Source organism: Cynocephalus volans, chromosome 12, assembly GCF_027409185.1.
Source record: "Cynocephalus volans isolate mCynVol1 chromosome 12, mCynVol1.pri, whole genome shotgun sequence".
Taxonomy (NCBI): domain Eukaryota; kingdom Metazoa; phylum Chordata; class Mammalia; order Dermoptera; family Cynocephalidae; genus Cynocephalus; species Cynocephalus volans.
The window spans coordinates 105,576,168-105,720,346 of record NC_084471.1 but is presented as its reverse complement, the minus strand read 5'-3'; the positions used below and the strand labels follow the sequence as shown (position 1 = coordinate 105,720,346).

Here is a 144,179-nt window from a genome sequence, read left to right as displayed (position 1 = left end):
CGCAGTGGATATGAGTCAAAGTGCCATATAGGTCATGGATCTCTGAAGCAGAAAAAAAAAGCTTTTCGGAGTTTGGCTCACAGGTGGGATGATAAGAGAAAACCCTAGAAATGACATACATTAAGTAGTTAGTGATAATTCTGCTCTGGTTGGGGTCCTTGGACAGATATTTTATAACCATGATAATTATTTTAAATGACATAATTAAGGTTTACATGGGGAGACACTAAGGAGTAGAGATAAGGGTTAAAGTCAAGGATACCTGGATTTCTGAATCGGGGGAAAAGGAATAAGGAAGACCTAAAAGTTTTAAATTTGCTTTGGCTTATGGAATGTTTAAATGTTATTTAAAAGTAATTTAATCTTTCTCAGTACCCATGTTCCTGAGAAGATATACAATAAAACACTTAATGGCCAAACAAAAACAATCAGAGTTTCCATTCAATGTTGCCATGTCAGCAAGACCATGTAAAGGTGTCTACTTACCATGTGTGCAAATAAAGGAGCCCTGTGTTATCTCCTTTTCAATACCTTCAGGCTAATTGTTGGAAGAAGAAAGGAAGGGAATCATGATCAATTTCACATATAAAGTAAATTCAGAATATTCAAAAATTAATGCTAATTTTTAAATAGAATAAATTATCTTTAAACATTATCTCAAATAATGAATATATGAATTCTTAAGCCCAAGATAATGCAGAAGTGAATCATGTGATTTTGCATGCTATAGAAAAAGCTGAGTGTTGCTAAAATTCAAGGCAAGGATTTTTTTAAAAAAACCTTCAAGCTTCAAAATTCTGTCACTATAAGAATATTACAAATGTGACTTTAAATGTCCCCTGCATAGAGTGGACTAAATTCCTCTCCCTGATCTTCTTTCTCAAATATTTGATTGAAATATCCTGCTATATCTTTGGATAAGTGGCTCTCCCTTATTTCTGTGAGCTTTGAAAGCAGGACCTTACACTTCTAACTGAAGATAAGTGTTTTGAAATACAGAGATTATTTTCTAAAGGCCCGTAAGTTTCACTCTGAGGCTGTACCTCTATCAGCAATGGTTTGATTAGTGTATCCCTCCAGCCAATGTCCAGAGCCATGGACGACCCATTCGCACAGCCACTATTCTGCACAGTTTCAGCAGTGACAGTGATGTTGACTGTACCTAATGTGGCAGGAAATGTAAATGTCAGTTATCTGGATGGAGATTCAAGGAGGCAAAGGTTATATTGGACTCTAAATTGAGGTAAACTGTAAAAATACTGAAGTTTTGCAGAACAGAGAATCAAATATAACATAAAAAATATAAACTCTTAAAGTCGGAACTTCATTCCAACTGCCCTGCCCAATCTCTGGGTATATTGGTCTTGGGTTGCAAAAGAGAAGTGCTGTAATAGGAGCGGGAGAACACATAGGTGGTGGAACTAAGCGATGGGTAAACTGGTTAGAGAAATAGTCTAACAGTCTAATAGTTAGAAACAGTCTAACAAAAGCTCTTTGGAGGATTCACAAAGGAACGTGAAAACATATAACTGCAAATCTTACCCAGTGTTTGGGGGGTAACCAGCCAAGCAAAAGATTTTTTCTCATTGCTACAAATACAAACATTTTTATCTTCAGTTGAGAGAAGTCTGGCTTGGTAAACTCTAGATGCTTTCAGTACAGTATTAATCTGTGAAGGCCAGATAACAAATGAGAGACAAAGAGGATTTAATCCTTTCCATACATAAACATAATACAGGCACGCATGTCTGAGAAGTTAGAAAGAAAATTCCCCACCTTTCATATTTCCTCCTGTAGAAAGAATGGTTTTCACACCATGGGGAAACCTTCAAAGTCTTGCTGCATAATCATTATAATCTGACCTTTGGCATTTATTGACTATTTTGAAAAAGCCATACTCACATCTTATGTGATGATGCATTACTTTAGAGAACTACAGCAAAACAAGCAGGTGTTTTGACCTGTCTGGGTTGGTCAACATCATAAGCTCTTGGGAGCTACAGCTTCCTTTTCCTTATCTGTAAATTGAGGCCATTGTCATCTACAGCTCACAATTGTTGTGTATGCTATCGCAAATGACATGTATAGAATATCTAGAATGAGGCATCCCAACTCAGGCTCACACAGAAAAACTTCACCGACAAGTAAGTAAACGCCAACTTTCTTGAGTGTGAAGAAGGCTTTTCTTTTCTTTCTTCCTAAAAAGTAGCTATTACTGAATCCTCATAAACAGAATAGGTTTGCACGCTTGATTTTTTTCAGTAAACAGTATCACTTAGGGTAAGAATATATTGACCAGGTAGGTTACTTGGCATTTTGGATGTGTCATCTGTAGCTGCTGTTTTTTGATGTTGACCAAATGATTGGATGTCAATAAAGGGTTGGATCTGGGGATCATGCCATATTGAAAATTATATTAAAAGAGATGAGCTAATGCAACATATTGAAAGCCATGTTATGATTACATATTATTATAGATGTTGTTGAAAATTGTAATTGAGGATAAGTTAAAGAGAAGGAAAACAATTCCAAATGCCTATGATTTGCAGTATGTTGTATAAGGCTCATTGTTAACGTTATTTTAGTCAGTTCTCATAAGAACCCAGCCTAGTATGTGCTACTGACACCATTTTACACACCGACAAACTGAGGCTTAGAAAGTGTAGTACTTTGTTCAAAGTAACAGAACTAGACACTGCAAAAAACCACGATGTGAACCCAGATTTAAATGTCTGTGCTTTTTGTGCTATAAGCTTGCTGGGATTTTTCCCATGGCTATTGCCCAGCTGTCAAGAGCCCGTGAAATCACTAAGATGTCATATATTCTGCATATCCTCAGGGTAAAAGGTAAACAGATTTAAATTTTAATTTAATAGCATTCAGCTTAATTATTCAGAAGGGTCTTGTACATAAAATTCTTGGATATGTGGACGATTGAAGGTGCCAGATGTCTCTTGGTCCAATCATTTCCGCCATCATCCTCTTGTGCACACTGATAAAAGATAACTTACACCTTCAAGCTTGTCTGAAGTTCTTTTATGTTCAGCCAGCCACCCAGATATACTAATTTTCATGAGTATTTCTAAATCCCACACTGAATGGTTAGTAAAGCTGTTAATGTCTTGAAAAAACTTAGAAAAGACAGGTTCTTACAAAGTCCTTCTCATCGTACAACTGAAATTTGAAGGTAATTTACACAGGAAGGAATTTGCTATTGACTAAAAAGACTTGAGCTGGTACCTGCATACATCTGTTGAGATAGTTGAAGACATCGGCCTTCAGAGTGAATGTTTCTCCTCGAACCACTGAATAGGGGAGGGTGAGGTCCACAAAGAAGGGCTGAAAAGCCTTCAGAGAGATGGTTGGGGAGATGCCAAATCCCGCTCTGTCATTCATGCAGAATCCACTGGCTTTCCACTGTGTAATGGTATCGGGAACAGTAAGACTAAGGTTGGCTACTCCTGTGGAGCTGAAAGAGGAGATTCAGATAACACTGAAGAAAGGGATTGTTACCATATAATGTATAATTTGATCATTTCACTTACTGAAAGCTTTATATCCCTTCTTTTGACTGTTCAGCACTCTGCTATGCTATGCAAATTCTTTTTTACCCCATTTTCCCATTTAGCTCCATGTTATACGTTATCTACAAAGAAGTTCAAAATCAACTTTTTGTGTTCAGTGCATTAGCTTCCCTTATCTTAGAGTAACCCTTGATTCTATTCCATTTCTTAATTTTCAGATGCCGTCTTTTTACTCTACTTTCAATTTCATTTATGCTCTATTTTTTCCTATAATCCCTACCAAATTATAAACTGTTGAAATACTTGACGTAGACATTAATCTCTCACTTCCTTATAAAATGCTTGGAAAGACACTTTTATCTGTGTGTTTTTCTATCTTTTGTTATTGGTAGGCACTGTGAGTGTCTTTAACACCAAAGTATTTAGAAGTGCTGGAATAAACAAGATACCTGTATTAATGATTCATTTAATTTACTCAAGATACACAAATTAGTGATTAATTTAACTTACTTATAAGCTATTCTTACCCACCTTTATCCAACTTTACTGATAAAAACCTGAGCCTTATAATGTAGTTTTCCAGTTTAAAATGTGCACATTAGCCTAACACTTAAATTTTTTATGGCATCTACTTAGAAACTTATTTTTCCCAATCTCACTTCCTCACTTTTTTTCTTTTTCATTTTTTGTCTTCCTTTTTTCTTGCTTCCTCCGCATTTTGTTTTCTCTTATTTCTCCTTTCTCTATTATATTTATATATATTTGTTAAGTATTATGTTCGTCATGTCATACAACGAAAAATAAAATCTCAGTCTGTTTTCCAACAAAATCAAGTTCTTATAAAAATAAATGATAAAAAAAAAAACAGTGAGAAAAAGAAATAAGGTAAAAAAATGAAAGAAAGGAGAAAGTAAAGGAAGAAAAGGACGAACTTAATAGAAACCTATCAGACACTGCAGAATGTTTTGCACACTCAGTTTTTAGTCTTTTGGACACATTTATTTTAATATGGCTGAAAAATATTGTAAATATTGTCTCTCACTTCAAGTTAAATCATTAAATCTCACTTAAAATTAAATGGAAAAAAAAAAAAAAAACCTCACTCAGTTGTGATAAGATTCCAAATCCAAGTTTCAGGAAATGTTTTCCTCAGAGTTTCACTGTAAAATCCACCAAAATCGTAATCGACACCTGAAGTCAAAATTATCTCTGAAAAACCAGATAGAAGAATGTTATCACCACAAAGAAATGATCAATATTTGAGGTGGAGAAAATGCTAATTAGCTTGATTTGATTATTCCACAGTGCATACATGTATTGAAACATCACATTTTACCCCATAAATATATAGACTTATTATTTGCCAATTAAAGATAAAATAAAACTTAAAAACATAGAAATATATCTGGAGGAAGGAAAAACAAAGTATCAGAAAGTATTTAACTATTTTATATCTAAAAAGTCAAATCTAACTTTTTAGCCATCATATGTTGAATTAATGCTATGTCTCAGTCACTACTGAAAATGCTTTTTACATATAATTTATTCAATCCTCACAATAATCTTTGACAAAGCTTGAAGATACCACTTCTAGATATGTCTTATGTTTTGTGAATAATCTGTGAATATTTTATGAATGTTTATCAAAAAGTTAAGAAAATATTAATTATTCATCTCTTTAATCATCTATGATTGATATTTTGTCACATTGTATTTAAAAATACATTATACAAGTAGTAGGAAAATACAGTAACCTAAAAAATAATTAAAAGATTAAAAAATAAAATCAAAGTTTTCTTTGATCTCTACCACTAATTCCCACTTTGTATCTTTGAATATTTTAATAATATAACACTCATTTTAGTATCTTTTTTTATTACTCATTTTTCTATTGTGCCTTCGATGTAACTTCCTTGGGTCACTGTTTTATTGTTCATCTTTCATATATTTTAAAATATAAATATTGCTTAGGGGTTTATAACTCTTGATTGTGAGAACACATTTAATGGGAGATTTTGTGGGTACATTTTAAATTGCAACAGCATTTCAGTTGGACAGTTTTAAGATTTTTTATTCCAAGATTTGGTTGTGCACCTGCTGCCACATCCAGGCTGATTCCACAGTTCCAGCCCCATTCATGAGTAGATGGTATATTTCTGGTCTCAGTCACAACTGGGTTGTGCAGTTTCAGCTCTTAAGTGTCGGCCCTTTGGATTAAGTCAGGCTCCTATTCAGGGCTACAATAAATCAGCATTAGCTTGAGCTATTAGTCATTTGCTTGTTTTAGGAATAACCCTGTACATAGATTATGATCTGTGCTGATTTCTCTTTCCAAATTTTAGCCCATCTTTATATTTACCAATAAACAAACATAAAATGATATGCATTAATAATCTATATAATGTATAAATATTTAAATACTATCTTTCACCTTCTTCCTGAAGCACTCCTTCCTTTCATGTTCTAGCACTCTAATGATTTTTGTGTGTATCTTGGATATGTATATTTACCTCACAGATGTATAATTTTGTTTCATGTGTTTATCTATTTTAAATTTATGTAATAAAAAAATAAATAAATAAACTTATGCAATGGTAGTACAATTTGGATATTACTATGTTTCTTATTTTTTCCACTTAAAACTTTGTTTTAAAATTCACCCATGTTGCATCTTAGTGCCGCACAATATTCTATAGTGTGTATTCACCACATATTATTTAATCCATCCTTTCAGTAATGGTCACCTAGGCTGTGTCCATTCCACACCCGTGCAAGCAACGAGGTGTTAGACATCCCATAACCTGCATGTCCTTTTATGGACTTGAGTCAAAATCCCTTGGTGTTTATGCCAGAAGTTTAATTGCTGTGTTGGAAGGCATATGCATATTAATTTAAGTATTCTCAGACCCCACACAATGGCTGTACACTTTATAGATCCACTAACAGTGCACGGAGTGCTCCTATTTACTTCATTTGAATAATTATTTGGTTTTTCTTTCTTTCCTTTTTGCCATGGGCATATGTGTTAATTGGTTTCTTGATGTTCTTTTAATTTTTCTCTGGTTCCTGGTGAAGTTAAATATCTCTTTATATATTTCTTACATATTTGATTCCCTTCTTTGTATCATGTTTTCATACTTTTTGCCTATTTTAAAAATTTTCCAAACTTTTTTTAATGATCTAAATGATAGGATGACAGTCCGTGACATTATTCAGGTTTCTGATCTAAGTTCACCTCGTCATAGAGGTTTCCTCTGACCACCCTATTTAAAAATAGCATTTTCATGTTTGGATCATTTCCCTTACCTTGTTTTATTTTCTTTACAGTAGTTTTTCAAGAGATAGTACAATCTAATGATAAAGAAACATGGACTTTGGGACCAGAGTGCTTGGATTATAACCCCATCTCTGTCATTTATTGTCCTTGCATTGGGCAAATTACTTCATCTCCTTAAGCTTCAATTTCCTCATTGGAAAATTGGAGATAATAGTTTCTAATCTATAGGCTGTGATGAATAAAAGGGTTGATATATGTAAAGCACTTAGAACATTGCTTGACACATAGCAACCACATAGCAAATATTAACTATCAGAGCACTTACAACCATCTGAAATTATATCACTTATATATTATCTGCATCCAAAATTCAATATAATTTCCATGAGTATAAAGATTTGCCTGCCTTTTTCTCACTGTATTTCTAACATTTCATATAACATTTTAAGTGAATTTTAAAAACAAAGCAAAACAGAACAACAGCTCCTCTCTTTCCCCAGACGAGTTGTAAGCGTAAAGAGAGTATGAGCTGTTGTCATCCACCCTTCGTGTTATACCACGACTCACTTGAGTAGTTGGTGTCTTCATCACTGTCAGGATGTGCGGAATCCTTGCACAGTTCTGGTTTCCGAAGATGAGAGTTGGTAAAGACCTTTAATCCCATTGCCTTTCAAGATAAAGTCAGTTTTAGATCACACAGCAGTATAGACTAGCAGTTTAGATCAGTTTTTTGTTCTCTCTATATTTTTAATTTCTTTTTCTTCATTTCTCCATCTCTAGTTGTCACATATTTAGACATACTTCACTGCCATTTTCTAATTTCCATATTTTTGATTTCCCTAGTTTCTCTGATTCTGATGACTTTTGTTCTCTTTTCTTAATTAATAGCTGCTGATGAAAATCTTTAAATAAGAGAGGGGAAAAAAATCAACTCATATCATATCCCACTATACATTTAGTACTTTGAATTTGTCATTCTTGTTCAACTAGGGATAATATCTCACTTGTAAACACTTTAAACATCTATATACTTTAATGTAGCAGAACTTAAATTTGGAGGAAATTGCAGGAGCAAAGTGTTTGGGGGTTTATATTAAATACTTAGCATATAATGCATACAACACAGAGTCAAGAAAACTGATAATCTTCTCAGATATTTGTTCTTTTGCTGATATTGTAATATTAGTTTTTATAATATTATAATTTTATAATATTATTTTATTATTAAATTTATACTATATTATAAATGTATAATAATATTAGTTCTTTGAGATATTAGTTCTCAGATATTAGCACTAATTATAAATTAGTAGTACTCTGAGAATTCTTAGATTAAAAACTCACACAATGAATATTTGTTATTTTTCTTTCAAGTTATTTATATATTGTTACACATATTCACCATTTTAAGACACAATTGTCTTACCTTCACAAGGTCATAGGCATCTTTTCCAAAGTCAGCCCATACAGGTGTGTAATAAATTCCATTGTAAAGGATTTGTTCATTTTTGAGACATGGCATTTTAGGGCCATCTTCTAAGTTAAGTCTTTCGAAATGATAGCCATGTAACTCCCTGTAATATAGCTGATTATATACCTAAATGGTAGAAGAGAATAAACCATATGTTTTATTACTAAAAAAAACCCCTCATTCTTTCTTTTCCCAGGCAGCATATAAATAACCTATATAACCCTCTGGAAATCCTAGATAAAATTGTCATGACATCTATACCAGATAAACAGTTACTTGGAAGGTGTAGGATCCCAGAGCTGTGAAGACCTTGAAATATTACTTAATGAGTTTAAGTGCGGATTTCATCACATTACAAACAACAAAAATAGATGAGACTCCTCTGGATTTTACTAACTTCCAGATAGAGAACTTCTCCATATTCTTTGATGACCCATTTGAGGGCATTGTCAGACAAAGCCTTTGGTTAATTCACTGAATCTCCCTGAGCCTAAGATTATTCATTAGTCAAAATGAGGGTATCATATTAATTCTACAGGGTTAATATGAGAATGAAATTAAATAATGTATCTCAGAATACTCAGTAGAGAGCATGTCAAATAGAAGACATTCAGTAAGTGTTACGTATTTTTTAAAGTGTTGCTCACTCTTATAATTAAAGAATTAGCATAATTCGAGTAAATAGATTCCAATTTACATGATTTCTAAGCTAAAATATTTTTTGTTTCTGGAACTCTGGTCAATTTCTTTATTCCCTAATTTAAGGTTTCCCATTTTTTGTCTAAAGGTAAAGAGATAAAACTATGCAGTTGGTGGTGAATAAAGGTGGTCTGTATTACTCACACTTTGTGCTGATAGCTGATTGTCATTCCTTAGTAGCAATATGCTTTGATCTACAGCCCAAAGAGCACAAAAAGAGTTTGAAGCGGCTGAAACTTGAAGACTGATATTGGATCCTGGCAAACTTTTGTCTTTAGAAAAATTTAAGTTGACCTGAAAATGAAAATAAACAAAAGGGCAAAGGGATGGCAAGCCATATGAGAAGAATCACCTTTGAGACTATTCTTAACTTTTTCAACCCACACAAATTAGAAGGGTTTTCTGTGATTTACGCTCCTAACGACACCCCTAACTTAGAACAACATCCAACGTGAATGCTATGGCACCAGTATTTTAAAGTCATCCAGCATATTAACTTTACCATGCTAGCTTTCTTTCGTTTTCAATTTCACAATTGTTAGAAAAATCAGGAGTACTAAACACACCACACTTCTAAAGTTTCCTTAGTTTTCCAATAAGTTGAACAAATCTGAAAGCGAATAGTGCTTTTCCCCTCACCTCATTTTGGAAGCACTTCTCAATTTGGAATCGGGAGCTATCAGTGACCATTTCTCCTCCAGGATGCAAGCTGTAGACAAGCACAACCGCAGAGGGCGCTAACTCAGGGCTAACCTCTATAGGGATGGAAAACATGCCCTTCATAGCTGTGAAAAGAAAAGATGAAACTGAAAAAGTGCCTTGTAGCTGACTTTCGTCTTGCAGAAATGTACTGGATTTCCAGCCATCTCACTGACTGCCTATGAATAAGTCTGCCCCAACCCAACAAATTTAATTTATAAAGCATTTCTTTATAATTTCTTTATAAAGTTATGATTTGTAAAGCATTTCTTTATAACTTCTTTATAATTTCTTTATAGAGTTATGAGAGCTCATAACTTACTCTGTAAATTATAAAAGGAATAGATATCTCTTCATACCCCAAATTTCAAAATCTTATTTTATTTTTAAACTTCTTTTTGTTTGAATGTAAAAATACTTAACTGTCTTTCTTCAAAGAGGGAAAGAAGGACCAGTGACTTTCTCTCTGATAGTAGTGCTTTGAATATAATTAAAACTATAAATATTTATTCACTGATCAATATCTGTTTGTTTGTTCGGCATTATGCCTACTCATATGTCTTTGCATACTTTCCAAGGGTGATTTGGGGGCATTATGCCTATTCATATGTCAATCAACAGTCCTAAAATGGGAGGGCTGTGACTTTTAAAGGGAAAAGTAAAGTATGCCCCAATTAAAACATTCTATTTAACTTTAAATTCTATGCTAAAATTAGAGGCCTCACCATCATTATTGACCTTGATTTTCTCTTGTCCATGAAGAACGATTATGCCTTTTGCAATCACCTAGGAGAATGAAAATATTATGATAAAGTTTAGAGAATAGAAACAAAATTTCATTTCATTATAAACTTATGTAATTGAAGTCTTTTCATAGTCTGAACTGTACAATTGAATATGCTTACCGGTGAGCTCAGGATACCAGTATACCAGCACATAGCTCTAATAACTATATTCAAGAAAATTTAGGAGTCATGGATAAATTTGCTGGGAAGCAATGCATTGTTCCACATTCCAAAATAGTTCCCTGTGACAGGATGAAAAACTTTTTACTCATATTAGTAAAGGCTCTCTGAAAGATGTGTTTGATATGTAAGGTATAAGCAATGCCTGCTTATTCATCTCCACCCAAAATTTAAAAAAAAAAAAATTAAGTGGGGTGGGAGTTCCAGAAAAATGCTTCTCTCCCTTCAGTTTTATCAGCAACCATGTGCAAATTCACATCTGCAGACTTGAATTATGATCTCTAAGGAGACTTGAAATCTGATAAGGGAATTACTGTGTTTTTAAATTAAAATTTTTGAATTCTATTTAAGAAGATGCTGAGAAGGCTGGCCAGTTAGGTTAGTTGGTTAGAGCATGGTGCTGATAACACCAAGGTCCAGGGTATGATCCCTGTAGCAGCCAGCTGCCAAAAAAAAAAAAAAAAAAAAAAAAGAAAGAGAGAAAGAAAGAAAGATGCTGACACTTGTAGAAAATTTAAAACGTTCATACTATCATGCAGCCTGAAATTGCTGGAGCTCGTAATCCTACTTTGGCTAGTATTTTATCGAACTGTAAAATTGCTTTAACTCTATGAAGTACCAAGTTTAGATAATTAATTCATTGAAAATAACTGAGCATCTACTAGTTGCAAGATATTGTATTTGGAACTAAAACGTTTGTGAAGAAGTTTAAAGCTCAGTATTTAACGGGCCTTTCAGTCACTATTCTGAGTCCTGTTAGACTTATTAACTCACTGACTTCTCAAAAAGAAAGAAAGAAAGCTCTTATAACAGATGAGTCAACCAAGGAGGCACACAGAGGTATTGATATTTGCTCAAGATCACACAGTTATGCTGCCTCTTAAAAGTCTAACAATCCAATCTATTGAGCCTCCATTCATTCATTCTAAAATATTGTATTGCAGGTCTCCTATGTGATGTGCATTGTGCTAGGGAAATGTATACAATAACAGACAAACCAAACATAGTCTTTGATATCTTGGAGGTTACAGAACAGTGGGGCAGACAGGCAAATTTCAAGCAACCATGTAAATAAAGGGAGAGGTTGGTTAACGATATAAAATTACAGCTAGAGAGGAAAAATAAGTTCTAGTGATCTACAGTGGTGCTAGGCATCTGCAATTAACAATAATTTAGTATATTTTCTTTTTTTTTAAAAGATGACCGGTAAGGGGATCTTAAGCCTTGACTTGGTGTTGTCAGCACCACACTCTCCCAAGGGAGCCACGGGCCGGCTCATTATTGTACATTTTCAAATGGCTGGAAGAGAAGAGCTCGAATGCTCTCCTCACAAAAAAATGATTAATTTTTGTGATGATGAATATATCAATTACTCCGTTTTGATCATCACACATTGCTTACATGTACTGAAATATAACTCTGTATCTCATAAATTTGTACAACCAAAGTGTATCAATTAAAAAACAGGAATAGATATAGGAAGCATGGACTTTGATAAGTGTCATGAAGAGAAACAAGCCTATTAAGCCCATTAAGTCCATTAAGCCCATTGTGAAAGGACGTGTAGGAGGACCTGAATTGTCTGGGAGGTGAGAAAGTTTTATTTAAGCTAAGAGATGAACAGTGAGGAGGAATCAACTAGGAAAAGAGGGTGCAGGTGGTTGGGGGAGCCATGGCAGCAAACGGGAAAGATCATTACAGGCAGAAGGAAAGACATGCGGGAAGCTCCCGAGGTGGAGAAGAGCCTGGTTGGTCCTAGAAAATGAAAGTCCTCCGTGGCCACAGTGAAGAAGGCTGCAGTGTAGAACGGTTCAAAGTGAGGCTAAGGGTTGTGGTGGCATGGTCTGCCTTGTTGCTCTTTTTCTTTTTAGAAAAAGTTATAGAAACTTCAGTTTCTGTAAGTTTTATCTTTCCTATTTACCTTAACTTTCTCATGGTATATGTGTAAAAGGATTTACATTAGGTTCAAAGAAGTTCAAAAGTCAAGAAACAATTTTGGTTGTGGAAGAATACTTTCAGTTCATACCAAATAATTGAAGTCTGCTGTGTAGGTTTTGTCTTCGAAGTCTTCCATATTGAGAAGGTAGTGCACCATTACCCACTTCTGCTGGTTGCATCTCAGTTCTTCCATCTCTGGGACAATCTTCAGGAAGCTCTTAGTCTTGGAGTAAAATCGGCGCACAAAGTATTCTGGCTGAGAGTATTGAGGCAACACCCAGCCACGAGCTTTGCAATTTTCATTGGCTTTGTAGGTTGCCTAGATAAAGGATCAAATTTACAAATATTTGAGGATATAGAGAAAGCATAAGTGAAAGAATGCTTGATAAGATGGTTTATCATTTTTCACTCTGTCTCTACCGGAAAATTTCAGGCCCTTCTCCTTTTAGTCTAACCCAATTCATCATACTCACCGTCCAGTTACATTCTAGAGTGACCACTATAGTGTTCTTGCATTTTATTGTCTATTCAAGTCCTAGTTTAACAATTTTACATTCAACGTTTTACTATGTTCTGTACTACAATTATATTTTTAGTAGTGTGTGTATTGGTGTATCTCTTATACTATAATATGAAGAACTTGTGAATGCAGAAGTTGGACTTTGAGACTAATAACTTAATATGGAATTTTGCCAAAAGACAGATTAGCTTTTTTTATGAAATAGAGCAAGGAGGTTACTCTAATCACAATCATTTACCATTATCAACACAAAATTCTGAGGGGGTCCTTTAAACTATCTGGTAAGGATTGATACGTAATTATTATGGTAGCAAGTTATTCCTTTTGTGAGTGTATCCAGAGAAATTCTTCTTATTACCCCATGGTATTAGATTACAGGGTTTTCCACATATTTCCTTCTATGGAAATGCAATTGTCCTTCTATTTCCACAATGAAAGTAAATTGCTGCTTATTTTCAGTTAATTCTCCTCTATGCACTTATATATGTATGCTATCTTTCTGTCTTTTCCTGGGATTCCTAAGATGATTCTTTTATCTATTTCTCAGAGTCTATTTCCTTAATACTTAACCATTTTGCAACACTCCAGATTCACACCAAGATGTATATGTTCATTTCTGTTATGTCAATATAACTTAGCATAGATTTAAACTTTAGCTAGCCAATGCAGCGCTTTTTCCTCTATTTGCCTTTAGCTAACTTACTTTCAAAGTGATATTTGGGTACGTAATCTTAGATGTGTCCAAGGAAAACTGAGCAGTGCCATTGACATCTGTGCTGTAGTTGCCCACGAGTTTGTCCTGCAGGTACAACTGGATAACTTCATCTGGGATGGGAGAGTCATCTGGATGAAGTAATTTGATCTGTACAAAAGGAAGAAATGAATTTCTGAAGTATAGTGTGAATTTGGAATGCATTTTGGTGGCACTTGCCAAGGCTCTACTTGTTGTACATGCACATCCCGGGTAGTTTCATCTGCCCCTGTGAGTGCATGATATATACCATCAACATATTAATGACCCTAAATTCTATTTATCCTACTCATAAAGATCTCTGGAAACTGAGGTCCAGATATATTTAACTATATCTTGAATATTTTTATAATAAAAATACAACAGAAACTTTCAAAATGGAATGATTTATTATTGTGCCCAATCTTCTTTCTCTTATTTATCTCAGTGACATTTTTTTTAAATCTCAGTGAAACCATTTATTTAGTTATTGAAGTCAAATAGCTAGGGACATCCTAGGCTTTTTCTTTTCCTTCATGGACAATTTTCAATTGTTAATAAAATATTTTCTATTTTATCTTTTTAGCATTTTCTGTTTCTAATAATCATTCTTTTTCTTCTTTTACTTTTCTTTGGGCCACTGGCCAGTACAGGGATTGAACCGTGGACCTTAGTGTTATCAGCACCACGCTCTAACCAACTGAGCTAACCGGCCAGCCTTCCGATTATATTCATCCTTATTACTATTGCCTTATGTCACTTTCTCAGCATTTTTTTCCTCATACATGTTGTATTCTCTTACCCAACCTCTCTCTACCATGCTCCTGTATTGTTTCTGTCTGTTGTTTCTCTATACTGGCATCAAACCAAATTTTCTAAAATGCAAAACTTATTTTCCTCCCTAAAACTTTAGTGACTGCTTTAGAAAGCCATGATTATTTACTAAAAATCTTGTTCTTATTGTCTTACTAGTACAGGCCATGCTAGCTTTAAAACGTCCTTTCTGAAACTCTCATACAATGCCTGCATCAGTAGCCAGTAGCGATGCAGGTTTGCAACCTTTAAGAGCACTCTTCTTAACATCTAAGGCCACAGCAACCAGGAAAAACTTCCAGACACCCTTTTCTCAGCTCCGTTTCTGCAAAACTCCTTCTGCTTCAAGACTTTCATCTTATTTCTGGCGCCTATTATTTACCTATTGGTTCAAGCAAACCCTGATTCTTTTGCTTATTTGGCCTTTGCAGACAGATACCTCATTTGCACCATCTACGTGGTTTTTAAATTCAGTTTCATCTCAAGGCCTGATCTTGTAAAATATTCAACTTGTCTCAGCAATCCATGGGCCATGGACACACGACACCCAACCTTCGTAATCCACACATAAGTCTGTTCTAATTTTAGTACACCTAGACCAGAATGATCCTTTGAGCCTTTCTAGTCACCAAAGAAGGAACAGGCCACATGATTCCTGGGGATTTTCCTATCTATCTTTGTCCCCACACTCAAATAGTACTCAAATAGTGGTACCAAGCACATTACAAACTTTAGGGGCCAGGCATGCAACACCCCATTAGCAGATGTTTCTTGTGACAGATGTCTTTGCCATGTGTCTTACACATTCGAGCACTATCATTTCAGCCATCCACTGATGCTGCTACTGTTACCTATAGAGAAATTCTCCTGTTAGCTCACAGCCTTGTGCTGCTTTCATGTTCAGATATAGCTACTTCCTGAGTCATTACCTCCGAAGCCTTAAAATTTGTAGGGGAAGAAGCAGATGGTACTTCTCTTCTGGCAATAGTTTCTCCTTCAAATGACCTCCTAGCAATACTGAGCCATGTGTTTGATGACCTTATTACACAATGCCTGGCCAGATATACCATTTCCAGTATGCAGGAAAGCAGCTACTACAGTGACCCAGTACATCACAGAGCAACCAGATTCTTTTCCAAAAATACAAAAGGAATGACTGGTTACTACTAGCATGTCTCCAGGGAGTGATCATAGCATCTGTCACTATGAAATGGCCAAAAATCCAGAAAAGATCACTCTATACAAACATATTTTTGAACTGAAACATTTTATGATTTGAGATTCATTCACATCTGCCTACAGTTGCCATTGGTGTCCCTAAAATGATCAAGGAGATCAGAGCTCTTACATTAGTTTCCATGAACTCTCTCTCTCAAATGTTAATAAAAAAGATATATCAAGGTCAGATATGCACATCTGTTTTATGATAGACAGACGATTTTGTCCAAGGATGCCCGATTCATGTAAGTACCATCTTAGTTGGCTTTCCTGGCTCTTCTCCATAGGAAGAGATGTCCTGGAGTTCCTGATCATAGAGTAAAATAATACTACACCTTGATGTGTTAAGAAGAAAGGAAATGGGAAGGAGCTAGGCTTTGTTGCTAAGTTAGGGCTTAATTCACATAACAGCACCCAGAAGCCCTAGGCCTCTATTTCTTTCCATAGTTCAGGATGCTGTATAAGCTTTACCTAGCTGACCTTTTCTAAAGTCTCATATTTTGTGGGACTCCCATGCATATGCACGTAATTAAAATGGATATTGTCTTGTCAATTTGCCTACTGTCAATTTATTTCTTAGACTCAGTTACTGAACATTTGGAGGGTAGAAAAAAAGTTTTCCCTCCCCTTCAAGAAGTTAGAAAGGTATAAATTAGAAAACGCAGAAGTTTTAACATAAGAATTCATAGCAAGAAGCTAGAAAAAAACCCAAAGAAGGTAGAAGAAAGGGCATAATAAAAATAAATGTCATTTAAAAAAATCATATCATGAAATAAGAATTATTTGAAATAACAAAATCAAAAACTAACGGAGAAAAAAATCAAAACAAACAAACAAACAAAAAAGTCACAACCTAAACTAGGAATAACAAAGGGGAAATAAATTATGATAGTTTATTATTTCAAATCATAAGTGAACCCAACAAATATTTTATTCCAGCTATTTTCAAAGTTAATTTTAATGGGAAAATATCTAGATGTATAAACTAGCACATTTACTTAAGAAGTAGAATATCTGAGGACAAAAACCATTAGAGAAAACTCTCAGTAAACTAGAAAAGGGAAATTCTTTAACTTGATAAAGTGTATCTTACAAAATTCTATAATTAGGCTTATGGATTAAATTGTAAAAGGTATTCCCCAAAAATGTACAAAATATGATCAGGAAGTCTGCTATTATCACTTATATATAATTTGGAGATTTTAGCCAATTGAATAAAACAAACAAACTAATAAACAAAAATCCAAGAAGCTTAATGCAGAAAGAAAGCTAAAAATATGTCATTTTCACACAAAATGCTCTTTTACACAGAATACACTTTTAAATGGCACAGAAAAGATACAAAAGACAAATAGGAACTCAAGAACTTATTATCTGGGGTAGCAACCATGTCAGAGGGGGAGAATGCAGAATTCACAAGTCTAGAGAAAATGATTTTATATTAAGAAAAAAGAATTACATATCTAGAAGTTATAATATTCCTAAGCTTTATTAAATAACAAACATGGAAACATATAAAGCAAAAATGTACAAAGCAAAGTGATAGATTAGAAAAAATTGTTAGCACATAGTCCATGACTACTTAGTAATTGACATTATCACATATCAATTTGCCAAAGCTGTACTTGAATCTAAATTTATTCATAAAATTGCCTTTACCAAAATTTTTTTCAACAAATCCTCTGGGTGATCCTGATGCAGGATCAAGTTGGAGAACCACTGCTCTGGAGGATCAAGTCCAGGCTACTCACTTTTGTAATTCTTTTTTAGTGTTCTTGTGTCAACCTAAACATTACTTCCTCATGGAGGCTCTCCATGACCATTTAGTCCAGAGTTTAGCACACTTTTTCTGTAAATGGCAGATAGTAAACACTGTAGGCTTCGTGGGGCCACATATATAATCTTTGCCTCATATTCTTCTCTGATTTATTTATGATCTTTTAAAATATTAAAACTACTCCTGGCTCACTGGCTGTACAAAGTCAGGCCTCTGCTGGATTTTGCCTGCGGGCTATAGTCTGTCTATTCTTTCTGATACAGAATAGTGCAAGAATGTTGGTCAGAACGCACTACAACCTTGTGGCCTTTGGGGCTCTGGCTTTAATAGTTACAATTTTTCCCCTGCACAAGTCACTTAAGAACTGAAGGAGGTACAAGAACGAAAAGCGGTGCTTGATATAAGGGGAGTGACACTGGGGAGTGACACTGGCAACCCCAAAGATAAGCAACAGGAGGCTGCAGAGTGCCTGGGAACCTGGCATAGTTCCACTTTTGTCTCTAAGCCACTTATAAGCCTCAACTCTCCCACCCCTCTACCCCCAACTCCTGGAGTGTGGAGAAAGCAGCTGCACAGCACTAGGAAGGGTCGATACTCTGCCCGATCCCTGTAAGTAACAAGCCATCAATAATAACAATAACAATAAAAATAAAAATAAACACGTAAACCATATGGGGTTGCCTCCTTGTTCTCTGGTTTCAGGGTACCTTACCAGTTTGGTGGGCATTATACTGTTAGCTCACACTTGGACAAGTAATTATTATTATTATTATATATTTTTTATTGATTATGAATATTCATGGGTACAAAGGTGATTGTCACCACTCATGCCCAAGATGTGATGGCCAGATCCATACTGGCAGCATGCCCATTACCACAAATTGTGATTATACCCCATGTCCCCCACCCAATTATCCCCAACCTCCCTCCCCATCCCCCTTTCCCCCACTCCACTTTGTATCCCAAGGTTTGTTCTCTCCCTCTGCAAGTCCAACGCACCACTGTGGTCTTTCTTTCCTTCCTTCTTTCTCTCTTAGCTCCCACTTATGAGTGAGCACATGTGGTATTTATCCCTCTGTGCTTTGCTTATTTCACTCAACATAAGTTTCTCCAAGCTCATCCATGTTGTTGTGAATGGGAGAATTTCATTCTTTTTTTATGGCAGAGTAGTATTCCATGGTGTGTGTGTGTATGTGTGTGTTTATACACATCACAATTTCCTTATCCAATTGTCCATCGATGGACATTTATGTTGGCACATCTTGACTATTGTGAACAGAGCTGCGGTGAACAAGGTATCCCTTTCACATAATGATTTCCATTCCTTCGGGCATATATCCGGAAGTGGGATTGCTGGATCATATGCAAGATCTATCTGTAGCTGTCTGAGAAACTTCCATACTGTTTTCTATAGTGGTGGAACTAATTTACAGTCGCACTGATAGTGTAGGAGTGTTCCCTTCTTGGACAAGTAATTAAACGGTCAGTATTTCACTGACATAGCATCTATCATGATGATAATTAAAAAATTATTTGCAAAATTATTTGTTTGGTGTCTATTTTCTCTGTTAAGCTCTATATAAACTTGATATTTCTCTATATAAACTCCATGAGGGCAGCAGTGGAGGTGCCTGTCTACTTCACCGTTTTATTCCTAATACTGACACAAACTAAATAATTTATTGTCCAAACTTGGACATTTTGACAGTGAAATGGCTATAACCACTACTAATGTTATAACTTGACAAAAGGCATAAACCAGGATAGACCTGTGAAAACCAACAGTAGGTCACCCTACAATACTTCTTACATAGTAATTTCTCAGGAAATAGCTGTTGAATGGATGAATAAATAAATGAATGAGCAAATAAATAACAAATGAATGAATGAATGAATAAGTATGTAAAGAAATGAACACTTCTCTTACCTGGCCAAAATAAGGGAGTCCCTGTTTGTAGACTGTATCCATATTCTCAAATCTAATCTTCACCATCGATGAGTCTATATATATCTTCTGGGAGTCTGTAAGCTGAACACCTGCAGTCAATTAGGTATTATTAGGAAAATGTCACCAAAAAAATAGCTAAACAGACCTACAGAAACACAGACACACACACACAGAGACACACAGACACACACACAGAGACACACACACAGAGACACACACACACACACACCCCTCACCATTCTTTCCAATAATTCCACTTTCCTAAGCAGTTTTAATACATAGGTATTTTGTTAGATGTCTTTTATAAAGAAAGTTAATGAAGATGAAAAAAATCCAAAAAGCTTGTCATTCTCAGCTGGTGTTCCTGCTCTTCATAGATTATCCAATTCACCTATCATTCCTTTATGATGGATTAGTGACCTTGCTGATTTCTCAATATTCATAAGTAATTGTTTAATGACATTTCTTTTACTCCTTGCCTTCTTAAAACATACACTTTAATCTATTCATACTATGAATGGTAATATATGTATATTATTAGAAACTACAGATATCCCAAAGGTAACAAAAATCAACATTTTAGGTTATTTCCTACAAATTTTTACCTTTATATCTGTCATTTATATTATTATAGTTGGGATTATGTGTATGTATGCACATAACTTATTTATATCTGTAAATGTATGTGTGGTTTTATGTTGTCTTTTTTTAACAATATAAGGTTTTGAAATCTTTCTAAAAACTTAGATTTTTAATGGCTGCATCATTTCCTTATATAAACATACATATTATTATTTAGTAAACTACTCTTTAATCATTTATTTATATCAATGTGATGAATATATTTAAAAATAAATTAAATGTTTATTTAATATTTGAATTTCCTCTGGATGGGACAGATTCCTCTAAAATTTTGAATATTAATATAATTACATTAATATTTACTATCTCATGAAGAGAAATTTTACCAAAATATCAGTTATATATGCATAAGTTAAGAAAGACTATTTTGGGCTGGCTGGTTAGCTCAACTGGTTATAGTGTGGTGCTAACACCAAGATCCAGAGTTCAATCCCTGTGTTGGCCAGATTCTAAAAAATAAAATAAAGTAAAATAAAATTTAAAAAATGCTGTATTAACACAAAGGAAGTGATCAGCACAGAAAAACTTTTCAAGGAATAAAATTTATCACTCTGAACTTAAGGGAGAGAGAGGGACACTAGGTCAGGAACACACAAGAAATTAGTCATTAGATATTTTCTTGGTTGTGAAATAAAGATATTTAATTGGATTTCTTTTCGGGAGGTTGGTAAAATATTCTTCCAAAACAATACTATTCCTTTATTCTAATTGTATGCTCACCAAAAAAAATTATAATCAACAACTACATTTATTAATTGTATTTATACATGGAATGATTCAAAAAAGAGGAAATGCTCTCTAAAAACAGATTTTCCCATTATAAATTAATAAATTGGCATTCTGACTTCTAGTTTAGTCTCATTTGAATTTAATATCTGACTATCCATTAATAGGTGTCTAATAAATAAATTTTGGTTAAAATAAGAAATATTCAGAGTTTGGATATGAGAAACAGATGGCAAGCCCTCACAAAAAATGACTATTTTAAGATTGTGTAGTTGACTGCTTAGAGAGCATTACCTGTTCCATGTTCTGTGACAAGAGCATGCACTTCAAGGTAACTCCAGTATCCTTCTCGATTTAACTCAAAAGCATCGGTGCTGATAAACTGGGAGACACATCCATCTTTCCCTAACTGCGAAGTTAATAAACATAACAATAGAAGGAAAGTTGAATTTTAAAAAGACTATAAGATATGACAATGTTAGGGAAAATGTAACCTCTGGGAAGCAACTTTAAGAGTACTGTTTTACCCAAATTCTAATTATGTAGAACAAGCCATTGTGTTTTTATAATTTAAATGTTCAGTGTATGTATTTCCCCTTGACTCCATTTGAATTTTTAACAAATATTAACTCTTAAAATACTGAATTAAAAAAAAAATCTTCATGGTGCCAGTTTTGTTAATCCACAACATAATAAACACATCTATCCCTAGTCACTCTTTTTCACACATGATATTTTCAATTCTGTTCATTTGAATCAATCTTCTTTTTCAGTTTTGAAACTGAATTTTATATTTTGTAGTTACCATGCCTTGGATATTTATGGAACTAGAATTTACATGGCATTTAAGGACACCGGCTTTAGAGTCAAACACCAGGATTTGAATCTTGGCTTTGCCACTTATTACTTTGTACAAAATACAATGCTAGTTAAAGTTCATAGCATTGTGAGTACAGTCATCCCTCGGTATCTTCAGGACATTGGTCCCAGGACACCCCCTTCCCATGGATATCAAAATCCATGGATGCTCAAGTCTCTTATGTAAAATGTTGTTTATAACCTTGCAAATCTTCTGGTATACTTTAAATTATCTCTCTATTATTTATAATACCGAATACAATGTAAATGCTTTGTAAATAGTTGTTACACTGAATTGGTTTTAAGCTTGTACTATGTTTATGGTTGCATTGTTATTTTACATTAATTTATTTATTTTCAAATATGTTTGATCTGGTGGTTGGTTAATTTTGCAGATGGAACTCATGGATATGGAGGGCTGACTGTACTACATAAGATATTGACTAGAAAGTGTTTAGATAAGTGTTTGGTATTTAGTAAACATTCAGTAAATAGTAGATATTATTATTATTTGATTATTTTAAATTTCTTTCAATGTCTATTTGGTTAAGTTAGAATGCCTCACTAAGTGAATTTTTTGAAATGTCAGAATTAGTAAACAAAATTAAACAGAAGAAATTGGCAAATATTTCCAAAGTATCTAGTATGGCGATGAAATGTGTTCATAGATTCGTATTGGGGAAAAATTGAGTTATTGTTCGCCTCCTTCATCTTGTAATGATATCAGGAAACTGACACCTTGAGATGTCAGGTGGCATATCATAACCATATGCCACTTCAGAGGGTCCTTGAAACTATACAGAGGTCTAGCACCATTACTACAAGCTTAAAAGTCCAGAAAATGTTTAACCAGACTTAAAGATGATTAATGAGATAAATCACTTAGTCTATGCTTCTGCTTTACATATGTAAATGTGTATTTTAATTTTGCAGATCTCCTAAATATCCTGAAGGGCATCTATTTAATATAACCTTCTTTGATAATGCATTCTGGGATCTACCTACCCTGTGTACTTGGCTAATAGTGGCTCATTCTTCTAGGGTGTGCATCTTTTTTTTTCTTAAACTTAAAAAAAAAATGGTTGTGAATACTCATGAGACACAAAGCTGATTGTCACCCCTAGTGCCCATGCTGTGGGGGCCAGATTCATACTGGCTGTATACCCATTACCACAGATTGCAATTTGTACCCCGTGTCCCCCACCCAATTATCCCCAACCTCCCTCTCCCTCCCCCTTTCCCCCCCACTCCACATTGTAGCCCAAGGAATGTTTTCTCCCTCTGCAAGACCAATGCACTACTGTGGTCTTTCTTTCCTGCCTTCTTTCTCTCTTAGCTCCCACACATGAGTGAGGACATGTGGTATTTATCCCTCTGTGCTTTGCTTGCTTCACTCAACATAAGTTTCTCCAGGCTCATCCATGTTGTTGCAACCGGGAGTATGTCATTCTTTTTTATGGCAGAGTAGTATTCCATGGTGTATATATACCACAGTTGCCTCAGAGTGTGCATCTTTTAAAGGTAATGACTGCTTCATAAAATGTAACTCCCATGAGGATGGGGACCAGATCTGTCTTGATCAACACTACAGCTCCTAAACATAATAATGTTTGCATATTAAAGGACTTCAATATTTATTTGTTGAATGAATCAATGGAGAAAATTTAGTATTCCTTGAAATGCCTGAAGATACAGACCAACTAGTTATTTAAATATATGATCTTGAACAATGTACTTAACGTCTCCCTGCTTAATTCCAGCCATACATAAAGGGGTGATAATACGGGTGCCTACTTCCAGAGTTGTTTGGGGAACTAAATGCACATAAACTAATTAGCCCAGTGCTTGATGCATAGTAAGCATCCATTCAATGTTAGCTGTTATTATAATTATTATTACTGGTATTGTTTATTGCCCAAATAAAACTCTTAAATTCAAGAACCAAAAGGTTTGTAAAGATTTCTAATCAAAAGTCTTCTCTAGGGAGAACAGAAATATATGACTTTATATGGCGGTATCACCTTGCTTGTAACGCAGGAATGGCAGCTGTATAATAGCCAGTCAGACTCTGGCACGATTGTAGCTGAAGTCCTTGCTACATCCTAGACCAGCCCTTCTGTGTCAATTATCTGATGCTGTTCCAAGGGAGTCCTTTCAGGAAATTTCTCCCACTGTAAGTTTGGATTTCCCTTATTAGTAGTTAGGAACTCTGACTGAAACCTGTCCCTTCTGGAACTCCTATACACACTTATTTCCAATGAGAACAGATTGAGAGAAAAGTAATCACTCATTTAATAGTCTTGAATATGCATGATCATCTGCACCTGTCTCTGACTAAATTCACAAAGTATGAAGTGGAGAACATATCACCTTTCCAGTATATTGGTAGAGTGTAGGTTTGGATATAGAACCAAATCCATTTTTAAATAAGAATCAAATTTACTACTAAACTTTCCAATACTATAATTTGCTTTTATCAGTCAATAGGAAGTGAGAAATTAGCAAAGCCAAAGAAGAATAGGACATTTACAAGTGGGAATAGGAATATAAAATAAAAGCATTTTTAATTGTAAGGAGAGAAACAAGAAGAAAGAAAGGTAAACAGAAGGTGAGGATTAAAGGTTAATGCAAACTTATTTACGATTTTGCAGATATATCTCTTACCTGAGTGGTAAAATTTTTACACAGTGAATAGGGAAGATGTCCACAAGCACCATAAGCAGTAGAATCCCTGCACACGCTAAGTTGAACCTTTCCTTCCACAGGTTCGCCATAGGTATATCTAATAGAAAAATACAGCAACGATAGAATTACAGAAGTCAGTGTCATTATTAATCTCTATAGCTATTTTGAAACCTTTTTTAGAGGCTGAAACCACCACTGCAACTACATTTAAAAAGCTGATTATCTTGAACTTTTATTTTTTGGAGGAAATCTAAAACAATGGTACTGTGTAAAATTGAGTTGAATTCTTTATGCAAAGATAGATTTTAATTAAAAAGGTTGAAATAGATGACATGTAGAAGTCATATAGCTAAGTCACTAAGACACAAAGGGAAGTGTTAGTAATAAACAAAAGAAATACATCAGCCATTGACTTTCAATTCTTAGGATAATATTTTGTTTCTCTTAGGTTTTCTGTGTTTTCAAAATATCCTATAATGAGTATATATTAATTTTTGAATGGTTTTTACTTTTCAAATGTAAATCATATTTATTTTTAATTACATAGATATACATAAATATATTTTCATTGTTAAAAATTGAAACAATAGGTAAAAAGGGCAAAGACAAATTGTTTGCGTGGACTAACAGTAGATTCCTCTGGGCTACATTTTATGACAATTCCGCAATTTTATCTTCCAAATCATCAATTCTCTCTTCAGCATCATCCATTCTTCTAGTCAGCCCTTCTATATGTTTTTATTTTAGTAGTCAATATGCTGAATTCCAAGATCTTTGATCTTTTTAAAGATTCATTATTTATTTATGCCTGAGTCTATACATTTTATTATTTCTAAATTTTTGTTCTGGTTCATCTTCAACTGTTTTCTCAGGTATACATTTTTTTTTTTTTTTTAGCTTAATACCTTGGGTTTAAATTGTTGGAGTCTTCAACCATTTAGTGATTCATGTATATATTTCGGGAATCCCAGCTGGCTTGTCCCAGAGTGCCTGATCTCACTTACTGCAATACTTCTCCAGCAGCAATGACACAGGAACCAACGCACAGCTAAGAGTGGCAGGGTGGTACGAGACATCTGGGCTTTGGTGGTTTTCATTCCTCAGGGGTGTTTCCAACTGTGCTGTCAATTCCCTGTCTCTACAACCCAATTACAATGAGACGTTCCTGTTCCTTGCCTTTCTGGTCTCCTCCCACTCCAACCCTGAAGGTGAAGCCCAAGACAGGGACATCAAAAGGGTAGGCATGTCTCTATGCCATTACAGACTTCCAGCCCAGAGCAGACACAAGCTCGAGCACAGGCAAAGCTTTAACCTCGACGTCCAGCATGGAATTTTAGATTCCTGTAATGAAACTCTCCTTATCACTAGACATGATCAGAGCACTTCTTATTTTCAATAATCCAAAATGAAACAGAAAAGTAAAGCAATGTACATGAGATTTATCTGTAGTCAGGGAAAGAATTAGTCCTCACGTAGGTCTGAGGAGACAAAGCTTTACGTTTGCACTGTAACTGTCACTGCTAGTTACACAAGCTCCACTAATGCTGCTTGACTCAGTGACAAGCGGCAGGGAAAACAGCTGGAACAACAGGCTGCTACTCCTGCCATACACCAGTGGAGCCCCTCATTGTTTGCCCAAAGTCCCTGTTTGCCCTTAGTATCCTCCACACAGTGCTCCAGAGTTGCCTGGAGCCACTTGCAACTCTTACTGCAGTACTTTTCTCTATGATATATTTTGAACTATGGTTTTCTTCTATAATCGTACAATATACAAATATTGAATCAGGAAGTCAGAGCAAGCACATGACACCATCCGACAGAGCCTTCTGGGATGATGGAAATGTTCTGTTCTAGGTCTGTGCCCTCCAACTCTGTAGCCATTAGTCACATGTGGCTAGTGAGCCCTTGAAATGTTGCTAGCACAGCTGACTGAATTTTTATTTTTTTAAAAAATTTTAATTAATTGAAATTTAAATAGCCACATGTGGCCAGTAACTACTGTATTGGATGATGCAAAACAATGAGTTACCTTACAATGTAAATACGACAGTAGTCAATCATCTTAAACTGTTACCTAAAACCATGCGTCATAACACACATTCAAATAATTACAGAGGTATGGCAAGAATTCATAAAATCAGCAATATAATTTCACACTTTCTTTTCCCCTTGCCCTCTGCACATTTCTATTTTACTTCTTTTAGCTAGCTTCATCCCGTTCTAATATCTTTCCATGAATACATCATTTTATTGTGTACTATTTGAACTTACGAGGCACAGACATTAACTTTGAATTCAGAGTCCACAACTAAGATATTTTCTGGTGCATCCACAATCATTTGAAATTTGGGTAACACTGTCAGTAAAAAAAAAAAACAAAGGTTATAAAAGATGTTTATATAAAAATATCAATATATTTATATAAAGCAATTGTTTTCTCCTTTACAAACCATGGACCTTGCTTGTCTTTGCTGTTAATAAACAGTGTTAGGTGAACACTGAAATATGTAAGAGCTAGATTTTGGAATTAAATAAAAAAAATGCAAATTTGGATTCCAAATACATAACTTCTCAGGTATTGAGCTTGGGAAAGTGTGTCTCCATATCTTCATTTGTAAAATGGAAATACTGGCACCACAATAGAACTTCATATTATGAGACAATATAAAGGAAGTACCTCCTTATATAACTAATGTTAATTCCATTCCTTTTATAAGTAGTGCTTTGAAGCATAAATGTGGTGTAAAAAGAGTTAACATCCCAGAAACCATCATGTAAACTGAATTCCAGATACCACAAAACAAAGATAGAATAGATACCTAGGTCAACAGAATCGCATAATGATTATGGGGCGAACTAGGGGATTAAAATCACAGGAGATGGAAGATCCTGAAATAGTGACAGAGGATAAGGAAAAAGGCAAGGAAGAGATACACACTTAACAATATATGATTTAATAATCATGCTTTTGCAAAACTTGACAGATTTTGTGATTTTTCTTATTAATAGGTAATAACTTTGTAGCTATTATTTACCATATTCTTCCACAGAGAATAAGTGATATGTTTTCTTCTCAGAGAGACTCTCCACAGTGATTTCATACCATCCAAGGATGGGCTCCAAGATTAACTGGAAGGAGAGTTGTACGATACCGCTCACAGACTCCTCATTCAGCCACTGTTGTATTCGGTTATGTCGTGGATCCTGAAAATGAAGAAAGTGTATTTTGTTGCATGCTGGGTTTTTTCATTCATCATAAAATTTCAGCAAGGAGCTTCCCAGTTGATAGGATTCTAATCTACTGATTCAAAATGTGTGTGTGTGTGTGTGTGTGTGTGTGCGTGCGCGTGTGCGTGTGCGTGTGTGTGTGTTTGTGTGTGTGTGTGCGTGTGTGTGTGCATGCGCGCACATATGCATGTATGTGTGTGTGTGTGTGTGTGTGTGTGTGTGTGTGTGTCCTCTGATTCCCTAGGGAATATTATTCTCCCATCTGGGTTTGCATCACTACATATTGTAGCACTCAGTATATTTTAGAGCTGGCCATTATTTTGTACATCAATTTTTAGTGTCAATCTCTGATTTCTTACGGTTGAGCTATATTTTAGCCCCCATGCTTAAAGTAGTAAGTGAAAATTTACACACTTTCAATAAATAAGCATTAAAGTAAAGGAAATCCTACCTGTTTCTTGTCACTATTAATGGGTGGATGTCAATATTAATTACTTTTGGGGGAACTCTTTCTATACTTTTGAGGATGGCTACATGAAATAAATAATTCTGTGACTATTTAAACAATTTTCCTCTGTAAACTGCTGTGGGGATAATTTAGTCAGGCCCCCTGGACTCAGGTCTGGTTGGGGATGGTGCAGCACATTTCTTGTAAACAAGTTGTGTGTGGGTGGGGTTAGTGCGCATGTGCACCCATGTATCTTTTTAGTTTGTTGCTATTGTGTGCTCTGCAGTTTGTGAAGCAAAGCTGGCTGGCAGAGCTCATGCCTAAAAATAGAGCATGTTTACTGTGCTGGAAGCTGATCAGTTTTCCTTTGGACTTTGCTGGTAGCAGTTAAGTTTTGGAGTTTCTCTTTGGACTGCTTAGCTCTTAGACGTGTGTGTGCTGAGTAAAGACTACTCTTTCTTCAACCAAGGCTCCAAGGATCTTTTTGCTTGTTACCTAGCTCATAGACCTGCATGTGAAGGGTTTGTGAATGGGCTTGAGGGGTCTGTGAGCTCCAGACCCAGCCCTAGCTCTACAACTGCCTTCTGATTTTGAGGCCAGTGGAGATATTCAACAAATGAGAAAAGAATTCTTCAATTAGCAGTTATCCTACCTTAATGGTGATCACTGGGTACTGAAAAAAAAAAGCAAAAATAATGTCAATATGGAAACTCAAGCTTTTTTTCTTCTCAATGAGTGAAGAGGTTAATTATAAATCTATTATTGAGCAAAGAAACATAAGCAGATAATTTAGGACAACTCAAACATTGATTTCTGACTGAAAGTCTGAATACTTATTGCTTATATTGAAACTCTTCTGCCTAGTTTTCAAGAATTTTCATTTACCTGTAGTCTCAGGAAGCAACCCTGCCCTCCAGTCTCTCCAACATAATAAAACATAGTAAAAATACTCTCTAACATTACTAATAACATTTCTTTATGGACAAATTCCATGGTCCATCTTTAACCTGACAGCTACAATGTTTTACACTGCTGATTTCACCTCTGAAATACCTCACTATTTTGATTTCTGTATTCACCACTAATCCATCTGTCTTAGATTTTTGACCACTCCTTGTACCCCATTTCCGTATCAGACAAATAATAAGCCTCGGCCTTTGCCCAAGCTTCTCTGGCCCTGAGTCTTCTCTCCTCGTCTCTCCACCTCTTTTTGTGCACCCTCTCACTCCCCTCTAGTGTTCCCTCAGAGAACACTGTGCATTTTCTCAGTCCTACCTCTAGACTTACAGAGCTTTTCATCTCTTAGTACATTCTCTCTGGACCCTAAAATCAACATGCCTGGGATTAAAGAATCCCAGGCCAGAAGCCTCATCTGAACAGGCTGATGAGAATTTTAAAAACAGCTATTTAGGGTCCTTTGCCCACTCCCCAACCTGCTAAGTGCTCCTTCCCACCACGTTCATTTAGTCACTGACAAAGCACACATGTGTACAGTTAGGAACAGGATTCATAGCCCTTGTCCAGAATTCTTGGAAATGAAAAATATAGCAGCTAAATTGGGGGTCCTATTTGTTATTCTAGATTAATGAAAAGGTATTTTCTGGATAAAATATTGAAATGGTGTTGAAGAAAGCTACGACTGTATTATTAATTCAAGCATTAAGGGAGGTAGAGCTTCACTAGATTCCCTCATAGGAGGCAAAGAAAGAAAGAATTACTCAAAGGTTCTGTGGGAAGAGGTTGATCATTTGGATAAAATTCTAATAATGACAACCAAAGTTAGACTATAGTCCCTTTTTGTTGTCTATTGAGATACTTTCAATGCAGGTGGTTTCCATTGTGTTCAACAAATTGAGTTTTTATTACTTAATTTGTCTAGTTTTTACTAAGCTTTGGATACTTCAAAAAACCAGTATCTAAGAACCTAGTAAAATTAAGTTATTGTTTTAAGCTGCTTGATTTTCTCCAAAAGCAGGAGTCAAAATGTTGCTAATGATGCCTAATTGTATTAAATGTCCATTGATGGATGATTGGACAAGGAAATTGGGTATAGATACACCATGGACGACTACTCTGCCATAAAAAAGAATGAAATTCTCCCATTTGCAAAAACATGGATGAGTCTGGCGAAACTTGTGTTCAGTAAAATAAGCAAAGCACAGAGGGATAAATACCACATGTACTCACTCATAAGTGGGAGCTAAGACAGAAAGAAGGAAGGAAAGAAAGACCACAGGGGTGGATTGGACTTGCGGAGGGAGAGAACATATCTGGGGATACAAAGTGGAGCTGGGAGAAGGGGAGGAAGGAGGTCGGAGATGATTGGGGGGGACATGGGGTACAAATACAATGCGTGGTGATGGGCATGCTGCCACTTCTTGGGCAGGAGGGGTGACAATCAGCTCTGTATCTCATGAATATTCATAGCCAATAAAAAAATAATAATGACTCTGTGCCAAATCTCATATAACCAGCCAAGAACCAATAAACATCACCCTTCCTGTCTCCTTCTGTAGTTTGGTTCATACTATTTTTCACTGATCATATCTAGAGCTTTTGAAAGGAAAGGTAGTTCCATATGTTAAGTTAAAGGAAAGATCTGAAACATCCTGATAGAAATGAAACTGTCTGGAAAAAGACAATGTCCAAATATGCTATGAAACACTGACTTAAGGGAAAATAAAGACAGGATAAGTAAAGAAATTATAGGAAAAGAAAGAAAAGAAAGGTGTGAGATTTGGGCAGAATATATGCCCTGTGTGTTGGTCCATTTGATAAAGAAGAGTTGCTTCATCACTATGTTTTGATCATGCCGTCGAATTTACTATAAATTCACAGATATCACAGAAGGCCAACCATATAATAAATCATTTATTGAAATGGAATAAATAATAAAGGAGATGTATTCTTAGAAATAAGAGCAGGCTTTACCTTGAACCGAGGAGAACCAGAAGCACATGTTGTTGTATAGAAGTGATTTAAGATTTGGATTCATAAAAGGAACTTTTGGGTACTAAAATTAGATTCCTGCTCTGGAAATTAAAATTAAGCAAAAAGTTAAATGTAGAGTGGCTATAGAAGATGGGGAAAGGAAGTGAATTAGAAGCAAAATGATTCATTGAATACGTAAGGATGAGGAATAATTTGGAGGGAGGAAAAAGTAGTAGCATAGAAAAACCATCTGCATAGCTTCTAGAAGCTTAACAAGCTTCGATGTAACTGTGCTCACTTAGCAGATTGACACGGAAACCACAATAGAATGCTCCGTTCTAACACGTTTGCTGCTAAAATAGACGAGCTAAAATACGTCAGGTATCCTACCGTAGAGGCGTCAGTCTCTCCCCAGGCACCATTCACTGTCTTTTGACCATCCTCGATCTTGGATTGTCTCTAGCTGGATTGCACTGTCCTCTTGAAACACTGCCAGTCAGCCTGAAGACTTTGCCCCAAACCAACTGCACCCAAGCTTGGCTCACTCTACCTTGTCCTGCTTCTCCCCACTCACATACTGATTTCTCTTGGCTGCATTTTTTTTTTTTTTATAATTCACTTGTTCATTTTCCCTGTCTTAAGATCTTATACCAGGGAAGCTGACCTAGGATAATACCTCTCCTCGAAACTCCAAATATAAAGCAGCCACAATGCTTTCGTTCACTCATTATATAATTCATCATTCAGTCATTATAAAATGTTATTCACTCTACATAATACTTATCAATCATTATATGATATTAAGACCCTACTATCTGTCATGTCCTGTTCTTCCAGATGTCAAGGATACAGTGATGTATTTTGCTTATACTTTTTTAATGTCATTTTTATGATGGTCATTTGTGTTCTTCCCAACCCACCTCTGTCCTAACATAATCCTTCTGGGGACAGTAAAAGTATCTTCCTCATCTTTGGATCTCATCTTACTTATCTAGCACAGTGCGTTGTAAGTGGTAAGGGTTCAGTAAATTCCAAGCTTTTATTTGTAGTTGGAAAATATATTTAATTCTAATGACCAAAGAGAAACAGAAAGAGGAAGAAGAAAGAAAAGACTTTGATTTCAAATGAGGAACACAATAGTCATGGGCTGATGGGCCCACAGAGCCAATAACTCGGACCTGCCTGCCTTAGTTTCATGCATTAATTTTAAGACACGAGAAGAAAGACTGTGCATAAGTATCTACATCTTTCCAACTATAACTTACCGTTTCCTCAACGGGTTTCAAATTCTCATCCAGAGACACAACTCGAAACATCACTGAAGAAGAAAAGGAAGATAATGCAAAGTAAATATCTTATGTGTCATAACAGCCTTTCTACTAATTTGATTAACTTAAATGAATCAGAAAGCATTACATTACTGCAGTCTGTGACGAGCAGTTCCATACCTATCTGATGTGATACGTGTCAGACGCTAGGGTTACCATGTGGAACTTGTTAAGCTAAACTGCCAAGAAAGAGTTCAGTAAAGGAAATTCCTGTCTTTTTTTTTTTTGCTTCTGTCTCCATTTCCCCTTTTCCTACTTTGCTACATCATAAAATGGTTCCAGCTGCCTAATTACTTCATGAAAGAAACAAAAGAAAGAGGAGGCAGGTTAGATAATGGAACTCAGTACAATTCCTCACAGAAATCGTGTGCATATTAATTCAGTGTCCACCTCTCCTGTCTGCTCCTCATCGACCAATCCCTATTCCCTTGGTCCCCAGTGGGAGCGTCTGCAGTCATCTTTCTCACACTCTCACACTCCTGTCCAGCCAGGTCCTATCCCTGATTCGGTTCTCAGCCTGATGGCTTTGTCAAACCCATGTTGTTGTACTATGAGGAAAATTTATTCTTTTGAAGATGTGTCCCTATGCCCCTATTTATCTCACAGAGCACTGTCTCCACCTCTTTTCTGCTCTGAGGTTATTGCTTTCCCTCTAGGTCTCTACAGTGGAGACATCTCGTCTTCCACATGGCCCAAAAAGAGGAATTAATAAACAACTTCCTAACTTCCCAACTCCAACAACATATTTTTCCTTGAACTTTTATGCAAAAGAGAGAAATTATTTCGGATGCCATTAGTTTCAGAACACCTCTTTTTACTCTCGTTAATGACATGTAATGACTTTCTGATTGCTCTCCTGTTTAGATTACGTGTAGAATTTCACCCGGCTAAGGGTCTTCCTTTCCACCAGTTAAGATGTCATGGGCAATTCTATCATGCTCCATAGAGAGCGCTTTAGTTTTCCTTCAGAGGAAAATGAAGATTTGTGTCAAAATTGGTGTTGGTTATACACCAGAACTACTACACTTTGGAAAAAAAGCCAATCTCTGATGAGAAGACCCTTTCTGGTCGTCTCTCTCTCTATATATACTTACAAGCCCTATAAGTGTGTTTTTCAGACACATTTAGATTTCAGCTTTGTTAAATCTCATTCTTCCAGACTATTGACCCTCTCCTCAATTAATTTATTCACACATTTATGTTAAAAATTTTTACTGATAACTTATTGTATCATTCTACTCATATGTGTGTGCATGTGTGGGTGTCAAATGCTGAAAATCGAAGACTGACGTGCTATTGACTATTACTCAGCTGTCATAGGACTAGTTGAGAAATGCTGATCGCATCAAATCTATTGGTTTTAAATGTTATCTCTGTGTTGACGGCTCCTTATCATGTCTCCAGCCCTTTATTCTTACCTAAAGATTTATAAATCCTGCTTCCTACTTGACATGTCTGTCTGCATGTTTAAAAGACAGCTCGTACTTAGCATGTCTCAAAGCGAGCTCTTGACTTCCTCCCTCCAACCTGTTCTCACCCTACTCTTCCCCATTTTAGTAAATGACGATTCTGTCATTGAAGGTGTTCAGGCCAGAAACCTTGAACTATTCCTTATCTTTTCTCTTTATATTACACTCTGCATCAAACCATACCTTCACAATATCACTTGCTATTTCTCTTGCCCAGAATGATTTTCCCCACCTATGGTACAAACCCTCACAGCATCTGGGTCTCTGCTTCATTATCTTCAAACTGTTTTTTTCTCTAATCTTTCCACCTACTTTGTCAGTTCTGTCATTTAAACATGAATTTCTCCTTTACTCCCACACTGCCACTCTCTGCTCAAGATATCATCATCTTTTGCTTGGATCTGTGCAACAGTCACTAACTGGATCTCTGCCATTGATGTGGCTCTCACTTCACTGATCTTTCTATGTTATAAGAGCTACCTTCTGAAAACCAATTCTGATCTTGCACCTTCTCTGATGAAAGCCCCCGACTGCACAAAAGCCAGCATGTCAATAACTTCATGGTAGCAGGCCATATTTGCTTTTTGTCAAAGTTCTGGCCTGCCTTCCACTGCAGCCTCCTATCCAGGCGTTCCCCACCTTGCTACTTCACCTGAAGCCATGTGGCATGTCTATCATGAGCATTACCTTTTCTTCTTTCATTGTTATTTCTGTGATAAGTTCAGCTCTTTCTTCCCACACAGAGGGGCTGCTTTTTCCTCTACCTTGCCACTGGAAGCTTGGGACAGCCCCTACTTTAATTCTTCCAAACACAACTGGAATCCATGTTGTGGAAGACTGAGTCTTAGTCAATTATCTTGGCCCTTTTTATTCCAAATGCATTCCTCTATATCCCCATCAACCTACTTCTTTTTTAATACCTGAAGTATTAGTCTTTTTCTTTTCTATCTTTCTACCATGTGATTCCACTCTATGTTGTCCACATACTATACAGCAGTTAACACACTGAGTTATAAATATGTTTATGTCAATCTTCCTGTTTAGGAATCTTGTATTGCTATTCACCTTTGTATTGCTATAGCATATCTGATTATCCAGCACATAGCAAGTGTTTAATAATTTGTTGATTGACTGAATTTTTAAATCATATTAAAATATGAAGATTATAGCAGGTATTTTACTACTGTATCATTCCCTACTGATTTGAAGAACAGACTTCATAGACTTAAGAAAAAATGTTTCTTATAAGGTCGAATAGTTTATTTGATTTTTTAATGGTATTGTAAATAGTTTAATGTAAAATAACATATGCTCATTCAAGAAAATTAAGAAAAATCTTTTCAGATAGAAACAAGTTGAACTATAAAACAATTACAGAAACAATATCCAAAAATAGTCTGTTCATGGCTTATGTGTTTGCATGTGTGTTTTGTTTTACATGTTGAGTCTCTTTAATGATACTGTATTTTCTCTGTTTTCAAAAATTAACACAGGCTACGAAAGGTGTTTTAGAACTATGTCAATCCCTAGTAAATATTTGCGATAGCTGCTCAATATTAGATCACAGACATATAACTTTTATTACTAACTATTACTTTTATAGGGAGGGTATTCTTATTGTGAGAGATATGTTCTTAACAATCTCAATTTAAAACTCATTTATTCAGGAATTATCTTGTTAAAAGATGACATGTTTTTCTGTGTACTGTCTATACTATAACCCCTGTGTAGCCATAGCATAAATAGTTGATAGCGCAATCAGCTTGCCAGTTTTCAAATTGTGAACTCTGTAAAATTTTTGTTAGTTTGAAAGTTTGGGGGGATGTTTTCATCAACTAAAATAATGCACGTACAGTGAGATTATACAAACATATGCACATCATACTCTTTCAAAGTCATATAATTTAAATTCATGGAATCCACAGATATTTCTAGTGAACTGGTTACCAAAATAGCATGAAATTGTCAAGACAGAACAAACGTTTTTCTTCATAGAATGACTGGTTGTCAACATAAACACTATATACTACGTTCTTTCCTAAGCAGTGGGATTGCTATTGTTTTGTCTGGATTGCTGGGGAAATTAAAATAACCTCCCCTTCCTGATGCTATGAAGTTTAAGAGTTTCGTTTAGGAGTTTAAAACATTTTTCAGATTTTTGGTGAACTTTTTTCTCTTTCTTCCAGTGCCTGGTGTCCTTATAAATTTACCTGTGAGTGTGTATTTTTAAGAGGGAGACTAAAAATTTATTGAGGTTAGTGTTTAAACAAAGAAAATATCTCAGCTGTCCTAAATCTGGTGTGCTAGCAGGGATAAATGCTTTAAATAAATGCAATGAAACTCTCACTACAAAATTTCAGAAACAAGTTGGTGATTAGTTTTGGGGAGGGACTTCTTGCGACCTGAAGTTATGCCAGGTAAAACATATTCCCAGTTTCTTAAGGGCCACCCTGTGGTCATTGCCTGTAAGGTAGCAGACAAATAGATTCGCTACGCTGTCTTTTGTTTTGATCCCTGAGTTAAATTTTACTATTCGCTTTTTCTTTGATCTTGGGCAAGTTTGGGCAGAGGTAATGATGACACTCAGGAAGAGCCAGTTCAAACAAGTATCCAGTTTTTAGCCAGGCAGATAATTCCGGTCAAACCAGGACCTCAAAGAATTCATTAATTGCAAATGTGGGATGCTTCTCTGTGTGATAAATGACAAATATGAAGCTGGAAAACAAAAACTTTTTAAAAAGTACCTAGACCAATTTGTGGGTCCTCTCTTAAGAGTTTTAAATGGCTAAATTAACAACCACTTAGCCATCAATAGCTTCCTGTAAAATTTTTAGCCTGCATTGATGTTATGTGTCCTGTAATTTCTCAGAGAGAAGAGGAGAGATGAATGTACGGGCATCAAAATGCAGATAGAGGTCTGCTATGCAGCTACAAGAAACTAAACGTGCATTGAGGCTTTAGCACAACATCATCGTTCATATAACAATATACTTTTTATAAAAAGCGAAGCTCGATGCTGGGTAAACTATGAGTATGTGCAAATGATCAGTATTTTGAATACTGAATACCCCTCCATTGTGTAAGACTCGTCATTCAATTTCTGTGCTATCCTATGACCTTTTTTCTGTACATTAGGCCCTTTACCAGAAAGTGGATGGGATAAGAAAAAGAAAGAGGATCTCATTTTAATTCAGTTTTTATGTTTCTGTACTGTTTGAAGTAGTAGCGTCTTTAGCCAACCCCTGCCTTCTCCAGCTCTTCTTAGCAAGAATCCTAGAAACCTTCCTCGGACATTCTCTTGTGTCAGCTACATATAAGCCTCCTCTTCCTGAGCAACTCCCACCCCAGCACATGTAAATTCGTAATGCAGGTCCAGCAATTGTTGGTGCTGGCCCAGACTTTAGAACTGAGCCGTGCCTCGGCTTTCTCGTCTAGTCCTTCAGTTCCTCAGGACTGACCTGAGCGCCCACTTCTGTGACTGCCCTGAAGTGAGGGAGTGGACGGGAGGGGACAGCGTGTACATACGCTTTGGTTTCTCCAGCTCCAGCACATATCTGTCACCTGCCTCTGTTTTTCTGAGGTCACAAGCATCTCTGATTATAATAATCTCCAACGCCCCACACCTGCCTCACTCGTCGAGCACTAATCAAGTCAGTAGGCAAAAACATAATTTTTTTCCCTCTTTATATGAGAGCTTCTCAAAGTGTCTCTGATGAACATCAGAATCAGAACCACCCATGAAAATTATTTTTAAAGTAGAAATTTTTGGCAACTACTGTCAGAGTAATCTGACTTTTAACAAGCTTCTTAAGTAATTATTTTTACTCACTCGAGTTTGAGAACCACTGTTTGTAGCTTCTCAAATCCTTGTGATATTAGATAAAAACAGTTGGGCAAAAATAATTATAAAAATAATACATGTTTGTTTTTGAAGCTATTCCATCATTTAAAAAAATATGTTCTCATTCATTCTTCATAATTATAGCTAATAGTCGTGGAAAAGTATTTGGGGAATAACTAGTTTGTCCCAGCAAACAATAATGGATATTCTGCTACTTAATCTTTTAAAGACAGCAAGAATGCTTTGAAGAAGATATAATATAAAAATTAAAAATGCTTTCAGCTTACATAAAGAAATATATTTGCAAACTGACACATGAGAATAGTTTAATAGCATGTTTTATTAAACATTAAATGTATGAATGTATGGGATTTTTTCAAGATGTATCTTAAAAGTAAAATATGTCACCATATGTTATTTTTCACATAAGCAAATATTTAAATCTGAGTTTATTGGCCAGTGGCCGTTCTTTTTTTTTTCTTTTTCTTTTATTGATTATACATATCTGTGGGGTACACCAACACTCATGTGCAATATGTGATGCTGACATCAGAATAATTATTATGTTCAATAATATACACTGTCATTGCTATTGGTGGCCCTTTACCCCTTCCTCCCTCCTCCTTCCCTTCCCACTTCTAGTAACCTCAATTGTCCTTTTGAAAGTTCAATGTATTATTGTGAATGTTGTATCCTTCTATCTCTGTTTTATTTGTATGTTTATTATTTTAGCTCCCACTTATGAGAACATACACTATTTCACTTTCTGTCTCTGGCTTATTTCACTCAATATGATTTTCTCTAAGTTCATCCATGTTGCTGCAAATGGCAATATTTCGTTCTTTTTTATAGCCAAGTAATATTCCACTGTGTATATATACCCCAGTAGCCATTCTCATATTGCATGTTTTGTTAGAAATCTGTGAATATAATTGAAAGTTGAATGAACAATCAAAAGAAGTAATGCTTTCTGTTTTACTCATTTTTTCATCACCAAAAGAGGCCTATTTGAATAGCAGGCGTATAGAAATACACTCAATTAGATTTTTTCCCCCACTGATTTTTTTCCACTCTGTTTTCATGCCCGCCCTCCCTGTCCAAGCACATTGTGCTGCTCATCGTGAGTATCGCAAAGTACTGCTCACGGGCTCAGAAAGTCCCTTCGTGTGTCAACAATATGTGCAGACTGCTCAGAATCACCTCCTCACACCGTTTTCATCACGGCATGACCCGCAATCTTCAGTGAAGCCTCATGGACATGACTTAACTGCATGAAAATGCCTTTTTAGCCCCATTTTCAGGGCTTTTCTTTAACTCTTCTGCTCACTTCAACTTGTTTTCCCTCCTTCCCTTTATTTTCTTCACTCCAAACAAGTCTGTCTTCTCATTTTAAGGCATGGTTTGCCTATTAGTTCCACCTCTGTGCTTTCTCACATGCCATTCATCTATCCCATCAGAAATCTTTCTTTTGATTGATGTAATCTGTATTCATGAACTCCTTCTCTTCCCAGGAGGTGAGAGGAGGCTTTTCAGCTTAATTCAATGTCATGCTGATCATTCTATCACTGGGCAATCCTCTAGTCACTAGGGGTATCTCTTCCCATGGTCTTGACACATTTCATCACTATTTTATTTCTAATTAATTGTGAACTCATAAATTTGCAAAAACTAAAATTTCATGACATCTAAACATGTATGTTGTTAGAATATTATTAGAATAATAATAACATGAATATTGTTAAAATATTAGAATAAGGAGCTCTTTAAAAATAAAGTGTCTGAGGCTCTCTACCCCAGACTTACTGAATTTAAATCTCTAGCCTTTAGAAAAAATTTTCATTTTGTATTTTTAATCAAGCTTTTCATGGACTTCAATCAATAAATTTTGAGCTTGTATTGTGTACCATCAATTTAAATATTCTATAAATGACAATAGCTAAGAGTTGGAACCAACCTAAATGTCCATCAACAAATGACTGGATAAGGAAAAAGTGGTATATCTCTACACAATGGAATACTACTCTGCAATAAGAAAGAATGAAATTCTGCCATTCACAGCAACATGGATAAACTTAGAGAAAATTATATTGAGTGAAATAAGCCAGGCACAGAAAGAGAAATACCACATGTCCTCACTCATAAGTGGAAGCTAAAAAAAGAGGAAGGAAGGAAGGAAGGAAGGAAGGAAAATACAACAAGTACAATAATTCATTGAACTTTCAAAAGGAGAGAACAGAACTGAGGCCACAGAGGTGGGAAAGGGGGTGGGGGGGGAGGAGGTAGTGAGAAACTGGTAAAGGGCCATACAAAGAGATTACATTGTATAATGCTGAATATGCTAATTATCCGGATTAAGGCATCACACATTGCACACAGGTACTAATATTCAATGCTGTACCCCACAGATACGTGCAATCAATTATATTTCAATAAATAAAAATAATTCTATAAATGATCTTAGTTGAGGTTAGCATAATTTATTTACACTCACCTTTCTGTCCAGGCTTGTACACGGGTTTATCTGTCTGCACAAGCACCACATTTTCCCTGTGACTGATTGCCACAGACCTTCTCTCTTCCAGGTTCAGAGTGGCTCCTTTAGCAGAGAACGTAATGAAAGCCAGTGGGTCAGATCTGGATTGAGGAACCTAGAGACCATGAAAATACTTTATGAGACTGGTGTTTTGCCAAGAAATTTATGTCACTATGTATCAGTACCACTAAAAGTTTTAATTCCTAACTCGTCATATCTGTTTCTTGAATAACCACCCTTGTTTATTTCTATTGCCTTGTTTTTTTCTAATCTTATCTTACCATTTAAATTAATTCTCCTTCACTGTTCTTAAAACTTTCCTTCTCTGCACAGGAGTTACTCTTTTTATGTATCTTATTCCCTTCAACAAATTTCTGCCATAAAATCAAATGGTTTGACTCATCCCCTTGTCACCATTTATGACTGTCCTTACATCATCTCAAACTGAGGACTTTATTTTACTCTTTAAAAAAAATTTTACTCTTTAAAAAATTGAAATAACTGTACACACACAGTCAAATAATCTCATTTCTTTCCTTCGGAAGTAAGTTATGTAGGCGGCTTTCACGCACCTATAGTATTCATTGTTATATTAAGCAGAAAAGAAGTATTTACCTCAAAGCTGACACATTTGAAAAAATTTTCTTCTGTAACATTCTCTTCAAATATTTTGGTCTGGACCTCACCATAGTTGAGAGAGACAGTCAGAACAACAGATTCAGTAAGATTAAAAAGCTGGGCACACGCTTTATCCAAAGAGCCTTCTTGTAGAACAGAAGGGACCAGCAGGACGTACTGCCTACAAAAGGTAAGCAAGAGTGTTAAAACTGAAAGTGTCAAAGCAATGATTAACTCCTTAGCAATTATTCTGTGGAATGAAACATTTTGGGGTTTAAGAAAAATGTTTTTGTTTGTTTGTTTGTTTTTACCAGGAAATGATAGCATAGTAAGATACACTAGCATAGTAAGTGTTTAAAAAACATCAAAAGGCTAAATCTGAGGACTTGAAATGTATGGAATGGAAAGATGCTGGCTTATGAATTGAATTTCATAGACTCAACCAAGAAAATTCTAGTGACAAAACAGCAAGTAAGTCATTAGTTCTATAAGCTTAACAATATCAGTCTCCTCGTGCATTGTTTTTTCCCCCAAACCGATACTGCCCATTCCATTTCATATCTGCCTCCTGATTGTCCAGCTTCTTTCTCCAGCAGCTGCCTGGTCCTCAGCACAGTTAAAACTCAATCAGCATTCTGGGTATCTACTAAACAGAGATGGTGGTGCCACTCAAGTTTGGAATTTACTGTGCAAATTAACATACTTTGGATTATATTGTGAAATGACAATTTTATTTAAAAGCAATTATTGCAATTAAAAATGTAATAAGTTAAACTTTTTAATGGCAAGCTCTATTTGGCTTCCACATATAAATAAAACCCTATGCAATCACTTACACTTTTGGTGACTGAGAAAGAGACAGATGAAAGAGAAAAACACCCAGAAGTATTCTCATCCACATCGTGATCCAAATAGATGAAGTAACAGGCTGTGTTCACTAGGCCCACATAGAGGTCAGTGTGCTGGGAGCTCCGTCATTCTCACTGGCCAGGAAAGCCAACTGTGGAACTATATATCCATGCGGGAGCTTTTGCTACTATTTCCTGAATCATTCTTAAAGTGTAACATATGTAACTTAATTGGATATGTTCTTTGAATATTAGTCAACTCTCAGTAGTCATGTCTTTTACATGTCATTAGGTGTGTCATTGGAACATCACCATCTCCTTTACGGAAAATCTTGCATCAGCACTTCCTAGACTTACTATACAATGCTTGTGAATGAAGCTTTCAAGCACTAATTAGACCTCATTTCAATAAATTCAGTGACTGCAAATGAATCTGTTATCTCACTACACTTTTCCTGGCTGAGAGCTAACTCTGTGTTGAAAACTCAGCATCAGTTTCTAGTTGGAAATAATTCCATATAGTTATTATAACAGAAGCAATTTGAAAATAAAAGAAAATGGCCTAAGGAAGCTCAGACTGAATAAAAAAGATTCAGATAGTATTATGTATTTTTTCATTACAAATTGTTAATGTGTTTCCATACAAAATATTTTTGCATGCCAAATATATACTTAAAATTCTAAATCAAGAGAAAATAACCCCAGGTCTCAAATTTTTAATATAATAAGAAAAATAAAGATAATAACTAACAAAATTTATTATTGTAAGAATTAACTTTTATTGCTCCAAATGGTCCACAAATGTAGCAAAGTAATAATAAAGTCGCACTTATTTATTAATTTATTTAGCACCAGGAGTTGCCAAATGAAAGCTATACTTAAATTATTAGGTTGAAATAGAGATAAAGCCATCAATGTAAACAGAAGACAAGCTAGCATCCACTGCTTCCTGGAAAGAATGCAAAAAAATGTTCTTTAGTCATTTTCTGTTACCACCCCCTACCCCATTACTTTGCAAAGGTTACATCCCTTTTTATTCCCTATAAACAGAGCCCAAGAAGGTAGTGGAACAATTTGCCTTAGATGCGTAAGGGGACTTCTGGGAGGTAAAGAGATCACCTTCCCATCTACGGTCAGGGAAACTTGTTGAGCTGAATCTGAGTTAGGTAAGCCTTATCAAGGCCTAGGTGTCTGTGACATGCAGGTCTCCTGGCAGGAAGGTTTATTGAAGTCCCACTTTTACTTTTCATTTTATTTTCTTCTTTCCCTTTCCAAAATTATTGCAAAATATTTTGTGTTTATCTCTAGAATTTTGACTAAATTAAAAGTTCTTGGAAGACAACCTAATGATGGCTGAGATTTCATCATGTATCACAAAGTGGTCTCTTACCACTTTGGTCTCTGCCCTTTTACTGAAAACAGTAATTTCTTTTTCGCTGCCAATAGACCAACTCTTTTTTCTTGACATGCAAATTTATTATATCATGTCTTATTTAAAAACTCTTTGTGGTCAAATCTTGCCTATAGGATAAATCCCAAACCCTTCAGCAAGTTTCTTCTTAAGAAGTTTCTCATCTACCTTCAGCACCCACCACTTCCCTCCAGACACTCTGCTTTCTTCCATGAAAATACTAGCAATTTCTTACACATGCCACACTCTTTCATTTCTCCATGTGTATTTATGTGTTAAATCCTCTGCCTAGAGTGTCTTCTTCTATGACTTCCTTTCTACCAGGTATATATCTCCTCCTCATTCTTCATGATTAAGTTCAAACTTTCATGACTCCCAAGATGAATTAGTTGTTGCTGTTTTAAGTTCTCATAACTCAGATACATGTCTCTATTACAGGAGGTCATGCTACATTATAAATGTTTGTTTTCATGTAATGTCTACCACTTGGCTTAAGAATCACAAAGGCACAGCCTGTTTTCTTTTATTCATTGATGACTTGCCAATGGCTGGAATATCACAGGCCCTTACTGAATGCTATTACTATTCCAAATATTTAATAAATGCAAGCACCTCTTGAATCACTCACAGCTTTTAGTCAGTCTTAGATTTTCCATAGAATCTTGCCTCTGTGGGCAACAAAATAGGAGCAAAATAGCTCTAAGGGAGCAACGTAAGAGAGTTTAACTCTCCCAGGAAGAGAGAGGGCTTCTACCGCTTCTCTGAACCTACACTATGATGTGTTTGAAGTAAGACTCTTGACTCTCAGACTTTTAAAGGAAATCCATTTATTAGATTCTATCTTTTTGACTAATAATGTCTTCTGCTGGGTTCTTGCTGTTGTACATTCCAGAGAATTAAAAAGGGTTAAAGCCAATCCATCATTTGGTATGTAGGGTATGGTCAACTTAATGAATCATTTCTTTGTATTTTCTTCTTACTGTATTTCCACCTAGCCCTTTCAAAAAAGACAACCTGGTATGAACTTCTTTATCTGTAAGGTTTCGGCCACATCCCCCCCAAAATTATCCTTACTCACTTAATTAAGACTATGAACTTTATACTCTTAATCTACTGCTCCTTTACATCCAGATGATAAACAGTTTCAGATTGGTGGCTATTTGTATTATTCTTTATGAAGAACAACGCCAGAATCTGCCTCTCTTTATGTTTGTCCATTACTGCTTCCTTGGAGTTTCTTTGCAGCTTGCCATAATTCTGTCTTCAAAATGTGAATCTAAAATGGTCATTTAGTATTTGAAGAGCACAGTCAGGCATGTGCTTGCATAAAGAATATCTTTATTAATTAAAATGCAGAATATAAATCATACCAGTACATCTGGAGCTCAAATGCTTTCTATGACTTTATTAACCCATTATAATTTGGAAGTCCAAATCTAATATTAATAGCCAAAATATTAATATAAGAAATTAAAAAACACTAATTAATTAATACAAATGTTTAAACTTGTTGAGTAGGAGGGGAATTTTGCAGAACACTTCTTTTACAAGGTGAATTAAATTTACATTTATACACACACATATATGATCTGGTCTATCTGATTTGGTGAAGGAAATCATAATTATTATATATTTGAATAACATCTCTCTGGTAAATAAATACATGTCACTTTTGATCTCACTAAGTTGACTTACCCATAGGAGAATTCTCGAGATTCCCTATTAACACCCAGAATTTGGAGTACCTGGCCTTGTAATAGTCTATCTGGGGCTCATGTTTACAATTATGGTTTATTTTCTCTTTCTAAGGAATTATAATACTGAGTACTATTTATACTAGCTTCTGATCGTAACTAAGTTGCATTTGACTGCAAGTGTGATGGTTTATTTTTTGAGATTCTCCCACAGATCTCCAGAGTGAATTTTGCACATTAGACAATATCCAGATTAAGAGTTAGATCGATATAGAGATAGATTTCCCTAATATACCCTCTCAATTTCATAAAAGTCATGTAAGTGTCTAAATGTGAAATGGTAAGAAAGACAGAAAGATGTACGTATACACAGACACAGACATACACAAGATTTTTAGGACAAACCCAATGAAAAGGACCATTATTTGCATAGAGGTTGCAAAGCAGTTGCTTCTGATTCTCAGTGCCTTGCATGGGGAATCTTCTACTGTGGGAAAGGATTTCACTATCTACTACAAGGAAGGATATCGTTAATAAAGTTATGGGTGTGTAGAAAGTGGAGAGAATGACAGTGTGGGTTGTCTGCCGGGGAAACTGGGTGTACCATTTTCAGCATATGGGAAATCCACCGCCTTCTAGCCATGTACATACCAATGTTCATTTCTTCATCCTGTAAAGCAGAGATTTACTTTATCCAAACCATCACAGTGCAATTTTGGTATGAGACCTCCTTACAATCAGTACAAAAAAGAGTTCCAAACAAAATCTAAATCAATGTTCCTAATTTTAAAATCGTTGCTCTAGTCAAGGGTGTATTTGGAGAGCCTTTTACTGAAATTTTTTTTAATAAAACTTATTTCATGAAATGAAAAAAAAGTTTAGTAATTGTCAAAATAAAATATAAATAAGACATAAGTCCAAGTCTGAGTATTTTGTGAATACATTGCAATAATGTTACTAATAAATACTATGTGCTTTTATTTCCAGTGAATAATTATATACTTAATGTAAGAAAACACTTTATATCCAGATATCTTTGTCCATATTACAAAATGATTATAGAGTATATATGTAATGTATATATTTTTAAAAGTAAATAAGTAGTATCTACTCATGAAAAATGTAAAGAAGAAAAAGAATAAATGATGCTATTTTAGTGAAAATATATTGTCTATTCCAGAGTCAATTTCAGAATACAACTTCTCTTCTGTCCTATATTCTTCCCACCTTTCCTGCTTCACTATCTGTAAAGCATGGTTCCTTAGGTAGTATTCATAATTTTGAACCCAAAGAAAATACTAAACTTCTGGAAAGAATCCAAACCATTTTGCAATCTTTGACTGTCACCACTTTGCATAACATTCAGTGTTTCTTCTTAGGCAGAAGCTAGAGAGTTTAAGGGATGTTGCCAGGAAACTCCCATGAGTCATGTAACAAATGGCAACTTGTCCTTCCATTTCAGAACCTGTTCTTGACAAGAGCTCTACCCAGAACCTCGGCAGGCAGACACTTCATGCAGCCAATAGTAAGCAATGCGCATCTGTCCCTTAAGGACCCTCTCTTTGTACTGCGGTGGGGCTGTGCCAGGGTAGCAAGCTCACCGTGCTCTCTTCTGAATTACCTTTACACAATAAGGGGTCTGTAACTTGTTTGATTTGGCATTAAAGTTGTCATGAGTTATAAACATTTCCTGAACATTTTTGCCAGTGAAGGCAGATGTAGCCTTTCAGGTGGACTGTGGTTGGGAGTGAATGCACTGTGCCAGGAAAGGTTTGCAGTAAATGCAACGTCTTTGCATAAAATAGGTTATACTTGTGCTGTAGTTATCAGGAAACTACAATTGCTCACCCCAACTTTTATTTTTATTTATTTATTTATTTTTTATTTTACTTTATTTTATTCATGCTGTAATTGTTAATTTTGTTTGTTTGTTTGTTTTTTCTTTAAATTTTTATTTTGTCCATATACAATGTGGTTGATTATTGTGGCCCATTACCAAAACCTCCCTCCCTCTCCCCTCTCCTCCCTCCCACCCAACAATCTCCTTTCTGTTTGCTTGTCGTATCAACTTCAAGGAATTGTAGTTGTTATGTCTTCTCCCCACCCCCGGTTTTTGTGTGTGTGTGTGTGTGTGTGTGTGAATTTATTTCTTTATTTTTAGCTCCCACAAATAAGTGAGAACATGTGGTATTTCTCTTTCTGTGCCTGACTCGTTTCACTTAATACAATTCTCTCAAGGTCCATCCATGTTGTTGCAAATGGCAGTATTTCATTCGTTTTTATAGCTGAGTAGTATTCCATTGTGTAGATGTACCACATTTTCCGTATCCACTCATCCAGTGATGGACATTAGGGCTGGTTCCAGCTCTTGGCTATTGTAAAGAGTGCTGCAATGAGCATTGGGGAACACGTATCCCTTCGACTTGATTATTTCCATTCCTCTGGGTATATTCCCAACAGTGGGATAGCTGGGTCATATGGTAGATCTATCTGCAATTGTTTGAGGAACCTCCATACCATTTTCCATAGAGGCTGCACCATTTTGCAGTCCCACCAACAATGTATGAGAGTTCCTTTTTCTCCGCAACCTCGCCAGCATTTATCATTCAGAGTCTTTCGGATTTTAGCCATCATAACTGGGGTTATATGGTATCTCAGTGTAGTTTTGATTTGCATTTCCCGGATGCTGAGTGATGTTGAGCATTTTTTCATATGTCTGTTGACCATTTGTATATCTTCCTTAGAGAAATGCCTACTTAGCTCTTTTGCCCATTTTTTAATTGGGTTGCTTGTATTTTCTTGTAAGGTTGTTTGAGTTCCTTGTATATTCTGGATATTAATACAAGAAGATGGAAAGATATCCCATGCTCTTGGATTGGAAAAATCAACATAGTGAAAATGTCCATACTACCCAAAGTGATATACAAATTCAATGCAATCCCCATCAAAATTCCAATGACATTTTTCTCAGAAATGAAAAGAACTATCCAGACATTTATATGGAATAATAAAAGACCACACATAGCCAAAGCAATGCTGAGCAAAAAAAATAAAGCTGGAGGCATAACACTACCTGACTTTAAGCTATACGACAAAGCTATAATAACCAAAACAGTATGGTACTGGCATATAAACAGACACACTGACCAATGGAATAGAATAGAGAATCCAGAAATCAACCCACACACTTACTGCCAACTGATCTTTGACAAAGGCACCAAGCCTATTCACTGGGGTAGGGACTGCCTCTTCAGCAAGTGGTGCTGGGAAAACTGGATATCCATATGCAGGATAATGAAACTAGACCCATACCTCTCACCATATACTAAAATCAACTCAAAATGGATTAAGGATTTAAATATACATCCTGAAACAATAAAACTTCTTAAAGAAAACATAGGAGAAACACTTCAGGAAATAGGACTGGACACAGACTTCATGAATACGACCCCAAAAGCATGGGCAACCAAAGGAAAAATAAACAGATGGGATTATATCAAACTAAAAAGCTTCTGCACAGCAAAAGAAACAATTAACAGAGTTAAAAGACAACCAACAGAGTGGGAGAAAATATTTGCAAAATATACATCCGACAAAGAATTAATATCCAGAATATACAAGGAACTCACCCAACTTTTAAACATTAGTATTTTAAGATTTGCTTTAAGTGTAAAACTTCACTTCCTTTTCCTGCATGGCAGTTACAGAGAAGGGCAAAGATCCTGAAGCTTCACAGCCAGGGTTTCGACCCTGTTCCTACCACTTCTACCAGATGAGAAGTGGTAGAAAGTAACCTTGGATGAAATTCCCTGTACTTCTCTTTGTCTCTCTATAAATGGAAATAATAACAATATCCTAAAAGCTTGTTTTGGGGATTAAACAAAGTAATATATCGAAAGTGATTAGCACAGTAACTGACACATATTAAACATTGGATAAGTCCCTACAGAAACTAAATATTACATAGGTACATGTGTGTGCACACACGCACACACAGACACACAAAAGTTCTACTCATAAAGAACATTACTGTGAACAATGGATGATTTATGTCAGTCAGGCCCTTGTATTGGCCCCTCTCCAAAGTGATTTCCCTTGGATTAGTACTGCAGAAAGAAGCAGAAAAATGAGATATTACATGTTGTGCATGATGATGACATAGGAAAAAGAGAGAAAAGGAATTTTTAAAAAAATGAGTAAGAACATCTTTATCAGCTGCAAGTAACAGAATACCTAACTGAGACTTTAAAAAATTAAGCATTTATTACCTCATTTGGCACAAATTCTGATAACAGTAATATTTGCCGTATTGCCCACAGTTTGGCTCCTGAAATACCAAAGATTATTCCTTCCCAACACTATCTCACCAGGAGGAAATGAGTCAGCAGAAAAAGAATTTTCTTCTCCGGCATCTCTCTTTCCTGTCCTCTCTGCACCTCTTCCCACCCCCTCTCTTTTAACAAAGGAGCAAAATCACTGAAGATGCTATTGATATTGGAGGACAGGGTCTGCGAAGATCAGGTAACTGGCCTCAACCCAACCCATTCTCCAGCATGTTCTTGACTGCGCCACATGAAAGAATTCAAGGACAGAATCACAGTACAAGGTGAGAATAGGTTTCATGTAATGCTTAAGAAGTGTAGGCTTCACAGAGAAAGTGCGGCCCAGCTCCAGAGACTGAGCGGGGTCTGCACCAAGTTTCATACAAAAGTAAGAAATGCACCCTTAATGTTTATACAAAGTGTAGGCTGGCTCAAGAGAGTGAGCCACAGCCCCTTAGAAATAAGCTGAATGCAAAAGTGACATTCACACACCTCTTCTGGAGTGGTGCGGGTGGTCTCCAAGAAAGCCAGCCACCAACTGCGGTAAGTTTAATACAAAAGTAAGAAATACACTTTTTCAGACAAAGAGCAGGCTCACCCCAGAGTGAACAGCAGCCTGCTAAAGGCAAGTCTGATACAGAAAGAAAGAAATACACACCCCAGGGGAAGTGTGGGCTGACTGTTGAGAGTGAGCAGCTGACCCGACTTCTACTGTTACTCAGCTCTTATAGTTTTGGTATCTGATACATGTATCATATACATACTCATCACTAAGGGGGTGGTTCTCAGTTATGTGACATAGGCTTGCACATGCTCAGTTGGTCTCTTTTTAGAGCCCACTCATTGGTCAAATTCCAACATACCTGCTGGAAAACTCCTAGACTATTCAGTGCTCTCCAGGACCTCTAGTGAAAAGTTATGCAAAGGATAAAGTCCCCTCTACCGAGTATGCTCAGTCGTTGGGGTTATATAACTTCTTTTTGCTGAACACGCCCAGCTGTTGGAGTGATAAAATCTGCTTCTTGGGGTTTCAATTTATTGGTGTTGGGGCCGAAAATGGGTGCAATTAGCAACAGTAACACTCCTCCAGGGGAGTGCCCATAGGAGGGGCTTGAGACCTTGGGGAGTGGCTTGAAACTCAGAGCAGTGTCCTGAAGCTCAGACCCATGGAAACTGAGCACCTTCTCTCTTACTATACCAGGAAGCACTCCTGCAGAGCTCCTTAGCCAGACCTGGTTTACATCTGTCCTTGCTAGACCAAAGTGGAGGATTTTGCAGTGTGCCCTCTAGGTGCCCTTCTTCATGGCAGAGAGGTACTCATAGCCCTAGTTGCTGGGAATGTTGGTGGCTGTTGGCTTGCAGATGGATTTCCCTCAGCATCAGAGAGACATTTCACCCAAGGTCCCCCCTTCACCCTAGAAGCAGCTCAGTGTTCAAAAATGTGTGCTGTGTTGGTAGAAAGGCCTGGCTCCCTTGCCTTGAACTAGGACAACTCTGAAAGGCCATCTCAGCACCACAGCTCCCCAAGGGGTATACTGAGGCCTTCGTTGGGACTGCACTGCATCACACCTCCTCTCTCTGTGCATCCTGCTTCCTTCACTCCCTGCATGTGCTGATCATTAGAGTTGTCTCCAGTAAACCCCCTGCACACAAATCTCCACATCAGAGTCTGCATTCTATGGAACGTGACCTGTGTGTACCAATCACTGCCAGAGGGGACTGGGTTAATGTGACTGGCTTAAGATAATCACGATTCATCTAAGAGCACCTGAGGCCTGAGCAAAACACATGTTCTCTAAATTTAAAAAAGAGGGAGAAAATCTCTTGGATGAGCAACCACAAACAGAGGTGCATTTTTAAATATTGTTTTTATTCTGACTATTGCATTGTATTAGAGGATGGGAACAAGAGAACAGAAAGCTGTGAGCAAGATAAATATGCCGAAATGTTACTCAAATGTTTTCAGTTGTTGTCCTGGGCCCAGCACTACCGGTATTACATCAGAACCTGTTAGAAATACAAATTCTTATGCTCCACCCAGATCTATTGAGTCAGAATCCTGGGAGTGAGCCTCACCAATTTCCTCATCTGGGTGATTCTGATGCACACACTAAAGTTTGAGAAACACTGCCTCAGAGGTTATGATTAAATTGGTCCAGGTGAGATACCCACACTCACTTTTAAAACAAAACAAAACAAAACAAAACAAAAAATCTGCCCAGGCTTCTGGAAAGGTCAAGGAAACTTCACCCAAGAAAAATGTGACTCTTCTAGTACACTCAGGCATAAAGGTCCAAGAAGAATGGATGCAATTTACTTTGGTATATGATGTTGTAGAGGATTCTTAAAGCAAATGTACTTCACAGAGCCTGGTTTTCCAAAGCATTGCAGTTTCAAATGTTGACCTTGCGGAGGACTGGAAATTTTCCTCAGACTATAAAGTCTCCGGTGTAAGATAGAGATTTGTGGAACAGCAAGGTTGCTGGCTCAAGGACAGACTAGTTACTGATTGTTATGTAAAGATACTGAGAAATTGCTGTAAGATCACTTAATTGTCTACTGGAATGTCATCTGGCTTGTTCCACCGAAAGTTACCAGCCTATATTGTTAAACTATAACCCCACCTATGTCTCTTCCTGTAACTTCCTGGTCTGGAAAATAAATGCAGAAAGAGAACCCCAATTTGGGGTTAATTTCCTGAGGAAGGGATGCCTCTCACTTGAGGGTTCCAGTGGGAGATTAACCACTTTGGGGTCTCTCACTGCTCAGAAGAGATGGGCTTTGAGTAATCCTTTGCATCTACGTCACCCAGGGGAAGTGGGGTGACAAATCCATAGAGGGCAAAGCAACATGATGTTCCTTATGGGACAAATAAAATGGGGAACATTTCTTTCTTCCTAAGTTAGTAAATGGTCAATTTGCAGTCATCGTTTTACTTAATTAATCAGCAGTGCCTGATGCTGGTGATCACTCCTTTTTCCTTGCTATGGTTTTTCACTTGGCTTCCAGGAGACCACACTGTTTTGGTTTTCATCTTATTTCACTGGTTTCTCCTTCATAGTCCCTTAGCTGATTCCTTCTCCACCTTCCCTCCCCAACCCCTTAATGTTACAGAGTCTCAGAGTGAAGTCCTCATTTCTCTTCTTTATCCAGACTCATTGCCTGAATGATTCTTCCCATCTAATGGTCTATGTGCTAACAACTTCCAAATTTATATTTTTAGCTTAGAGCTCTCTCTCAAACTCCCATATTGATTGTTCAACTTCTAATTTACAATTGCTACTTGAGTGTATAAAATCAAAAGCTCAAAGATGAATTCCTAATCTTCTACCCCAAACCTACTGCAACTATGGCTAGCTCAGGCGATGGCAATTCTATCTTTCCCATAGCTTGGGCCAAAAGGATGGAAATAATCTCTGGTCAATCTTTTCTTCGTTCCTTGCATCCAATCTATCAGGAAATCTTATTGGTTTTATCTTCAACAAACACACAGAATCTGATCTCTTCTTATCTTCTCCCCCGCTGCATCCCAAGTCACCATCACCTTTTGCCTGGATTACTGTGACAGCCTCTGCAGGTCTCCTCACATCTGCTCTTGCTCCCCTACAATCTATTCTCAACACAGCAAACAGGCGATCATTTCAAAACATAAACAGATCACATCAGTCCTTTATCTAAAACCCTGCAGTAGGTCCCAGATTTGCTCCGAGTGAAAGCTAAAGTCCTAACAATGATCCTCAGTCTCGTGCCTGATCTGGCTCCCCCTTAAGAATTCCTGTCTCTGTACCTTCTACTGTATGCTCCTCTTTGCTCTCTCTGCTCTAGCCATGTCAATTTAGTTGCTGTTCCTTGAACACACAAGACACGCTTCCACCTTAGGGGCTTTTTTTTTCTTTTTTCTTAGCTGATCCCACTTCTAGAAATAGTCTTCCCTGAGATATCTATGTGTCTAACTATCTCACCTCCTTCAAGCCTTTGCTCACTTGTCACTGCCTCAATGAGATTGACCCCAAACCTCATGTTTAGCATTTCAGCTTTCCCCCTCTTCCCATCTCCCAGGGCGTTCTAGATCCTCTTACCCTTCTCTATATTAATATTTTTCATAGCACTTATCACTTTCTAATTTCCAGCACTTTGCTTATCTATTATGTTGATTATGTCTGCATATATTGTCTGATTGTATTATAAGTATAATTTGTCTCCCCCATTAGAATGTAAGCACCACAAGGCAGCTGTGTCTTTTTATTTTTATTCATTGAAATATCATAAACACCTAAAGGCATGTTTAGCAGCTATAGGCACTCAAGACTGGTGGTCTGAACTAAAACTGCATGGCAGTGGTGGATAAAAGCCAGTGGATTCATGAGTCATTCAGGAGGTGGATCGACAATTGTCAATTATCAACAGTATTTGACAGAATGTGAGAGAGGAGAGAGGAAAGGAGTTAAGGCTGCTACTAAGGTGATTGGTGATGATATTATTATACACTTAGGTAGTAACTCAGTTGGAGAAACTGGGCTGGGGCAGACTCCATGGAGGTGCCTGTGGGACATTCAATTAAAGACCTACAGTAGGTAATGTGATATATGGGGCTCAAATGTAGATATAGAGGCATATATCTGAGAATCTTAAACTACAGATGACAATTTAAATGACAATTTTTAGTGTGTATAGTGAGAAAAGGGCTTGCAATAGAATCATGAAAAAATCATTTAATGTTCAGAAAAAGAAAGTAGAGTCAAAAAGATCATTAAATATTATTAAATATCCAGAAAGTAGAAGAATGGGCATATTATGGAAAAAAATTCAAATCATTATGTGGTATTGGAAGAAAAAAAAAATAATGGGAAGAGACTGAGGCTAAAGAAAAGAGAAAGAAGACAAAATTGATGGGATGAGAAGGAGGCCAAAGGAGATGAGATTTCTAGAAGATAGTAAAGGAAATGTAAGTGTTGAGTGTTTCAGCTGCTTGTTAAATGTATGTATAATTTATTTCAAAATGCAAAAAAATCTGTGTGGTTGCTATATAAGGACATGATAGAGGGAGTGAATTATTCCCATTATCCAAAGTACTTTCTTATGGAGGGGGAAGTGCAGAGACCAAAGTGCCATGCAGTGCTTGTTAACACAAGCCTCACTCACACCAGAGCTGTGCATCATCCAGGAGATATTCCATGGTGGTCTTGTTTGTCCCGCGCTACCGTCTCGCCAGCAAGAACGACGCGGCACACACAGGATCCTTCTGCAGTAAAGCTTTAATGCGTCTTGAGAGGCAGAGCACAAGCTTATCGGGGCGGAGACTAGAGGTGGGGAAATTCCCAGCACATGCGCTCTAGACTTGTTTTTGCCGATTGTCAGTGTCGGCCGGCGCCATCTTGTAATGGCGATTACGGTGTGACGTGGGCAGCTCCCCACATCTCCCCCTTTCTTATTACATTAAGAGGCTGGAGCAAGCTCATTGGCCACAACATGTCTAGCCAGTAGTCCTGTCTTAGGTCGACCCACCTCAGGCCGTGACCTTACCCGTCAAAGGTTAACCCTATCGCCACCAGGCACCATGTCTTAGGTCGGCACACGTCTGGGGGGAAGTTGCCCTTCTCTGGATCTACTGGAGCGGACTCTGAATTGTGAATTGTGGGCCAGCACGAGCCAGGGCGAACCCCACTGATCAGTTTTCAGGGAGGCCAGCCGAAAAGGGGGGGGGGAACTAGTCTTTGAGCATAGATAGCCAAATATCGGGATTGGCTCCTTGCTCCAGAGCCACAAGTGCTTGGGCAATGACCACCTTGTCTTTTTGTGTTTGGGCTTTCAGCCTACAGACCAGCCAAAGAAGGAACACTAGTCCACAGCAGAGGGCCGCTCCAAACAACCCCACCCCCACCCATTCCTTGAAATGTGCCATGGCAGTTGTGATCCAGGAGGACAGTCCAGCTGAAAAGGAGGCATCCACTCTTGTTGAATTCACAGACACGATGGCATAGCGCAGTTCTTGCATCAGGTCGTCAAAGTTCCCTGTCCAGTTTCCTAAAAGATACTTAGACAATTGATGAGACAAATTTGCCGCCCTGGTAAAATTTTCATATTGGATGCTGGTTACACATAATCCTGAATATTTCCACTGACACCCCAACTGTGCTACTTGCCACAAAACATCTACTTGTTCCTGTACTAGATCTACCCGCTGGTTAACCACCATTAATCCTCCCTTTAACTGAGCATTTATCGCAGCTTGTGTGTTCAGGGCCTGAGCAACAGAAGAGGACAAATTATTTAATGTGGAGGCAGTCTGAACCGTGGTACCCAAAGACACAGCCGCAGCTGTAGCTGCAGCTGCCGCCAAGGAGACAGCGGTAACAATTGCTGCGGTGAAACCAAAATCCCTCTTTTGCCTGAATAAGGACATAGCATTAGGGGCCTCCACAGGAACGGGAACCCACCTAGGCATTCGCGCAATCACAGCCAATTTAAACCCAGTAGCATTCCAACACTGTGCATAAAAGCAGGATTCATTGGTGCAAGTAATCTGATTTTCCTGTACTGCATCCTGAACTAAAATAAACACGAAAGGGGGGAAAAGGCAGACTGGTGTCGATGGTACAGACGTATTTTGTCCGTACCTTTGGACAGAAACAGAAGACTCAAAAGTCTCGGACGTATTCCACTCAAAGGTGGCATGCCCCCAGCTTCCTCCTTTAAATCGGACTCCTCGCTAGGGCTGAGGGAGTCAGAGTCGGGTTCATGTAGATTTAAGTCCTCCAACCCTTGGTCTATGGCCCTCAGCTCTCCTACAGGGTAAAGCTCTCTTTTGTTTTTTCTCTTTTGGCGGGGGTTTAAAACCCCTTCCTCCCCGGCAGATTTTCCGGGAACATCACTTTGATGGTTTAGAATCTCTCCCTCGTCCGTAGACTTACCGGGAGGGCACTTTTTTCTACAGGAGACGTCTCTCCTCTTGCGGGTACCCATCCTCTCACTCCGTTCAGTTTCTGACATGCTGTCTTGGACTTCCTCTAATATATTTTGTCCTTCTGTCACTACCGGTTTACAGCCTTCATCCTCCAAACAATTCTTAATGAACTTCCAAATGGTCTTGGTGCCCTGACGTAGGTCTCCCTCTGCGTACTTGTGGTCAAGGTCTTTGCCCAATTTGTTCCAAGAGCTCAAGGTTAGGGAGCCGGAACAGGCATACCATGGCGCCACACGATCTACCTCTTTCACAAAATTTCTGAGTACACGGCCCCCTACTTTGATCTCACGTTGTCTCAGCACAGCCTCTAACGCGGTAACCACAGACTGCGTAGAACCCATAACGCGCCCTGCTTTAGGAGGCGCTGTGAGACACACCGCTCCCTTATGTACGAGAGGCTCACACGGGTCTCAGGTGCAGCTGCGTATCTACGTCAGTCTGACCACACCAAGGGATGAGTCTAAAACCTTGTAATCTAACCGAATTCACCCCAGACCAAGAACAGACACACCTCTCTGAACTTACCCTCCTGCAGTTCTGAATCCTCCCTGTCACCAGGGGGTCTCCGAAGGTGCTGACGATGTCACAAGTTTCCCGGGTTTCGGCACCAGATGTCCCGCGCTACCGTCTCGCCAGCAAGAACGACGCGGCACACAGAGGATCCTTCTGCAGATAAGCTTTAATGCCTCTTGAGAGGAAGAGCATAAGCTTGCCAAGGAATGGAGACCCCGAGCGAGGGGAGCCGCGCCCCTTATATAGAGACAGTCCCTCGCCTAGGACGTGTTCCCATCTGATTGGTGGCTGCCCAATCGGCCCAGCTGACGCCACAGGTGGGGCGGAGACTAGAGGTGGGGAAATTCCCAGCACATGCGCTCTAGACTTGTTTTTGCCGATTGTCAGTGTCGGCCGGCGCCATCTTGTAATGGCGATTATGGTGTGACGTGGGCAGCTCCCCACACTTGTTTACTAGAGAGCTCTTCTAAAACACACACACACACTCACACTCACACACATACACACACACACACACACACACATACACACACACACTCACGCACACACTCACACACACATACACTCACACACATACACACACACACTCACGCACACACACACACTCACACACACACACTCACACATACTCACACACACATACTCACACACACACACTCACACACACATACACACACACACACACACATACTCACACACACACACACTCACACACACACATACTCACACACACACACTCACACATACACACACACACTCTCACACACACACACACACACACACACTCACACTCACACTCACATCAGAGCTTGGCATTTCCAATTCAGACCTCCTACACTAGATTGTCTGTTATGTATCATTTTCTATTAAAATTTGGACACGGGAAATGCCTTTGGTACTCTGTTCTAAAAGAAACTGGGGGAATATTTTAATTAAAAGTAACAGAGCTGTGTTGTTCCTCTACACCCTCTGTTCTTAATGTGGTATTTTGATCTCAGTTTCCTGTTACCTCTTGTGATTATTGTGACACAGAGAAATTTTGCAAATGTAAACATTAAATCCTAGATTCTCTCACTGTGCCCTCCTTGCTTGCTTATAATTAGAGGAATAATTTTATTATGTGATCAGGCTGACTGTTGAATACATCAGCAAAATGAGGACTGAGAGTTGATTATTTACTTAGGCAAAAAATTAAAATAGAAAGGTTTCCCACAAAGAGATGTCATATACCACAAAGCACACTCCCTTTATTTTCCTTGAACTTTTATCACAAAAGTATACTAGAAAAGTCACATTTCCCTTGCATGGAATTCTTAAATATCCATAAGGCCTGGGATGTTTTTAAAAATAATTAAGGCTGGTGTCTTACCTAAGTGACATGCTTTGGTGCAATAGGAGAACTGAAAAGGTATAAAGGAATTTTTGACACAGTGAAGTAAACTTATGTAGCACATAACATAGATATACACTTGCTGTTCATTTATGACAAATCAGTTGATAAACATATTTATTAAAGACCCAGTTGTAATTTAGGCACTATAAGCAGCACACACTGGGCAGGGAGACTACAAGTATAAATAAACCTTACCATCTCCTATTAAAATACCTTATATTTTTAATTTATTGAATACAAATAGAGTCTAGGGGGCCCTGTTTCCAACTTCTTTAATTCCAGAACTGGAGAACTTATCTAGAGCTTACTTTTGTCTGCAGCAGTAACTCAGCAAAGTCAGAAGCCTGAATTCAAGTTAATAGGGTAATTGTTTTCATTTCCTTCCCCATTTCTCCAGTTTCTTCCTGCTCCTCTCTCTATTAATTCATTGCCATAATAGTAGTGTCAAATTAGGCAAAGGATAGATGTTGAGTATTACTTTTCAGTAATAAGTGATAAGCTCAGAAAAACAGAGTAATTTTTAGAAAGATAAAATGTTCTTGGATTACCCTCTTGATCTTGAATATAAACTCAATAAATCCGTCTCTTAACTTGTAACTCTTTTCTACTTTTTTTCTCTATTCTTTGATGATCTTTCATTGACAAGTGTCTGTGTGTCTTTTTGTGTTTATTTTTGCTTCCTTGAGCTCACGTAGGGTCCTTTTCAACTTTCACTTAGCCTCTTTCTCTCCCTTCCTCCACCTCCTTCTTTCTTTCTCTTTCTTTGGATGTTGGAGAATTCTAATTCTGTATGCCATGATGTCTAAAAACTTGAATTCAGAGTTGACAACAATAGAGTAAAATTTTCAACTTGCTGTCAAACAAAGCCCTGATTTTTTCAAATAAAAACTGTAAATGGAGTAGTGGAAGAAAAGAAAATCATTGACTCACATGTGAAGTGACAACATTTAATAGGACAATAAAGAAATACAATCTGACAAGAAATCATTGCAGATCGAAGATTGTTGAGGATGTGATATGTGAAGTGGTCATGGTTTTTTCCAAGGTTTGATACAATATAATGAGTTTGTTCGAAGAAATAGTTTTCCACCTGGAACTTAAAACATAATTTAAATAATAAATAAATGTGTGTATGTATATATAGACAGATAGATATGAAAACATGAATATATACACCTAAACAAATATACTCATATACACATATAACGTATATGTGCATGTGTACAAATATGTGTGCATATATATTTAATGACCTGTCACCTTATAAAACAAAAATGAGAGATTTACAAAAGGTACGTATATACCTGTGAATTATTTAAAACTATTTTTAACAATAAATAAAATCTTGATAACTATTAAAATACTCCTCTAGTACACAGAGCTACACAGCATTGTGTGTAGAATATGCTTTGCTTCATCTGTTATTCTACATTCTTTGGGTTTTCATTTTCTAACCAGATGTGCTTTGAATGGTCTACAATGTGCATAATTTCCTTACCTTTTCCCGTGCTTTGCTTTGTCTCACTGGGAAACTGAAGTGCTGTTGATGTTGTAAAAAACAAGGGCATATTCATCTGGAATATAAAGGGGCATGCATCATTTTTAAATCTCCAACTGTCTATAACAAGACATGTCAGAATATATAAACACATTAGATCTAATATTTTCAATGACTTTGCAAGAGAGGCAATCATTCTCCCATTTTATAAATCCAGGAATATCCTATTGAAGCTCAAGCACTTGATGAAATACTTTCAACTAGTAAATGGCAGAGACAGAATTCAAATACTCCTTAACAAACTTCATTTGATATTCAGCAAGAAACTAATAGCACTGACCTGCCAGGAAAAAGTTGTGTGCTCTCTACAACATCTTAGCAATTGTTTTGGAACTTAATCTATCAAAATTTTCCTATAGCATTTCAGAATATTTCCCACTCCCCTTCTTAAGTCAAAGTCCATAGAAGTAGCATGCACTGGTAAGTATTGGCATTAACAACAATGACAATAACAAAAAAACCTGGAAGCTTAGCATGATTCATATTTCATGTTAAGGGGAGTTAAAGGGGAGCCCTTTCTTATATTTAAAGGATTCTGAGTGTTAAAAAAAACTCTGGTAATTGGAAAACAACCCAGTCAAATGATACATCATAAAAAAGTGAAGAAGAAAATTAGTACACACAGTAAAATAAACTATTGTTTAGTCTTTGAAAATGAAGGATGATTTTGGAAAATTTAGTAGCTCAAAAAATGAGAGATATAGATGTCATGTTCAATAGTCTTAGGGCATTGTTGTTGATTGCCTACCTTTTTCATAATAATCGTAGACCATGACCGGGGCTGGCTGAATGTTGGACACAAAGTTTCTTTGCTCAATAGAAAAAGTAAAACTCTTTGCTGTACCAGAAACCTATAAAGACACCAATCATAGATATATCACAGCACATCTGAAAATAGAAAATCACTGAGCAAATTATCTCCAGAAGTTCATGATCTACCCAACAGAGCATCATTATTTTACATAGTGGCAAAATAATGAGTTAGTTAATATTATGTCATATAAAATTTTAAGTTCCATTGCTTATATTGAGGAGCAAGGAATTTAGTTTTAAGCATTAGAGGAATATAGGTACTTATGTGAATTGTAACGATGTATACACAGAAGAGATGGCTTTAAAACTCCTGCCACAGTTTGGAGTTTCAAAAATTAAAAGTAGAGCTATCATATGATCCAGCAATCCCACTTCTGGGTATGCATCCAAAGAAAATGAGATTAGTATTTTTAAGATTTCTGCACTCCCATGTTCATTGCAGCATTATTCTCAATAGCCAAGACATGGAAACAATGCAAGTGTACATTGATACACAAATGGATAAAATAATTATGGTATATATCGTGGAAAATTATTCACTCTCTAAAAAGAAAAAAATCCTGCCATTTCTGACAACATTGATGAACTTGAAGGACATTATGCTAAGTGAAATAAATCAAACACAAACACAAAATACTGCATGATCTCAGTTATCAGTGGAATCTATAGAAGTCTAATTCATAGATGCAGGAAGTCGAATGATAGTTACCAGGGTTAAGGAAATGAGGTGATGTTGGTCAAAGCATACAAAATTTCAGCTATGTAGATTGAATAAATTCCAGAGATCTAATGTACAGGATGAGCTTTATTGTTTATAATATTGAACGGTATATTTGAAATTTGCTAAGAGAGTAGATCATAAGTGTTTTCACAACCAAAAAGAAAAGGGAGCTGCTGATTAGCTCATTTGGTTAGAGTGTGGTGCTAACACCAAAGTCAAAGGTTCAGATCCCTTTACAGGTAGTTGCCAAAAAAAAAAAAAAAAAGAAAGAAAGAAAGAAAGAAAACAAAAAAGAAAAAGCAACTATGTGGAAGAGATGGATATGTTAATTAGCTTGGTTGTAATAATCAGTTCACTGTTTATATGTATATGAAAACATCATGCTATACACCTTAAATATATACAACTGCAATTAAAAATAATTTTTAAAATCATGCCAGTTTTTGTTGGCATTTAAGTCAAACTTTAAAGTTATACTATATAACTATTGTTATACTTTAGAATTATACATCTACCCTGTGATCACAGTATATTAGATGCTGTGAGGAATGTAAAACGGGGAGATGATATTTCTAAACTTGGGAACTACATAGTCAGGTAACCACAGCATATATGAAATAACTTCAGAGTAAACAGGGAGAAGATGACCAGAGAAACAGAACAGTGATCATCTTCAATGCCCCGTATTTTTTTTAAAGAAATTCTATCACGTATATGAGAAATAGAAACACCCAATTACCTTCCTAATAAAAAAGAGAGCCATGAAAGAAAAAGAATTATTGCTGAACTTACATTTCCCAAGTAGAAAAGAACATGGTCATTCTTGACTTCAGTCTTCATCACCCAGCCATTGTTTTCGAGCTTTGAAGAATTGGCAGGGAAGGATGGGGGACAGACATGAGAACAAATGAGAGTGTCATTCCAAAACGGAATGCTCATGCTTTTTATTTTGTGAGGTTCTGTTCTATGGAGTGTTCCTTTGTGCCATAGTGTTTTCATAAGTACGAGTAGGAACTAAATAAACACTATTATGAACCATGGTGAATACTGACTGCTAATTGCTACAGATTTAGAACCCTATCCCTCCAGTGTTAGAGCAAAAATAAATGTGAGCTGGGAAGAAGTTTGTTTTAAAAATTTCATGATTTTTGTTTTGCTAAACAATTATTTATTTCATCTCTATGTCGCTTTCTCTGTGCTGATAGATCGGTGTTCTATTATTTACCTCCTCAATGGATGACATGACTGGAGTAAATCCTGATAACATTTTTACATCAACAAGGACCATGTTGGAATTATTGCGAATTCCGGTATATCTGAAATTTAAAAACAAAAAATAGCAAACAATCCCCCCCCCCCAAATTTAGAGATCATTTTAGAAAAGTGACTTATCTCATGGTGAGGGTGGCAGATAGATACTAATTGTTTAGAAGTCTGGAGGACAGATAAAAATTGAAGAGGAGATACCTGAAGAAAGTAATTCTCAATTATCTGAGAAAAGGCCCAACCAGAGTGATAATGGATGAGATGACACAAAGCAAAATGAGTTGAAGCAAGTAATAAATTATCTGGACCTAAAATCTCCCCTGACTCTGTTCTTAGGCTTACCTGAGGTCTCCAAGTTAGAACTTATAAACAATGCTCATAAATTTATATTACACTTACTTATGTTAGCCTAAGATTTGCATAACACTTAGAGGAATTCTCTGTTTAAAAGGCAGTATGTTGGCAAAATTATAGAGCAGACATGTCCCCAAGAGATCATCTAGATCGTGTTTCTGCCTCTGGATAGCATTGCTGGGGCATGAAGTTAAGTCCCACAATGTATTTAGTTTTTAGCTCTGGTGTTCGAAAGATTTTCACTTAGAAATCCTAAGAAAAATCTCCCAAACTACTTTTACTCAGTGTTTCTCTACATATCAACTGAGGCTAAAACCCTTTGGTATCTATAAACGATATTTAAATTTAAGATTATTATTTTGTTTTCCTATTCTGAAAAGTAAAAATATAAAATTTTGCTTTAACAGTAATAAAATAAACATTTGTGGGCTTTCTACTAAAGGGCCACCTGTGCTTGTCCTGAAGAGGAAATGTAGTATCACCATTACCCAAAACTGACAGCACTTCCATATCACAAAACAAAAGCATTTCTGGAACATCGATGTGGCAAAAGCTTTCAAATTATACTTGCCTAGAGTGCAAATTATGATATTTTCCTAATTCCAGCTCTGAGTAAGCTAAAGATGCACTAAACTGTAGTGTCTGTACAGAGAGCTACACAGTGACTATGCTGTAGAAATGCCACCATAAGCATGCGAACTCACTGTAGTACCACCATTCATATTTTATTATCTCACTACTGTTTAAAATAATTCTTTTTTGAGTTCTGGTCAAGATTGTGGAGTAGTCGGTTCCTGGTGTCCCTCGCTCCCACAGAGTGACCAGTTTCTAACTGTTAAAGAGCAATGACAGAAGGCCCAACAACTGCACCAGAATAGGCAAGAACCGGGTGCCATAGTTCCCCAATCCAGGTTGCTCCCCACTGCTTAGAGAGACTTTAGAGTTTCTAGGCCCCCGGTGCCCCAAGCCAGCTTTGCTGGAAGAAGGCAGGCAGGGCGGGACCTCCAGTCTGTGCCGTCCCCACCACTGGGAGATACTTAAGAACCTTGGGGCCCCTACACCCCGAGCCGGCCATGCCAGCAGAAGGCAGGTGGGGCGGGATCGCCAGCACAGGCAGGTCCCCACTGCTGGGAGAGACATAAAAGCCTCTGGGCCCCTGCGCGCTAAGTCAGCTGTCCCAGAACAAGCAGGCACCATGGGATCCCATCCCAGGCTAGTTCCTGCTGCCCAGAATTGTCAGTCCCTTCAGGATAGAAGCCAGACATCAGGGTGAAACGAATGGACTGTGATACCCCCTGCCACAATGAAAAAACACCAAAGGAAAGATACCAGAAATATGAAAAATCAAGAAAGTACATCACCACCAAAGGAAAATAATAACTCTCAAGCACTAGATCCTATAGAACAGGAAGTCTTTGAAATGACAAAGGAATTTAGAGTAACAATTCTAAGGAAACTAAATGAGATACAAGAAAACTTAGACAACACAATGAAATGAGAAAAAAATATACGGAATCTGAAAGAAGAAATGTACACAGAAATCATTGCCTTGAAAAAGAGTGTAGCTGAGCTTGTAGAGCTGAAGGATTCACTCAAAGAAATAAAAAACACAACAGGGAGTTTAACCAGCAGACTAGAACAAGCAGAAGAGAGAATGTCTGACCTTGAAAACAGGCTGTTTGAATTATCACAGGCAGACCAGAAAAAAGTAAAAAGAATTTAAAATATTGAAGAAAATCTAAGAGAGACAACAGACAACCTCAAGTGCTCAAATATCCAAATCATGGATATTCCAGAAGGGGAGGAAATAGGAAACAGCACTGAAAACATATTCAATGTAATAATAGCAGAAAACTTCCCAGGTATAGGGAAAGTCACAGATCTTCAGATTCAGGAAGCCAAAAGATTCCCAAATACATTCAACCCAAAAAGGTCCTCTCCAAGACATGTGATAATCAAACTGATTATCAAAACTCAAAGACAAAGAGAGAATCTTAAAAGCTACAAGAGAGAAGTGTCAAGTCACCTATAAGGGAGCCCCAATCAGAATAACATCAGACTTTTCATCACAAACCCTAAAAGCCAGAAAAGAATGGGATGAAATATTAAAAACACTAAAGGACAAAAATTGCCAGCCAAGAATACTCAGCAAGGCTATCCTTCCAAAATGAAGGACAAATAGTATATTTCTCAGACAAACAAAAACTGCAGGCGTTCACTACCACACGACCAGCCCTACAAGAAATTCTCAAGGAAGTACTGCGTTTGACACCACAGAAACAACCATCACTGCCATGAATTTTCAAGAAAGAACAATACTTACCAGCAAAACAAAATGCTAACAAAAGAGGGAAAAAAAAATAGTTTATCACTCCAAGGAACCAACAAATACAGAAGACAAACAGATAATTAGAAAGAAAGGAACAAAATGTACTTAAGACATCTAATCAAAAATCAATAAAATGCTAAGAGTAAATCAACACCTTTCAATAATAACTATAAATGTAAAGGGATTGAATTCCCCACTCAGAAGACAGACTGACTGATTGGATTAAAAAGATGGACCCAACAATATGCTGCCTTCAAGAGACTCACCTGACTTGTAAAGACACACATAGACTAAGAGTGAAAGGGTGGAAAAAGATTTACCATGCAAATAGAAATGAAAAACGAGCTGGAATAGCTATTCTTATATCAGATAAAATAGACTTTAAAGCAAAAATCATAAAAGGAGACAAAGAAGGCCACTATATAATGATAAAAGGATCTATCCACCAAGGAGACATAACCATCATAAATACATACACATCCAATGTTGGAACAGCCAGATTTATAAAGCAAACACTATTAGATCTAAAGAATGAGATAGACACTAATACCATAATAGCGGGGGACCTGAACACCCAACTCTCAACATTGGACAGATCATCTAGGCAAAAAATCAATAGAGAAACACAAGATCTAAACAACACTTTAGACCAGCTCAACTTGGCAGATATCTACAGAATATTCCATCCAACAACCTCAGAATATTCATTCTTCTCATCAGCACATGGAACATTCTCCAGGATAGATCACATATTAGGTCACAAATCAAGTCTCAACAAATTCAAAAAGTTGGAATTATTCCATTTATTTTTTTCAGATCAAAATGGATTAAAATTAGAAATCAATGATAAACAAAACTCTGGAAACTATACAAACACATGGAAATTAAACAACATTCTACTTAAAGCCATGTGGTTCCAAGAAGAAATTAAACAAGAAATCAAAAAATTTCTTGAAACTAATGAAAATAATGACATATCATACCAAAACCTATGGGATACTGCAAAAGCAGTTTTAAGGGGGAAATTTATCGCAGTAAATGCTTACTTCAGAAGAATGGAAAGATGACAAATAAATAACGTAACACTTCATCTTAAGGATCCAGAAAAACAAGAACAATCCAAGCCCAAAGTTACTAGACAGAAAGAAATAATTAAGATCAGAGCAGGACTAAATGAAATAGAAACTCAAAAAACAATACAAAAGATCAATGAAACAAAAAGTTGGTCTTTTGAAAAAATAAATAAAATCAACAAGCCTTTAGCAAGGCTAACTAAGAAAAGAAGAGAGAAGACCCAAATAACAAAAATTAGAAATGAAAAAGGTGATATTACAACTGACACCTCAGAAATACAAGGAATCATTAGAGACTACTATAAACAATGATATGCCAACAAATTTGAAAATCTGGAGGAAACTGATAAATTTCTGGACACATACAGACTACCAAACTGAGGTGAGAAGATATAGAAAACCTGAATAGACCAATAACAATAAAAGAGATTGAAGCTGTTATCAGAAGGCTCCCAACAAAGAAAAGCTCAGGACCAGATGGGTTCACTGCAGAGTTCTACCAAACCTTCAAAGAGGTATTGATACCAATTCTCTACAAACTGTTCCAAAAGATTGAAACAGAGTCCATTCTCCCAAACTCATTCTATGAGGCAGACATCACCTTGATACCAAAACCAGACAAAGATGCATCAAAAATAGAAAACTACAGGCCAATATCCTTGATGAATATAAACACAAAAATCCTCAATAAAATACTAGCTAACAGAATACAGCAACACATACACAAAATTATACATGATCAAGTGGGATTCATCCCAGAGAGGCAAGGTTGGTTCAACATACGCAAATCAATAAATGTCATACACCATGTCAATAAAAGCAAAGAAAAAGACCATATGATCAACTCTGTAGCTGCTGAAAAAGTATTTGACAAAATTCAACATTCTTTCATGATAAAGACTCTCTATGATTTAGGCATAGACAGAAAATATCTCAACATAATTAAAGCCATATATAATAAGCCCACTGCCAATATCATCCTGAACGGAACAGGAACTAGACAAGGATACCCACTCTCACCACTCCTATTCAACATAGTGTTGGAAGTACTAGCCAGAGCAATCAGAGAAGAGAAGGAAATAAAGGGCTTCCAGATTGGAAAGGATGAAATCAAACTGTCCCTGTTTGTGGATGATATAATCCTATATACTGAACAGCCTAAAGCCTCTACTAAAAAAAAAAAAAAAAAAAAAAAAAAAAAACAACTCCTAGAGTTGATAAATGATTTCAGCAAAGTTGCAGAATACAAAATCAACACAAAAAAACAGTAGCATTTCTATACTCCAACTGTGAACATGCAGAAAAGAAATCAAGAAAGCCTGCCCATTAACAATAGTCACCAAAAAAATAAAATACTTAGGAATAAAGCTAACAAGGATGTGAAAAATCTCTCTGAAGAGAACTACAAACCACTGTTGAGAGAAATTAAAGAGGACACAAGAAGAAGCAGAGATATCCCATGCTCTTGGATTGGAAGAATTAACATTGTGAAAATGTCCGTACTACCCAAACTGATCTACAGATTCATTGCAATCCCCATCAAAATTCCAATGACATTTTTCTCTGAGATGGAAAAAGCTATCCAGACATTTATGTGGAATAACAAAAGACCACACACAGCTAAAGCAATCCTGAGCAAAATAAATAAATGAATAAATAAAGCTGGAGGCATAACACTACCTGGCTTTAAACTAGATTACAAAGATATAATAACCAAAACAGCATGGTACTGGCATAAAAACAGACACATGGATCAATGGAATAGAATAGAGAACTCAGAAATTAACCCATATGCCTACAGCCATCTGATCTTTGACAAAGGCAGCAAGTCTACATACTGGGGAAGAGACTGCCTTTTCACCAAATGGTGCTGGGAAACTGGATATTCATGTGTCCATAGAGAATTAAACTAGACCTGTACCTCTCATCATATACTGAAATCAAGTCAAAATGGATTAAAGAATTAAATATACATCTTGAAACAATAAACTCCTTAAAGGAAACATAGAGGAAACACTCTAAGATGTAGGCATGGGTACAGACTTTATGAACAGGACCCAAAAAGCACAGGCAACTAAAGGAAAAATAAACAAATAGGATTATGTCAAACTAAAAAGCTTCTGCACAGCAAAAGAAACAATCAACAGAGTAAAAAGACAACCAGCAGAGTGTATATTGCAAAATATATATCTGACAAAGGACTAATATCCAGAATATACAAGGAACTCAAGCAACTGTACAGCAAAAAACCAAATAACCCAATTAAAAAATGGGCAAGGGAGCTGAATAGGCATTTCTCAAAGTAAGATATATGAATGGCCAACAGACACATGTGAAAATGCTCAACTTCACTCAGCATCCAAGAAATGCAAATGAAGATGACTTTGAGATACCATCTCACTCCAGTTAGGATGGTTAATATCCAAAAGACTGTGAATGATAAGTGCTGGAGAGGTTGTGGAGAAAAAGGAACTCTCACTCACTGTTGGTGGGGCTACAAAATTGTGCAGCCTTTATGGAAAATGGTATGGAGTTTCCTCAAACAATTGCAGGTAGATCTACCATGTGACCCAGCTATTCCACTGCTGGGAATATACACAGAAGAATGGAAATCAACACGCTGAAGGGATATCTGTACTCCCAAGTTTATTGCAGCTCTATTTACAATAGCCAAGAGTTGAACCAGCCCAAATGTCCATCATCAGATGAGTGGATATGGAAAATGTGGTACATCTACACAATGGAATACTACTCAGCTATAAAAAAGAATGAAATACCACCATTTGCAACAACATGGATGGACTTCGAGAAAATTATATTAAGTGAAACAAGTCAGGCACAGAAAGAGAAATACCACATGTTCTCACTTATTTGTGGGAGCTAAAAACAAACAAACAAACAAACAAACAAACTCACAAACAAATAAAGGCGGGGAGAAGACACACAATCACAAAAATTCCTTAAGCTTTTTAAGTCAAGTGAACAGATATGATGTTGCTGGCAGAGGTGTGGGGGTGGTTGGGAATGGGTAAAGGGGCATGAAAATCAACTGCAATGTATATTGAGAAGTAAAATAAAATTTTTTAAAAATGCTTTAAAAAAAAGTTAACAATTATATCTGTTCTTGGTGGGGGGAAGAGGAATGGGTAAAGGAAAATGAAAATCAAGTACATTGTATATTGAGAAGTTAAAATAAAAAATTATAACTGTTCTTTAAAAAAAAAAGAAAGAAAAAGAAAATTCTTTTTTGATATATTAGCATATCTCTATCTTAGGAGCTGATATCAAAATGTGACACTTACTTGAGGGTCACTGTAAGACCAAAATTAGTCTGGAATGTATCTGAAGAGTTATTCTTTATTGTTTCCAAGTGAAGGGAAAATCCAGATGCCTTTTTAGGTAGTAGCACATTATACCTAAGGGTGGCCTAGAAAGGATAGCAAATCATGAGAAAACCCATCCTGTAGTAAGAATTCAAGGACTTGTTATTTCTTTATTTCCACTCTTAACATACTTTACATCTTTACCATTAGGCTAATTTAAATTATTTGGTTTTCAAAAGACACAGAATCTTTAACAACATAATTTAATAAAGATAAAATACTTTCTATCAGTACTATTACTCAAGAAATTTCTGTTAGCCAGTTATACTTAAGAGTGGTGCCTCTTCATAAAATGTCTTTCATTTTCTGCTATTGATTAGAAAACATAAGTGAGAGAGAGTAGAGGTAATCATGGAAATATGTGAAATGGCAAATTAACACGTCATATATAACTGAACAGATAGTCTGGCACTTCCTTCTTGGGTAGATTTCTATTACCTGGATGAATGTACAACCTTGTCCTTCCACATCTACTGTGTATTGTCCTTGGGCTTTTGTTAATTCTGAGCGTTGGACCAGTAAACGGTTACCACTGTTAACCTGGAAAATCTCATTGGACTCTTCACTGCTGAAGGTGACAGTGTTTTGACCACTTGAGAAGGTTAACTTCATGTAGCGGGTTATGGCAAGAAGACAGACTGCAGTGTCCTGTATGGAACGGTACAAACAATGACCCAAGCTCTGTTAGTCATCACCCAACTGTGAACTTTAAATCCATCTATAGAAATATTCCTAAAACACATCAACAGAACATCAGAAAGCAGTATCTTGAACAAGGAAAATATATTTGCTTGTGCATACTGTTGTCATTTAAATTAATTTTCATCAACAAATCTTAGATTTTAGTTTTCTAAAGGATTTTATAAAACATAATCTTGCTGTTGAAAATAGCGTCAAATCTTTTCTAAAGTTAAGGTGTCAAAAAATTGGTGACCTCACAGCTGCCTTTGATAATTCTTAAGTCCACTCATCTTCAAAAATCTTTGGATTTTCACTGGTGTATGGTTTTACTCAGAAACGAAGACTAAACGAGAGAAATAAAGATTTTCCTTGTGGAAATAAAACTGCATTTCTTTGCATTTTCACATTTTTTCCAATAAGGAAAGATACACATCATTGTTTTTTGTAGCCATTTCTCCTGCTGTTTATTCCTTTAATTTGCTTTTTCCAATGTGTAGACCACAGAACTTAGAAATCTTTCTTCTTGGTCAATGTGTAGTTGGTCATAGTATCTTTAGATATCTAACATATCACCAAGACTGATGCTTTTGACCAAAATCTCTTCTATACTTATACACTCTATTTTTACTGTGTAAATGGAGATATAAATTGGGGATAAATTCCTTGAAAAGGTGACCTCATTTTATTCGTTTGTATATAGAGACTTCGCGGTAGAGTGCCTGATACACAAAAATTTCCCCATAAATAATTGTCGACTCAATAAATAAGGATTTATAATATCAAATATTCGTCATCTCAGAACGTATTTTTCTTTGCTATCTAGCTTATTATAGAGCAGCATCTTCTGTGTTAAATAGATTGTCATTAACATCACCTGGGTGGAAGAGAAGCCTCCGTGGGGATTCATCTGTTGGGCAAGCCACTGCACAATCTTACTAGCATAGGTAAGGTCCGGAAGCTTCCGGGAAGTGACAGCCAGCAGCACATAGCAAGTCTTTTCAGTCTCAGCAGAAGATGCCCGAGAAATAAAGGGTGGGAATTCTTCCACCTTGGGTTTCTTTTCTCTTTCCCAATATACCATATTATCTGAGAAAAAAAGAAGGACGTTCACATAGTCTCTATAAAAAGCACTGGTTACATGTGAGAAGAATGCAGATTCCATTCTTGGCCTCTGTTGTGGGCTGAATTGCATCCAACTAAAATTCATGTATTGGACGGTTGCAAAAAAAATTAAAAATTCATATACTGAAGCCCTAACAGTACCTCAGAATGTGACTATATTTAAAGATAGGGCTGTTAAAGATGTGATTAATTTAAAATGAGGCTATTAGGGTGAGTCATAATCCAATCTGACTCTGTCCTTCTAAAATGAGGAAACTTCGACACACAAAGGGACACCAGGGATGCATGCACACAGAAGAAAGGCCATGTGAAGACAGAGGGAGCAGACGGCCATCAACAAGCAAAGAAACCACACTTGCCGACACCTGGATTTTCAATTTCTAGCCTCTAGAGCCGTGAGAAAATAAGTTTTTGTTGTTTAAATCATCCAGTCAGTGGTATATTGTTATGACAGTCTGAGAAAACTAATACAGCCTCAAATAGAAACTTGCGGAGGTCAAAAGTCGCATGTAATGCGGTTTCACAAGTAGTTATTTCGGTCTGTGTCACAGTCACTGTGCTTGATTTCCTCTATCTCACTCATTTGAGAAGAAACTAGCATAAAAGAGAAAGAGGGATATTTAATATATATAATGTTGTTTAAAGATAAAGGGCTACTAAAAAAATACTCAGCATCAATAATCATCAGGGAAATGCAAACTAAAACCACACTGAGACATCATCTCACCTCAGTTAGATCAGCTGTAATGGAAAAGATGGAGAATAGCAAATGCTGGCAAGGATGTGGAGAGAAGGGAACCCTCCTGCACTGTTGGTGGGACTGTAAATTAATACAGCCACTATGGAAAACAGTGTGGAGTTTTCTTGGACAACTATAGATAGATCTACCATACAATCCAGCAATCCCACTTCTAGGTATGTACCTAAAGGAATGGAAATCATCATGTTGAAGGGACACCTGCACTCCCATGTTCACTGCAGCTCCATTTATGATAGCCAAGATATGGAACCAACCTAAATGTCCATCAACGGACGACTGGATAAGGAAAATGTGGTGTATGTATACACCATGGACTACTACCCATTCATAAAAAAGAATTTCATTCTCCCATTCACAGCAACATGGATGAGTTTCGAGAAAATTATGTTGAGTGACATAAGCCAGGCACAGAAAGATAAATACCACGTGTGCTCACTCATAAGTGGGAGCTAAGAGGGAAAGAAGGAAGGAAAGAAAGACCACAGTGGTAAGGTGGACTTGCAGAGGGAGAGAGCAGACCTAGGGTTATGTGGGGTGGGATGGGGGACAGCGGGAGAGGGAGGTCAGGGATTAATGGGTGGTGGACAGAGGGAATAATCGCAGTTTGTAGTAATGGGCATGCTGATAGTATTGATCTGGCCATCACATGTTGGACACAAACGGTGACGGTCAGCTTCGTACCCCATGAATATAAATAATCAATTTGTTTAAAAAGCCAAAAAAAGATAAAGGGCCATTGATAAATTCCATAAGAGAAAGAGAAATGTGCTGATAAAGAAGGATTCCTATGTGATTCCTTAGTAAGTTTCATCACTTTGTTTTCAAGATCATCTCCATTAGCAAACATGAGTAAGACTTACTTATTTTTGTAGCAGATTGATCCAGGGTCTGGAGCAAGGATTCCACTTGCTCCTCCTTTTCAGCTAATGCAAAAACGTAAGCTAGAATTGCATGAGTGTAGCCATTAGTGAGACCACTTTTCAAGGCCTCCTCAAGGCAAAAAAGCCCATTTCGCAGAGCAGGAAACTAGTCAAAAAAAAAAATATATATATATATATCAAAATGATTCTGGAACATTTTATAAATTTGCTAGATGTTTAAATTAATCATCATTTATAATGTACATATCCTTGAAGTATATTTTACATATGAACCTATTCACATATACACATATGTATTATACTTCAAAAATATCATTAAAATAAATTTATAATGTCATTATTAGTACATGAGAAATAAAATTTAAGTAGTAAGAAACTGGCAGTTTTATATCTGATTAGTATTTTTTTTTTTTATGTGGCAAAGCATACGAATTTATTTTTGGAACAAAGGTAATTTATTCTAACACCTAAAATAAAGGCTTACATTTCTGGAGATAATTTTCAAAATATATGCTAATGACCCTGAAAATGCCTAGCATCTTATTTTAGGAATAGATTTTGGAATCAGATAATCTGCCCTACAGATTAGAACGTAGCTAGGATGAACCACACTTAAGTTCAAAATGTTTACTGACTGATTGTTTAGAGAGAAACAGAATACTAGACTATGGGTTTACTTAGAGCAGGGGCTCTTAATCTGAAATTTATGGGTGGACTTCAGAAGATAACTGAAATTGCATAAAATACTTGTGTATGTGTGCATAAGTGTATTTTCCCCAAGGAAAAATCCAGTAGTGCTCATCAAAGGTATCTATGAATCAAAAAACTTTGAATAGCATCAATTTAAAGGGCAGTAATTAGTTAAATGTTCTCTTGATGTTTCATCCAGTCTAAGAATTTCAAATCATCCTGAATCTATAGTCTATATAATGTGCATTCAGCTGACAAAGCAGAAGATAATGGAATACATACAGTGAAATTGAGCCCAGCCTCAAGGAACGCTCCAACAATGTATGCAGTGAGTAAAACATCTTCATCTCCGCCCTAAAAACAACAAAATAAGGAGTCATATGGGATAGCAGAGGACAAAAGAACAGCTCCTCTTCTGAAGTATAACTGGGTATGAAAAAATGCTGGAACAAATACTATTACTAATAAAAGCACCTGAACATGTGTAATTTTTAAATTAGGTGATTAATAGCCACGCTATCTGAACAAGAATCCATCAAGATCCAATGTAATAATTACATAAAACATGACACAATTAATTTCAAGTATACGTAATGACATATATAATCATATTTATGTGGCCTGGTGTTAAGCATGTATCTAAGCAATTCGGTATGTCTCTCAGGCTTAATTTGGTATTAATTTGAAAAGGCAAACAAACATTATCTGATGAAGTGGAACAGAAAGTTGCTGTGAAGTTTTCTGAAAATCCCTGGAAAAGTACTCTCAGACGTTATAATAGATTTTTACAGGGTAAAATTAGAAAAACATTTACAAATCACGTGGTTTGAAAACTGTGAATAAAAATTCCCTGGATAACTTAAACATTAACTAAACCAGCATTCACACATGAGATTCTGATCCAAAAACTCAGGAAAAAGATGGGGAAACGACGTGTGCTCCAGTGATGTAAATAGCATTCACACTGGCATTTGGGATCCACTGATGTAGTATAAACCTCTTGTTTTATTAATTTAAGCAAAAGACAACTTCTCTCTTCTTCGGAAAAAGAATATTTCTGATGTGCTAGTTTACAAGGTGCAAATAAGTGTACATGGTGACACTAAAAGAAGATATGAGGACTTGTAGCACATGTAAATTACACCATTCCTCCACAGTTCACGTTTTTATTTTTCTCTTGCCTCTTTCTTCCTCCCAACTCAAAACACACGCACACATGTAACTATAGAGAAGTATTGGGTAAGATCGGACAGACCTGAGGTAGCGATCACTGAGGAATTTAGTAAGAAAGATGTGGAGCAGATGTTTTAAAAGAGAATATAAGAAAGTCTTTGATTTTCTACATAGGAACAGGAGCTCTTTTCCATCAGGATCTGCCTGTTGAGGAACAGGTTTGGAATGATTTGAAGACATCCCCCCACACACCTACATAAAAGAGTAAAGCAATTTGAAAACAATTTGCATTAAAAATAAATACCATAGGGAGTTGCCATTCATCCATATCTTGAAGTGGATTACATTTACATTCTACAATCCAAGAACAGGAATGGTGATTATAAAGAAGAATGCAGAAGAAAAGTCAGGGGCTATCAGGGCATGTTAAGCTATGGCAGGGGATTTTGAGCATCCAGAGGGAAACACAAAGGTTAGCAGAAGAAAGGAGACAGAGGACGGGGTGGAGGTGGGCAGCTATCTGAGAAGAAAGGAAATCAGAGAGTAGGGACAATGCCTAATGGTTTACCTAAATATGGGCAGGAAAAGGAAAGGGACTTCACCTCATTTGTATTTTGGCCTACAACAAGCTTAGCCTTTATGCTTTTCCTTGAAAGAGTATTGGAAGAGCTTGTTTCATGGAAACACTGTAAATTAGTAGATGTTTTCCCCCAATTTTTCTTGCTATCTATGAATAGGAATAGGAATGGTTCCAAATGTATAGATGTTTCCTCTGTAGGCTCCCTTTCTCTCCCTTCTGTCTATCCCCAGTTTATTTCCTGCAGAGGACTGACACTCTGGAAGGACTAAAGACTGAGTAAGGCAAATGAAAGATTCAGGAGGAGCTATGGTTGAACACGCATGCCACAGGAGTGATGCTCTTGACCTGCCGGCCTAGGACTGCAGCTGACTTGGGAGGTGTAGTCGTCATGAGAAAGATATCTGCCTTCCAGATCGGGGAGGCCATGCGAAGGAGCAAGGAAAGCCTATTCTGTTTGTCTCTCACCTCCCAGGCATTGTTGAAAAGCTTGCCATCGCTTTCAAAGCAGCCATTTCCGTTCTGTTTGCTTGAAAGCCAGATTAAGGTCTGTTTTTGAATGTTTTCATCAATGAACACATACTTTTTCATTGTCTCCAATGTCTTAAAAGTAAGAGCACTGAGCCTGTAATGCAAATCACCAGAACAAAATTAGGTAAAGAGAGATGCTGATGTCAACTCTTCCACAGGCTCACCACCAGGGTTCCCGCTGGGTCACGGTTACATTTGATTGGTCTAACGTTGGCTGCAACCGGTCTTTATTGACAGTGGCTCTTTCCTTTGGCTTAGTAAAATATTATGTGTAGCAATACATGAGAATTAGAGTAGGTAATTTACAGCATGCTTACATGCAAAGTCTCTATATAGTCCTTTAGACTGAACATACATGAAGACAGAACTGGTGTAATCAAATGCTTTGGGGCCTTTGAGTTTCACTTTCCTGAATCTGTATTGGACTCTGAGCAGTGCAGAGTAGGATATACCATTTTCCATGGAGTTAACCAGCTGTGCAAGTATAAGGGGCCATCCTTAGATGGTCAGATTGCTAAGCAGACTGCCATGAGACTGGTACATTGTTGCACTGGAAGTAGAATAAACAAATCTTTTAGTTTATCTGATTCTCTTCTGTAAGTTCACTTGGAAACCCACTTTGTTTGCAGTTCTTTACTGAACTCAATCCCCGGCATCTCCTTGCAAATCTTCCTCAGATAATTCCTATATTATTTAAAAGAAAAGTTTTCTCTCACCATATGCTTCCTTCCTCATTCTTCTGCCAAAACACACTAAATGAACCATCAAAGTTTTTGAAGGACAGCTGCTTTTGATAACCTAAAATACAACATTGTAGGAAATTATTTTTTAACCTAAAAAGAAAAAATATGGTATAGTGCAAGCCCTGGGTTTTGGTGTTAGATAAAAACTACTAAGATAATCACTTCAACTTTTATTTCTGAAACTCAGAAAAGGGAGAAAAATAACTCCTACCTTAAAAGGTTTTGATGACAAATAAAGTAATACATAATTTAAAAATACGTGGCTCAATAACTGGCTCATCATTGGTACTTAGTAATTGTTTAATATCTAAAGTTATTTTACTTTGATGTTACCTTTATGAAAAGAAAACCTGAAGATACTATACCCCTGGAATTTTCCTTAATACCACATTTTACAAGGTTTATATGCCCTCTTTCTGCATAGAAATCCAAAGACTTCATGCAATGGAGCAAATACAGGAGTTGATAAATGAACCTTTACAGCTATTAACGACATCAACAAACAAACAAGGCAGCTTGGCAAAATATTAGACATTAAATAAATAACTGAGTTCATAAACTGAAACTTCTCAGTTCTGACTTATGAATCTAAATGACCACACAGATTTTGAAATCAAAAAGAAAACATAGCTAGGAACCAGAGTGCCCCAGTTCAGGTCTACTCCCCGCCCCTCAGACTGCCTCATAATAACAGCTTTATGACGCGCTGGTATTAGTAACAATTTCTGTCACCTATTATGGGCAGAAATTACTTAAATCTTCTCACCATTAGATAAGAAAAAGAAAGCCTTAGATTTAACTTCCTCTGTCAATTGTTGGGTAGATTTCAGATAGTCAAGGACATAGATATCAGACGCTAGTAGGGCAATATTCTGCTCTCCACATCCATAGGGCATTTGAAGAAGATTCTCCAGATTCTGCATTGCAAGTCCTAGAATGTCTCCTAAAAACAAGAAAAGCAGAAAAGTCATGCTGCTTATAGCTGCTACAGCTGCTATCTCAGCATTGATAACTAGAGGAAAAAAGAGTCTAAAAGGTGGAAACAGAAAGTTTCATGAAGTAGTTCTAAAGAGGAGATAACCATGAAGGGTGAAGTTAAAGGGGTTTCTGGGATAAAAAAATATTTCTGAAAATCTCATTACTATAGAGAGGGGAAAGTTAGAAAAATGTGTTTGCTTGTTTGCTTTTTGAGAAACTGGCCCTTTGAATTATAAACTGTAATCCATTGCTCCCCGAAAGGTGTTCATATTAGTGATAGAAAAAGATGCTTGTCTTTTGTAAAACAGATTGCTCCTTTTACTGAGGAAATTCCCAGTACTTTTAACAGGCAAAGTTTATTCTGACTCCCTAAGAGGCAAATTTAATATTTCAGGTTAATGGGCTATAATAGAACCTTTTGTTTTCTGGCCAGTTATCATCTACCAGAACTAGTATCTCCTAGAGATGTAAATTTGGAAACAGCACTATAATCCCTTCAGGTCCCATATGGAAATAAGTATAGAGGATCAACTGAATAATAATTCCCTCCTTTGACAGTTTAAGAAAATATCTCAATCCTGATATGGTAAGGATGTTTTTGAAACCATCTCAACAGAGATTTTCAAATCATTGTGAAACTCAAAATCTAATCAACTTACCCACAACAGTGAAAAAGGCTCTGGCAGACCCTTCTACTACATTGTCTGGCAAGTCCAAAACTATCTGCTTCGAGGCTTTGGCACCTGGAAAGAAAATATTGATTAAAAAAGAAAATAATGTGATGACTTCCTTTTATACACAGTAGCAGCAGATTTTGAGGACAAACATATTAAGGAACAGGTTTCATTATTTTTATTTTACAAGCCTCTTGTTAGACAAGATGAAATTGAGGATTTGATCTAGTTTAGAATAACAATACATTGAAATGTAAGAAAATGGTATACAAATCCGTGTGTTACATGGTAGTCCCCATTCTACACTAGTTTAGTGACTAAATTATTTATGTATGAAAAAATGTAGAAACTACTGATTATGACACATAAAATGGCACACACAAAAGGTAAAGCCTGAAGACTGATGAGGCATTAAGATCAGATCACCATCAGTGAGGTAAAGTAATACTTGCAATGGCCACAAGGCAAGTGATTGAGGGACGGTGATGTATCTATGGGTTATTTCATTCTAGAGCACAAAAGCAAAGATTACATTATGTGCTATTTGGGCATAATCCTGATTTCCCATTGGCCAACACTGTGTGACAATCAGATGTTGAGGAGCCAAGAATGAAGACGATGGGATAAATAAGTGGAGGCAGACCAACATCACAGACGAGCTAAAAACAATATCTGATAAAAATACTTTTCGTTTGCTAAAATTTTACAGTGAAGATAAGGCATGAAATAAAGTAATTCTTCCATGAGATATTTAAAATGAAATCACATGACAAGTGGAATAACGTGGAAAAAGAGGAAATAAACTGACCACGTTGATTAATTTGCTTTAGGACTAATGTAACTACCTAAAAGATCCTCTTACCTTTTGCACAGATAAGGAAACTCTGGGTCATTTCTTTTTCAATACCTTCAGGCTGTCAAAGAGCAAACAAAGACAAGCACAAAATAGTGAGTCTGGGTCATCTTTTTCATGAAGAAAAAGTAATCAAGCATCAGCTCACATAGGCATGACTGGTACATGTTTGTCCCTAAGAGAAGATTCATTCATTGTCCTCTTCTGTTTATATCTGGAGGTCACTGCACATCACCAACACCCACTTTAAGCTCTGTGTTCTGGCAGGTTGAACGGGGATAACCTCAATGTTATTGTGGAACACTCTCAACTCCTCGGATCCTGTCTGGCATCCCCAGCAGACAAATTAATGTTTGGTAGAGTAGGGCCATGCCAAGAGGCAAGGCAAGAACGTGCCTCTGAGAGATGTTGATTCTTACTGAGGATGCTGAGAACTGCACAGGACTGTAGGGCACATCGATTTTTATCTTGGATTTGAGAATCAGTTAGAAAAGAGAGGAAAGAGGAGAAGGTATACAGGAAGCATCATGAGTGAAGAGCAGACAAAAAAGTCATCAAGCCTGTTTAAAGTGTTAATTAAGTTTTACTATCCTCTGGGAGGTATTAATTAAAGAAAGGATGCAGGTTATGCTGTTTTAATTCATTTAAAATGATACGTTTCGTGTCAAAAGTAATTGTGGTAAGTTAAGTCTCTTCCAAGATAGTGTCTTTTAATATTCTTCCTCTCAGTTGCTGTCTTTGTCTTGTAAGAAAGAGCGTGATAGGTTTGCATGTCCGTACCTCCACCAACAAGCTTTTGACCACAGTGTCTTTCCAGTTTACACTTTGCTGTTCGGTTGCTTTGATTGGGCAAGCACTACTTCTTTTGGACTCAGCAACTATAGTGATATTCACCTTACCTAGAAAACATTCCAAAATATGAGTTAAATTGGCCCCTTTCTGTAATGGGAAATGATTAGAGTCTGTGAGTCATATATTGAAGTGGATGAACCAAATTCTATGATCATATAAAATGCTTAGACCAAAATAACTTGGCTCTTTTCCTGCATGGAGATAATGTGGTGTGTTCTGTTTCACCTGTTTCAAGATTCCTTGTATTAAATAAGTGACTCATTTACTTAATTAGAACTCAAGAAATTTTAGGAAAACAATATTCTACAAAGCCATCTGAGCCAATTTCTTGATATCGATTACTTATAAAGGTTACATATGACAATATAGGCACATAACATCAGACAACTAGGGCTCCTAATTTTTCTCAAGATCAAGTAAACAAAAATAGTAAAGTATGATCTAGTGGAAAGGGCACGGAATTGAAATCAAGTGCTCGCAAGAATCATTGTTTTTAACTGACTGTGATATCATGTTATGTAATTAAAACTCATCTCCAATGTTCTTGTTTGTAAAAATTAGAAGATTGAAGAAAATAATCCTTTAGGTTTAATATTAACTATGTGCCAATATAGCAATATACATAACTGATATACTGTTCTTTTTTATTATTTGGGGGGTATGTTTTGTTTAATTTGTTTCTTTTTTTTGGAAAATTGTTGATACTTCGCTCTCAGAACTGTGTCCTCCAGTTAATGTCATAAACCATACAAGTTTGTGCAGTATTCTATCTCAATTTCCAGGACAAAGGTTTGAAAACCCTAGGTATTAGAAAAATTAAGAAACTTAAAATAAAATAGGAAGAATAATCTGAGGCAGACCAACATCCCAAGGGAACTAAAATGATCTCAAAGATATACTCTTTGCTGCTCAAATAATACAATGAATATGGGACATGAAATAAAGGAAATTTTAACGACACGATGTTTTAAATGACATAATATTTCATGTATATCTAGCATTTCTTACTTACTAGATTTTTAAATTTTTTCTTTCCCTTATATTTTCAACAAGATACTAACAAATTTATTTTTCTATATTTCAGATAACATATGCACTGAGACAATATTCTCAGTATTTGATACGCATTCAAGCGTTTGGTGCTTTTCATGTCCCATGATACATTCAGTAAATTTACAAATCCTAGCAATTCCCATACTTGATCATTGTGATTAAGGAGCAATTTTTGTAGAAGTGGCTAGGGTTCACAATGACAGGTGAAGAATTGTCAGCACTCATGAAAATATGGACTTCATTTGTGATATGATGTATGGACTTGATAGGTCATGCAAATTAGCATTCATATTGTATTTTAATAAGATGATGCTTTTATACAAATAAATGGTTTTGCTCTTCACAACGTGAGCAACCAGAAATTAAATTATAAAAGCAGAATTTTTAATGGAGTAAAAAGAAAAAAAGAGAATTAAAAATGTGAAGGAGAAAATTATATTTGCATGAAAAAATTAAGGAAAGTAAACAGAGACAATATAAATGGGCTGGTTTTTCCTGAGATCGGCGTAGACATAGAACTGCTTACCCAGTTTCTTAGGTATAACAGTCCAGACATACGTTTTCTTCTCTCCAGCTTGGATAATCTCACTGCCATTGTTTTTCAGGGTGTTGATATTGGCTTCATAATCCTGAGATGCCTCCAATTGAACAGAAATCTTAAAAAAAAATAAATCATGGCAACAAGGGCAGCACTTTAAATACCTTGCTGTTGCTATTCCACCTCTCCTAGTGAGAAAATTCTGTAGTATCTATTTTGTTTTAAGTTAGGAAAATTAAAAGATACCAAATAACTCCTCTTACAGGAAGATAAATAAGGGAGAACACATTATTATGAAATGTCATTCTCAAAGCAATATTTAAATCATATCTGTGAATTAAAGCAATTGTTTTTGTTTGAGAAATATGGAAACAAGTCTTAGCCCTTTACGGTGCCGTTTCATATTTGAGAATAAAGAGAATATGGCAATATTCAAGGAAAATATTAAGGAATCTCTTGGATTTGTTGGATTGTTGTCTCCAGATCGAAGGGCACACCTTACCTCTACACACGTAGTCAGGTAGCTGAAGGCACTGACAATCAAATCAGATTGTTCATTTCGAACAACTGAGTAGGGTAAGGCAGTTTCAACGAAGAAGGGCTGGGAGACTTCCAGAGAGACTGTTGATGAAATTCCAAATCCAGCATCACCTTCCACACAGAAGACATTGGCCTCCCACTGGGTTATAGTATCAGGGACGAGGAACGAACGATTTGCTGAACCCGAGGAACTACAAGGAGAAGTTATTAGCAAAACACATTCTTTGTTTAAACCAAAAACCTAAATTTAGGCCAAGGCAAGCAAAAAAAAAAAAAAAAAAAAAAAAAAATAGTATTAACTAAAGGTTAAAAATGAGTTATAGTGTTTGGACAGAACATTAGGGAAAAATCTTGAGTTGTATTTCTATAAAATTTAAACTTAGAAAGGTTACATTTCTTTAGGCACCACATTATTATTATTATTATTTTTTAAGTTGACACAGTTTAGAGCTATCCAATTTACAGAAGAGAAACACTTGGTGAAGGAAAAACAATGCCAGAGAAAAAATAAAATCAAATGGGATCAGCACATACAAATGGATGATACTACATATTTTTCAAATATGGTATTATTTTATATACCCAGGAATAAAAGTTAGGAAATAAAAAGAAAATACAAATACAGACACATCAGAGAGAAAACTGCTAAAAACTCACTCGACACTGACGAGGTCCCAAATCCATGTCTCAGGAAAGTTTGTTCTTACTGTTTCTATTACAGCCTGTTCTACATAGTTAACATTCTTCTCTATGGCCATTCCAGCTAAAAGAACAGAGAAATGCTTCATTTAGAGAGCATAGAATTACTCATACGTGTTTCAGCGATATGTGCCTTTAAGTCAGGTTTTTAACTACCCATGACTTAGCATGAAGTAATATAGGGACTTGCTCCTGGGGATCACTGCCAGTAAATGCAAATCTCAACCTAAATATCAGCATTTTGATACTCAAATATCTCCCATTATTAAACGCAACAACAAACAACAAATAGCCTACGCTGTTCCTCTACAGACAAATTTAAAGAAAGTAATGTCTATTCCTTGAATTAAATTTCTCATCTGACGTTCTGGTGCCTGCCAATTCTACAAGCAAGCATTGCTTTTGCTAAAGTTTCTAATGATGTTAACATTGCTAATTCTCAAGAACAGTTTCTTTTACTTGCTTGGCCTCTAGGCTGCGTTTGACACTCTTAATCAATGTGCAGTTTTCAAAATCATCACTATTGCTAACTTACATAATACCACACACTTCTCGTTTTTGTCTCATCTCTTTTGCCACTCTAAAGTCTGCTGTGTAAACTCTTTGTCCTTGACTTGTTCCTGAGACCTGTTTTATGTCCTCTTCTTCTTACGATGCAGTCTCCCCATTGATATCCTCACACATGGCCTCAATTTCAACACTTATGCTGATGTCTCCTCCATCTCTGTCTTCTACCTGGATCTGTCTTCTAAGACCCAGACTTGTAGAAACAATATCCTTGTGTACATGTCTTGTGCAGGCTTTACAGGCATTTTGAATGTAACTGTCCCAAAAGTAAACTCATTATACCCTCTCCCACTTCTCTCCCATATTTCCCATCTCCATGAAAGGTACCCAAATCCACCCACTTACCAAAGTCAGAACTGAAGATGTGTTTTTGACCCCTCTCTATCCTTCATTTCCCATAACTCACAACCTACAAATGTTGTTTATTATAACTTGAGGCACCCACACCTTGGCCATGACTTCAAGCGCTGGCCCACACCCACCCCAAGCCCTGGACAAGGCACACATACCAACTGAGCAGGAGCCATGGTAGCCCACTGCTTACTCAATTGCACTGATACAGGAAGAGTCACCAGCAGAACCTACAAATAGAGGAGGAAGTCTTTCCTCTCATAGCCCATTCCAGAGTAATAGAAGAAACAAGTGTCCTACCAGAAGATCAAACATCAATGAAAAAAATACCAGAACTACAAATAAACAGGAAGATATGACACCACCAAAGGAATATGGTAATTCTCAAGTACCAGACCCCATAGAGCAGGAAACCCTTGAGATGACTGAAAAAGAATTCAGAGCACTGAACTTAAGAAAACTCAGAGATAAGAGAAGAATCAGAGAACACAATGAAACATGAAAAAATATCCATGATAAGAAGGAAGAAATTTACAAAGATATTAATACCTTTAAAAAAAGTAGCAGCACTCCTAGAACTGAAAGATTCACTCAGTGAAATAAAAAACAGACCAGAAAGGTTGAGCAGAAGGCTAGAGCAAGCAGAAGAAAAAATTTCAGACCTCAAAGATGGTCTTTTGGAAATAACCCAAGCAGACAAGAAAAAAAGGAAAAAAGAATTTAAAAAAAGAAGAAAATCTAAGAGAGCTAGCAGACAACCTCAAGTGCACAAGTATCTGAATCATGGGTATTCCAGAGAGGAGGGGAAAGAAAAAGGCATTGAAAACCTATTCAAGGAAATAATAACAAAGAAATTCCTGGGTATAGGGAGAGATGCAGACTTTCAGATCCAAGAAGCCAAAGATCCCCAAACAGATGCAATCCAAAAAGATCCTCTCCATAACACATTGTAGTAAAACTGGCAAACCTCAAAGACAAAGAGAGAATTCTAAAAGCTGCAAGAGAAAAGCATGAAGTCACCTATAAGGGAGCCACCATCAGACTAACAGCAGACTTCTCAAATGAAACCTAACAAACCAGAAAAAAATGGGATGATATATTCAAAATACTAAAAGATAAAGATTGCCAGCCAAGAATCCTATACCCAGCAAGATTATCCTTCAGAAATGAGGGAGAAATAGTGTATTTTGCAGACAAATAAAAATTATGGGAGTTTACTACTACATGATCAGCCACTCAAGAAATACTCAAGGAGTCCTGCTTTTGGAGTCTGAAAAATGATAATCACTATCATGGATTTACAAGAAAGAGCAAAACCCACAGTTAAAACCAAAATGCAAATGAGAAAGAGAAAGAAGATAAATCATGTCACCTGAAAAATCCAACTAACATTGAAGATGAAAAATAGAAGGGGAAGAAAGGGACAAATAATATTTAAAACACCTAAATGAAAAGCAATATAATATCAGGAGTAGGGCAATACCTTTCAATAACAACCATAGATGCAAATGGATTAAATTCCCCATTCAAAAGCCACAGACTGACTGACTGGATTAAAAACTAGACCCAACTACATACTGTCTTCAAAAGACCCACCTCACCTATAAGGATACACACAGACTAAAAATGAAGGGATGGAAATAATATACCATGCAAATGGAAACCAAAAACAAGCAGGAGTATCTATTCTAATATTGGATAAAATAGACTTCAAACCAAAAACCATAGAAGGATCCAAAGAAGGCCATTACATAATGATAAATGGATCTATCCAGTTAGAAGACATAACAATCGTAACTATGTATGCACCCAAAACTGGAGCACCCAGATATGTAAAGCAAATACTCTGAGACCTAAAAAAAAGAGACAGACCCTCCTACAATAATAGTGGGTGACATGCACCACTGTCTCAGAATTGGACAGATGCACCAGGCAACAAATCAACAACAAAAAAATACACAACTTAAACTACACCTTAGACCAACTGAACCTGGCAGACATCTTCAGAATATTTCACCCAACAACTACAGAATACACATTCTTGTCATCAGCACATGGAACATTCTCCAGGATAGACCACATGTTGGGTCACAAATCAAGTCTCAGCAAATTTAAAAAAAAAAACTGTAATCATTCCAAGTATCTTTTCAGGCCACAATGTATTAAAACTGGAAATCAAGAAGAAGCAAAATTCTGGAAACTATACAAGTGCATGGAAACTAAAAAACAGGCTCCTGAATGACCTATGGCTCCAAGATGAAATTAAACAGGAAATCAAAAAATTTCTTTAAACTAATGAAAATAAAGATACGTTATACCCAAACCTATGGGATACTGCAAAAGCAGTACTAAGAGGGAAGTTTATTGCAATAAACACTTACATCAAAAGAATGGAAAGATTTCAAATAAATGACCTAACATTATGCCTCAAGGAACTAGAAAAACAACAACATTCCAATCTCAAAATTAGTAGATGGAAAGAAATAATCAAGATTGGGGCAGAACTAAATGAAACAGAAACCCCCAAAACAATAGAAAAGATCAATGAAACAAAAAGTTGTTTTTTTTGAGAAGATAAATAAAATAGACTAACCATTAGTCAGGCTAACAAAAAAAGGAAGAGAGAAGACTCAAATAACAAAAATCAAAAATGAAAAGGTAGACATTACAACTGACACTACAGAAATATGAAGAATGATAAGAGATTATTATAAACAACTACACACCAATAAACATGAAAACCCGGAGAAAATGGATAAATTTCTGAACACACACAAACTTCCAAGATTGAACCAAGAAAAAATAGAAAACCTGAACAGACCAATAATGAGCAGAGATTGAAGCAGTAATAAGCAATCTTCCAACAAAGAAAAGCCCCAGGACTGGATGGCTTTACAGCTGAATTTTATCAAACCTTTAAAGAGGAACTAACACCACTTCTCTTGAAACTATTCCAAAAAATTGAAAAAGAAGCCATTCCTTCAAACTCATTCTATGAGGCCAGCATTACCCTGATACCAAAAAAAAAAAAAAAAACCAGATAAAAATACAACAAAAAAAGAAAATTGCAGGCCAATATCACTGATGAACATAGATGCAAAAATCTTCAACAAAATATTAGCAATCAGAATACATCAAAACATCAAAAAATTATACACCATGATCAAGAGGGATTCATCCCAGGGATGCAAGGATGATTTAACATATGCAAGTCAATTAATTGATACACCACATCAACAAAATCAAGGACAAAAATCATATGATTATCTTAACTGATGCAGGAAGAGCATTTGACAAAATTCAACATCCATTCATGACAAAGACTCTCAGCAAATTAGGTATATAAGGAAATTATCTCAACACAATAAAAGCCATTTACGACAGGCCAATTGCCAATATCCTCCTAAATGGAGAAAAGTTGAAAGCTTTTCCCTTAAGAACAGGAACAAGACAAGGATACCCACTCTCACCACTTCTATTTAACATAGTATTGGAAGTTCTAGTCAGAGCAATCAGGCAAGAGAAAGAAATGAAAGGTGTCCAAATTGGAGAGGATGAAGTCAAACTCTCCCAAGTTTGCACATGACATGATCTTATATACAGAAAAACTTATGGTCTCTACTAAGAAACCCTTAGAGCAACTCAACAATTTCAGTAATGTTGCATGATACAAAATTCACACCCCCAAATCAGTAGCATCTTTATATTCCAGTAACAAACTAGCAAAAAAAGAAAGCAAGAAAGCAAGCCCATTTATAATAGTTGCTGAAAAAATAAAATATCTTGGAATCAATTTAACCAAGTAGGCAAAAGATCTGTTACAATGAGAACTGCAAAGCACTTCTGAAGGAAACTAAAGAAGACATAAAAAGATGGAAAAAAATACCATGCTCTTGGATAGGAAGAATTATGAAGATGTGTATTCTACCCAAAGCAATCTATAGTCAATGCAATCCCCATCAAAATACCAATGTCATTTTTCATGGAAACAGAAAAAGCAATCTTAACATTCATACGGAACTACAAAAGACCTCAAATAGCCAAAGCAATCCTGAGCAAAAAATATAAATAAATAGAGCCAGAGGCATAACCCTACCTGACCTCAAATTATATCACAAAGCTATTGTAACCCAAACAGCATTGTACTGGCATAAAAACAGACAATAGGATCAATGGTACAGAATAGAAAACCTGGGAGTCAACCCACATACTTATAGCCAACTGATCTTTGACAAACGCAAAAAGAACATGCATTGGGGAAAAGACTGCCTCTTCAGTAAATGGTGCTGGGGAAACTGGACTTCTATATGCAGAAGAACGAAACTGAACTTGTACCTCTCACCATATACCAAAGTCAACTCAAAATGGATTAAAGACTTAAATATAAGACTTGAATCCATAAAATTGCTAAAGGAAAACAGGGAAAACACGCCAGGAATTAGGACTGGGAAAAGACTATGAATAAGACCCCAAAAGCACAAGCAGCAAAAGAAAAAATAAAGAAATGGACTATATCAAATTAAAAAGCTTCTGCACAGCAAAACAAACAATCAAAACAAGCAAAAGAACAGAAAGACAACCTACAGAATGGTAGAAAATATTTGCAAACTGTACATATGACAAAGGATTAATATCCAGAACATATAAAGAATTCAGACAACTATACAGTAAAAAACCAAATAATCCAGTTCAAAAATGGGCAAACATGATGAATAGACATTTTTCAAAGGAAGACATACAAATGGCCAACAGGTACATGAAAAAACGCTCAACATCACTGGTCATCAGAGAAATGCAAATCAAAACCACACTGAGATATCATCTCCCCCCAGTTAGACTGGCCAGTGTTAAAAAGACCAAGAAAAACAAATGCTGGTGAGAATGCAGGCAAAGGGGAACTCTTCTACACCATTGGTGGGACTGTAAATTAGCACAGCCATTATGGAAAACAGTATGTAGGTTCCTCAAACAACTACGGACAGAGCTACAATATGATCCAGCAATCCCACTACTGGGAATATATCCAAAGGAATAGAAATCATGTCAAAGGTATACCTGTACTCCCATGTTCACCACAGCTCTGTCTACAATAGCCAAAATATGGAACCAATCTAAGTGTCCATCTGTGAATGACTGGATAAGGAAAATATGGTATATCTACACAATGGAATACTACTCAGCCATAAAAAAGAATGAAATTCTCCCATTTGCAGCAACATGGATAAGTCTGGAGAAAATTATGTAAAGTGAAATAAGCCAGACGAGGAAGAGATATACTGCATGTTCTCTCTCACAACTTTGCTAAGAAGGAGGGAAGGAAGTAAGGAGGGAGGGAGGGAAGGAGGGAAGGAAGTAAGGAGGGAGGGAGGGAGGGAGGGAGGGAGGGAGGGAGGAAGGAAGGAAGGAAGGAAGGAAGGACCAAAACAATGCATTGAACTTTCAGAAGGGGAAAACAAACTTAAGGATACTAGAGATGTGGGGAGGCAGGGTGAGGGTTTGAGGAGGGATAGGTTGGGGAAATGGTATAAAGAAGAAAACATGATTGTAATAAAGAATATAGTTATAATAAGTAGTAATAAAATTTTTTTTTAAAAAAACCTTGAAAACAGCTTCCACTGACTTTTTATGGTAGTTCAAGCCACTGCTGTCTCTCATCTGAATTACTAACATTTTCAACATTTCATAAGTTTTAAACAGCCCAAATCCCAAACCGTTTTTTCACAGAGCAGCCAGGGATATCTTTTTAATACATATATTAGATTGTCTATTTAAAGACTGTCAATAGTATCAGATTGCACTAAAATGAATTCTAAACTCTTCAAATGTTCTACAAGGTCTTCATGGTCTTTCTGTCTATCCTTCTTGCTTTAGCTGTCTTACCAGGTGTACATAATAGGTCTTTGAGACATTTAGTTCTCTTCTCTTTGGTTCTGTTATAATAATCTTGTTTCATTTTGCTTCCCTGACCAAATTTCTGTATTGCAAATCTGCCTACTTACGATAAAGACTATGGCCCAGTTTTGTGTTTATAGTCCTCCCAGCAGGAAATCCACTGGTATTTGAACACATTTCTCTGATTCCAGCTGTCTGGCTACCTGAGCATCAATATACCTTCTGTTTTGGACTCTGTGTATTAAGGTTTGTATAAAAGAAAGGTATAAGGGCCCCATAAGGACACCTTACTCTCCTGTATCATACTCATTTACAGTAACTGTCCTCCCACATCACTAAACATTGACTGTTCCTATATACTTCTGATATTGTATTCTACCAGGAAAAAGAAAACAAAACTTCCTCTCATATCTGAAGTTAATTCTTCCTTATAGCCAAAAACATTTTCACACTGTCTTATTGTGGTTTGTTCATTGCAAGGTCTAATTACTGCCAAAAACATGCTGTAATTGACATACAACATCCTAATTTTGTATAGTGTCATCCCAAATACATGCAATTCCATGAATCATTTTGCCATCCCCCCCGACACAAAATTCTAGATTACCCACCTGCAATTCCAGATGGGGCACTATGCATCAGCGAATATCTTTCTGGTTTTAGATATAATGGCCTCGGCAACGGCAGCCTTGTCTCCTCTGAACATACTTCTGGTTTCCGATAATAGAGGTTGGTAAAGACTTTCAGACCCATATCCTTCAAAGAAACAAACAGCAAATAAAGTTGTGCTTTTCTTTCATGCAAGAACTAAAAGAGGCCTATTACTTACATTGTAGTGATAAACGGATCATAAATATCTATATTTTCTGTGCTAGCAAGGGTCTGGGACCTAAGAAGGCAAGTCACTTCTTTTTAACTTATGGAAAAATCCCTTATTTAGAGGAAAAGTAATATCATTATGATTTATCTAGCAATTACTATGTGCTAGCATTTTTAAAAGTATTTTATATCATTTTACATTTAATTCTAAGGGAAAAATAGTAATGAAATCAGCACTATCATTACTTTAATGTCAAACGCACACACATACACTCTCATATACAATGCATCCTGTGAATTAAAGATCTGGGACGTGAACTAAAGTCTGTCTGATTCAATGCCGCTTTTCTTATATACCTGTGGCTAATTACAAAGATCTTTTCATGGAAGCCTCAGCGTATCTAATTGATGGCCCAGGTACATATGAGGCCCAGACTATATTTTAGCCTCTTGATGTGGCCCTTTCTTCATAAGATTTATTACAATAAATTGGAGACTGTCTCCTTACTTCTAATATGAGGTTTTATAATTTCAGCCACATTATCTTCCACGGAAAGGAGAAAAACAACAAAAATGTCTCCTTTTTATAAGACAATTTCTGTTTACTCGATTAGCAGATTACAGATACCAATCTCAGAGTGTAGGAAGAAAACTACACAATTTATAAAGCATAGATGCGCATTATGAATACTAAAATTAAAATTGAGGTAAAACACTTTACGAAATCTTTAGTGATCTTACCCTGACAATGTCGTAGGTGTCTCCATCCCTATAGTTGCTTACGGGTTTATAATACAAGCCATCGTAAAACATATCCCTCTGGGGAATGCAAGGGTCTTCCTTGCCATCATCAAGGTTGAGACCACGGTAGAAATAACCATATAGTTCTCTATTTGGAAGCAGGTCATACACCTGTGAGAAAAAGCACAGGGTTCCCAGTGATTTTAAGTATTTCCTTTACAATCATAAAATTGGCAAACTTTGCACCACAATCATTTATTCTTATTCTTCTATTTAAGCACATGGCCATGGTGTTTTATCCAACATTTTTTGAGTAAACTCATCTTTTCAAAAACCAATTTCGTTTAGGCAGTCAATGTCACGTTCACAATAATTCTCGGCTTTGGCGTGGGGCACTGATAGTATGTTCCAGATAATATGAACAATAATATAAACATATAGTATGAATTGGAATGCACTCATTTATGTAGCATCACTTGATTTATACTGTTAAGATGGCCACTGATAATAAACAGGACATCCTCTTTTGGCTCTGATGTACCATTGTGAGACCCCTGAAAATGCCTTGGGAATTTTTTCTGTTTGAGTTCGCATGATGGATTTTCCTTGAGGCATTTTTCCTAAGATCTTCCTACCTCTAGCTGTAGAAAGGATGAGCAGAAGCTATTTACTCTGGATCCGTAAAACTCTTAGAAAAGAATGTATTTATACACACTCCTCGTTTATAGATAAATGTGTCCTCTATTTTTGACACTTCTCCAGATTCTGAAATTGGAAGCTTCTCAGCTCCCTCTAACAGGGAACTTAAATACATTTTTTTTTTTTGCATTGGGACAAATATACATTTTATATTATGATTTATGTTATTACATAGTAAGTTATAAATGAATTTTACAACTTCATATTTAAAAGTAGACTTACTGTAGAGTGTTGAAAGCAGAATACAAAACTATTTTCAGTGAGATCTCAAGTTTGTAAAATATATATGCCTTCAGAAAAGAGATTTTAAAAATGACAACATAAATGTAAAGATATCTAAATGTTAAAATTATGAGTAATTTTAGAGATTTTCCTCTTTCTGCCATTGTGTATTTTGCACATTTTCTATAATATATGGGTATAATTTTAATAAACAAAAAATTAAATTATTGAACTAGATTTAAATATGATCATAAATTTCAATATTTATTTATATGTATGTTAAAAATAGAAAGAAAATATTCAACAATTTTTTAACTAAAATAATTTTGATGCGAACTTCTGTAATTCCTGATCTGCAAATGTTTAAGAAAAATATAGGGTCTATTAATAGATAACTTTAGACTGTATCCAAGCATATCCTCTAACACAGAGATTTCTTTTAACCCTAGGCTTTGATATCTATTATTACACCTAGTATTTTTTAAATAATCATGTTGTTGTGTAATTCTTAACATGTTAGAATTCTGTATTGTTATGAGCACTGGGTCAGCCAGGAAAAATAAAGTTTATACGAATGAACAAAAGAAGAACATATTTGATGTTTTCACCATGTTCCATCTCAAATAAAAACATCATCTGAATGATAAGACCTGTAGGAGTCCAAATAAAAATGAGGAAAATGAGGAAATCAGAGAGCTTACACTGTTAGCTGACAGCTGTTGCTCCGGTTTCAGTAGAAGGACACTTTTATCCACAGCTCGGAGGGCACAGACTGAGTCAGGGGCTGCTTGAAGACAAAGACTAGCATTGGAGCCAGGTAGCCCTCGCTCCTTTGAGAACTTAATGCTAACCTGAAGTACAGAAAGAAAAAGAATGGGAATAGAGATCATTTTATATGAGGATAATTTGAATAAATTCAATCTTTTCCAAATAAATCCTTACAGATTTCTGCACCTATATTTGTCCTGCCCACCCTCACCCTCAACTCTCCTTGCAGGGACATCTCCTTTACCATCCTCCTGTCATCTCAGTTTTAGCACAGCTGCCAAAGATTGTTCATTCTATTTGGTGATTCTCTGATCCCCTCTAACTTAATTATGCCAATATTTATTTTGAGATTACCATGCAATGGTTATAGTTCTCAGATGAGAAGAAGACAACAGGGGCAAGCTGCTCACCTCTCTCACTCTGGACAGGCCAGAAATAGAAGAAACATTACCTTGTTCTTAAAGCACTTGTCAACCTGGAATCTGACACTGTCAGCCACAATTTCCCCACTGGGGTGAACAGTGTAGACAAACATGACAGCCACAGGAGCCAGGTCAGCACTGATGTTGATAGGGAAAGAGAAGTTTCCACTCCAGGCTGTGTAAATAGGAGATGTCACCAACAGGTACAATACAAACAAGCGTTTCCTGCATCATTGGGTAGGCTTAGGTGAAAGACAAAGGCTTATGCATAGAAAGAGTAAATTGGGCTGTGTTTTAAAGGCAAATTAATTAAATAACAGAAACTACATATATAAATAAAGAAGGCTGCATAGTTTAGGTAATAACAACTGGGGTTTTGGACATCAGTTTTCTGTAATGTACTTGATGACCTGGCAATAATAGAAACAGGTCAAAATCTTCACCAGAATATTTAGTAACTCACCGTTGGCCATGCTGACTAACCATTGCCCTCTATCCACAAATTGAACTGCATACTCTTCCTAACTTCTTAATTCCATCACTATAATATTTACTTAAAAAGAAAAAAAAAGGTAGAGTACATATTTAAAAATGAATGTATTATATACACCTTTGTTTCTGATTTCCTTTTGTCCACTGAGGAAGATGGTTCCTTTTACCATCATCTGTGCAGAACAAAGAAAACACAATATGTAATATATTATCTAATATCATATCACAGTATCATTTTGTCATTAAATAAATTATCTAATGATGATTCTGCTCCATAACGTAAAGTAGCTTCCACAAACAAAAATTCAAAGTAGACTTTGTACAAGTTGGAAAAGATCAGAGGCCGTGACTACACTTGGCTGAGGGCTGGTTACGTACCAGAATCTGTGAACAACGTGCATTGCACTGTGCTAGGTGGTGCCTAAAGCTCTGAAACTGGCCAGCGTGTGTGGCTTCGAATATGCCTTCAACTACTCAGTAACCCTGTGACTTAAGACAAGTTGATTCATCTTTTTGCCTCTGTTCCATTATCTGTAAAAATGGGATCTCCATAAGGCCAATTAAATGAGTTACACTTACAAAGCCCTTATGAACAGTGCCCGACACATACTATGTACCCTAGGTGGTGTGTCTTATTATTTCCAATTACAACATGCAGCTGAGGACGCCAAGTCTTAGGGAGTTTAAACAATCTGTCCAAGATCGGCTATCTTGCATGATAAACACCAGGAGGTGGGGCGTTCAAGTAGGAACGTCTTAATTTGCAAGTCTGTTTCTTTTCTCTCTTCAATATTCCTCAAAGGGACAAAATGGACAGAACCAAAAGGGCTGATTCCTTTTACTGCTTATCAAAATGAGCCTTCCACCTTATTTTCTGATATCTGCCTAGTATTTTACTATCCCAAAAGGTCATAAATACTTGATATGAGTTACAATTGAATGCTTAAAAAAGCAGACTCTGAATAACAGTTTTCAATCTCAGGAAAACTTCAATGGCCTTAGATCATTTTATATGTTTGCTTGTTTATTTTGTTGTTTGTTTGTTTAATGGATCCAATGTATTCACCAACAAAGTGAGAAGGTTGAGTTCACTGAGATTACCATGGCATGTCTGATGTACACTTTCTAAACTGTGTTGTGCTAAGCAGACACACAATTAGTATTCCAAGAATCCACTAACTCGAGACTTACCAAATAGAAGAAGTTTACATTTGAGTCGTCCTTATATGCTTTACTGTTTAGGGAGTAATGCACGGTAACAATCTTCTGTTGATTGCACCTAAGCTGCTTTGGTTCAGGAACAATTTTCAAGAAGCTGTTGGTTCGGGAGTAAAAGCGTGAGACTGAGAAATGAGCGTCCGTATACTCAGGGGTGAACCAGCTGGGAAGATAGCAGCTCTCAGGTCGAATGTATGTGGCCTGATATGATAAAAGTAAGCGAGGGATCTTAGAGCTATGAAGACCTCCAAAGATGGTAGTTAGTACAGAACAGAAGGCTTTTTATCTCTTCAAAGCAGGGAAGAATCTTAGCTTGTGGCTGATATTTCAGCACTTAAGGTATTGGAAATGAAATAATAATAGCACTCTCCTCTGTTTGTATACAAAAATGACTATAATTATATGAATATTTCATCAGAACGACAGTGAACTGTTATTTTTTTACTTTCTAATTCAAGTCAGAGAATTGGATTTAAGCTCGTATCTTTCAGCTACATTTGAACACTGATAAATTACTTAACTGCAAAATTCTGTTAAAGCAGCAGAAAAAAGAGAAACCACAGCATCTTTTCTATCTACGCATGAAATGATCTGAGGAAAAAAAGCCAGATCATCTTCAGGAACTACTAGTTTCTCAATGGAAAATACTGGTTGTTAGATAATTTATAAAAATTGTAATAGACTATTAGTTTCTCATCCTCTTGAATAAGTATTCTCATATATGACTTAAAGACCAAGCAAATCATATAAAATGTGCTAAATTTTAAAACGTCATTAAAATATATTCTCAATACAAGTTATCTTTTAAGAGATTCCTAATGTTCAAAATTCCTAACATTCAAATCCTCTGTGGGATATCTAATGACATATCTGCTCTCTGACGTCTTACTTTCAGGTTGAACTCCGCATCGAATATGTCTGAAGTGTCGATGGAAAACTGAGCTTCGCCATTCTCATCTGTAGTGTAATTTCCTATAAAATTGTCATTGAGCTCCAGCTGCAGCACCTTGCTCACCATAGGTACATCATTGGGACCAGAAAATTTAAGCTGTACAAAAAAAGTATTAATATTCTTAAATTACAAAATTTTCACATTTTTAGAGAGAAAGAATTTTCTGTTCATAAATGTGATCACTTGTAATTTTCTTAAATTCCAATAGACAGAAAGATGCTCTATTAAATATATATATATATATCAAATATGTAAAGAGCTATAATTGTATCTATTGCTTTCTTTCAGCCTAGGACTTTTTCTGGTATATCAGACATAACAATGCTAAAGACTGTACTATGAAAGTAGGAAAAAGTGTCCAGAATTTTTCAAAGGGCAATCTGTGATCTAAAAACATGAAATGGGAAAAGGTACTTTTTTAGTCAAACCTACAGTTCCAAAATAAGAAATCCCTCTTTTATAGAAAGGGTCCATGTTCTCAAAGTTCACATTCCCAAGCAGTTGAGTGATAGAACTAGAGGTTGTTTCACTGATCTGCACACCTGTAAGAAATGATGAAACACAAGTGTCAGGGAAGATTGAGTCATTTGATCAAAAATTTCAAAAGAACAAACAGCTTAGGGTGCACATGAGAACTTTCTATACACAGAAGTATATTCTTGTTCTAAATTGAAAGAGAGGTGAGGATGCTTTGAAGTATGTTCCAGAACACTCTACATCTATCTGGTTATAGTATACTTCAGGCTGAATAATAAAATTAATATGAAAATACTTGAATTAGAAGTAGGAGAAAAATGTCCTAACTTTCTTCCCCCTACTCATCTATTCGGTTCTGTCTTGTGACTCTCTTTTTCGTGAAGAATGTTATTGACATCTCAAATATGAAGCTTTTACTTTCTAAAATCTTTCTTGAGCTGGCAAGATAATTATGTATTTAGACTTTTACCAGATTCGAAACACATCTAATAGGAAGTAGATAAGCAGAATCAAAAATGTCCAGCTAAATTACTATTAACAATATAAATGTGACAAATGTGATAGCTATCTAGGCTATAGGCCACATAGTCTTTGTCACAACTACTCAACTTTGTTATTGTAGCACTTAAGCAAGGTAAACAAATGAATGTGATTGTGCTCCAATAAAACTTCATTTTATAGACAAGGATCTGGATTTGACCCTCTGGATGTAGATCATGAGCTCTTGTATTAAATCAGAGATTAAACTCTGGCAAGTGCTTATCAACTGCTTCACACAAAGCTAAAAATAAATAGCTAATTTTCTCACTTATTAGCTCTATTACTTCAAAGGGAAACTTCTCTGATGCAGGCACAGAAGCAAATATAATTATGTATTATTTGCATAAAATTTTTATTATAAATATTATTAAGGATAAAAAAAAACAACCCTCAAGTTGACCTATGGGCAAACGTACTACATTTTACTACCCTGAATAATAATTGATTTGTATTCTGTGTATGTTGTGAACTCAATATGCTTCTTCCCAGTAAGTTGCCATAAATCCTCATGTTGTCTACAAAATACAATCATTACCTGTCCCAAATTCTGTAACAATTACAGTGATATCAAATGTCATGAAAAGTCCAGAACGGTAAAGTTGGAAGACTTTTGTATTTACAATTTGAGAAACACATCCACTTTTCAACTGCAAAATAAAGAGAAGTTACAATGAAAAAGTTAGGAATCCAAGAGACTTTTAAAAAGTCTGGAGTTTTAGCAAAGATCTGTAATCTCTCTTCTGTCCCCTTCCCCCACCATGGCTCTACCGCATAAACTTGTTGAAATGACCAAAGAATTAAAGGATGAAGAGGAGGAGGGGAAATTTATATCAGCATTTCAAGCAAGGTGAGGAAGTAATCTCTATTTTACAGTTTTCAAGGAAATTCTCCTGCAAACGAGGTAGATAAGAAAAAAATTAGGGATTATAATGGAGTTGAATGAAATTGGAAGAGTAAGAAATTAAAATCATCTTGAAAGGCATCAAGAGCAGATGGGACAGAAGCACTTTTCAATTGTGTAACACTAAAACAAACACTTTTCAAAATAACTTGTTCATTTAAAATAAAGAAAAATCTTTAGATAACTTTTCATCAGCAATATCAATAAATAGAGAAATATAGATTACTTATATTTTATAATAAAAAATTTATTAATTCCAAATTTAAAATGTTAGAAGGATTACTTCAATTCATTTGATTCTCAAAACTATCATATAAGCTGGGCACTGTTATTATATCTGTTATATGGTGAATAAACCAAAGCACAGGTAGGTTATATAATCTGCCCAAGGCATTCTGGTTTCAGAGTATGTGATCTTCTAAACTATCAATTATTACATCAACAACAGCAAAAAAAAAAAAAAAATTTTTTTAAAAAGGCAATTTTACTTCATCTAATTATAATACAGTCAAATTAAAATGAAACAATAAAATGTGACCAAAAGAACCTTAATTACTTTGAAATTAAGACAAAAACATTTTTCAGTAATTGTTGAATCAAAGAGAAAATCTAAGGTAAATCAATGAGAACATAGAGATTAGGGTAAAGGAAAAAATGTTTTGCATCAAACTCTATAATGTTAAGCTGCGGTTAAAGGAAAATGTAAAACATTAGAGATGTTTATTACTAAAAAAAGCAGCTAATATATTAAGAAACAAAAAAATTAAGAAAAACTAGGAAAGGAATTAATAAGATGAAAGCTAAAATAAATTATATAGAAACACAAAAATAATATAAGAAGGAAAATAATAAAAATAAGAACCAATAAAATAGATGAATCTTTTATAAGCATGATTTAGAATAATGGAGAGCAAAATTGTACAAGCTAGGTGCTGATACAACTCAATATCAACATGGAAGAAAACAAAATTTCCTTATTTTAGAACATAATAAAAAATTAATTTTATGTCCATTAGACAAATTTAAACAACCTTAAAGCATACTTAGCTACATGCACAATACAGGGGCAAGTGAGACTTTCTAAGGCTGAAAACTCATAAATGTTAGAAATCTTGGTATGTCAAAATACCATAATTGAAGTCAATGATTTGACTTTTTTTAATAACAGACTTCAGAAAAAATTTGCTTAGAGAATGGATGGTAATTTTTGTGATAAAAGAAGGTTTCAATTTCACAAGAACAAAAAAAAAACAGAGGTAAGAGTTCTCAAAATTACAAATCCAAATTAATAACAAAAACATAAAAAAATGTTCAAACTAACCAATAATCAGGTAATGCAAGTTAAAACAAAAATAAATTTTTATCTATTAAAGTGATAAAAGTCTTAAATATATTTCTGGAATTTGGGGAATACAGTATTTTCATATACTGCTCAGAGTAATTTGAATGCTTAAAAATGTTTTAGACAGCACCATGCTAATAATTCTTGAAATCATCTATTTTTCTATCTGTTTATCTATATCTCTTTTGACTCAGAAGCCTACTCCAAAAAATCTATTTCAAAAAAAAAAAAACCTCTCATATATAGTTATATCAAATTTTTTATTGCTGTATTTTTCACAAAGGAAAAAAAAATTAGTTGATGAATACCTATCACTGGGTAAAAGGATTGATTCATTGCATTATAACCACATAATTGAATAATATGTTGCTGAAGTGAGAGAATTCCACTCAATGTCTCTTAGCCCACATTTCAAATATAAGGATCGGTTTCTGACTGTCTTTGTCAATTATTGATATTTACCTAGAGGATGTTCACCAAATTTGGTGAGTAACTTCAGGACAATCAGATTTAAAAGTTAAATCATGTCTCAAGGAGATGGGCAGAATTCTTCACTTAAGGTTAAGATGCTGCAAATACAAGAAGCAAATGGTGGCTTCAAATATGAACTGCAAATCTAAAGTAATAAGAGTAGATGCTCTGAATTGCAGATGTTTGCAAAAATAAGCTGTACTCGTAAGGACATTCTAGGTTGCATGGTGAGTAATATCACAGATTCATTTATTTAAAGGAGCATTAATGATTCTCCAAAGAAAGATCAGGGAGGCCACCTAGACAGTATATAAAACAAGGAAGCCAATAAGCTCTTTCAAACTCTAGAAATCTTGTGAATCTATAGGTGGATGACGATTTACATGGCCTAGAGGATGAGAGACTTTTGTTAAACACTGCATTTTCTCATTACTCTTCAACTTATTTAGCTGCAACCTCCATTATACTCAAAATGAAAATAGTGTGGAGTCCCTTTTACAAATGGAATCAAAGAAAGAATAATAATGAAAAATGAATGAGAACTGTTTTTTGAATAAAGATCATGGTCTGTACCTGTGCAATAAAATGCTCACATATTTCATCGTTGTTTCTCTCACAATTGCTAGAAGAAAAAAATTCTCTGCACACCTGGATTTGGGCTTTCCCTTGCACCGGTTGGCCATAGGTGTACCTATTGGGAGAATGTGTACTTATGATTACAGAAGAACTATAACATAGCAATATTTTATGGTCTTCCTCGGTAATTAGGTGTGAAATCTCTCAACTATTAGTACCCCAGTCTAACCAAATTAGACATCCTCACCAATTGGGGGTGTCTACCCTGCAGAATTTAAGTTAAATTGGGCATTTGTTCTGTTAGCAGGATTTGGCCGCTTTTTAAAAAATCAAACCCAAGGTAATGTAGAATTTATAATAATCTAAAATCTCAGTGAATAAAATTTAATGATTACATTGAGTTTCTAAAACTGTATTTTAATCATATAGAAATATAAAAATTGGTTGCAACACTTTCTTTCCTTAGCAGAAAATATTTATGTATGTAAATAAAACTCGAATGATTCAGGGACTTGAAGTTTTTCCAGATCAATATTTTAAACAATTCTCATTTTACCACTCAATAAATATAGAGGTTATGGGAATTGACATAAAATGGTTATGCTTTGACCAAAAGTATAATGCCTTAAGGGATGGGGTTGAATAAGTAAGTAATTTGTTTTTTCCTAAAATATAAAACACTATAACACAAGTTTTTTCAAAGCTTCAATCAAAGGCAAATCCAGTTGATTTAAGTTTTTTTTGTTACTTGAGGATTATTTCCACTTAGATTTAGAAAAACATACAACAAATGTAAAACTAGTACATTGTAAAACTGAATACCATTAAATTTACAGATTACAATTTTTTCTTATTGTTGGAGACCAATATATATCAAATGTTTACATATATTATCTCATTTATTTTTCCCAATGACCCTCATTGTAAAATGAGATCGAGTAACTCACTTCACATTGTAATTGATGGAACTAAAATTCAAACTCAGATCTACTTTACTCCACAGTCTATGCTCTTTCCAAACTACTAATCTGTTTCTCTATTTAAAAATTCATTAAAAATTTATATTATTCAAAATTCTTAACATTTGCATGTTCCTATTTGTGGGGTACAGTACGTTGTTTTAATGCATGCATATACTGCATAATGGTTCACTTAGGGTAGATAGCATAGTCCATCCATTAGTCCACAAATTTTCCTCCTCCCCTCCCCAATTACATGTAAAATAGAGACCAAAGATCATGCCGCAAATGTTTTCCTGAACATTTCTTATTATTCCTTCTTACTGTCTTTAATTTACAAAATAAAACTCTTATAGTATTATCTACAGATTAAGACATGCCTGTGAAACATGCAGCTTAAATCTTCATACAGGATATAATAAACATTTGTGATTTGAAAAGCTCTTGCTGGATGCTTAATGCAGTTTATTAAAATCTCTGCTTATAGGTAAATTTTCTTCCATCTTAAAAGTCTAATTTATCTCTGACATTATTTGCTAAAATAGTCTTATTTGCTGTTGTTTTCTACAACTGTTCCAAGCTACGTCTTAGGGGATACTAATAAAACATGCACAGACACAGTATTATTCAACTTGAGGCAGGCAACTCATCCATTGGAGTTAACTTCTAGACATACTGATTTCATTTACCCTGTTCTCATATCCTGCACAGAGATTAACTTTTTAGCAAGCATTAATTAACTCCTGTCTCACTGGATGGCCATGTAACAGGATATTATTATTGCTGCCACCGACTTACTACTTAATGCCACATCTACCTAGAATATAATTTTAAAGAAGTTTCAAGAAGTCAGAAAAATGGATAATATATAACCTGACATAATGTTAATGAACAACCAATTCCATGTTAGCATTTGGTTTAGCAAGTCTTTTTTAAAGGTCATACTTGAGAAACATTTTGGCTCTCCTGACTTTTGTGTTGCCCTTTTTTAGCCTACCATTGGGTAGATAAATAAATTAGAGATGTTAATGCCAGTGAAAGTTCTGGCTTCATGTAGGGTTTTTCTAGTGAAGCCAGTTTAGATTTCTGGATTTCCTCAAGCTTGTATCGAATATCCCATCATTTTTAACATAGATAATCTACAATCTCCCGTATATAACATATATTAAATTCTGGCCCACATTCAACTATTCTTCCTTGAAACTCAGAAAAAAATTTATTATCATTTTCCTAGAACCCAAAGAAGATTTTAAATACTACCAAAAAGAAAAAAAAGGTTTCTAAGATTTTTGGGGAAATCTTCAAGACCTACCTCATATGATTATTAGCCCTTTCTACAACATATCTTTAATATACTGCTGAAAATATTCAAAGGCAAGTAATATTTATGTCATCAATTAAATAAAAGGTGTTTAACAAATAGAGCAAATATTAATATTTTTAACTATTTATGTAAAGTATAACAGAATTATTGATTAAGAGAGTAGTTCTGAAGCCAAACAGCCCAGCTCAAAATACTACTTGTGTCACCAAAAGTTCCACTAATGCTAATAAGTTATTTCAATTTTCTGTGCCTTTTTATCCTTCTTTATAAAATAGAAGATGATAATAGTTCTTATCTCATAATATTGTGGTGAGGATATAACATATTTAGTGCTTAACACAGTAAGTGGCACTCAATAATTATTAGGTTATTATTATTATTATTATTAGAAATTTGAGAAAAGGCATCACACTAAAAAAGTCTAAAAAGCATTAGAAATAATTTCCTAAAAGAAAATAAAAAATTTCTCAAATCAAATAGGAGTGTTTTTGACATTAGGAAGATTCTAACTAATTTAAATTAAATTGATAAGATGCCTTATTTCCACAATGGTATTTTTTTTCAATAGCTTATTTTCTTTTTTTAGTGGAAATATTTAATGATGGTGAAGATTCAATGAGGCATGGACTTTTGTCTTAACTGCTGGAATCTCACATTGGCACAATGTATTTAGTGAGCAATACAGCAATCTAAAGACAAAGAATGTTACATATTTTGTCTTGGTAATTCCACTTCTGGAAATCTTTCTTAAGTAAACAATTTGCAATCCAAAAACTACTTATTATACAGTTAAACACAAAGACATAAACTCCAAAATTATTAATTACTAATAATTGGAATAAAACGGAACAGCCTACATGTTTTATAATAAAAGAATAGTTAAGTAAATTTATTTTTGCCACATAAATATATGTTCATGCAGCAACAAATTGCAATTCATGAAAAAAATTGGCATAATGTAGAGACATGTTTTCTTAATTATGGTGTATAGAAAAGTATGATTGGAGTCATAAAAAATATTCATAAATGACTGGAAGAAAGTAAATCACAATGTCAATGGCAGTTGGTAGAGTTAATTATAGGTAATTTCTTATGTGTTTGTTTTTATTTTTCAAATATTCTACAATGAGAATTTATTACTTCTCTAATATAATTTTAATGTAAACATATAAATAATTAAAGTTGCATGGTTGACCTAAGTTTTAATTCTCTCTGACCTTTTAGTTTATCTGTGGGGGAAAATCTCCTGAATAAATACTTACTTAGCACATGCATCCACTTGGAATTCGTCATCTGAAATAGTTACTGTTCGTGGTGCACTGACCTTAACTTCAAACTTGGGCAACACTTGAAACAAAGAGAAATATGCTTCAGCTCTCACAGTCACTGGTGAGCAAAATTCATTACAATCACGTAGTTAACTCTGCTTCCATGCACAGTGCTTTCCTATCTATGCATCTGTACACACCATGTTTCAAGTGCCCCAAATTCCATGAGGCATCAGTCTACCACAGTAAGTGATGATGTCTCATTAGGGATTAATTCTTCCCCTTCCTTTTCTCTTCCCTATCCTCAGAACATCATTTGTTTTTTCCTTTTGTAATCTCTCAGATCTTCCCTAGAAAATTGTCTGGATTCTAGAAAATGGAACATTTCCTAGGGAAAAAAGGCAGGCATCAGAATGAGGTTAGGGGCAAGGAGAGAAGAGGAAGAAGGGATTGATGATAAAGCAGAAAAGCCAAGAAAGGAAGATGGCAAAAAAGCAAATCAATCTTCACCCACTTTCACCTAAGTCTAACATGAAGGTAGTTCTGTTCAGTTCTTTAAACTCCTTGCATAGGACAACCAGAAATAGCATTTGGTTACCATATTTATTAACAGTAAACTGGTGTATCAGTGTCTTTTCTGATTTTCTTTTCACAATAATCAAGTAATCTCCAAACATTGGTTCTGAAATCAGTCGAAATGAGAGTTGGGTAATATTTCCAAAAGAAGTCACATTTTGCCACTGAAAAATCCTATTGTTTTGAGGATCCTAAAAGTAATGAAGAAATAAAGATAATCAGAGGTTTTACGAGAGTATTATCTTTTCCTTCTTTATTTCGAGTACTTTCCATAGTTACTGGAAGTAAAGTGCTATCATTTTCTTCAACTAATTATCTCAAACTGTAAAAACAACATAACTTCCTTAATATATTCAAATTCAGTCTTAAAGTATATCTCTCTTAAACCCAAAAAGGATAAGAAAAAATAATTTGTAACTCTTTTGATTTTGATCTTTCTGAACCAGAGTTACATAGTTAAAGAATTAAAAACTCAGTGTGCTTGCTCTAGAGCAGTGCTCTCCAAGGTAGAGTGGACCCACACCAGCAGGTGCACAGGAGATCCTTATGCCAACAAATACTTAAAAAAATTGCCACTGGTTTTCCCTTGATCTGTATCTAAGCTGGTCATGAATGCTCAACTGCATGCAAGAGCTGCTAGATGGAAGTTCTAGGATAAGAAAGGGTTGATAATGCTACCCTTTCTCTTTTATTTGCTTTCAGCATATTGCAGCTTCCATGAGACTGGTTCAGTAAATTTAGTGATAACATCCAGCTGTGATTAAAGAAATCCTGATTTTAAAAAATCTCTAGAAAGCAACGAAAACATTATTCACTACACACTTGATGGTTTTTTTTTTTTTTTTGCTTTACTCTACTATAAAGTCTAGAAAGCTAAATTAATTTCCCAGATTTCCTTTCAGTTAGGATTATCCATGTGACCAAGTGCTGGCCAATTAAATGTAAGTGGAAGTCACTGGGTAGAAATTCTTTCTAGAAAAGGGGTTCTGGTCAAGATGGCGGAATAGATGGTCCGCAGCGTCACTCTCTCCCACAAATCAACCAATTTACAACTATAAAAATGTAACATCAGCCAAGCTGGGGCCGCTAGAGCTCAGGGGAAGAGGAGGAGAGACCTATGGAGTTCACGAAGGCTGGAGAAACTACGATGAGAGAACGAAAAAACTGCTCTGAGCATTTCTGGCCGCGGCTGCTTTAAGGCTGGAGCTGCTGAGCGCATGGAGCAGGAGCTGGCAGAAGCCACAGCTGTGTCCTTCAGAGGGAGTTACTTGGAGGCAGCAGGGGAGAAGAGAGCCTTGGTGGCCCCCAGGACAGCAAGACCACTAATAGGGTTCCTGTGGACCCAAGCAGGAGCAAGGAGCCAGAACAGCTGAAAAAGGGAACCACTCAGAGGCTGGTGACTCATTGCAAGGGACAGCACCAGGCTGGTCCCAGGGGAAGTGTTTGGAGCATGGGCAGTGGGTGAGATGGGAACACCAGGAGAACACTGGGACACAGCAAGGACAGACAACCTGCCCCCCAATCAGCACAGGACCACTCAGAGGAGACTGGTCAGGAATACAGAATTGCATGGGGTGCAGTTTGATGAAAAACTCAGTCCCAGATTAGAGATTCTACAGAACACAGATCCACAAGTACCTATAAGATCAACCATTAAACCCTGAGCTGCACAAAAAGCCTTCCCTAGGGAAACAGCAGCAAAGCAGCAATTTAAACAACCACACACTCAAGTACTGGTTCCCACAGGAAGTTCCCGCATGTTAGAAGCAAAGGACAAAAAATTAATTCCGGCCCAGGCACACCACCAGCACCTTGGGGCCTTCCTGGAAACCAGAGGCTTGGATCCAGGGACTGGACCCCACTCTCACTTCTGGGCAAACTGTGCCAGTGCCTCAGGGCCAGCACAGGGACCAAAGGCACAGAGAAGGGGACTGGGCTTTCATCCCACAACCAGGCACAACACACCAGCACCTTGGGGCCTGCCCAGGGACCTGGGGCATGGAGAAGGGGACCGGACCTCTCTCCCCCAACCAGGCACACCTAGCCAGCACCTTGGGTCTTGCCCATTGACCAGAGGTATGGAGCCAGGGACCAGACCCTCCTCCCACAACCAGGCACACCACACTAGTGCCTCGGGGCCTGCCCAGGGACCCAAAGCATGGAGAAGGGGACCAGACCTCTGTCCCACAACCAGGCACACTGTGCCAGCACCTCAGGGCCCTCCCGGGGTCCCGAAGCATGGAGAAGGGGAACAGACCTCTCTCCTACCACCAGGCACACCGTGCCAGCACCTCGGGGCCTGCCCAGGGACCTGGGGCATTGAGAAAGTGACTGGACCCCCCTCCCCCAACCAGGCACACCTAGCCAGCTCCTTGGGTCTCACCTGGTGACCCAAGGCATGGAGAAGGGGACTGGACACACCTCCCGCAACCTGGCACATGGCACCAGCGACTTGGGGCCTGCCCAGGGACCAGAGACATGGAGAAGGGGACCAGACACACCCACAACCAGGCATACCGCCAGTGCCAAGGAGCATACCAGAAACAGCACTTCCATGTGGGTGGCCCACTGCAGCCTCCACAACAACCATGGCTGCTGTGAAAGCAACTAGACACCACAAGCACCACGCAAATGGTCCACCAACCACTGGAGTGCATTCACACAAGGACAGTCACCAGCTGAGCCAAAGAAAAGAAGAGGATGTCTCTTTCCACAAAGCCCATTTCAGAGTGACAGAAGCAGCATCTGCCCTATGATAATACTGGGGGACCCGATCACATCTCTCAGTATTGGACAGATCATCTTGGCAACAAATTAACAGAGTAACCATTATTCTTTCAGAAGGAGAAAAGAAATCTAGGGTAATGGGGGGGGGGGATAGGGGAAAGGGAGAGATTGGACAAGGGGCATAAGGAATAATTATGATTTGTAACAATACATATGCTAGTAATATTGATTTGATCAACATATCTCAATGTTCAACCCCCAAAATATGTATAATTGATTTTGATTCAATAAATTAAATAAGTTTAAGAAAAAAAAAGAAATTCTTTCTAAAAGAATCAGACTCAGCCGGTACTGAAAACAAAAAACACTGAGGACAGCAGAAGGGTTAAGTAGAAGCCTGGGTCCTTGTTAATACTGTGCTGATGCTGTTCTAACCCTGCAGTGCATAAACTAAGACTTAGTGACTTATGAAAATAATGAATCTTTTACTAGTTTAAGCCAACAATATTTAAACTTTCTGTTGCTTTCAATGGAGCATAACATAAGCTGAACCAGAATGTGACAATAATACTATTTATAGATTACTAATAATACAGAAAACATGTAAATGGCTGATACTCATATAACAAACTCAAAAACATTCAAATTACAAATGACACTATTTGAAATATGTATTTACATGCATGATCATTTATGATGAACCTAGTTCTCAGTATATTAAACTTCAGGGTGGGGTAATAATAATGGCACATACTCATATTGCATGTAGAGATTAAAATACGTACATTGGAGTAGATTAACACAATTTATAAATTGATGTCTATGATGTCATAAGAATTCAAATAAGTTTGAAGTCCACACTACTCTTGAACCGGTAGAAGGAGATTCCATTAATTATTTTCTGAAAACAAGAGTCCATTTTATAATAATATCACCTTCTAGCATATTTCTAAATTGTTAGGTATTTGTGTTTTCTATCTCCTTAAAACAAGATGTGGTTAAATTAAGACTGAGAAGGGCCATCAGTCAAAATTAAGCAATTTAAGACATAACCTCCCTTAGAAAGAGCCCAGTTTTTTACTTTCCATAGAACTCAGTTACTGTGTTTGCCACGCTGCCTACACTAAAAGCAACAGCCCATTCTGTAGTTCTTCATCCGATGCCTTGCATTGTGGATGCACATAAAAACTTCTCTTCCCCTTATTTCAGTCATCTTAATGTATAATTATGCATAATGACAACAAGACATTTATGTGACTATTTAAAGAATTAATGTGAAAAGCAGATCTCTTACCTGAACTGTGATTAAAGGATACTGAAAGAGGAAAAAAACACAGATTAATACTGTAATAGTACATTCTTTTTGCCAGATATTGCATTATAAAGATTATATGTCTTAATTTAAGTGTTGAAAAATAGCCTTCATTTACTCACAGAACAAGTTCTATAGCTATGGATGCCAAGAAAACCCTAATGGGAAAGAGATCACAAATTTTTTTCTAGGAAGTGAAAAGCAAGTTCCATGCAACCCATGTTTTTCTTACATGATAAAAGACCAAAAGAATTATGTCAACTCACAATAATTTATACTTTATGTCTAAATGTGAGGTTAACTTTGAAGCTATGCCCATTTCATACTCCGTGTTGCAATCTTATTTCCATATATAGAGAGGCTTCCTCAAGATGCTTTGCATAGCAATGGCTTTATTTAATTTGTTTAAATTTCATTGTACTATTAGAAATTATTGAACTTACCGACTCCTCAACAGGTTTGAATTTGGTATCCAGCGTCACAATGCGAAATTGAACTAAAAGAAAGGAGGAGGAAATGATATTATTTTTTGTTATTTTTCCTCCAGATATGCTTGTAAATAGACATAGAAATTAACGGCTCTGCTGTCATATAATACTATGCCCCCTTCTCGCCTGGATTGGATTTAACCCTTTGAAATTTGGGTTTTATCAGGAAAGATCTCTTATTGCACGTTTGCCTCTGTTAACAATGTTCCACTGTTTGCCAAGGCTGACACTGTCTGCTGCCACCACTAGAAACTTTTACCCTAACAGTGCATGGGAATATCTTAAGAATTGGTGGCAGAATTAGTCATAGAGGACAAATGTGAAATACATATGGTAGAAGATAAACATAATTTTCCTGAAAAAAAAATATTGATCCTAGCAAACATTAATTTTTGCAGAATTCCAGAAAAACCTTTTTAACTACTGTTGTATGCATAGCTGTCATCATAGCATTTTAATAAGTCCAGATGAGAGGGTATAATTTAGCAGAAACCTTACTACAAGAATTCTATTTTTATTCTTTTCTTTCTTTTCAATAAATCATAGAAATATGTAACATTAATCAGAACAAAATTTGTGGATGCCTTCATCCAACCCTTTCATTTTACAAATAAGAAAACTAAGTCCCAAGATCAGAATTTATTTGGCAAAAGCCAATAATTTACTAGCAGAGCCAAGACCAAACCTTTCTGTATCCTAGTTTGGTGTCCTGTCTTGTGTCTTTTACATAAAACAATTATAAAGAAAATAGAAGAGCTTTGCCTGGTTATCAGATTTGATTTTACTTCTACCAGTATGAATGATAATTATGATAATGATAAATATTTCTGAGGTCTTTACTGCATGGGAGGCACAATTTTACATTGGCTATCTTATTTTATTTTCACCTTATTTCTGTAATTGAGACACTTATTATCTCCATTTTACAGATGGAATAATTGAGCCTAAAAAAGAGAGTTAAGTAGCTTGCCCAATTGGTAAATTATGAAGCAACTATTCACACCAAGCTTTTGTATGCCATATCCCGTGTTTGTAACCATTGTATTATGCAGACCTGGCACTAGAATTTGTAAACGGTGAAAGTGGAATGCAAAATTTTATGATGCAAAGCATTCAGTTACTGGAGTTGGAAGATGCTATTTCATAATTGACCTAGACAATAAGAATTCTAGATATTCACGATCCCATTACATTAAGGATACATTTAAGACTAAAATTCATGTGTTTGGATTGTTCTCAATTTGGAGAATACATTTCTAGGGTCAAGGAAACAAAGGAAACACAAATATTGATTTACCATTCTCTTCAGGTTTATAGATGGGTTTATCTGTCTGCAGAAAAGTTACCGTCTCCTCTGGAATGATTGCTATAGATCTCCTCTCAGAGATTCTAAGAGTATCTCCCATAGCCAACAAGGTCACAAAAGCCAACTGTTCAGAGGACTTCTGAGAGACCTGTTTATGTGGAAGAGCATAGAATGGGAAAATTATTTTTAGATGTTAAGATGTTGAACAATGTCTTAATTTGGCTTCTCAGGCTCACAGAGACTTGTAAGCCCATTATTTCACAATGAGAGACCTAGTGACCCCTTGCTACAATTCCTTTATCTAGCATGAGGACAGTTCCTAATAAGCTACTTTTTAGGTCTCTTGCACTCTATTTGTTGTTATTGTCTCAGTCCCAACCCCTCTTACCTTTACCTAGATTCTCTTTCTTTATACTGTGGAACAATTTTACTATTTAACGAGCAGTAATTATCTCACAGTCACTCCCTATAATAGAGGAATGGCAATATTTCACAAGTTGTGTTGCATGTGCAAATTTTCCTTTTATTTCTTGCCTCTCAGGAATTCTTCAGTTATTCTCCCTGGCTTCCAAAATTCTTCCAAAATCAACATTTTTTTAAATCTCTCTACAAATAATTTTTATTTTTTATTTTTTATTTTTTCTTAATTTTATTTTGTCAATATATAATGTGGTTGATTATTGTGGCCCATTACCGAAACCTCCCTCCCCCCTCCCTCTCCCCCCTCCCCCCCAACAATGTCCTTTCTGTTTGCTTGTGGCATCAACTTCAAAGAATTGTAGTTGTTGTGTCTTCTCCCCCCCACCCGGTTTGTGTGTGTGTGTGTGTGTGTGTGTGTGTGTGTGTGTGTGTGTGTGTGTGTGTGTGTGTGTGAATTTATATATTAATTTTTAGCTCCCACCAATAAGTGAGAACATGTGGTATTTCTCTTTCTGTGCCTGACTCGTTTCACTTAATATAATTCTCTCAAGGTCTGTCCACATGGGTCCAAGAAGAAATCAAGCAGGAAATCAAAAAATTTATTGAAACTAATGAAAATGAATGAAATACAAATAATTTTTAAATAATATTTCACCTTTCCGTCGAAGTTCTGAAACGTCAAATTCAGTGCCTCACCTTGAAATCTGCACAAGCGTAGAAGTTATCCTCTTCCACAGACTGGTCAAAAATAGTGGTGTTGGACCCATCATATTCTAAGACAACACTCAAGGACACAGCTTCATTAAGGTTTAAAAGGTGGAGACATACTTTTTCTGTAGAATAACTCTGTATCACAGAGGAGACTAATAGGATATATTGCCTACGTAGAGAAAGTAACCAACACTCTGAGCAAGTGTAGGAGAAATGGAGAACATTCATGAAAAGCAATTTTAGCTTACTGAAATATTCCCGAAACATTCACATTTTCCATAGACAGTGTTACAATAAATGTGGGTAGGGAGAGAGAGATAACTTAAGAAAAAGATGGCAGTTACCTTCACACCTGCTTAAAATTTAGAGAGTAAACCAGCACTCAGTCTCAGAAGTTGAAATGGTAAAACAAAGTCAAATTTTAACATGAAACATATTTAATAAGGTCACATACTCGTACTTTAATATAAATAGAGAGTGTAATATTTGCTTACGGTTCTGAAGCCACAATAGTGGTGAAATGAAGCAAAAAAGAGCTCAGCAGAATGGTAGACACCATTTTATCCCAATGCCCGAAAAGTACAGACTTCAAGATAAACTTTCTCCCTCTCATCAGACGTCAGCTGCTTTGACTCTACTTTTTTTCCTTCCTTCTGCTTCGCCTCTCTCTATATATACCGTTGCTTTTATAGTCACACATAATGGAAGATCAATGACTTTGGGGGGCAAGTATCTTGAGACCCATCAATTATATTTAGATCACTTCTCCTATTACTTCTCCACAGGGGGTCACTTCAAGTACAACTTCCTGCTTCAGTTCAATAGACACTGCTCTGTTTTAGGAATCTGTAGTACAGGTTGAACAGGAAAAAAGAGAAAAACAAAGAAAGTAGTTGTGTGACACTTAGGAGTTCATTAGCTTATTTTAGTACCTCATTCACAGGGCTGACAAAAGTATTAAAAGCTTAATTACATAGGAATTAGCCCTTGGAAGAAAAATACCTCTCCAAAGGTCTGTTATTATGCCAATTTCTGAAAGGTAAATTTTCCAGGCTTCTGAGAGAAGTAGCATTACTGATGTTGCCAAAACATGGATGCAAACAGATATCTCAATACAGGCTCATTTTACAGATAATCATAACCAGGCAATTCTTTTATAATTTCATAATACAGAATTCAACATTAAAAATGTTGATCTGTGTTTAATATCTGATATTATTTTTTAATGAGGTTTTATTTACAATGTTCAATGTCCTTTTCTACCCTAAATATAATAGAGAAAAAAAGAAGAGAAAAAGTGATATACACACCCACACCCACATACAAACACATGTCACTTCTTGGGGGAAAAAAGAAAGTACTTTACCATAATTTTGATTGCAGAATATCTCTACAAAGTAAATGAGCCATGCCAAAGGAACTGGCAAACTATTAACAGACTCCTTAGTGTGTTTATTCTCCCATTTGTCTAGTCTTCCTTTTTTTAAACATCCTTTTTACTTCAAGCGTCAGAGTTAATGCATTTGGCTTGAAGATTATGTGGGGTAAGGAAAGGCAGGAACGTCTTTAACCTCTTAGAAATAAAAGAAAGAGATCTGCAACAGCAAATGCAAAGGAAAGGACAACAAAACCAATTATAATGTGATAGACGAGGAGCTGTAATGGAAGTAGAAAAATACAGGCAATCATGAAGTCTAGTGAATGTGAGAACAGGCTTTCCTTGTGGACCATATTTCATATTCCAGCACAGAGTTGTGTTTATAAAAACCCTGGCTCCGTGGTTCTCTCAGGAGAGCTGAGACATTGCTCCCTTACCCACTGGCATTTAGGACTTTAGTTTTAGGCTGCCTTTCTGCAAACACTGCATAGGAGGCCATCTCTCTTCAAATCTCTGCTACAGACGCTGATCTTCTGCCCTGCCAGTTTTAAGGTTTAATTTCTTTCGACTGGAACCACAAACTATTAGTCTCTGTTTTTTGATCAGTATCCTTTCGTTTGTTAGCCTGCTGGACTGACTAGCACCACTCTCACACTCCACTCTCCATGCTCATAAGACAAATTGTCACCAGCTTCCGAAACAACTGAAGCTCATTAGCTTTCACTCACCAGCCTTCAAGACAAAGAGCACCACAGGGCAGATTTTTCATAAATCAAAGAAATCGATTCTTTATCCCCAAGGCAGATAAATCTCAAATAATGAAACTTATCTAAACTATTTTTATTTTTCCAAATGTAAAATTTTTATCCGGAGTAAATGACTATATCGATCTTAACTTTAATCAAGGCAATTTACCATTAACGAAAGTACATATTGTGTTCTGTTCTTTTAAATCGTCTTGGGGACTAGCATGTTTTCATAATTCTCTCTGCAAATATGGAACACTCCGAAACAATTTTATCTGATTAACATAGTCTTCAGGTTAATGGGCCCTTATTCAGATATGAATCCAACAATATTTAATGAGTACCTGTTATGTATCAGCAACTGTGGTAGGTTCTAGAGGTGACAAAATGAAAGACACAATTCTCTGGAGAGTTTTACCTTCTATTCAAGAAGGACAGAAAGAGGAAAAAAGGGAAGGAGGAAGGAAGGAAGGAAGGGAAGCAGGAAGGACGGAAGAGAGGAAAGCAGGTGGCAGGATAGGAGGTGGCAGGATAGGAGAGGGAGGGACTGAGGGAGAGCAGGGGTGAAGGGAGTGAGGAAATGTACAAGAGCACGGGTACTTGCTGAGTCATTGATAGTAGCAGGCAATGTGGCACGACTGGTGTTTACCGTGTCTCACTTAATCCTCAGAACACACAATTTTGAAGTTGTTATTTATTCTCACTTTATAGAGGAAAAAAATACCGTATCAGACAAAGTCATCAATTTTCATAGTCACCCAGACAGTAAGTAGTCAGAAAGAATTTTATTCAAAAGCATAAATTAAATGAGATCAAAGGATATCTTCAATTATAAGAATAGAAAAGGACATGAACTAATGTACTATGTCTTCATATTCTCAGTATTTTTCTGCTGAGCAAAGGGACATGCCAGAGAAAACAGGTGTCACCTTGTCATCACTCAACGGATTCAACACTATTTAGGTTACTGATGTTCACTGACATTGGAATACCTCTATTCACTCATTCATTCAGTACGTATTTATTGAGTACATATTATCTGCAAGCATTATGGTAGGTGGGCATGAAGAGGTGAATGTGAGTTGTTGGAGTTATTCTATCAGGAAGGACAGATTAAATAACTAATTGTACAATTAATTATTTCATTACAATTATGATAAGTGCTACCGCAGAGAAAGAATAATAGGGTGCCGTGAGAATGTTTGAGTATGGTGAGGAAGACTTAGCATTGCACCAGGTCCTGGTGATACATAGATGAATAAGACCATTTCTTTCACAAGAATACGTCACTGTTCCCTCAGCGGGATACGTAAACATAAATTGCAATGCTAAGTGATACAAAGAATAAACTGTGAGCAATGCTCTAAGGAATCACATTTATCTGTAAATAAGAAAGCTGGCAAATAATTTATTAAGGAGGTAACTTTTGAGTTGGAAATATTAATGTGATTAGGAATTTTCCAGGTGGAGTAGAAACTGAAGAAAGTGTTACTGAAGTTACAACTTTTCAAAGAACATCATAGTATTACATGTATAATCAAATATTGTGTGCTTCAAAAATAGCAGTAGGTTTAGTTTTGCTGGAGAAATGAGTGTGATATAAAATAACATTCGATGAGCCTATTGAAAAAGGGTGTGGTTGCCTTGTAAAACATCTTTTACTTGTGCTAAGGAGTTTGAATGTTACAGCAAATAGTAAGAAGTATATTAATTCTTATATTCCATGGGGAACAGAAAAGAGTGATTTCGATTTGCATTTCCCTGATGATTAACAATGTTGAGCGTTGCTTTATGTGCCTGTTGGCCATTCGTATGCCTTCTTCTGAGAAATGTTTATTCAGATTATTTGCTCATTTTAAAATCAAATTAACTGTTTTTTTTTTTTTTTTTTTTTTTTTGCTGTTGAGTTGTTTGAGTTCTTTATATATTCTGGTTATTAGTCTCTTGTCTGATGAGCATTTTGCAAATATTTTCTCTTATTCTGTAAATTGTCTTTTTGCTCTGTTGATTGTTTCCTTTGCTATGAAGAAGTTTTTTAGTTTGATGTAGTCCCATAGATATTTCAACTACCCTGATTTGGTCCTTACACATTGTATATGTGTATCAAATTATCACATGCATCCTATAAATATGTTCAGTTATTACATAGCAATAAAAAAACTAAAAAAAAAAAAGAAAAAGGGTGAGAATGAGAAGAGAGAGAGGGTCAGATTGACACTGATGGTGAATTCTGTTGCAACTAGACAAGAGAGGAAAGACTAAGTATACACACGAAGTGATGATTTAAGTTTGATACATATCAAGTATGAAGTAACTGCAGCACAACAAGGACGTAATACCCAGTCGATGATTGAAATAACAAATCTGGCACTCTGGAAAAAAGTTGGAGATTATATAGACATTTGGGAATCATTACATCACATAGATGATCTTTAATATAATGGACATTGATAAAATTATATAGCAAGCGTTTACAAAGGAAAAGAAGATAGCCAATGGTAGAGAAAGACTGGTGAAGACCTTTCTATTCTGCTACTGCAGCTGGATGACATTCACAGGCACGAGCAATATTGGCTTATTTCCCTTGCACCACTGAGTTGAATCTGAGGCAATGCCTTGAAAAGATGTTTTGATATGTTTTACAAATTTTTGAAACAAGAAAACATTTTCTTGAGTTTCCCAGCTATATAATTAGTCGTAGTTTATTTTCAGTCAAAATAAAATAAGTTAAAATAAATGTAAAATATATTTTAGAGTTTCTGAGAATATCTTAAATGTCTCTAGCTTACATTTATGAAGTATTCAAGCCAACGCTACCAATAAGAGGATTGCCCAAGACCGGTAATGTTTAGGCAGTTAATTATGCTTAAAAATAAGAAAACCATTCAGTTCCTGATGTTGCAATCTATTAAAAGGGAAATAACCTTTTCCTCATAAGAGAATAAGTTGTTTGACAAGTGAAACTATCTTCTTGTTCTTAGGTGTTTATCTCTTACATCATTGATTGATTGTTAAAGTCTCTAAGAAATTTCTAATCAAGATGCCCACCTGTGGATGAATGACTTAAAAAAAAGTAATGGGAAAGAAACAGGTAGATAATGAGGGGCCTAATGAGTACTTGCGAGGTGACTAGTTTTGCAGAGACACATTTCTTGAACAATGAAAATAAAGTTCAACAGTGTCGAAGATATTATTTTATCCAAGGTCATGTAGGACCAGTTTTTATCCTTCCATTTACCTAACGCTCACTAATCTTAAATAATATCATTCTATCCAAGCAAACAGACTGACCGGCAAGTAAATAGACAAATGTAAAATGGAGTCCTGCTGAACATTACCTCCAATACTGAATATTCTTCAGTTCTGCAACTTTTTTCTTTATGAAAGAAAATATTAAAAGCTTGATGAAGTGGAAAAAGAATGTGTAGTAACAATTAAAAATATAATATAGCATTTATAATTATGCAATTCATCACCAAAACCACATTCCTTCTGGAAATTTCTGCTCCCTTACTTGGAGAAGGATGGCAAAACACTAAGTCCCCAACAGATATTATTCATTCAACATGGAGACTTATTCACTGACTCAAAAATATTTTTTGATATGTATGTTATGCTTTCTTTTCTTTAAGACTGTGGTGGTACAATCGGTGAGATAAACACAGAAACAACTCCAGGCCAGTACATGAAACAATATTCAAAAATTTTCTGCCTGGAGGAGGGCAAGGATCAAAGAGGATGCCACAAAACAGGTGCCACTTGAAAATCCTTGGGTCTTTAATTTTCTTTTTATCTAAAAATCAGAGACCTTCATCTGATATATTTTATAGCCAGGACTGTTGTTACACTTTAACTTGAATAGGCTAAACTATGCAGCAATAAATAAAACACAGAGAAACTTGGGTTATGAACTGCAGGGCCACAAAAAAATTTAAATTTGGAACCTGGATGCTAGGTGTGAGGGATGAGGCATAATCTTCCCTTTTCTTCCCCAAATAAAAGTTGGTAAAAGTTAGCTAACCTGGCATTCTGGGTTCCTCTGAACTGGTGGAACTCTCTCTCTTTCTATCATCAGCTCCTAGATTAATAAAACTAAGGCAGCATTCTCAGAAGAATGAGGGAGATACTGGGAAGTTGTATCTTTATTTTCATTGTGTCTTTTTCCTTCTCTTGTTACAAAAAGAGATAATAAAGCAAATAGTGTTAACTGAATAGGTCTCGGGCTGGATCACAGACCCCTCAACCCCATCCCATGCAGGTCATGAGTCAGGTAATTGGAAAAAGATTCTGGCAGCTGATGGCAAGCTTGACATGCTTTATTCAAATGTGAGCACCACTGGCCAGGGGTTCAAAGTCATTGTCTTTTGTACTAAAGTGTACAATAGTGGCAATGAGCCAAGGAGTACATGGGTGCACATGCACAGTTACTCTACTCTTATATAGCTTGTTTACAGCAGATGTGCTGAGTCATGTCCTGCCAGATATGGGGTGAGGGAGTCTGACCAAACTGTCTCCATTTTCCTCACACTCCACCTCTTCAGGGCCACCTCACCATACAGTCTATGCATTTGAGATCTTCTGCGATGTTCCTTTAGTAAGGACAGCTGACCCTCGCATCCATAAGCCACACAGAAATATAGGCTGCAGCAATATGCTACCAAAACACAGGCACTTCCTCCCAGTACGGCTAACACGCACCTCTAGGAGGACGATGTATTGGCCCACCATTCCTGGAGGGGGTCTCCAGTTGTTTTCTGAGCAGCATGAATTTCACTGGCTAATTGTTGCAAAGCCTGAGTAACATTATGATGAGAGTCAGAGATGTATATACAACATTCTGTTCCAAGGAGGGCACACACCCCTCCCTGGGAAGCTGTTAACATGTCTAGAGACATTCAGTTGTGTAAAACCACTTTTCTTATCTGATATAGTTCTTGATCTAAGAGAGTTAAGGCATGATGGATTTGACCCAGGGCTCTGGCAACATGATCAGCCAATGCAGTTATGTGGCATTCAGACAGCAAAGCAGCCCCTTGTAGCAAAAACAAAACCAGTGGATAATACCACCAGGAAGTACATTTTATTTGGTATCTAGTCTTATCAGCGTCCCAGTTAGAGGGACGCTGGCCCCATGTTGTATACACTGAGCCAGCAGGTAAGGCATACATACCCCAGATGTACCTGCCTGTCCAGTGGTGTGGGAGATATGGCCATCCGTAGTTTCCATATACCCATAATGTTCCCTGTGGTACTTGTATTACTATCATCTTTGATCTATTGAGAGTATGATATTTTATCTCTTGACATTGAGGACCAGGGCTCCAGCCCATAACTTCTATACCTATGATATGTTCAATACACCTTGCAGCCTGTCCCTGTAACTCCACCCTTTCAGCTACTAACCATGAAAACCCATCCCATACACTATATGCTTCCTAAGGCTTACTAGAGTTTAAGCAGGCTTTCACTCCTTTTACAATATGTTGTTTAGTGACATCCCATGTGGCATCATGGGAAAAGTTCTGCACAAACCAGGTCCAGTTAGCAGTCATCATTGGGATGATTTTCCAGAGGAATCCTGTGGCCACGCTGGTGGGCAACTCAGTGCAGATCCAGCAGGCAGATACACTGGCCACACAAGCATATGTATGCACCCAGTCAACTATGTCGTTGGCAGCCACAAGACTATGGGTGAAAAGACAAAAGTGTTATTGGCACCAATAGAGGGAGTTCTCACCCCTCTGGTAGAATACATGCCAGTTTACCACCCTGAGAAAGAATGGTTGCAGAAATAGGTGTCTTATCTGGTTTATGATATCATACATTATCAGCTAACACTGCTGGATCTGTAGGTTCCACATGTAACCGTATAGGGGAACTCATGATTGGCTGCAAAGATAGCACAAATGTACCTTTTTTTTTTTTTTATGTGACCAGTGAGGGGATAGTAACCCTTGGCTCGGTGTCGCCCGCACCGTGCTCAGCCAGTGAGCGCACCAGCCATCTCTGTATAGGATCCAAACCTGTGGCCTCGGTGCTCCCAGTGCCGCACTCTCCTGAGTGAGCCATGGGGCCGGCCCCAAATGTACCTTTTAAGACAGAGCATTTGTCTGTTCCAGGCCATGTTACCACTATTTGGGGAGGCCAGGTACTCGTCACCCAAGGTGAGACTTGTAAATTTTCTTCTAATCCTCTTCCCCAAGGTCCAATGAGGGCTACCCAGCATGCTATTTTCCAAGGCCATTCCCATTGTACTGTCTATCGTTGTTGTAAACAGGTTGGGGCCAGTAAGAGGGTATTTCCTTTCTTACCATACCTTGGTTTCAGGTGATCATCCTTAGTAGTAAACTGTAATTGAGTGGGCGCTGCAGCCCTATACAACAGAGCCTCAACTGGAGAGGGCCTTACCTTGTGGGGTCTCTAATTTAGGATTCGGATTGTTGGCCATAACTGCCATGTCCACCTCTTCAAGGATGGGGGTTGGCCAGATAGCCTTACTCCCTTTTTCAGGAGACCATTGTACCATTCAATCATTCTTGCTGCCTGGGGATGATATGGCCATGTACACAACAAACCTAGAATGGTGTGTTGTCCTCACTAGGATCTTGGCAGTTCCCGTAATAGCATCAGTAGCCATCCAGGCAGAATACAGAGCTGCTAACTGTTTCTCGATCAGAGAACAACACACTTCAGTGTCCTTCCGGAGCTGAGACCAGAATCCTACAGGTGTTCGGAATCAGTCTTGTCTCTGCTGCAAACCCCATCCTCATCCTTCTTGGGTTATGTGTACATCTAATTCAAAAGGCTTAGTGGGATCAGCCACTTGTAAGGCTTAAACTTGCTGTATTGCCCTCTCTGTAGCATGGTAAGCCCATTCTACCTCCTCAGTCTAATCCCAAGGAGCTCCTTTTTTTGTTAGTACATACAGCAAGTGTGCCCTTTGGACCATGTGGGGTACAAAAGATTTCCAATACCCCAGAAGTCCCAAATACACCGGTAGCTGAGCTACTGTTATGAGCTGAGGATACGCCTGTATTTTTGTCTATCATAGCTTCTGGGATGATTTGTGTCTTATCTGACCAAACAACTCCCAAGAATTTGACAAACAGCCCAGTCCTTGCACTTTGGTTGTGTTCACAGCCCACTCATATCGTTCCAAATGGCCTAACTGCTTTGGGACCACCTGGCTTAAATCTGCAAGAGAATCAGAGGTTAGTAAGATATCATCAATATAGTGAAACATTGTCACTGTGCTGGGCCTAGTCGACTTGGTTAGGTCTTTAGCCACTAAACCATGACAGATGGTTGGGCTATTCGGGTATCTTTGGGGTAACACTTGAAAAGTCCATTGCCTCCCTTCCCAGGTGAAGGCAAATTGATCTTGGCTATCAGCCAAGATTGGGATAGAAAAAAAAAGCATTTGCAAGGTCTGGTACATAATGATAAGTTCCCAGCTGAGTTGTCAGCTGATCCATTAAATCATGAACTGAAGGCACAGCTGCGTGCAAAGAAGGCACTACTTTGTTCAGTTCTCAATAATCCAGTTATTCTCCATTTGCCATCAGGTTTTTTCACTGGCCATACCAGGGTACTAAATGGGCTATATGTGGGATGAATAATGCCAACCTTTTCTAACTCCTATATAGTGGCACCTATCTCTGCATGTCCTCCCAGCAGGCAATACTGCTTTACAATGACTACTCTTGGCTTGGGTAATATCTGTGGGTTATGTTTAGCCTGTCCCCACAACATAGGCTTTACTGTCTGTATCCACAGACAGAATTCTCCAACTGTTGTTTGCAGGTGTAACCCATAAAGTACATCTACACCCAAGACATATTCAGCTGCTGGGGATATATATATACAGTATATACATGAGGTGGCAATCGTCCTATGCCCAGTGGCAAAGACAGCTTTGACTTTAATAGTATGTCCTCCGTAGCCATCAACATTCATTGTGGCCCCCAGAAACTTATCTGGGTTGCCATGTATCAGGCTGCATTCTGCACCAGTGTCCACCAACACTAACACATGCTGCACATTTGTCTCTGCGATGTATTGCCAGTTCAACATGAGGCCTCCGGTCCTCATTTGCCTTCAAAAGGCGAGCATCTCAGCCTGCTCCCTAACCAAAGGAAGACAGTCCATCTGCTTCTATGGTAGGTAGCCCTAAAGCTTTCAAATTCACTGGGCATACTTTGTCTCTTTTGAAAGTTTGGTGTAACACTGTTCAGGGTGTAATTGTTGCCACAAGGCAAACAGGACTGCATTTCGTTGCCAGTTGGTTTTTTTCCCTATCAACCGCAGCCAGAAGCAAGTCAAACGCCTTCTGCATATGGCTGCTCTTGCTTGGTTCCTTCAGGATAACATCTTGAGCATTTCTTGGGGACTTCGTCTTCACCACCTTTCAGACCCCCTTTGTTTGTCTACTCCCTTCTGCTGAGTCCAGACTGGCCGTCATGGTCATTACTTCACATTTAGGATGACCAACATAGGGGGCTAGTATTGCCTTCAGTGACCTAAAGGATGTGGATGGAGCATTTTACATCACTGCATCTCTCATTCTGCATGTAAAACGTTCATCATCCAGGCAATGGGTGTTCACATTAAACATGGACTGTTGCATCCCCAGCTCCTGAATTATCTGAACCAGCTCAGCATATTTTGCCATTTACCAACAGTTTTGGGCGGTTCTCCAGTGTTTGTCCACATGGTCCAGATGGCTGCATTCACTCAATCCATCAAGGGGTGGTTACCCTGCCCCTGTGCATATCTGCGGCTATTCTGTAACCACTGCCACAAGGATGGGTGTATGGTGATAGAGGCTAACATCCTCCCCTAGGTCCCACAACCCTAGAAGCCAAACAGCTAGGAGTTCACTCTGTTTCTGCCAAAACTGTTTCCGCAAGTCAACCAACTCAGCTTGAGTATAGAGGACATAAGAAGCATATTGCATTACTTTCAGGTTTCCTACTCGTTGTCTGCCTAGTCCCACGGGCTGTTCATGTTTCAGTTTTTGACGAACAACAGGTTGTGCTAGGAGAGGGACAGGTTCTCCCAACTCACCCTCAGGTTCATCATCATCCCCAGCTTCAGAAGCAGCGGTGATCTGCTGTTGTTCTTCAGCCTCCAGCGCATATGCCTGCATCTCCAGCAGGTCTGCTTTTTGTTGTAATGCTCAAAGCTGTCCTGCCTCATGGAGTGCCTGATCCATATTTGCTCACAGGGCAGGGAGCAGGAGCCAGCCCATCCTGCTGGCCACTCTCCAGGACTCCTCATCGCTCACTGTGGAGCCCAGTACCTGCAGACCTTTATTTATGCTCGCTGGGGACCCATCCACTTGGGCCCACATTTCCAGTGGAGCCCAAGTCCACAAGAACTTGGCTACCAGGTACTACATGTTCGAGGGTGGCCACATATCCTCCCCCTCCCAAGGGGCTTGTGTCTTGCTTACCTGCTTGGAATTGGAATGGCTATGCCAGTTGTTGGGCTGGATCACAGATCCCTCAACCCTGTCCTGCGCAGGTCATCAGTCATGTAGCTGGAAAAAGATTCTGACAACTGATGGCAAGATTGACATGCTTTATTGGACACAAGTTCCGTTGGCCCGAGATTCTGAGCTGTTGTTTTTTATACTAACGTACACAATAGTGGCAATGAGCCAAGAAGTATACGGGCACACGTGCGCAGTTACACTACTCTTATACACCTTGTTTACAGTGGACGTGCTAAGTCATGTCCTGGCAGATGTGAGGCGAGGGAGCCTGACCAAACTGTCTCCATTTCCTCACAATAGGTTTGAGCTACTTATCTATGATCTAGGCAATCTTCAAACTGCCTTGAGGAACCCTCCTGGTTGGGTTAGCTCACTGGGATTAACATGCTGATATTTAAAAGATTATGTTTATGTATGGCTCTTGTCACATTGTTTCATAAAATTTTACACAGCAGTCTTTCTACCACTTCCTACTACTATAGTGCTAGTTATGATACATTTAATGGAAATAAGTTATAATGCCATGGCCTGAGTTAGATTTTCAAAAGTACTTTTTTACATCCAGGCCAAATTTCCTTCTGACCCTGACATTGTGCCTATGATAGTAAATATCAAGCATATTAAGTTGAATTGCTATTCTGATACTAATGCTACAGTATATGACTAATTCAATGATTCGGTTGAATTGCTATTTTACAGTTAATTTATTGCCGATCACAAATTTTCAAGGATATCTCCAAGGTATAGCACCAAGTTACTAACTGTGCATAACACATGAGAGTTCATTATTACCCTCTTGTCTTTGGACTCTGGTCGATGCCTATAACCAAAGTATTGCTTGAAAAGGCCTCCAAGTAATTAACTGAGTGAGGATATAAAAAGCAGGATAATTTGTTTAAAACAATCTGTCATTCATTTAACAGTGATTCCAAGCATTGAAGAAAGTACTGGGAATTCAACAATTAATTAACAAGACATACATGATTTCTATTCTCACAAATTTTACAACCTAATGGGAGAGAAATTTATATAAAACAGTTATAATACAGTGTGATAAGCCTTGATAGGAGCAGTGTTAGGTGCAAGAGGAGCATGTACGAGTGGTGTCTACTCTAGACCTGTGCAGCAAGAAAAGCTGTATTCTCAAAAGTGTGATACTTTTTGTGAAAGATAGGTGAACATTTGCAATGAAAAGATATGTCTGTTTTAGGAAAAGCAGTAAGTCCCAAATGAAGGTAAAAAGTAGCCTATGACTTACAAGTGAGACTGTTTGTCAAGCACAAGGATTCAGATTGCAGAATAAGGCCATTTTGCTTTACTTTGTCTAAATGCCAACTGTAATCCACTAAAGCATTTGGGGTATGGAAGTGACAGAAATAGCTTTTTGATTGGAAATTGGTTTCAAGAAAGCTTCAAGGCCGGTATCATTTATTCAAATTAGCTAATTAAAACATTCCAAAAGTTGAGGACTGTAGAGCTGGAGCTCTTGCTGGAATCCTGCCAACATAGCCAATTGTAAAGCTCTTTCGATCCTGTTTGTGATGCTAATTGTAAAGCCACATGACTACACCAGTTGTCTGGCTCTTTTACCTGCCCATACTCCTGCACCAGCTGGGCCAATTGTTGAACTAGGGCTGGGTCTGGAGCTCACAGACCCCTCAAGCCCATTCAGGGACTGGGTCACAAACCCTTCACAGTCCAGGCTGGGTCCCCAGACACCTTACATGCACGTCTGTGAGCTAGGTAACCAGCAAACAGGTCTTTGGAAGCCATAGTTTGGAAAGCATGGCCGCACACGTGGTGGCCACCCGAAGCAGTAAACTCCAGCCAAGGTGGCAGCGCTGAGCAGGTGCACTAACTCCATCCACACACAACCCATTCACAGCAAATGCTCAGCAAGATTCTGAACGTGTAGATTGTAAGCTCTCAAGGAGTGGATTGTTGGGAAAATAGAATAATTTAATCAGGCTCCCTCACCTCAGGGCAAGTTGGGGGTGGTTGAGTAAACAAATTGTGTGTATACATGGGTGGAGTTAGTGTGCCTGCCTGTCGCTGCCACCTTAAACTAGCTGGAGTAAACTAGCTGGATTTTACTGCCTCGGGTGGCCATGTTTTCCAACCTATGGCTTCCAAGGACCTGTTTGCTGGTTACCTAGCTCATACACCTGCATGTGAGGGGTCTGGGGAACCAGCCTGCCATGTGAAGGGTCTGGGATCCAGTCTGGAATGGGCTTGAGGGGTCTGTGAGCCTCAGATGCAGCCCTAGCTCTACAATTGGCACTGTGAGCAGGATTCCAACATTAGCCTAGCCAGACAAGGATAAACTGCTCTTTTATATCTGTCAATCCAGCCAGCATCTCTTCAGCATGTACAATTCTCATTTTTTCCTTTTTGAGGGAATGTTGAGTGAGTTAAAACACCTTACTGAGTTCAGTAATAGATCTATATTTGGAGAGTATATTGGTTAAAACAAAAGATTTAGAAGGAAAAATAAGGAAAGTAACATTTATTGAGCATTTAGTACAGACAGACACCGTGCCAGGTACATTTGCATTAATTTTCTCCTATAAATTTAGTCTTGAAAAAGGTAGGTAATGAGGAATCCACTGAATTATGAGTTAAATGGCAATTAACCCTGTCCCACATGTCTTCAGAAATGAGTTAAAGACTCTCACTGCACCATAAAACAGAAAGCAAGGCAGTGATACTCCCTCTAAGAAGAGCTGCCCCATATGCTACCAAGCTACTATCTTGTCAATACAGAAGTAGGTTTACTTCATTGATCCTCTACATCAGGCTTTCTTAATCTTGCCACTACTGATATTTTGGGCTGGATAATTCTCTGTCAGTGGAACTGTCCTGTGCATTGTAGGGTGTTTATAGCTCCTCTCCCAGTTATGACTACAAGAAAACCTCCAGACATTTTCCTAGCCCTCTGGGGCTGTGATAGGAGGGGCAACCTCTGAGATCTTTGAACTGCATTTGGGGTTTTTCCCCATTTTTTGACTACTAGAAACTGCTTCTCTTTTAGCCATTCTAATCTTTTTAGCAACTGATTTGTCAGCCACACTCTTGTATTCATTTTTTAAAAATGCCCTTCATTCTCTAGTACAGAGCCAGGCTGCATATTTTCTAAAACTTTGTGTTCTGTTTGCTTCCCTATCAATTATAAATTTTGTCTTTAAATAACTTCTATGATTTTATATGTAATTAGAAGAAGCCATACAACTCCTTTAATATTTCACTTAGAAATTTCTTCCATGAGATATCCTAGTTCATTGCTCTAAATCCTGCCTCCCATAAAGCCCTTAGGCATGGATACAACATAGCCAAGTTTTTGCTACAGTATAAAAAGGGTGGCCTTGGCTCTAGTTTCCAATAAATTTCTCACTTCCATCTGAGACCTCATTAGAAACACTTTTATCCATATTTCTATTAGCATTTTGGTCACAACCACTTAACTAACCTTTTTTTTTTTTTTTTTTAATTTAACCAATCTTTACATTTCAAGCTCTGCCTCATCTTTTTGCCTTCTTCTGAGCCCTCACCAGAATTGCCCTTAAGGTTCCATTCGCTGCAATACAGTCTTTTTCTACCTTGCTCCTCCAAATTATTCCAACCTCTGCCCGCTACCCAGTTGCAAAGCTGATTCTACATTTTCAGGTGTTTGTATAGAAATACTCCAGTCCTCAGTACCAGTATTCTATATCAGTCTGTTTTGTGATGCTATAATAAAATGCCTGAGACTGGGTAATTTATAAAGAAAAGAGGTTTTGTTTTGGCTCCCAATTCTGGGGCAGTTGCATCTGGCACGGGCTTCAGGCTGCTTCCACTCATGGCAGAACACGGAACGGCAGCCAGTGTGTGCAAGGAGATCACATGGCAAGAGAGAAAGCAAGGGCAGGGGAGGTGCCAGGATCTTTTTAAAAACCAGCACTTCCAGGAATTAGTAGGGTGAGAACTCATTCACCCCTGAGGGAGGGCAGCAATCTTTTTATGAGGGATCCACCCCCATGACCCAAACGCCTCCCTTTTGAGTTTTCTAGATATACAATAATATTATCTTCAAATAATAACAGTTCCTGATATATTATTTTCCACTTCCATTTAGGGATAAAATTTTCCAGACTGTAGTTGCAAGAGAGGAAGCTCAGGTTCTAATGATATGCTTGAATGTTCCATTTCCATTGATTCATTAATTTATCATATTTACTGAGTGCCTTCTGTGGGTCAGGGACTGGAAATCATCATTTTAAAAAGTAGAGAATAAGAAGAAGTGGGGATTTTGTTAATGTTTCATTAAAGAAAAGCATTATTCATTGTAAATTAAGATTTATTGCTACTTATTGACTAGAAAAGGGGAGAAGTTTTTGTAGTATAAAATTTGTGAAGAAATATTTGTTGCTTAATTCTGAGGTACATTTAATAGATTTAGTGTGGAACTGTTTGCTACATTTCATAAATACATCAGTGATGAGCACAGACATGGGAAAGGTATTCACCACTGTCTGAACTGATAAATACAATATTTATTACATAGTTTAAATTATGTTATTAAAGTTAAAAATAAGATGTAAAATATGACTGATTATACTGATATAATAAGGAAAATATTTGCATACAGTTTTGTACATTGGAGTAAATTGGCTAGGCAAAATAGCTAGTTATAAAGTATTAGAGAAGCAGAATATATTGTGTGTAAAGTATGAACTCTGGAGTCTGATAGGGCTTAAATCCAGGCTCTTTTATTACAAATTGATTGATATTGGGCAGCTTGAAATCTCGTGGAAACTAATTTCCTCATCTGTAAAATGATAAAAATAATAGTACCTACCTCACAGGGTTCGTATAAGGATTAAATGAGTTATTCAAGGTAACGCACTTAGAACAATGCTTGACACAGCCAAAACTCAATAAATGTTAGGACATGTAACATGATATGAGGAACTGGACACAAGCAAAGTATAAGTCTTTCACTTGGCGTCATTTCTGCTTTTGTAGAATGTGGCTATTGTACAATCTGCAATCTCTATGATTCCATCTATGCTTATACCGCCTATTATGATTAGATTATGTGATATTTCAAGCCAGAGATAGGATCAATTGTTTGGAAAAGCAAGTGTTCATTTGCTTGTTGCCAGGGCAGTGATTTGCTTTGTTCCAGGAAGGAGAAAGGAGCATCAGTACTTTTCTGTGACCTGGTCTCTGCCTAATTGAACTGGCATTGTGTAAATTAGTACAATAATATTTGGTTAGTTTAGTCACACACAAACATGAGGGAATTGTTTTCTTACCTAGTCCCTCTTATAGGACTTCAAAAAAAAAAAAGAAAAGAAAAGAAAGAAAGAATCCGAGTGTTACTGAGCTCTTATAAAGGCCAGGCATTTTCTTTTATGAACTAAAGATTGCACAAATAAAAACACTCTTATTCAAGATTACAGAATATCCTGGAGTCAACATAACACTAAGGTCTTTGTTAAAAGCTTTTTAAATATCTGAACTGCCTGTGTTTCTTTTTGCCCAATGACCTGTGATATCTTCAAAGGGTTATGAAGATTATACAGTGCCACCAGTGCTATTATCTTACATGAAGAAAGAAAAAGAAAAAAATGGAGCTGTTTTTTTGGTAAAATCTTTATTATTCAAGATTAGCACTGACCAAGAAAAATGTAGTCTTATTTTTAATCATGGCCTAGTTTTGAAGAAACAACACAGTTATACAAATTAATGCCTTAAAGAGCAAGACTTTTGGTGACCTAGCTAGGCAAGTCACTCAGCACCACCTGTGAATCTTTTTACTTTTCCAAAGTTTTATTTTATTATATCAAAAAAATTGACATGATGTTTCTCTACTAACTCACAAATTTTCATGTATTTGAATCCATTTTCTGTGAACTTTTCCTTATTGCGGTAACAACGCTTCACATGAGATCTACCCTGTCAATAAATTTTTAAGTACACAATGCAGCATTGTCAGCTATAAGCACAACGCTGTACAGCAGATCTCTAGAACTCACTCATCTTGTGCAACTGAAACTTCATGCCCGTTGAACGGCAACTCCCCGTTTCCTCCTTCTTCCCTAGCCCCATTCTACTCTCTGTTTCTATAAGTTTCACTATTTTGGATATAATTGGAATCATGTAATATTGGTCTTTAAGATTAAGTGCTCCTTCCCCATTCAAGCCAATTCTGGCACCTGCATTTTAGATCCCATTCTGTCCATGCTTTTGAAGTCTTGTTTCATCAATAATTGATCTATGGCTGAAGCAAGCTCATGTTTTGAATTAATTAGCTTTTTTTAAATCATCAATCCTATGAGAATATCCATATTCTTTGCAATATGAAATTTAGAAATAATCCTGAAACAGAAAAATGCTTCCTGTTTCAATATTTAAGTCAAATCGCATTCACTTTCCTCTATATTACAATACCTAGGACTATTGACTTTAGTCTAGTTAGCAAATACTATCAACATTAAGCCTGAGGCAGGTGGGGCTGACTAGGAGGTGCTGACCTTGCATGGGGTATGTGGAATTGATGGAGGTCCAGATTCTAAATACACAAAGAGAGTTCCTTTGAAGTTGTGGAGAATGGTACTCTTTGCTTTATAAGGATTTAATTTATACAGCTTTTGAGTAACATAAATTTTCTATTAGAACTTGCTTTCATTTTTCAAGCTCTAATTAAAGTAACAAAGTCTGAACTCAACAACTTATGTAACAAAAACAAATGGTTTTAATAAAAAGTTTGCCTACTTCAGATCTAGTGAACTTCTTTCATGCCTCAGGTACAGAGGTCTTTCTCACCAGAAGACTTTTACCCACGCTCTGATCTATGACTAAGATTCTTTTATCCCTCAGTTCCTAAAATACCCCTACACTTGACCAAATGTATAGAATAACTTATTGTTAAACGAAATCTTCAAACTAGCATAATCCTTCCCCCTTCTCGATCACCACTTTTTAAAATTCCCCTTGGCCTCACCTGTGATTTCTCCTCTACATTGCATTGCATCTGAAATTGCTGATACAATATTTGTCTTTCACATTTAAATGTGAGCTCAATGAGGGCAGAGACTAAAAAGCTATGTCTTCTTTACTACTTTTTAGTGCCTAACACTATATAAAATATGGTAGTTGCTCAAAAGATATTTGTCAATGAATGAGTTATATTATAGTAGAACTGACCACTCATCAGTCATTCAATTAATAATCATAAATCAGATATAATTTTTTTTAATAATTACTTTAGATTCTTAAAAGATAATAGGTTTTAGGGAACTAAAAATAGAAGCAGAGAGACCACTAAAGGAGACCATAGGAGAGATACACATGAAAAGTTATGGTATCTTTGTATCGGAATGGTAGCTGGGGAAATAGAGTAGAGAGGCAACATTTGGAATAAATTATAAAAAGGAAGTCACCTGGACTTGTAAAGTCTTAAAGAAAAGTGAGCAGTGAAGAATTAATCCTTTATTTTTGCTAGTGGCACTTGATGAATAGTTAATACAAATTTCTGAGATGGAGTGTTAATGAGCAGATTATTAAGAATTCTACTTTACATATGTTGTATGTAAAATATAAACACTTTGTTTTCAGGCATCATGTAGCAAAGCCAAATAGGCAATTGGATGAATTGGTCTTGGAGTGCAGGGGAACGTGTGACCTAAAGATATGAATTTGTGAAATTTGGGTCTCATTGGCATAGAGTTAATATTTCTATCAATTATTGGCCAAGTTGAGCCAGTCAAATTCTTGTAGTTATTAAACCAATAGCCTCAGTTACACTTATCTTAAAGCTACATAAAATTAGTGTTTATGTACTTCCAGAGAAACCAGGTTCTCTGAAAGTTTCTCTTAAAGATTTTTCATGTGTGATCAGGTAGGACTTTAACAAAAACCCCAAACATAATTTTTTCATGAGTTTTAAAGTATTTTCATAAGGTGTCTGTATTTAAAATATAAACCCCGTTATTTCGGACCAATATTTTTCTTCTAAAAAAACAAACAAAAAACTAACTTTTGGAAGAGCCTATGAGGGCTTAAAAACCCTAACATCTATAAATCTGATCAGACTATACACTCTGTTTTGGCCATAAGAACTTGGACCTCCTTCACTCTTTTCAGATCAAATTAAATTCAAGAATATCTGTAGAGTGTCAGATATGTTCCAAGGACTGACCAAAATCCTCAAAGTCCAGGGATGAATATAGTATGATCCCAGCCCATATTAGCTTGAAATTTTGAGCCATTGTGGTCTTTGTTATTGAAGTCATATAATTATCTTATGTTATTCTTACAATTTCCATTGTATCACTACAATATAGATCTCTAAGCAAAGTGTTTGTTTAATAAACATTGCTGAGATTAAATTGAATTACTCATTAAACAAAATTTACTGGAATTTTCCTTGTTTATTCAATTCTATCTCTTCCCCAGAACTAGTCAATAAAATATGAACCCCTGGAAGAATTACATTTTGAAATGATAAATCCTATCCTAAATATTTAAATGAATGACATGAGTTATTTAGGCCAAAAGTTCATTTTGCTTGATCTATTTTTTGATGTACTTATAAGACTGGCAATGTACAACATAGTTTCACTAGTGTGTTCCAGAAGTAATCTCAAGAAGAAAATAATGCTGTTAGGCTATGTTTAGAATGGATAGTTTAATATGAATTTTGCCAAAGTACAATATTAAGTTTAGGCAAATAATAATACACAAGCTATCATAATAAGTTAATTTAGCTACTATGTTGAGATAGAGCCCTCCTAGAAGATTCATAATGAGTTATTTCTATATGGAGATGAACATGTGAACTACTTTTTTGCTTCAGTATTTTGATAGTGAAGAATGCTGTTGCATCAATAAAGTACTTGTATAGCTGAACAAATTAAAGATTTTTTGTGAACTAGATGTGCCATGAAAACTTACATGGCTTGATACTTAATACCATCATTTGTAGAGATAATTAGCTTCAGGTGGTTCTTTCTCCATAGAGTTATGAATCCAAGTGAAACCAGAATTTCTAACCCAATCACAATTGATTGGATGAAGAATTATTGAACATTACAAAAGTCACACAATAAAGATTCTCCGTATTTTTCTTAGATCCACTTTTTACTAGCTCATCCTTACCTGCAGAGTAGGAACACGAGAAGCTCAGAGAAATGATACCAGAAGAGCCAAACAAAATCTTTGTATCTAACACACTGTCATTGTAATGAATCCCTGTTACTTACATAGACTATCTTTTTCTTTAAATCTGAAAATTTGTAAATCTGTACAAGACAAACTGATACAAGTTAAGAGAATTACTGGTCCTGTTTGCAGTAAACTAGTGAAGTCACCCGTGTGTATAGATGGACTGTATCTGTCAGGTTTCTGAAGCTAAATAGAGCAGTAAAGGAATTTATTCAAAGACTATTAAGGACCTTTTTCTTTTTTTTCTTTTGGATGTTCCTTTTTTTTGCAGGGAAGCCTACAGATCATTAGGATTCTTCACCAGTTGTGTGGTCTTCATCTCACAAATTGAGGAATCTGAGCCATTGATGGTTCTACTTGAACAGGAGGGCTGCATTAGCCTCCTGTTAGGTGTAACTGCTGCAAGATGGTACATGGAAGGGCTCCGTAAGATTACCTTGTTTCCACTCATACTCCTGCTCCCCACCGTGTATCAGTAAACCTACTGTTTCTTGAGAATTTGGATGTGATATACCAGAGGCGTGTACATGGGAATCTCCAAATGATCACATAACAGTCTCGGCTTACAATTCAGTAAAACTATTCTTAAGGATGTTAAAGAAAAAAATATTTCTTTCCTGGGTCTTAAAACATCTAAACAAGAAAGGCTCATATTCCTGAGGATGGAAAACAAGCATTTTGCAAGAGCCACTACCAAAGCCCATCATGGTTCCCAAATTCATATATTCTCTCTCTTAGAAGAAACAAGAAAAAGCCTTTTGATAAAACTCATTCCTAAACTTCCTTGCAATCAATCCCCTAATATTTTCTAAATCTCTGATCATCTTGCCACACGTTTGTTAAAGCTTATAAAATGGTTTGGATCTAAATCAAAGTATATAACAAATCCACCTCAGGCCACTTGGTGGATTTGTCATATAACTCTGGTAATTTTCCAACATATGTGTCTCCACTCCCAGATTATGTGGAAGCCAGGAAGCAGGTAAGTGACATAGTTTCAACCAATCAGATGGACTGTTATGAGACTTGGAATTAGAAGCGCATGTAAGGAGGAGAGACCGGGGAGTCACTTTTTAGGAGGGTATGAGTGGTAACTTCTCGCACATTGAGGATAAGACAGGGAGAACCTTTTTGCATCCACTCAAATGTGTTTATTCCACAGATCAAGGAGCCAAAGTGGAGATTTTAATCATTGCTGGACATATCAGTTATAACCACACACTTGGAAACTAGCTAAATAACCAGGAGGTGGATCTAGGCTCTGTTAGGCCTATTCTGAAGACAACCTAGACAACCTGGGTCAAAATTCCAGTTGTTTTTGATAGTCATAATCCTACACTCTTACCTCAGGTGTTATTAGTGAAGTAGTATTCAGTAATTGATACAATATTTGAATATTTATCTTTCCCTGTGATTATGTGCTTTAGTAATCAGGCCACATACCTTTGAGGTAGGAGGAAGACCTTAGGGATGGGTACCTACCCTAAGTGAAGTGAAAACCAATGAAAACTATGTGAATATTAATGGATGAAAATTCAGCAGTCTGTATCACACGCTGGCAGAAAAGATAATTAAATATTATCCTGTCCACCACTGATGAAGTGCCCATTGAGAGCAAGCATTTGGGGACCACATTTCCTCAATAGCACTGTGCTGATCACTTCTAAAAGTACTGAGAAAATTAGAGAAATGGAAGGACAAGTTCAGAACTCTAAATCAGCCTTTTCCATCCAGACTTCTGTGATAGAATTAATCCCCAAATCCCTAATGTACCCACTGGATGTGATGAATCAAATTCTGTCCTGCACATCCAGAGTGGTACTATATATGCACCATCTTTAAAAGTATTCATAAAACAGTCATTTAAATCATTTTCTGTGGGACTTAATTCTCTTATATAACCCAGCTGAGAAAGCCTGCTTTGAATTCTTGGCTCAAGACATGCATTGAAAATCAGGTACTTCCAGTCATCATGTTAAAAGTTCTATTTATAGCAGAGCAATCCTGAAATTAAAATGCCCCATTATTCTGTGTGTTTAGGGGCTAAATGACTTTTCTGTAAGGAAAAAAATAAGTTTTAATTTCCGGTAAAAGGTTACCGTGGTAAAAGGTTGGAAATGATGTTCCCTAAGATGTTTCTTAATGCAAAGTTTCTATAATAATTTAAGCCCTCACTTACTGAACACTTACCATGTGCCAGACACTTCTAAGTGCATTAATGGGAACCTCATTTGAAGCTCACTGTCAGTCCTAGGAGGTGAATATTATTTCCATGTCTAGCTCCTTAGAATTTAATTAACATAAAATCTGTGCACGTGATTAAACTCAGGCTTCAGATAGACAGGGAGTCTATGAAAGAAAAACTGCTATTTAAACTGTTTTTTTCCATAGGATGAACACAGATTTTGTTTTTGTATTGAAAATTTTTTTTCACAAGATGAACACAGATTTTGTTTTTGTATGTGTAGACAAGAACTATACATTACGTATCTTTGCATCTGACTGTGGCTGTACCCTGAGACCCACTGAGAACTTGATATGCACCTCCAGACTGTATTCAATATTTACTTGTTGATTATGAATAGTTGGTTGGATCATTCAATCAGTTAATGAAAGCCTGCTCTTGGCCAAGATCATTTAATATCAATGTGACAAGGGAAGTCAAAATAACTCCGCATCCTGTGATTTCTACTTCTTGCAAGTGATTGCAGCTAAAGTACTATCGTGAGATAGTAGAGTGAGGTCTATTCACATTATGATGTTACAGATCTGCCCACATAAGTGAAAACTGTTGCTATGTTATAAAGAATGTAAAGGTAAGAAACTATATCTATGCAGAAATTTTTAAACTCTATCCAGAGGACCATTTGCTTGTGGAAGTTAAGTATTTCTATATTTTTCAGATATTGATAATAGTTATCTGGATTATCTTGACAGTTATCTAGATTAACTATCGATAAATTAACTATTATTGATAAATAGTTAATCTAGATTATCCCTGGATAATTAAATAAAGCAATGTTGAAGATGTTTTGCTTATTTATTTTCTTAAAATTCAGTTTATATTTGGTTTGAAGTGGAAATGAAAAATTTAGCATGGAGACATATTTTGATTGTTCAGACAGGCTTGGGATTTGTAGGATGTGATTGTTTTTGAATATTTAGCAAACATTGTAATGCAGTATTTTTTTTTCCTATTTAAGTCCTGAGAAAATATACTGACTTTCCCAAATGCTGTCATGCTGAATTAGTGGTAGAACTAATTTAGTGTTTGTATTTGCCAGTGTCCTGTTAGAAGACAGAAATCATACCAGCAATTGAATAGGAAAATTTAATATAAACAATTATCAACATGGTTGAATGGTGTAATTAATATATGAGTAAATGATTGAACATTTTTGGTTCAATGTTTACAGAGAAACATGAATATGTATACAAGATTATTAATATTATTTGTCTGTTCATTAAGGATATTTTTACACTTTAATAGGATGTCAAATTCAATATAGCATAAACATTCTTCTATTTAATATATTGATATGTTAATTATTATATTTTAAGACTTTTGTTAAATTAATCACTTATTTGTGTATATCTTTATTTATGTAAATACATACATGGAAACAGTTTAATAAATCCTTTCATGTAAATTTTCACATAAATGATACAGATGAGTAAAATTAGAATTTGTTCTTTTTTCTACAAAATAACTAATTTTTTCTGTGCCTGAACAAAGGATGCTCATTTTTTTTTCACCAATCCATTCTGTTAACCTTGCTCTTGTTGAATTTTTCAAAAATCTTTTTTTAAATGTTAAAAGTTCCTTTTAATCTTGCTTCTAGTTGTGATGTGTTTACAAAACACAGTATTATGTTTATGTCAATACTCAATTTTGCCTTTCTCAAATTTAAGCTCCAAATTAGAAATAATAGAACTGTTAATTTGTCTTTGTATATATAACCAATTTTGGGGTTTCCTGGAAATGTCCTCAGATAACACATTTCCTCCTTCATTTTATTCAAAGAAATAGGGAGAGAATAATAAAAATAATCAAATTTGTTTGTCAGTCTTCAAAATTTATTTCACAACTACTGTGAGAATACTTTTGTTCAACAAGCTTAAGTCAAAGGAAAAAAACTGATAAATCTGGAGGAAAGTACATTTTCCTAGGTTTGTTACAAAAACGCTAAATAATATACTATAAATATGTTTCAGTGAGTGTACACTTCAAATTAAAAGAAGCATACTCATATTTAAGCATAAAGACTTGTATAATAATTGTTTACAAAAAGATTTTGCTTCTAGAATTCTAGATTTAAATACTCTTGTCAATGGGGGCACTCATTACATTTTACGGGATAAATTAATGACCTTGCAGTTATATTAAAGTTCTCATATTAATTCTCTCTTCTTCATGTATCAATATCAACCATTGTAAAATGCTGACCCCAGGAGTGCTCCTTCCCCTGCTAAAGAAAAGAAACTCTCTCAATGGTTTAATCTCTGTAAGAAAATTATGGAGGTTTTACACAGGCCTTTTGTGGATTCCCTTAGATAATCCTGATTTAATTTTGTTTTGTAATGGTTTATACTTAAAAACAAAAACTCAAAATTACCAAGCAGACTATAAAATTATAGATTCGAATTCGATCTTGGAACACGAGACTTCCTGAACTGAAATCAGTCCGTATGACTGAGCTCATTGTCCTCACCTGAACCTTCCAGGTAACAAGAAAAGAGCATTTAAACTAACAGGCATGTTCTAGTACGCTTGCTTATTGTTAGTTTACTGTGAGATCTACCTTCACTGAGAATGTTATTAAGCACATTTTAAGGCTTTACTTTTTACTCAAAAGTTTCATTGTTGCTATCCGTAATCTTCAGTAAAAAGTAGAGCGAACAAGTGGGTTTCAAAAACCAGAAACTGACGAAGCTCTCAGAGACTCCAGAACTCCCGTGGCCTAAGGTACTGCCACACACCTTAATGACACAGACTCTCTCCTATGGATTAATAAAACACTTCCTCATGCATTCAGGATACTTCTGCATTGTAAACAGATATGACTGGATATAATCAGTCTTGTCATTAACCAGGTACCAACAGCTTTTCTGAAATAATCACTTAAACACATCTCTTCATGACTTGAACATGGAAATTTAGGTTTTTTTAAAGAAACACCATAAAAAAATCCACACTTACTTTTCGAAGAAAAGGATCTTACCAGGTATTGTAACAACTACTATAGGTATTGGAAAAACTCCAAAGTGTTGGATTCGTGTTTCCTAATAAAGACATCTTCTCTTGACCACTGAATAACATCTTCTTTTGATCACTGGTTGTCTACTCGATTGGAAAACTTTTGATTGAGGATTCTTAAAATCAGACAGCTGCAGGAAGTAGAAAACTACCAAGGTGATAGAACAATATCATTTTGCTGATCCTTCACCATCCTAGTTTTTGTTTGCTCTTCTCTTCTCTTGCCTACTATTGTATTTTTAAATGCCCTATTGACACACAATGACTTCTTAACATGCTTCCCCTTAATCTTTATCTTTTTACCGTAGATACCATATGGTATTCTTTCACTCAAGGAAAAACAAAATTTTCTTGTGCTTTTTCTTCAGATCTTAGCTACTGATTTGAATTAACAGATTGGTGGGTCTGTCATCACTGCCGTGCATTTGATAGCCGTTCCTTTTAAACATGCATTCTCAACAGGGATGACATCGACCCCAAGGGAGCAAAAATTTGTTCTTATGGGTTAAAACTGTCTTAACCCTTTTTATGTTTAAGCATGGATCAACACATACTACATAAACAGGTGTATGTCTACATCTGTGGTATTAAATCTTCTTGGGTATGGCAATTGGAAGCAAAATATCTAAAGAGGCTCCTTAGGGAATAATATTGAATAAAGGTTGACAAATGTTGCTTAAATATTTCAGAAAGTAGATATTTTAAAAAATATCCTATCTGGTATTTAAATTATCCTTACATCTTTAATTCCAACCTTTAATTTTATAAAGATTAGACCTTAACCCTACTCAACAAAAAAATGCTTTTATTGACATCATTATAACCTTATCAGCTAAAACCAGCCCATCAGAAGTGGGTACTAATTTCAAGACTATCACTGCTACAGTAGCCTTTCTTCTGTTGTCTCAGAAACACTCCAGCCCGCTTTGCAGGAATTATTTAAATCTACTCAGAAAATACGATCACCGTAAGGCACCAACGATCCATACACTCCTGTTAAAATGAAGAAAACATGCTACCAATGGGGGCTCTGCCCTTCTTGGGTACTGCTTCTTGCGTGGACATTACTTCAGCAAACCACTTTAAATCCATTAGCTGCATTTGGCATAATCCTTGATTCCCTATTAAGGAACTCCCAATGGAGCGTTTGTGCTATAGGAAATACTTCATTCTACACCTTATAAATACAAGCAATCAAGTAAACAGCCTATGACTAAGTGAAAAGAAAAAGACATCTGTCTCTCTGAAACTGAGCCAGAAATGTAGTGGGATGTTTTAATGGCCTGAGGTCAGCTGTCTAGGTCCCTGGCTGTTGTGCTCTTTTACCCACCTGTAATTCTGCCGGCTGGGCCAATTGTTGAGCTCTTTTACCTCCCAGTATCCTGTTGTAGATTGCACCAATTGTAGTGCTCGGGATCTTTTACCTGCCCTTAATCCTGCTGACAATGCCAGTTGTAGAGCTAGGGCTGGGTCTGGCACTCACAGACCCCCTCAAGCCTGTTCACAGACTGGGTCACAAACCCTTCACATGCCAGGCTGGGTTTCCAGACCTCTCACACACCAGGCTGGGTGACTAGACCCCTCACACACAGGTCTATGTGCTAGGTAACTGGCCAAAAGGTCCTTGGAGCCATAGGTTGGAGAGCATGGCCACATGGGCGGATACCAGGGCAGACACCTGCCAAGGTGGTGGTGCCATGTATGCACACTAACTCCACGCCCCCCACACACAATTTGTTTACAAAGAATGCTCTGCACCACACCAACTGGATGGGCAGGAGAGGGGGCCTGATTAAATTATTCTATTTTCCCAACACTGGCTTCATGGCATACTCCATGGACAAAAACACTTTTGCTGCTGGTGTGGTCTGTGTGGCAGCTGGCTGTTTGCATTCCATCTGAAGTCTTAGGTGCTATTGCACAGACACTGTCACGTTATGTGGTTCAACAACTTGTAACAAAACCAGCAGGAAGGAATAACTCTAGCCCAACTATGAACAATGTTCTCTGGGAAATCTCCTGATTCACAGAATTTCAGCAATGATGAAGATCTGGATATCACAGATGAATGTCCTATGGCTTGAATCCAACTGCCTTTAATCAAAAGAGGGAGATTGAGATAGAAAACAGCATCTCTAAGAGTTCTTATTTGATGTTCCTTGTGGAACATCATAATTTCACAGAACACAAACATTACACAGGGTCACTCTGGGACAATGCTGGAGTGAGATAAAAACAAGGCCACTTCTTAATCATATCTGAGCACAGACAAAATTCAGAACACTTTGCAAACTACAAAAATAATGAAATATCTCCTTCTCCCTGTGACTGCTGCTTCTTCCCAATTACAGCATTAGTCCTGCTACGTTCTTCCTATCTCCTATGTTAAAACTATTAAGGAACCTCTAGCAATTACATAGGCTTATACAAGTGAAAGGAATAAAAAACACACCACAAAGTATACCCAAGTGAAGTGACCAAGATTGAAAGTGCAATGATATTTTTTAGAAAACAGCATTTACTGTGATCTGAAACAGTCTTAGGCAGCTCCATAGAAGACAGACTTAATCTGAGTCTCAAAAAAATATTCATAGTTTCCTACAGGTAAAGAAGAAAATAAGGGCATTCAATCAGAAAAACAAGATGAACAAAGCCATTCTCATCTCATATAGCATCTCCTGAAAAATGGATCTATTAACTACCCACAATTTCCTACAGAGTTTAAACTCTGACACAGAAAATTTGTTCTTCTTTTTGCATTATCATTCATTCAATATTCACTGAGTACCTGCCATGTGCCATGCATTTTTCTAGATTCTTGGGACACATCAGTGAAGAAGCAAGCAAAGATCATTGTCATTGAGGTAATTGCATTCTGTACGTGAACCCAGCCTCCAATGCTGTTTAGGCAAAAGCACCCAACTTGTAAACTAATCATCACCTTAAATTATCCTATTCCCATCACTTTGGCACTAAACAACAAATTGAAATAAAGTAGTAATAACTGGATATTGCTTTTCATGTTTCAAGCCTGAAAAGCATTATTAATGAATAAAAATGTCTGAATATAAACCTGTCACCTCTCCCCCAGGGTGATGGAGATGCAAAGGATTACTCAAAGCCCATTTCTTCTGAGCAGTGAGAAGCCCCAAAGGGGTTAATTTCCACGAACCCTCAAGAGAGAGGCATTCCTTGGAAAATTAACAATGAACTGGGGTCTTCTCTCAGTATTTATTCTCCAGGCCATAAAATTATAGAAAAGGAACATAGGTGGTTACAAAAAGAACAGTAAAATAATTGTCATGGCAACAGTCATTAGGTTTACTTGCACCAAGGACATCTGCCCTTGGAGCCAGCAATTTTGCTGTGTCGCAATTCTTTATCTACAACAGAGACTTTAGCCTGGGGAAAATTTCCCATCTTTTGCAAGCTTAACATTTCTATGTGTCATTTTTAAAAAGTTAGGTTATACCTGAAGCTACAGGGCTTTGGAAGCTAGGCCCTGTGAAATACATTTGCTTTATAAATGTTAGTATCCCCACATAAACCTCTGAACAAAGCAAACTATCTGGAGAGCAATTTCAGTCAGAATCAGAAGTACATTTAGCCATTATGCTTACATGAATGTCTTTGCCTGGAAACTTTTAGCCATGTAGCAGTTGCATACTTCCCAAAGTACAATACTGAAAATTTTCTGTGAAGTGCAAATGACAGATTCAAAGTGCACTCTGATTTTCCAGTGTTCCAATGTTATTTTGAAAGGGTCTTGATAGATTGTGTTGATGTAGAGAATGCAATGGCTTCACAAACCTGGGAGATCAGAGGTAGGTTCTAGCTATGTTAGTGTGTTATCTCCTAAAAGCTGACAAATCATTCCATGCTTCTGATTTATCATTTAGAAAGTAGTTCTTTTGGAAGAACAACTCTTTCCACCCTGCTCAGATTCCAGCAAACAGCTGTAATCCATAGCCACATATGCGAGTGAGGGAGGCTTTGAGATAACCTCGCCCCAGTCACCACCTCATTCTAACTGCATTAGACACCTCAAGGAAGAACCACCTAGCCGAGCCCAGCTGATGAACAAAATCGATTACATAATACTTTATTTATTGTAGGAGATATTTATAGAGGATCTACAATGTGCCAGAATCACTTATTGGTTAACAATACTAAGTAGGTCCTTGCTCTGCTGGAGATAATATTCCGTTGGAGACAGGAGCTCATATTCCCATGGGGACAGTAGTAGTAATAGTAATAATAACAAAATAATAAGCAAATAAACAAACAATTATGCAATTTCATATATTATGAAGAAAACAGGTGTTGCAAGGGGACAAAATAGATAAACTTGTTCTGATTGATACCGAACTGTTATTTTCTTTGTTCTGTTTTGCTTCGTTGGAAGAAAACAAGAGCAGCCACAAAAATAAATAAATACATAACAAAAAAATAAATAAGTCCATCAGGCAGCAGAATGGAGTTCATCGCAAACGGTTGCAGAAGTAAACTTGAATTGCTACCGTGGAGTAGGCTAAAGTCTATCCCCACCAGACCAGGATAAGTTAGTTGCTTTATGACTCTACAGGCGTTTAAAACACAAATTATTTTAAAGGTATTACCTCCTTGTATTTTCCCTTTCCCAGGCTGTTTGGTTTGAAAGGCAAAAGTTTCTTTTGTTTACCCATACATGCATCACAAAGAGAAATGATTGGTGGCTGCCTGAATATGAGTAGGTTGGAAACAATTGTTGAACAAAAAAAAGTTAGACTAAGGCATGAAGAATATTTAAATTTTTAATTTTCCTACCATAAGTGTTTTTCTACTCTCCCTACTTTTTAACCCATGCCATGCATATTGAAGAACTCTGTGGGATGGGTGGGACAGGAACAAAAAACAGAAGTAAATAGACTTCAAATCCAAGCAGTTGCTTAGAAAATAAACAATCTCATTGGCCCAGTCCTAAGATCCTTTTACTACAATGTAAATCGACCATTACTTTGCTGAATAATTTCTTAGCTTACTCTTTTAAAATGAATCAGGGACAGTCTCTTTTCCTCCTTTCATTGTTTCGTCTTGGTACTTGTCCTACTCCAGCCAAAGGAGAATGTGAAATCAGACTTACAAACAAAAACTACTAATTATATCAGGCCAGTTAGCTCAGTTGGTTAGAGCATAGACTTAAAACACCAAGGTCATGGGTTCAGATCCCCAAAACAGCCAGCAGCAAAACACAAAGTCCTACTAATTATAATAGAGCAGTAAGAATTAGATCGTATTTCAAAAAAGTGGAAGGAAATAGATTACAAATTGTAGGAGCAGAGAGGTTTGGTGGAAAATTCATAAAGGAATTAACATCTGATTCAAGCCTTCTACAATTACTAGGATTTTTCTAGGCAAGGAATGAAGAAGCTGGGTGGTAAGACTATCTCAGGCTTATGGGACAACATGCATGAGCCATGAAATCAGAAGATGGCAAGGAGTCAACGTGCCGGAAGCTCGGGCTGCAGAGGCACATAGCAGAAGATCACAACAGAAATGTAGGTGATATTTTTTCTTTTCTCTTTCTTTTTAATTTTTTATTCTAAAATATTTAATTGACAAATAAAAATTGTATGTATTTGAGGTGTGCAATGTAATGATTTGATATACCTATACATTGTGTGATGATAAGCACAAATTAATTAACACATCCATCACCACCCATATCATTTGTGTGTGTGTGGTGAGGACACTTAAAATATTTTCTCTTTTAAATTTCAAGTAAACAGTAGAGTATCATTAACAATAGTCACCGTAATGTATATTAGATCCTTGGACTTTATCTTATAGCTAAACGTTGGTGCCCTTGCCCAACATCTCCCAATTTCCCCAGTCCCCCAGCACCTGGCAACCACCATTCTACTCTCTGCTTCTATGAGACTGACTTTTATAGACACCACATTTAACTGAGGTCATACAGGATTCGTACTTCTGTGTCTGGCCCTTCTCACGTAACCTAATGTACTCCAGGTTTATCCATGTTGTTGCAAGTGACAGGATTTCCTTCTTTTATTTGTATAAAAAATGTGATATGTGTACATATGTGAGTGTGTATATGTATACAAACATGAGTATATATACTTGTATACACCACATTTTCTTTATCCATTTACCTGTCAATGGACATTTTTTGATTCCACATCTTGGCGATTGTAAATAATGCTGCAATGAACATGGGGTGTAGACATCTCTATGAGGTGTTGATTTTAAGTGAGATTGCTGGATCTATTTTTCATTTTTTGAGGGATCTCCATACTGTTTTTCATCATGACTGCACCAGTTTTTACCCTCTCCAACAGTGTACAAAGCTTTCCTTTCCTGCGTACCCTCACCAACACTTGCTATGTCCTGTCATTCTGATAATAGGTAAATGGCAGATCCTGAATGCTATCTAGGTATCTTTTTGCCATGGGTTGGAGTTGCAGTTAATGTTGGTAAACATTGATTCAAATACATTATACAAGTAATTTCTCCTTAGACCTCATATTTTTTAATCTGCTTAGAATAAAGTTAGACATGCCTTCCTAATGGAACAGCACTTTCATAGTGTGAGCTTCAGAGAGGATCTCAGCAGTATTACATGTAATAGTAAGTTTATTTAATTATCCAGTACTATGGTAGCAAGTAACTGTGACAGATAAC

General features: G+C 36.6%; 2 protein-coding genes across 2 annotated transcripts in view; both read right to left on the bottom strand.

Annotated features, from left to right (window-relative positions):
• Window positions 1–41,787, bottom strand: part of LOC134391847 (ovostatin homolog 1-like) — a 60,465-nt gene extending 18,678 nt beyond the window's left edge. The window contains exons 1-21 of the mRNA XM_063115759.1: window positions 41,723–41,787; window positions 40,884–41,067; window positions 40,227–40,383; window positions 32,311–32,343; window positions 32,047–32,057; window positions 28,819–28,839; window positions 27,526–27,694; window positions 26,762–26,846; window positions 24,470–24,587; window positions 21,242–21,356; window positions 19,559–19,668; window positions 13,797–13,955; window positions 12,662–12,892; window positions 10,396–10,456; window positions 9,611–9,777; window positions 9,116–9,265; window positions 8,228–8,398; window positions 7,369–7,468; window positions 4,628–4,733; window positions 3,241–3,469; window positions 487–538 (exon numbers count right to left, since the gene is read on the bottom strand). Coding sequence (XP_062971829.1) covers window positions 487–538; window positions 3,241–3,469; window positions 4,628–4,733; window positions 7,369–7,468; window positions 8,228–8,398; window positions 9,116–9,265; window positions 9,611–9,777; window positions 10,396–10,456; window positions 12,662–12,892; window positions 13,797–13,955; window positions 19,559–19,668; window positions 21,242–21,356; window positions 24,470–24,587; window positions 26,762–26,846; window positions 27,526–27,694; window positions 28,819–28,839; window positions 32,047–32,057; window positions 32,311–32,343; window positions 40,227–40,383; window positions 40,884–41,067; window positions 41,723–41,787 — 2,494 coding nt within the window. The remainder of the gene's footprint in view (window positions 1–486; window positions 539–3,240; window positions 3,470–4,627; window positions 4,734–7,368; window positions 7,469–8,227; window positions 8,399–9,115; window positions 9,266–9,610; window positions 9,778–10,395; window positions 10,457–12,661; window positions 12,893–13,796; window positions 13,956–19,558; window positions 19,669–21,241; window positions 21,357–24,469; window positions 24,588–26,761; window positions 26,847–27,525; window positions 27,695–28,818; window positions 28,840–32,046; window positions 32,058–32,310; window positions 32,344–40,226; window positions 40,384–40,883; window positions 41,068–41,722) is intronic.
• Window positions 41,788–59,552: 17,765 nt separating this feature from the next.
• Window positions 59,553–111,973, bottom strand: LOC134391846 (ovostatin homolog 2-like). The gene is made up of 36 exons (XM_063115758.1): window positions 111,909–111,973; window positions 111,400–111,583; window positions 110,275–110,431; window positions 108,933–108,985; window positions 108,472–108,492; window positions 104,473–104,641; window positions 103,869–103,953; window positions 100,321–100,438; window positions 97,569–97,680; window positions 96,449–96,558; window positions 95,954–96,112; window positions 95,038–95,265; window positions 93,965–94,019; window positions 93,384–93,529; window positions 92,866–93,015; window positions 91,244–91,414; window positions 90,295–90,439; window positions 82,832–82,937; window positions 82,137–82,365; window positions 81,623–81,752; window positions 79,972–80,090; window positions 79,201–79,252; window positions 78,324–78,407; window positions 77,453–77,629; window positions 76,660–76,741; window positions 75,881–76,037; window positions 74,692–74,700; window positions 73,945–74,016; window positions 72,952–73,117; window positions 71,084–71,295; window positions 69,967–70,176; window positions 69,448–69,572; window positions 62,349–62,439; window positions 61,916–61,984; window positions 60,338–60,440; window positions 59,553–59,605 (listed from the first exon to the last, which is right to left on the bottom strand). Exons 1-36 carry the CDS (start codon window positions 111,971–111,973, stop codon window positions 59,553–59,555), a joined length of 4,374 nt encoding a protein of 1,457 aa, XP_062971828.1.
• Between the last annotated feature and the right edge of the window lie 32,206 nt (window positions 111,974–144,179).

Coding starts and splice junctions, on each gene's coding strand:
- LOC134391846 (XM_063115758.1), bottom strand. CDS start 111,973: ATGGTGTCTACCATTCTGCTGAGCTCTTTTTTGCTTCATTTCACCACT. Junction 104,642..108,471: donor ATCCTTTAATCACAGTTCAG/GTAAGAGATCTG, acceptor CATTACTTTTAG/GATCCTCAAAACAATAGGAT. Junction 96,559..97,568: donor TGTTACAGAATTTGGGACAG/GTAATGATTGTA, acceptor CATTTCTTACAG/GTGTGCAGATCAGTGAAACA.